Source organism: Ostrea edulis, chromosome 1 (genome assembly GCF_947568905.1).
Source record: "Ostrea edulis chromosome 1, xbOstEdul1.1, whole genome shotgun sequence".
Classification (NCBI taxonomy): Eukaryota; Metazoa; Mollusca; class Bivalvia; order Ostreida; family Ostreidae; genus Ostrea; species Ostrea edulis.
The window spans coordinates 6,863,191-7,007,369 of NC_079164.1; the positions used below are offsets into that span (position 1 = coordinate 6,863,191).

The following is a 144,179-nucleotide window of genomic DNA, read 5'->3' on the forward strand; positions in this document are numbered from 1 at the left end:
TCACGACTAAACACGTGACAATGGTCAGTCGTAGTGTAGACGTGACAATGGTCAGTCGTAGTGTAGACGTGACAATGGTCAGCGGTAGTGTTAACTTGATGTACACTTTATGATAATACAGTGTTAGTATATTGCTTTATTCTCTCTCTCTCTCTCTCTCTCTCTCTCTCTCTCTCTCTCTCTCTCTCTCTCTCTCAAATGTTCTTTGTTTAAGGTATTTCAACCCTCTTGTGATGTCATAAGATTTCGCAAAATCCAAGATTTGATAGATTTACAGTATGCATGACAGGAATATAAATTTTGTTGGAGTTTTTTTTTTTTCAATAGTCATTCTGAAAAATGTTGTTTACTATAAAGTATTTGAAAAGTCAAAGTTATATATGAATGATCAATTACATATTTCAAAATATAGAATCCAAAGGCTCTGTTTTCGTTTAATTATTCATCGAGTCCATAATGCGGTATATTTCCTTCATCTTTCACAAACATTTCGTATATTTTTTCAAGAAACAGTTTCATGAAATTGTTATGAATACTATTATAATCGTTACAACCAGTTTTTGTGAAATTTTGAAAAAAAATGCTGTTTAAGGAAAATTGCTATTTTCTGACGTTGATAACGGGTATATTGTGCTAATTGATAAAAATTTAATTATTACCGCAACATACTTATCTTATTACTAAGTTATATTATTTGAAGAATCAACAATCAAACATAGGATTGAACCTATAATTCTAAAGAAATTCACCTTAATTCATGAAATTTAAAAGCTTTGACAGCGACTTATAAATAAAGGGTTTTTATTCCTCCCATACATCAAAAGATTGCAATGCCTCTGTAATCCAGAGCGAATTATTATCAGATCCCTTGTTTATACTCAAGATTTAAAATATCCAGCATTGATCCCTATGTATACATATATCTCGACGTCTGACCTTGATGACAGCAATAGTTTGGGGGTATCGGTATTTTTGCCTATTTTATGAGGAATAGGTCAAGTGCCCATTCTATTATATCAAGTCGTACTGTTAAGGTCCAATACTGTTACAATATTTCACTTCTCAAACACTTTATGGCTCGCAATTTTGTTAATTTCAGGATTGTGATTTTCACGTTTGCATTAACATGACTTAGCGACACCAGTTACTGCTACAAATCTCTTACTTTTGCGATGAAGATGGCAACTTGTGGGGGGTGGGGGGGTGTCAAGATTTCATAGATGAAAAGTGGCCATTCTCACCAATAAGAGTATACAATTACATGCAATAAGATTCGCGGGTATCTCCATACCAAGTAAACAACAAAAATCAGAACCCCACAAAAGTTACGATATCAATACATTTTCATCGTTATCTCAGGCTTGACATTTGATTAATAGATCGTTTTGTCGCGTTACCCGCAAGTAGGAACAGTAACAAGCCCCCGCTGTTACAGCCCGTAACCCCATGCATACATCACAATATAAGGTTTTTGTTTGACGTTCCTTTGAGAATTTTTTTACTGATACAGGTGCCGTGGGGGTGCGGTTTGAATAGGTCCTCAGTACTCCTTGCTTGTCGTAAAAGGCGACTAAATGGGACGGTTCTTCGGATGAGACCGCAAAAACCGTGGTCCCGTGTCACAGCAGGTGTGGCACGACAAGACCCCCATCTCCTCAATGGCCGTAAGCGCCGAGCATAGGCCTAAATTTTGCAGCCCTTCACCGGCAATGGTGATGTCTCAATATGAGTGAAACAATCTCGAGAGGGACGTTAAACAATATACAATCAATCAATCAGAGACCTCGCCAGCTGTAGTTAAAGTACCACGAAGGAGATGGATGAACAAAACGAGAAAAGTGCCTAAGAGTGGTGGGTATCGAGACGAAAATAAAATTACTCTAAAAGGGTTAGGATTGGTCAATTAGTTTGTAAGTATGTATATTTGCCATAAGTTGTCAGTGAAACACCCGATCAATTACGATATTTTAAATATCGAAATGTGACTATGAGAACACAGTGAAAGTAATATTTGACCATCTTATAATCGAGTTTGGTTAAATTTCTACGTGTGTGGGTCTATGTTTTAGCAATCCGATACATATAGAAAAAGTAAATGGTACCTTTTCCAATCTGATTAAAATAAGATCTTTGATCCGATCCGTTATAAAATAAGATCTTTGATCCGCTCCGTTATTGTTACATATATGTCGCTACACAAAGTGTAGAGACATAACAATAACGGAGCGGATCAAAGATCTTATTTTCACCATGCGAATTGCACCTTTTCTGTCTTCAATACGATGAAGAAATGACCCACTATCGCTGAATAATGTAAGAATCTTATACAAAATGATAGCGTTTTGTGAAATTATTCCAAGTCCCTTATATTGTTCAAGATGTTATATTCTGCATGATTTAATTCTCATAAACATTGTAAACAAGTTGGTCGAATGTCCTAAATTGCTAGTCATAAAGGGGATACGTAGATCATTTTGGGGTTATGAGTTCGATACCTCTAACTTCCCTTATATTTATTGATAGTTTGGTGGTTTATCACCGATTTGTTTTATGTATATAATACATAATATATCTTAGAAATGAAGGGATTAATCTCTGATGATTGTTCTCTTATAGAGAAATCATTAAAAAATATTTTATCTGAGTGTAACGTATGTTACTAGAAATTCCGTTACGTAATATTATTCTACTTGTTTTTAATTTTTAGAGATATCATTAAAAATTATTTTATCTGAGTGTAACGTATGTTACCAGAAATTCCGTTACGTAATATTATTCTACTTGTTTTTAATTTTTTATTTATTTTTTCAGAAATGGTGCTTGTGAGAGCAGAAGTACAGAATAACTATCATGAAAAAAAAAATGTATTAAAACATAAGAACAACCATGAAAAAATGTTTTAGAAATAATATTACATCCTCCCCTTGTGGCAATACTGAAAATGTAGAATGTCTGTAGAGACAGTGAAAATAAAGGTTTAACTACCGGTCAAAGGCTACCATAATGATACATGTAAGTTTTGTCTCTCAAAATACTTATAAGCAACTGGTCATTTGAGTAATTTTGTATGACCTTTGACCTTGTGACTTGAAATCCAATGGGGGTCATCTATTCATAAGGGGGCACTAGTGTTTCAAGTTTGATGTCTATCAAGGAAAGACTTCTCAACGGACAATAGCGTATGTCCAGAGTAGTTTAACCGTTGTCCATTTGACCTCAAAATCAATAGGAGACATCTATGTCTTAAGGTTCACTTTAAATATTCATTCATAACACCGCGTGGTGGATTATACTGACATTTTCTATGGAAAGGTATTCCAAAATAAGCAACAAAAACATAAGATTCGGTATACATTTAATCAAAATGTTGGGAAATTAAACATTTTCTTTATATTATTATTGTAAACAGATTGTTAGAAACGGGTAAATATGTTTCTTTCCATTTTTTTAATAGAAATGATGTGTTTATAGTAATGAAAGGAAAAATAAGAAACATACGTTACTTTCATTGTTTATTATAACAAAGAGCAATCCAGGTTTCAAAATATGTGTCTGTTATTTCTATAAGAATCATGAGCATTCATATAGTGAAACATCAATCTTTTACTTTTGTTTTAATCGCATATTTATTGCAAATTAACAAATTCAGAAGAAAAGACACATTTGGTTATTTTTTTTTTGTTTTTTTTTTTTTTGCTTGTCTACGTTATATTTCTATTAAAATTGGTATTTCCATTGAATTAAGTGATGTCGTTATGATTTTGCAACATCAATCGTAAAGAATAACTGATGATGACATCGTTTTGGCATAATATTTTCATGGATGTACTGTTGTGTAAGTGTTGAAACATACGTTACATAATTACAGCGCTACTTGATTTACATACAAAAAAGCTATCGTTCTATATCTATTGCTAGTCTTTTGCTTTCATGTTTCATACATATTGAACTGTTCGAAAATATTTGTTAATCAATTTTATTTTCTGCCATTTCAAAGATATTGAAAGTGATATCTGGTCGTTTATTTTGCGCTCTTAAAATCTTATTGCTGACTTTTACAGCAGATAATTTCTTGTTGTGTTGATTAAATATTTTCTTTGAAAACCTGTATTTATTGTCTTTCGCAAATTACAAAAATATATGCTCAGTCAATTCCAATACAAGTTATGGAATAATGCATGGAAAATTAATGTTTATCTTACATATTATCATGTCAAGGACTCAGTAACGAAGGTTACATGTGAGAAAAATCTCGAAAAATATACCATACTTTGACCTACTGTAAAAAAAAAAAAAAAAATCTGTCATACTTAACTTGAAACAATTTGAGGTGAGTGTTCAACAGATATTTACCTTTAATAAACGCATGTTACCATATATATTTTGAATGGTCGATAAACCATGATTTTGAAACCCTCAATTGCACGCTTTTATTGACTTTGGGTGTTCAACATTGTGTCAAAGGTGACAGGGTCGCATGGCCTTGTATAGCCCCATAATCATGTACATGTCAAAAGCGATTAGTCTAAACAAAAGGATTCCGAAAGTGAATGAATAATAACACCCTTTATTGGGCATCGTAGAGGTTGTCCTAGTACACTATATCATTATTAACTTTCAGATGAATACACCAAGAACGTTATCAAAGTTTAGGGAGATATATCTGATCCCCTACGGACAAATCAATCTTCGATCAATTTATAATGAAGAAATCCGAGACCATCTTTCTGGGGATTTTTTCTCGTAAAATAGCTTATTTACTGTCATTTGTATGGATATTTATTTGTTTGCGCTCAGTGTTTCATGGATAAGTGCATAAATGATTTGCGTAAATCTTTTTTTTATGAAAGTGACCCTTCATTTTAGATCATCCGAGTACAGCCCCTGAAGCGTTCTACTTCCCAACTTGAACATTGTGTGAACGGTGAGCAAACGGTGAACGCACGCAGAGCTCTAGAACGGCGAGTGAACGCTGAACGTAGTACAGTGAGCAAACGTATTGTGCAAACGGAGCGCAAGCGCAAAGTAAACGGTGAACTCACATTGAACGCAAAATGAAGGATTTATTTGGGGGGGGGGGGTTAAAATAAATATAAAGACACTTCAGAAATATAATGCACATATACTGGTACATACACAATGCATATTTTTATATACAGTGTATTTTAACACGCTGTACCATAGCTTGGCGTGCTTTCCTTTGTTAAAAGTGTGGGTTATCTGTACATAACCCACACTTTTCTTCAAACCCCTCCCACATTCTCGAAAGAAAAAAAACAACACCATCACTGTCCATTGTATGACGTTCCTCCAGATCAAAATTGCACATATCAAACACGGATAACTGTGTCGGACTAAGTTCTCCAAATACATTATAGATATTCTCACTGAATCTCACTTAAACCTTGATACAAGATAATATCGTCAATGGTCTCGTCCCAAAGACTTTCTATTTCCACATTCTCCTTAAGTCGAGAAACACGTGTACATATAAATACGGGTAGCATTTATAAAGAGTTTTATAAAAGACCCAGTCACGTGATAAGAATGCGTTTGAGAGATAAACTTGTTTAGCGGACAGAGTGAATCAGACTTGTGTTTCTTTTATGGTTTCGCATCTTACAATTTTTAATTTTTTCTCTCTTATGTTTCACCATTTATTTTTGTTTTTAATATATTGTATAGACATGTACATGTTTTTTCAGCCAATTTAGTCAAAATATGTATTAGAATGAAGGATATCAAATAGGATTTTCAAAAGAGTAACCACCATCATCAGTTGAATATATTGCTAAATTTTTAAACAGAAAAATTCATGAATATGGGTTCTAAGAATTTTATTCGAATTTTTAAATTTCAATATCATATGGGGTAACTACTACATAGTGACTTTCAGAATTTACGAGCGCGGGCGTTTGGGAATTAACAGCACATTTGCTTGGGTCATAATATATGAATACACATCTAACCTTATACATATCAAATAATCAACATGGTCGGAAGCTTAAAAATGGCGGCGATTCAACTCGCTTAATTATTTACAGGCCGAAGTTCTGCAAGAAATAAAACTTACTGTATCTGTTCTTGTGATGTGCACATCCCAATATAGCTAAATCACAGTCTTATATCCTTACATGTTGCAAATATAATCTTTAAATTTAATTTTGGCAGGTTTTTTTTCTGTCAACCATCTCAACCTGCCCGGAACTCTTCTTTTAAAATGCATCGAATTTTCCAGAAACGTCATTTTTGGTTCGCGTGATACGTTCTCGCTCGAGGTATCATATGACGTCATACATAATGGCGCGTAAAATCTAAGAGTGAATATGCATATTGCTAGATTTGAAACCCGAAAACTACGCAATATATTTCATTTAAAACACATCTACAATCGCCTGCTGTCCAATCCTGTTATGTATTATACATACAAAGATATATTGTTTAGATTAAATATATAAAATCATTTTTGCATAAAAGAATAGGTTTGCTTGAAACATAAAAGCATTAGGCAAATTATGATTTGCTTTAAACATTAAAATGTTTAGTAACTTGCAATATGTCCTTTAATTCAATTCGCAAATAAAATAATTTCTTGCGGTACATATTCTGTTAATCCTGATAGCGGGCAAACCAACAACACTAAACATCATGAAACATCCATCCGACTGATAACCAACGTTAGCGTATTCTGGTAGTTTTTGGAATTCTTGAACAGGACGGGAACCCAGTGAAGTGATGATTTTCCCAGTAGTCTTGTTAAAAGTCCCGTCTATCCAGACAAATAGATTACTAGATCGGTAAAGACCAGCTGAAATAAAAAAAAAAAAAAAACATTAAATGATTATCTACCTTAAGATATAATCTTAATGAAATATGCAAACATTCGTCGAGTAATATTCTATTCAATTATGTACATGGAAGGTGAAGATAACGAACAGTGATCACTCTCATAACTCCTATAAGCAACACAAAGTAGATAGCTAGACTAACACGGACCCCTGGACACACCAGAGGTGAGATCAGGTGCCTAGAAGGAGTAAGCATCCCCTGTCGCCAAGTCACACCCGCCGTGAGCCTTATATCTTTATAAGATAAACGGAGTTAGCCAAAGTCAGTGCAATACACCGGGTCGATTTGACCAAGAGTAAAATTTTGAGATTGGAATATATATTATATACCTATTTTATCATTCTAAAATTCTCATATGACAAAACTAAGATAATATTCTCACCGAATATCGCGCCAATTCGTGGAATTTTTTCACCTAAATCGTTATGTTTAGTACCTTGCGGCCGTTTCACTAACCGATCGTAGATCGTAAATGTACGATTGCGTTTGCAACCACTTTGACGCGCATGTACATGTATACGAGCGTTTTATGAAACCTATCGTAGTCGTAACATGCACTTACGATTGCGATTTACCTCTGACTTTTTAGAACTCTTTTCTCTGTGGAGGTAGATTTAAGATTATTCCTACCATGGATAAAAATATCCATTCATTATTTCCTCATGCTTTTAAACATATCCTTATCGTCTGCAGTAACCCATGCATGTTGTCAACAAAAACAACGGAAATTTTGAGCCCGATCTCCAGTGTAACGTAAAGAAAGTTCCTAGAATGTTAAAAGAGGATAATTTTTATTGACTTTCATGTAACTTAAAATTGGGGAAAAAACGATATAGGAAATAATATAAAAAGATCTACATTTTATAGAATTTTAAATGCCATGTATCGATCTGCTCAAGTGAGTCAAGTTTCCATCAATAAGTAAATTATATTCAAAGAATTTAAAAAAAAAATAATAAGGAAATGAAATGATATTGATAAAAAAAAAATATGATAATAAAATGAAAATGAAATTGCACACAAGTATAGGAAATTTTATCCTGCATCGAACACATTTCAAACAATGGATATATACACGCATTCATTTAATCATTATTGTAAAATAAGCCGTGTCACTAATGACCTATCTATTCGCGTATTTGTATAAATTTCAAATCATGGACTCAATTTATTTTCCCCATGCATTTGTTTTGGGGGGTTTTTTTGGGGGGGGGTGTATATTTTTTCGTTTACGCATGTAAGCATATACTTCCAGCTTTACGTGATGGTGTATAATCCAGATCATTTATTAAAAATCATTATTGATAAATGCACTTTATAAAAAGGAGTCGGAACCCCAAGGGTCCGATAATGACCTATTCCTTTTCTGTGTATACATGTAGGCCTAGTTTGTATTTTTGATTTCTAACGACCTTCATAAAACTACAGAAACGTGCCACCTGCAAAATTAGGATTTTAACCCCTCTCTCATTACCAAATCATGTTATCATATTTCCCTTAAAATTTGTAATGTTTATCATTCGAATGTGCATGTATCATGCAGTTAGTCAGTTGCATCAAAGCTATTGATCCGACGGAAAAAAATAGCCGAGTACGTCGAATCGCAACGTCTCGTGTTTAAATCAACTGTTACTAAAGAAACTTAATTTCCGAACATGTCTATGAGAATTACTGTCTTGAATTCTGCCTAATGTTAAATATACATATAAACTAACGATGAGGCAGGCACGTGTAGCACGTGTTACTTCTCTAACAACAGTGTTCGTTATCATCACGTGTTCGATATATTGATTACCTAACCCCTCCTCAATTTTAAAAAAAATGGAAATATGGGAGTACAGCGATGAATTTATTGCCTTTACATTTATTTCGGCAGACTGGTCACAAGGGCTAAGCCCGTTTTGGGTCCGAACTCTGTGATACAATAAATCTATATTTACTCTATTCATGGTATCACAGAGTTCGGGCCCAAAATGGGCTTAGCCCCTGTGAAACTGACATTTCTGTAGTTGTGCGTAACAAAGAAGGACACTATTCTTGTGCAAAAGCAAACTGCAAGTCATTGTGATTGTTTTCTTCCTACAAAGTATTAAAAAAAACTCAGTCGAATAAATACTATTACAAAATGATCTCAGGCAGGGACAGCATGGCGGCCAAATTGCCTATTTACGTGCATGTAGCAGCACTTACGATATCCCTAGACCACTCGTAAGGTTACGATCAATATTGATCGTAAATCGCAAGTCTTAACTTTTAGTGGAACGGTCGTACGTGCTACGTTCACATTTAAGTATACGTTATGATCTATGATCGGTTAGTGAAACGGCCGCCTGGTTTTGATTTCAAACATGATGGGCGACTTTGTGGTTAAGAAGGCATTGATCTTTGAAAGATTACATTCATATACAGAAAGAATCTGGGGCGCGTTTTACAAAGACCTTACGACTTAAGGCCAACTTTACATACTGGAATTTTCCAGTTTATTGTAAGATCATTCACTCCAAATGCAAAATATCTTTTTTAAAATGTTGAAAATTAAGCCTGAGAAAAGTTTTACTTCACTCACTCAAAGTAATAACTGTGTAATACAATTTAAGACTTGCGACTTTGTCATAAGTTGTTTTGTAAAACGCGCCCCTGATTCGCTCTATGTTTCTGAAAAGAGAATGGTATATTTTTGGCACTTCGTAAGAATTCAAAAAGCTTCGATGCTATATAATGCTGATCACCAGCATCTTACACCAATGAGTAGTGTATAAAATCTTCATGAAAATAAACCAATTGTCATTTTTAACAGAAGGCCAAGTTAAGATAACGAACAGTGATCAATCTCATAAATTCTATATTGTACAAGATATGCAAAATTAAGACACGGGAAAACAGGGACCCCAGGACACACCAGCGGTGGGATCAGATGCTATGTTACAGGGACTTAGTGGATGTAATGCCATTGTTATGCTTTCAATTCGTAAAATCAAATAAATTATGTACACACACAGAGTGTTAACCACGGCATTGATTTTCCTGGACGAATCAGCAAGAAACAAATGGCTGTGTTTAAATGTAGACATGCAATATCTTCTGGCTCCATCATGGGATTTGTTTTTGTACACCAACATGTAGCACCCATTTGACAGTTCGCTGTAAGTGAAACCTCTGGCTTGACATTCTGAAATTTAGCGATACGAAGATTATTTCTACTTTTTATTTGTTTCAACAGACATAATAGTATTCCCAGTTAAGGATAATACAGCATTTAAGTATCCGATTTAAAAAAAAAAGTCTCCAAGAATACTTATCATTTCCATTAGTGGAACTCTTCAAATTAAAGGCGCGTAAAGTCGTGCTACCGGGACAACATACGTAAACATTACTTAGGCATACGTAATATAAATTATAGTATCGAATACATATTATAACCGACTGCAAACAACGACACTGATTAAAATTCTAAAGGCAAATTTAGGAATTTGGTTATTCTTACAAGAAAACGGACGAACTTATTAAACTATGTGAATCATTAGATTTAATGATACTAAATCTGCCCCCTGGACCCTGGACCCACTGCCTCATAAAGTGCTGCCCCTGGATATAAAACATCAATCGCAAGAAGAACTGTGAAGGGAAAAACCAATATGCACATCCGACACAATGACTTTTCTTGTAATTGATGGGATTCATATGTTATTAAAATTATTCTGTCAGATTATGAAGACATTTTATTTTATCATACCATTTGGACAGGTTCATATGGCATGGACTTTGTAATGGTTAATGTAACCCCCCCCCCCCCTCTCTCTCTCTCTCATTTTCAAATATTTTAGAATAAGTTATATATTTGCCAAACTGCATTTTTTTTAGACGTTTATAACACTCATTCACACAACAAATGCGTTTCTAAACTGCATCTAAGCTATTTTGAAAATTACAAAATATTGATTGAATTAGGACAGAGAACATCGTTGTTTGGAATTTTTATAATAGGTGTAGTAGAGTTTAAAAAAACATGTAACATCCTTGATAAATTAGTTTTAGAATATTTTTAAAATGCAGTTTGACCAATGGCTATTTTATTTAAAAGTACACCATGTACATTAACTTAAAAAGGGGGGGGGGGGGTGCTATGAACGTTTCGTATAGGAATGAGAGTACCAAACCCCCGTATGCGTAACCCGGACGGAGTTTACCCAAGATTGAGCGGAGATATAAATGTCTAGGTGTTGCGTGATTGGCTAATATCAAGAGTGAAATTATTTGGAATTGAAAGAAATATTATAGAGGTTCAAATTAATTGTCAGGATGAAAAATTATCGTACAAAATCGAGAAATGACTGAGGAAATTACCATGGTAGGGGTGTGCTTAAAATGAAGTGTGTAATTTACTGCAGATTGCTATGTGTTTTAAAAAAGTACAAATATGGCCTATAAAGGCACGGGAGCCTATATATTTTTTGTCATTTTTTATCAACACTTGGAATGAACATTGAAATGTTTGCGGTCATTTATTTAAAATCGATATAGTTAATTAGTGAGAGGGCCAAAGGTTAACATTGAGGTCTATGGGAAATGAATTGGTACTCTTTTCCCTTTATGTCCCAGTAATCTTGCACTTGCTCGCGAGACTTGTGCATTTTCTTACCAATGACGCACAAGAGTCATCAAAGCGAGATAACTCTAATGTGCTGGTAATGAGAAGTATTGTAATAGAAAACTTGGTATCAAATGAAAGATAATTAACATACACAGTGATTCACCAAAATATTTTTAAAATTGACAAGACATAGAAGAAATATCTGTTGTTAATCCCTATGAGAAAAACATATTTCTGACATATGCAAGGTGAAGATAACGAACAGTGATCAATCTCATAACTCCTATAAGCAATACAAAATAGATAGTTGGGATATAAAGTAAATCAGAATATAATTTCCAAAGAGATCTCTTGGTGAAAAAATTCCTATAACCATAGTCTTTCAAAATATGCAAAGAAAGGTAAAGGTCACCATACAAATTCTAAAATTGTTTAATTTGTTCTACAAGGGGAGATAATTCTGACAAAAAATTCAATTCACCTAAATAGTTTTGGGCATCATCAAATCTCTCTGCCATCTTTATTTTGCTAAAAACTGAGCATTTTGTTTTCACAATAAATTTAGTGCCACAGATATTAACATTTTGTGAAAATAAATGCTTTTGTGGACCGGATATCTCAAAGTTCGGATTTTCAACAACAAACGCAAATGGTAAGACATTTTAATGTTTTCGAAATTACAAACGAAATGTTTAGTAGAATAACGAAATAACAACATTATCATTATTTTACATATTTTTACCATCTCAAGTTTAAAAGGATACTAGAATTAATCGATTTAAATCTGATATAACTTGCAAGAATGAATATATGAATAATGATTTCTTATAATTACGTACTAATAGTATATATATTTTTGCACTGACCTGTCTGTATTTTTATCAATTACGTACTACATTTTTGCGTTTCTCTGGATTACGTAATACATTTTTTTCTGCTTACATACTTCATCTTTGTGGGTTTTTTTTAAATTAGGTACTACATTTTTTTCTGAATTACGTAGTACACTTTTCTGTTTTCTGCTTACATACTACATTTTTGTGTTTCTCTGCTTACGTACCACATTTTTTATCGGAGTCGTCTGTAATTTTCCAGGTTCCATCCTGTTGACATCGATATGTGACCTGCAGGTTGGACATCACATCACAGTAATAATGGACATGTTCACCGACTGCCAGAGTAGTGTTGGAAAATATATTCACACTTTGAATGTTCTTCTGGTTTACATGTGATTTGCATTCTGTGGATATAGTTGAAATAGATTTGTAGGTAAAGAGAATGTGATTAATCTTCAATTTTCCCCACATATTCTGATGACAAATTTCTTAATTTTGGCACCTGTACTTTCAAAGAGAGATCTAGTACACTATTATTTACGGCCATCCGGCATATTTTCAAACTTGACATTGGAACTCCTCGCATTTTTCAAAATGTTGCATACTATTCTTTAGTTTATGATTGGATGGAATGAAAAGTGATCCATCTCATATAAGCAATACAATATAAAGCGTTGGGCAAACACGAACCCCTAGATATACCAGAGGTGGGGCCAGGCGCCTAGGAGAAGTAAGCATCCCCTGTCGACCGGTTACACCCGCCGTGAGCCCTATTTCTTGATCAGGTAGACGGAGTTATCCGTAGTCAAAATCAGTGAGTCAAGAACGGCCAAACACTCGGTATGAAACACTTCAGACAACATTTGACCCAATGATAGGTTATATATTAACAAACTACATCGTTATAACGACCTTAGAATTTGCGAAATGATGACTTTGAATGAGACTGTTGAAACCCCTGCACCATCAACTTGTTTGTCAGTAGCCTGCCTCGATTTCAAAACTGACAATACGCAGAACAAGCTCTTGCGTATCGAATCAGTTGAGATATATAAACACTATATGCAGGTGATAATGGAATATTGCTACACAAATATGGGAAGTTGACGATGGAGAAGCTGAAATCATCCCGTTTGTCATACAGTTGAGTTGTCAGTTTGCCGTTATTGTCTACATTCAATAATTATCTAAGTATAAAACAGACGTGAATGATTCTGTAGTGTCTTTTATTTTAAGTTCACAGTGATATATTGAATCGACCTACATGTATGAATAAAAGCTATTATTGTTAATAAATAAAACGTCGTCGATATCTCTAAATGTCGAATTGAAGACCACAGCAATAGATTTTTTTCTTCTCACGTAGAAGTTTTTGAATAAATTCTGCTTCACAGGAATATAAAAACAGGTCACCTAACAATGGAGCACATTCTAACAGACTGTTGGTAGACCTTATCACTGAAGACCACAAAGATATTGCCAATGAGGAATTATATCTTCTTCTTTTTTATTTCAACGTCAGAGTACTTGTGCGTGGAACCAGAGTGGTGTTTAGCAAAGGAGATTTTGGATGACTGATCTTTAAAAATCAATATTTCCGTTTTCCATTGTTGTTGAAGAAGCAAATGTCTATGATGTCAAAAAGTCTAGTTTTTAGTTTACCTGGTTTGCTGCAGATCACTTTTTTGTTAGCAAGGATTTCACAGCGCTCATATTCCCCACATGTTGTTTCAGTGCAGGGAGCTGTGTCTATCTGTTAAGAGGCACATACGTTCCATCACAGACATGTTATATGAAAGGTGGACATAACGAACAGTGATGAAATATGTTTATAAACCTGTCTCAGGTTTACTCCTTCGTCTTAACATATTGCATTGTAATGTATCAATATACAATGAAATCGTAAGCTATTAAGGTGTAACTGCTTCTAATTTCTGGTACTTTTAATTTAAGATCACACACATATCATTCTACTTATCTGTTCAATAACAACATGTATTAAGTGTTTTGCAGTACATGACTACAGGGTGTATTCAATAATGGCTTATTGACCTATGTGACCTAGTTTCCGAATTTGGAAAAGTCGACGTTCTAGTTTCAAAATCTTGTTTAGGAGAGGCAATACACAGGTTGTTTGAGAAGTTAATATAATTATACGTTTGGGATACGAAATTATAATTCAATAAAAACAAGACTGTAACTTTTGTAGAAAGAGTAATATGTAGAATTTCATTAGATGTCACATTGCTGGGGTCTGGACCTAACAGCTGATTTCAACAGTGTTCTAAAGAGGCTTATTACCATGCGTGAATTCAGCTCAGTGAACTTACAACGAGCACTTCATAACAGCGTTAAGGTGTCCCGAGTAAAATTAAAACAAACCTCATAAAATGTTCCACAGTGTACTTCACAGTATATGACGTCACAATATAAAAGTACGTCACGACGTACATGTCTATAGTTGTATCACGGGGAAAATGTCATCATAATATGAGACTTTGGGTCCAAATGAGGTAATTGTGTAACAGAGAAATAATTATAGGTTATAGACTTTGTATGGGAAAATATGACGACCGAGTTTTTTGGCGCGTAGACGAACCGAGCTTGCGAGGTCCGTCCGCGACAAAAAACGAGGTCGTCATGTTTTCCCATACAAAGTCTATAACCTTCTTATTATATACTTTCAATTGCATTTAGAAACTATCAATAATTTATTTTAACAATTTCTTTATCGGTTTAACTGAGTAAAAGATAAAAAAAAAATTGAAAATTAACGACGTAGTAATTTGCTTGTGTATTGATTATGACGTAATGTTTGGGGGCCGGAATGTTTCCGGGATATATCGTGTGATAACAGTTGTGCTAAATAGGAATGTGACAGATCAAATGTAAAACTTCAGTGTGAGTCAATCGAGCTGTACGTCGAGTGTCTGTACTCTGCACTTTTCTATCATCGATTGTATACGACAACGAAGAAACGACCCGGGTTTTCTTTCCTGCACGATATTCGAAGTATATCTGAGAGCAATGGTAGTTATGGGGGTGATTAAATAATTATAACGGTGAAAACAGAAATAAACAATTATAACGTTTGTGAGCTTGATTAAACGGGCATTATAGGAGAAACAATAAATATGCAAGTACTTTTTTTTTTAATTCGCGTGGTTGCGTGTATAGACTATGGATAAGTGTAGATTCAGATGTATCATTAATAAGAATTATACTGAAAACGTTTCATTTGTTAAACAATGCTAAAATGCAGAGAGATCACCACCGAGAACAATGTGATGACAGGAACATAGACCAAAGTTGAAAGGGGTGTGGCAGCCAGAGGAAATATTGGAAGGGGGGGGGGGGGGGCAAGGGTTAAATTCATAGCGTGCTATAAACAAAAAGTGAGAGGCGGCAACCAACCAATGCATGGAACTTTGCCAGCAATAAAGACTTTCCAATTGGATGTAACAAAAAAGGATACATGACGATGTATACGATGTCTCTAGCTGTTTCTATCTAATATACATAAAAACGAAAATGATATATTCATTAATCTATATTTTAGTTTCCATAATTTGTATGTAATGAATCCAATTGTGCATCAGCAACATCAATGTTGATAGGCCCATGATTAATTATCAAAATAGATATAATAGTTAGTGCATAGATTATGAAAATTCAAGAAATTTGCCATTGTCGGATGCACACGGCTGATCTCGTCTTCTATTTATCACTTGATGAGTACAAGACGAGATCAGCCGTGGGTCTCCGGCGATGGAATTTTGGATTACCTGTAGAAATGATAGCTCACGAATATAATTTCAATATCAATTCCTGTACTAATATCGAATTTATACCAACTGCTTTGTGTGTTAATGGGGGGGGGGGGGGGGGGGGGAATATACGAACAAGTAATTTAGTTGATACTTGTAAATAATACGCATGTCAAGTACATAATTCATTGCACCATGATTTGATTTTGTGGGTTATCCAAGTTGTATATAAGTATACAAGAAACATTCCATTACAGTTTTAACTATATATAAATACACACCAAGTTCACTAGTCATGTTATGCTCTGGACCAGTCGCGGCAGCTCAATGCTATTGTAGCCGGGAGGTCGTGAGTTCGAGCTCCGCTCGTGCCAAGGCCGCGTCAAACCTAAGTCTCTAATAATAATCATAATGCTCCTTCGCCAAACGCTCGATATTTAGAAGTGAGAATCACGGGTCTTTTAGATATGACCTTAAAACTGTCGCGGCACGTTAAAAACATTCACTGCTACGGTCCTGAGCGTAGGTACTTCACCTACAGCTGATGACGTCTCAATATGAGTGAACACATCTCGACGGGACGTTAACAAACAGCTAACATTATGATCAGAAAGTTGGGTCACTCGTTTCTTTAAAACATCAAAGAAGTGCCGGAGCTTTGTCATTTGTGCATAGGAATTTGGCATTTTACATTCTTTAATATCATTTATTGTCTCATGATAGAAAGATTATCTATAATAAGATTTAATTCGATAGATAAATCAACGCGAATTCCAATCAGGTCTATGGAAATAATTTTGCCTGAAAACAGAAAATTAAACTAGATTCTTATAAATTTGATTTGTTCAGTGCTAAATATAATTTAATATACGACAGTAATTTATTACGACCTATCATTTCAGGAGAGAAAAAATATTATAGCACTTTATTTTACTTATGAAAATTGCTTTGAATGTTTACTTCAATATCATACAATATCATAAGTCCCAGTGCATACTATATACTTTGAAAAAAGTACATGTATCAGTTTTATTCAGGAAAGACATTTGACTAAGTTGTATGATATAGACCCCCGCATATACAGTTAGAGGTCTTCGACGTGATAAATTCGTTACACAGTTACTTAGTGACCTGATACGGAAAAATACATGGTGTGAAAAGAAAACCCGTATCGGGCTCGGCTTCGTCTCGCCCGATACGGGTTTTCTTTTCACACCATGTATTTTTCCGTATCAGGTCACTAACTAACTGTGTAACAAATAATATGTTTGTCAGGTGATTTTTTTCAGTTTTCTTTTATAATAGCCTACATAAGTCTCATGTGTTTATATATAGTGTGTACTAAAGTAATCTTTATATGACATTGTGACATTGAAATCCCCCCCCCCCCCCCCCATAGATAGTTGTATCGTCATTTAGAATAAAGAAAACCAAGGTGTATACATATTGACTTGACACATGTGAAAGATGACAATATTTAACTTCGATCAAGGCATATTTCTAAAGTTACATTGTAACTAGTTGCAGATTTAGGATATTGATACGGAAAGTAGGGTATTTGCCTCTTTTAGATAAGATTTGGCGTTGAATGTGGGAAATGCCCAAAATCTGAGTCCAGATAATTGGTACCGTATAAGTTTTACATTATGACCCCTGGGTCGAGGCCTCTGCTGGTGGACTGTTAGTCCCCGAGGGTCTCTACAGCCCAGTAGCTAAGTACTTCGTTACTAGCTTGAAAATATGGATGTATATTTAATTGCTGTTATAAAATTTAGAAATTCATTTCAAAATTAAGGATTATCTCCCTCATGCATAGCTCTTATCCTTGGACGAATTTGGCTCCACTTTTTTTGGCACGCTGTTTTTGGCTATATTTAGATCTAAAACTTCATAGTTATTTCGGATTTCAAACATTTCGGTTGAGCATCACTGAAGAGCCATTATTTGTCGAAATGCGCATCTGGTGCATCAACATTGGTACCGTATAAGTTTTACATTATGGAAATTGCTATATATGGGTGGATATTGTATCGATCCGGGTCACTTTTTAAATTCATCATATCAATGTCGACATATCCAGCCCAAACTGCAATTGGTTGAGTGTACCGAGGTGATAAACAACTGAAAGTCTAGCGGATAAAAATAGCTCTACGTCACTCGTATGATGACGTAATAGTTAAAGAGGGATTTCCCTACAGCATACATCATACGGTGTTTGTTTATGTGTTGGCAAACGATTTTTACTATCAAAAAATATGCGACGCTTGGAAGACTGACTTTTATTTAGATATTTACTTTTGATTTTGCTCGGGACACCCCGCTGTGTGACTTCTGAACTTTGGCTATTATATGTTAGTATTTTTCATTGATGTAATAGACAGTAAATACCTGTGAATAAATCTTAATCGTTGAATTGTGTTATTAATTGAATTCTAATCCACTACACAAGGTACGCTGTGTATTTCAACAGGTATGACCAAAGTGAGTTCTTTATTTCAACAGGTACACTGTATGGCTATGGTTATAAGCTGCAAACAGACGGACAAGAAACAGTATGTCCTTACATTCCATCTGATGGAATATCACTATATAAGTACCTTACTCATCTGAAGGGTTGTATGTTACTGTGACTAAGTAGCTGTAGGTTAATAAGTATTTCTAAATATTAGTATCCCCCCTCAACATAAAGTCCTTTACAAATCGTGTTCAATAGAGAATTTCAATTCAACAATGGCAACTCTTATGAACAAGACACTATGCACTCTAATTATAAATAGTGATTTTTAGCATGTTTACTGTATACATATGTGTAAATGAAAGACACCACGGTCTTCTACATCTGCTTCGTACTTAGATAATTCATGAACGGGATAAGTTTAGCTTCTCCATCGTCATCTTTTCATCTTTATGTAGCATTATTCCATTATCACTTGTGTATAGTGTTTATGTCTCCCAACTGATTCGAAATGCAAGATGATCAATTTTCAGATTGATGCAGGCTACTGTCTAACAAGTTGATGTTACAGGGTCTTCAACAGTCACGTTTAAAGTCGGTATTTTACAAATTATATTATCGTTATAATGATCTAGTTTGCCAATATAACCTATTATTGGGTCAAATACTGTCTGGTGTGTTTTATAACAATTGATAGGCAATTCATGGCACACTGATGTTGACTTCGGATTACTCCGTTTACCTTATCAAGACAGAGGGCTCGTGTTAGATGCGACCGGTTGACAGGGGATGCTTACTACTCCGAGGTACCTGATCCCACCTCTAGTACATGTATATCCAGGGGTCTGTGTTTGCGAAACTCTTTATTTTGTATTCCTTATACGAGTTATGAGATAGATCACTGATCGTTATCTTCACCTTTCATTTGCAAGACTCACAATTTGTGTTGAATATTATGTCACTATTATTTCATGCTAGATAAACGCAATTGTCAAGACCATTTTAGGGTACGCATGTATGTTTTACTTACAGATAAATGATTTGCATATTCATTTCACAACGCCGTTCTATGCGGCCCACATTGATTGAGACTTTCAACTTTTTATAACAATATTTTTTTAAATATTATCACTATGGTTATAACATTCGTAGAACACTAATTTCTGTGAGCAAGACCACGAAATCAAGTGATTTTCGAAACAGTACAGTGAATCTGGGACAAGAAATCGATGAAGATAACGAGCAGTGATGAATCTCAAAACTCCTATAAGGAATACAAAATCAATAGTTGTATTGACGAATTAGAAAATTCTGACCAACATATTGAATTTGCGAAATGTTGACTTTAAACTAGTCTGCTGAAACCCCTCTAACATTAGCTTGTCTTAATTTTAAAACTAAACATATGCTTAACAAGTTCTTGCGTATCGAATCAGTTGAGAGACATAAACACTATATTCAGGTGACAATGGACTATACCTACATAAAGATGGGAAAATGACGATGGAGAAGCTAACGTTATCATAAAGTTGAGTTGACATCGACGTTCATGAATTATGTAAGTACGAAGCAGATGTGGAAGACTTTGTGATGTCTTTTATCTAGAATTATGAGTTCAGAGACAAACATCAATACAAACACTGTTCACTTCTCACCAGTACATGCATTCCTGTTCTATCCAGGTACTGGAAATCTCCATCGGTCGTCAGATTGTGACCATTTCGATATGCCTTGGCGTAGTTCAGATCACAGGTAAGGTTCTGGAAGTTGTAGTTAATTGACAGACAGCTACTTCTTAACAGACACTCCCTAACACAAGTGAAAGGGCCAACACTTTCAAGCCTACGAAGTACATTTCCGGAAAGTCGTCCAAATCGAAAGTAATTTTTCGGATAGCACATGTCCGTGGAGGGATAAACTCGTCCATATGTAAGAGAGAGTATTACTACTGAAAATAACAAATCGTCATCATTTTCTTTTGAATCCTCATGGGTTAAAATACATATATGCAAGGTGAAGATAACGAACAGTGATCAATCTCATAACTCCTATAAGCAATACAAAATAAAGAGTTGGGCAAACACGGACCTCTGGACACACCAGAGGTGGGATCAAACAAACACAGACCCCTGGACACACCAGAGGTGGGATCTATCTAATAAATGCATGTACGCAGAATATTACTTTATATAGTTGAAGTTCTTCAACGTTACACAAGACAAACGTTACATTAATTCTTTATTGTAGCAGAATCTACCATGACATGGGTTTCATCTGAAAGAAACATTGACTACCCAATTTATATACACGAGGCTATTCCTTTTGATCAAGATAACATGGGTTTCAAATCTATAAATAAGAAATTTTGAATTAACTTACGGACTGCAGTAGGACAATTCATAGACACCTTCATGTCTGCAACAGCAGTGGTTTAAATTCTCTGAAACTGTTCATTTATGAAAACAACTTTGATCAATTTTAAAATTGTGCAACATATGCGAATATTTAAAAAAAGAAGCTTAATTTAGGTTTAATGTAGAAAATTGCACCGTAAAATAATGTTTCACAATCATGAAAATGTTCAATAATATAGAAGTTTGTTTGCGGTAGTATGCCTGTTAAATCATTTGTTTACATGCATTCATACATCAGGAAATTAACCATCAAAATTGTGTTGTTTTCATGAATTGAGAAGGAAATTGCATGTTCAGTAAATGGTGCTTTTTAAATTAAGTTATCAATTCAAGCCTCGTACTTTTCATACATTAATCAGGCAAATGAAAAAGTGAAGACAAGAAAAGTGATCAATCTTGTTTTATTCAGAATATGTGTCAACGGCACACTATTAACTAATTTTTTTGACAAATGAAATGACTCCGGCCTCTCTATCGCCAATTTCTTTGTTTTTCACATTTACTGGTGTGTGGTATATAGTAGAACAAGTAAAGAAATGACCTGCATATTATTGACGAGCTAAGACGTGGATATAACCATGAAAACCGACCCTTATGACATTTGTAATTTGTTTCGTCTATATGCAAATAAACCGTACCTGATAAAAAGCAAACATTCGTGAAAAAAAAATTATATCTAAAAAAAAGTATTTGTTACTTCACCTCTATTAAGCATAGTTCACTCACATCGGCTGTCATTAGCATTAGCTCTAGAAAACGTTCCACAAATCTTGGTTCTCAGTTCTACATATTGTATATATTGTAATGATTCAAGTGAAACATCCACCCTAAAACATTTATCATAAATCGTATCATAATTACTATAGGAAAGCTGTCACTACATATGTATTTTAACTTTGCAAGAGTAGTTAAAATGAAAGGCGAAGATAACAAACAGTGATCAATCTCATAACTCCCATAAGCAATACAAAATACATGTAGATGGTTGGGCAAACACGGACACCTGGACAGAACAGGGGTTGGATCAGGTGTCTAGGAGGAGTGAACATCCAGTGTCACAATACTGTGAAAACCCCTATCAACTTATAAATAACGGCAATAAAATTTGCAAATTGCTGACATTAAACGAGGCTATTGAACCCCTTGTAACATCAGCTTATTTGTCAGTACCCTGCCTCCATTTAAATATTGATCATATCCAGAACAGGCTCTTGCTTAGAGAATAAGTTTGGAGACATTAAATGTCATATGCAAGTGATAATGGAACATTGCTAATAAATATGGGAAGTTGACGATGGGGAAACTGAAGTCAACCCGTTTGTTTTAAAGATGAGTTGTTAGTTTGTCGTTAACAACTATGTTGACAAGAATAGCTAGGTATCGAGCAGTGTCATTTAATTCACGTTCACTGAATATCGAATCGAAATATGAATTAAAATGAGTATTATTCAATAAAACGTCGTTGTTATATCTAAATGTCGAATTGAAAACCATTGAATTGAATGCATAACAACATTTACACATTCGTTGTATTCACTTGATTGGCATTGTGCTTTCTAAAATTTCCTGCAATGTTAAGGTAGGGAAACGCCCAAATCATCGAATATTTCATCCTCTGAACGCTTTTCTCAATGACTCGATCGATTGAACTTTAGCATGTGTACATCTCTCTAAATTTGTTTATTTACTAAGAAATACAAATATTTACCTATAAATCAAGCTGGACAAAAACACGTTAGTGACACAATTATTACAGTTTTGTCTTTCTTTTACGTTCCGTCGAGGACTTTTCACTCACATTGAGACGTCACCAGCTGTAGGTGAAGTACCACAGATTTTGACCTATACTCAGCGATCAGGGGCGTTGCAATTAAGGTTCTGTGATTCTCACTTTTATGGGTAAATCCGAAGCGTTTGGCGAAAGAGCAATCACTACTTATATTTATGTGGAAAAGTGAAGATAACGAAATGTGATAAAGTTCATAACTCCTTTAAGGAATACAAAATAGAGAGTTTGCCAAGCACTGACCCCTGGATATATTAACGCATATACGAGTCTGGTCTCGTATATGCGGATTTATCGCAGTGACGCTATCTTTTATCCATTCCGGATAAATTAGGTCTATTCGGAAACGGACCAATTCAGCCTTGCCGGATCATGTAAGTCCATGTGGATTTAATTAAGATTATGTAATTTTAACTTCCTTTCTAGAATAATCGAGAAATAAGTTAAGTGGGTAAATTTGCGGAGAGCAGAATATTGCTCAATTTGTTTTTTAGGAAACCATAGGATTTTTATTTGTGACTCAAAACATTATTTACTTGTGTTTAAAAGCTGATACGCTTATCGATGGCAATTTCCAGCATTGATTTGTTCTGGATTTAACAGTGTTTGATATTAACACGTGTATTTAGGGTATTTTTGTTAGGAAAGTCTTTTGTATATTATATTATTATTATTGTTTTTTCCTGAGCAAAGTGCCCAAAGCTAAATCAAGGAGATCCATTATTACCACTCGAAACAGTGCAAAAAAAGCAAGAAGTGAGCCCCCGGTCCAACCCGAGCTCGAACTTCCGCGCATGACAGCGGCTTCAAAAGGACCAACTTCGTCTGTACCGGTACCATCATCTGAACTCCACCCGCCTTTAGTATTAACCTCGGCCCCTGAAATAGTCACACATTCCAATGTATCGCCAGCAGTACAGACAGCTCCGACCTCGGGCTTGGCGGCTAGCAGCACTACAGGTACGGGCTTTAGTGAGAATGGTGCATGTACTGGTATGCAGCCAGTTAGGTTTGTGTCTAATCTTAGTATACCTTGTATGGCTAACTCTACCCAGTTATCGCTAGGGTATCATGTTGATAATTCATTTAACTAAAACTTGCTAACGGGGAATATATCAATTTGGCTAATCTCCTGGTGCGTGACCCCAGTAAATTACAACTCTCAACTTTGTCAATGGACGCGCAAGGTCAATTTATTGCCCAACCAAGGCAGAGTAACTAAATAACATCAATTGACAAATGGACTGATGCTTTTTTAATTTTTGCTAGCATCAATCTAGCAGCACACCCTGACAAAACACAGCAACTGCTCAAGTACTTGCACGACGTTAGACTAGAGGCAGAAAAATCGCAGGGTTGGGTCACGGAAGATGAACAGTTCAGGTTACGTATGGCACTAAACCCATCAAGTAATTGGAGGGGGGGGGGGGGGGGGGTAATTGACAATGAGCTGTGGCTTATATACATGTTACCATCTGCAACATACCCCAGTTAAAAGCCATCACCATACTACAAATGCTTTGATTACAATTACAAAGCAAAATGCAACAGGGTACAGTGCACATACGCATATCGCTGTATTAAGTGCAACGATATGCACCCAGCATTGCTTTGTTTAAATACCCAAGCAGCACAAGCTCAGACATCCCCCAATGTTAATCGGGCCTTTCCTGCAAGTGGAACAACAGGGCAGCAAACCCCGTACCATTTCTATGCCAAAAAACAACCTGGGCAACAGTCAAGACATTTGGGCACTTACACTGCTGTCAAATACACATCCTTCGACACAGTTATACAAACCATAAGCACAATGGGAAAGGGGGCGGTCATAACAAAATGTGATATTAAAAATGCATTTCAGTTACTTCGAGTCTCTCCAGGTGATTCCAAGTTACTGGGATTGTGCGTTAAGGGAAATTACTACTATGACAAATGTTTGCCTATTGAATGTGCTATTTCTTGTAAAATATTTGAAACATTCTCAACGTTCTTAGAATGGGTGGTTAGGGATAAAACGGGTGTGCAAACTATTCATTATTATTTGGATGATTTCATTTTCATTGGTAGTGCAAACACAGATTAATGTAACATACTTATGCAAACCTTCCAGGAAGTATGTGTTGGTATTGGGGTTTCTCTTAACCAGGACAAAACAGTAGCACCTACTACTTGCCTAGTATTCCTTGGGCTACTAATTGACAAAATTCAGATGCAAATTAGAATCCCCCATGATAAAGTTACTGAACTTGCCCAACTTCTACAATTCTGGGTGGGCAAAGAAAAAATAAAGTTATCGGAACTCCAAGCTTTAATGGGCAAGATAATTTTTTTCAGCAAAGCAATACCAGGCAGCAGAGCCTTTAACAGGCGTTTTTACAATGCCATGATAGGGTTAGATAACCCATTTTTACACATAAGAATAACTAGGCCTATGAGGGAAGACTTGAGAACTTGGCTTGTATTTATAAAACAATTTAATGGGTTGGTGTATTTCCCAGACAGTCAGTGGAATTCTTCTGATACACTTCAACTTTTCACAGACAGCGCTGGATCAGCAGAGTTAGGCTGGGGGTGCTATTTTAAGGGTGAATGGATCTTTTTACAATGACCAACGGAATGGGCTAATACAGCAATTTTGAGGGAGATTACTGTTTTAGAATTGATACCTATTGTGTTATCTGTGGTGGTGTGGGGGATTAAATTACAAAATTATTTTTTTTATTTTTTTCATAGACAATGTAGCTTTAGTTCATATATTGAATAAACAATCATCTAGGTCAGAGAGAGTAATGTCATTAATAAGGCAACTCATGTTAGCATTATTACGATACAATATTCAGTTTAAAGCCAATCATATACCAGGCAAAGGTAATAGTATTGCTGATGCAATATCCCGCAAAAAGTGAGAGGTTTTCAGGCGCCTTGCACCAGCAGCGGACACGGAGCCGCAGGCTATTCCAGAGCCATTCCTGATCTTACTCTCTCGGATGAGGTAGAGCGATTATTCAACGCATCTATGTCAATTAATACCGCACACGCATACAGAATGGGGATCCAAGCCTTCGACCAATTTCGGAAGACAAAAGGATAGTTGATTATCTGGCCTCCACCAGAGACACACATAAATATGTTCATTGCCCAACTATCAATAAGAGATTATAAACACTCAACAGCAAAGTCATATATTTCAGTAATTAGCTTTTATTACAAACTTAAGGGCTTATATGACCCAACTAAAACCCTTGTGGTGCAAAAGCTCTTGCAAGGCATGAAAAGATCAGATCCGGGGGTTGATAGTCGATTACCAATTACATTGGATATCTTGTTTATCATAATTCCAAAACTTCAAATAGTTTGTAGCAGTGCTTATGAAGCAGCCCTGTATAAGGCAGCGTTCTTGCTCGCATTTCATGTCTTGCTACGAATTGGTGAAATTGCCTTGTCAAAAGGCAATACAGTCAAAACTATACTACAACTACAGGATGTTTCATTAAGTCCAAGTAAATTGACAATTAACATAAAACATTCAAAAACAGATCAAATGGGCAAAGGGGTGGCATTATGTGTGCAGGCATCACATGGGGCTATGTGTCCTATTGGGGCTATGCAAGAGTACTTACAAGTGTGTCCACATATGTCGGGGCCTCTATTTTGTCATTTCTCAGGAAAACCTCTGACGCGTTATTAGTTTAGTTCAGCGTTAGATAAATCATTAAATATATCTGACATAGATAGTAGAAATTTTAACTCTCACCCATTTCGGATTGGGACAGCAACTACTCTCGCTCATAAGGGGGCAACAAAGGAAGTTATTCAAAATGCAGGTCGTTGGCTTTCTAATGCATATTGTTCATACATCCGATAAGCATTCAGTTGTCTAACATGCATTTGGTTTTTGCTTCTATTTAGGCTATTATAAAGTTTGGATCGTTGGATCATCCACTATCAAGAGAGCCTTTTTAGCATCAAGATCAAGAACAGGGGGTCATAACCTTAATATTCCGAATACACATATATGGTGACAGGGCTATGGGGGATGGTATTGAGTCAGCTGGTGCCTAAACTCCAACTGCTGCAACAATTAGAAGAGGATCCCAATCTTATTATCATTCACTGTGGGGCAAACAATTTGGGTCTTGTCCAATTGAAAGCCCTGCCACAGCAACTGCAAGTAGCACTTTCAAAGGTATCGAAACTTTTCTGCAATTCTAAATTAGTTTGGTCATGTCTCCTTCCCAGGTGCGTATGGCGTTATTCTAGTAATATAAAAGCCATGGAAAATACCCGAACTAGAGTGAACAGGGAGGCTATTCGATTTATTACATCACAGGGTGGGACATACATTAAACATGCACAATTCGAGGGCAAGCACAATACATGTAACTTGTTTCATGAGGATGGGGTTAATTTATCTCAGTGTGGAAATGACTTGTTTTTGAATAACCTACAAGGAGCAATTGAGTATTTTACGAAGGATCAGAGTAATGCATACCCAGCTCAATAATGAGCAGGCCCTGGCCGCGGTGACCATTTGCGTTGTGGTACTGCCGCCGTCACCATTGGTTCTTGGCACCCCATTAGTGGCGGTTGCAGTTCCATAACTGCTGGTGGTATTGCATATGCTGGTACACAAGCAGTTATGGACCTTGCAAATGGCGTATTTCGTCGCACCTCAACGCAATTGGATGAGTGCGACACATTCTTAAGCTCATTACATTGTTTTGATATTGAACTGTTGATTTGGAATTTGTACTTTGAACTTTGAACTTTGACTATTCAGCATTGAATGATACTTGACTATTGGGCATTGAACTGTATTTACTATTGATTGTTTATTGTTTTAGTGACGATCATGCACTTGTGACATACCCAGTGCATGATCCGCCCAATTTGGGCCGTCACATATTTTGTATTGATTGATTGATTGTTATTGAGGGGCAGCCCTGTGGTAACCCCTGCAAGTATTCACCGTGGCCAGAAGGGCTATAATAAACTAGTATAAACACATAAATTGTGTATATATTTAGAGAATCTGACATAATAGAGGTGGGATCAGGTGTTTAGGAGGAATAAACATACCCTGTCGACCAATCACACCCGTCATGAGCCCTATATCTTAATAAAGTAAACGGAGTAATTCGTAGTCATAATCAGTGTGCCAAAACGCTTGATAATTGGTATGAAACACGTCAGACAGCATTTGACTCAATAACAGGTTGTATTGGCACAATTGATCGTTATAGCGACCATATAACGTCTTACGTTTGACGCGACCATGACACGAGCGGGGCTCGAACTCACAACCTTCCAGTTCTACCACTGAACTTCCGCAAACGCTAAATCACTGCAGAAACTTTCAGATTTGCGAGAGTGAAAACAATGAAAGCCAAGTATTGATTTGAAATAACTTTATTTGTCTAACAGAAACTCTCAGATTTGAGTGAAAAGTTAAAGACATATGTTGGTTTGTACAAACTATGTAATTGGTGTCAACGTTTGATGAAAATATTCATAATATTGTGAGAAATCGTTGTCAAAATATTAGAGTTGGTGACTAGAGTCCTGCATTCAAATGGGGGCACTTTTCCACCCTTAATGTGTTAATTCTCTTTTCTTCAAACAGTAATTACGAATGACTCTATTTCACACAGAAATCCAAGTTTCTGTGAGCAGTCAGGGAGAATGTTAACTTCAGGCCTCAACTGAAGCAATGCCAAACACCCATTGTTTGGTTTCCAGGTGACACTAGCATATTCTTTTAAATCCTTAAGCTTCTGAACACAGAAAGGACCCCGTGACGTGACTAATGTTTCTGTAGAAGTCGTGGACACCCCGTCAATCCATACAAAGAGAGGAAATCCAACAGCGGCTGGCACTGGAAACAAAATTGAAATAGATATGCCAAATGATTAAGGAAGTTAGCTCCTGGGCCTTTGAGAACAACTGTGCAGGATGCTACAACTAAGTATTTACTGGTTCAATACTGATCCCATTGGTGTAAATATAATACACATCAATTACTAAACCCTATTCAGTTGGGGGAAAAAATCTGTCAATTCAAATTTTGAAAGGGTTTTGTCGGGACTATTTTTTGAGACGGAAGGACTAATTAATCAAACAGTTCTATTTCATGCAACATTTCTTCCAGTTTTATATTCATATACGCGTTTTTCAGTTTCATAATTTATGATACAAGTACTTGAGACTTGGAACTAGTTCAAATGTTGTAATTTATTAACTTGGTTAATATATTTTTCCAACCAAAACATCGATTCTTAAAAAAGGATTTAAATCACTAAATCGAAATTTTGTGTAAAAGTTCAGTATTTTCATCGATAATTTAACAATTTGGTATCCAACCCCCACCTTTGTTAGTTACATTTTAAATTTTAAGACAATACCTTGAAAATAATGTGAAATTTTAGGAACTGACATTTATCCTAATGTGTCATTTTAAACTCTCAAATTTTATATCATGAATTTTTTCGTATATCAAAGATCATTATTCATTTCTATTACTGGTATTAAAATTTTAATCTGTAGTGTTAGAAGACATTATTATGTATCTTTGTTATGTAATGATTGTTTTGTTTTGCTTCTGTTTTGTGGACACCAAGAAACAAATCAAGTTTATTTGAATAAATTTTAAGCGTAAAACGGTCATGTTTAGAACACTGTTCAATGTAACACGATAACAAACATTGCTACCCCAGTTTTTCTTTTTAATTTCCTAATTCTCCTTTAATGCATATATCAAAAATACACTTCCCAAAAAATGACATTATTCCAAATCTAAGGTGTGAACCTCTTTAAAAAGATTCGTCGCGGTGTAAACCATGTTGCATTCAAGAACAAAATTTACATTATGAAAGAAGATACAACTCATTCTGATGCAACTAGCATGTCAACCAGAGTTGTCTCAAAATTCCGAGGACAAATGGCGTTTCTCAGTTATCTAACGTCAAAATCTTACATTATGAAGAACAAAAGAATTTATAATTAAAAGATGTAAACCGTTTAAATACATTAAATAGGAAAAACATGAAGCCGGGCAATGTAAAAATAAGGGAATAAAGATTATTCAAAAACATTGTTCATTTATTACTACAGGAATTCAGTTAATTTTGAGACCTCTTATGCGCTATAACCTGGTTTGGGTCAATTCACGGTTTATAATCCGCGAAATAACAAACTACATACGGAGTATGTCCGCCATCACAGCTTGAATTTTCTCAGAAGAATCTGCCAGAAACAATTTGCCATGTGTGAATGTCGAGCTGCAGTGTCTACTTGCTTCAGCGTGGCTTTTACTTTCATTGAGAAATCTGTAACAACCGTTTATTTTTTCCAGGAAGGTAAAACCGCTATTTTTCTCACATTCTAGAAACAAAGAAAAGCAGTTAATTAGTTCATATTTCTGAAAAATGATTCATACGACAGATTCAGTTGGGTACTTGTAAACCGCGAAACGAAATCCAAAGCGAAACGAAACGATACCAAAAACCAAAAGAGACAAAGCCAGCTTTACGTTTTACTGGTAGGTATTTCATCGTTTTGAAAAATGGGTGCTCGGAGTAATGAAGGTGAATGAAATTCTGTCATTGTATTTTGAGTTGATCGCAAAGGGTAGTGTGTTCTCTCTCTCTCTCTCTCTCTCTCTCTCTCTCTCTCTCTCTCTCTCTCTCTCTCTCTCTTTTAGGTTTCGCAGTTTACAGGTGCCCCTTTGAGTTAAATATACAGTGAAAGTTTCTGTAGGAAGTAACTCTCTTTCATCCCCACCTCGGGGTATTTAATGTAAATTTTGATATAACAAAACCGGAAATTTCATCATTTTTTCTTAAAATGAAAGTAATCAATAGTCTGTGAATAAAAACAATTTTGTTGTTTCTATCGTAGGAGTTTTCTTTTTCATCTAGAAAATTATACTAAAATCAAAATCTATTGCTCTATCCAGTTTATACCGGCACGATTGCATTCCTGTATGTTTTGGGTGGAGTAGTTTGCAATCCTCCATGAGCCATCTTGCTGACATTTGTACGTGGCTACCATAAGCTGTATATTATAGACACAGACGTAATGAATGTGGTCACCCACCGCTCGTGTGCCGTGCGAAAACTTCCAGGACCGAGAAACATTTATTTCCACTTTACATTCTGTAAAAACGATTTTCAATATGGTCCACAAATATAGCATGGTTGCGATGAAATCCGTAGTACATCATTGTGTTGTCTTGTGACGTTATACGACAGTATGACTTACCTGTTGTGCTGCATACAACAGAATTGTCAAACAAAATTTCACATCTCTCAGTCTCTCCACATATCGTATCATTACAGGGATGAACATTTACCTGTGAAAGAGAAAAAACGCTTCTGTTGAGACATGCCATGCCATCCAATAAGTTTACAAAGACTTCAACAGTTTAAAGTCAGCATTTCACTACTTCTACGGTCGTTATAACGATCTAGTTTGCCAACACAACCTGTCATTGGGTCAAATGCTGTCTGAAGTATTACATACCAATTCATAACACGATGAATTTAAATACGTATTACTCCATTTACTCGATCAAGATATGGGGCCCAGGGCGTGTGTGACCGGTCGACAGGGGATGCTTACTCTTCTTTGGCACCTGTTAGCCCTACTCTTAATTTTGTATTCTTTATAGAATATATATTTGAGATTAATCACTTTTCGTTATATTCACTTCTTCGCATAGTATTCACTAGTTCATATAATCATTGTATTTGTTTATTGTTTTGGAGTTTATATTTTCATTATATTAACTCAATATTTTTAAAGTTGTTCTGATATATAGGATTTTATAACTGTTCATCATTCGGTGTACAGAAAGCAGATTTGGGGAGGTAGTTTTCAGTCTTGCTTTAGTTGTTGAATTTTAAATATGTTAAACAAGAATAAATTAATTATGCAACCTGACATTTACAAAGTTCAGTGCCGTTAAGTTCGCTCAAATGTCTTTTCCAACTACTGCTATGGACAAATGTCAAAAATACAAATTTCATTAGCAATACTTGCAGAGTTATTTATATTTGATAAACTATAAGCATTTATTTCAAATGTTTATCTTTAATACCCATGTATCTTTAACATATACATGAGTAATGTACATATTATTGAATATCACAACAATTAAATATTTAGATTTTCTGTTAAGTTCGATAAATTTCTAAAATTCTTCAAATTAACAAGCTCAGCTGTAATGATTCCATATTGATTTATAGCTTGATGACATGGTACTGTTTACATCAGGTGCTGGCAAGGGGATCTACTGGCCAACAGATCGAGCACACACTGCAATTTTTCAGAGTATATATTCTTCAATTACTAATAAAAGCTGTATATAAATACTGCTGTTACATTATGAATACATGGTGTGCAGTTTCAAAATGCCTTATCCTATACTTTTTCGAAAGGCGAAGATAACGAACAGAAATCAATCTCATAACTCCAATAAGCAATACAAAATAGAGGGTTGGGCAAACATGGACCCCTGGATATACCAGACATGGGATCAGGTGTCTAGGAGGAGTAAGCATTTCCTGTCTTTTGTAATCAATTGTATTTTGATGCGGAACCAAGATCGGTTGTGAAAGCAATCAAAACAGGTGTGGGTTACCTGTGCGATATTACGTCGTTTCTTCATTTTATCATTATGCATTTTTAATGAAAACGAAACACGTTTAGTATCAAAAAGGAACATAACTTGTGAATTCTAACCCCCTAAAGAGAATATCTTTCCATTTAATCCCCCTTAAGAAAATAACTTGCCATTTTGTACATGTCAGTCTTCTCGAGGTAATGAAACTTGCTTCCTGGTGTTAGGGGGTAATCGGCATAAGCTTTTCTGTAATGAAGCACACAGTAGCCTGCGTCTGGTAGGTAGTTTATTGATAGACATGCGCGCCTCACCAGGCATTCTCTCACACATGAAATGGACCGCTCTTCTTAAGCTTGCGCAACTCATTACCGTGGAAATACCCCTGGTTGAAAATGTCTCGTGAAACACAGTTCTTTTGTACATGCTGTTGTGGACAGCCAAGACGTGTCATAAACACCAGGAACGTAACTGTAGAAAGTAAACAAGCAGTGAATCAGCATCATTTAACATCTATATTCAAATGGCACAATTCTGTACTGTCTGAAAACAAATATAGACACGGAAGTGCAATATATTCTAACAATATTCTGACATGAGCAGAACTATTACAATTTGCTATGAAAATATTACGTAACTTGCATTATTTCAGACAAAATATGAAGAAAAAAATATGGGGTACAACTTAATGCATATTGATAAATGACATTCATACCGATTGTTAAGCCGTTCTTGGCACACTGATTTTGACTGCGGATAACTCCGTTTACCTGATCAGGATATAGGGCTGACGGCGGTTGTGACCGGTCAACAGGGGATGCTTACTCCTCCTAGGCACCTGATCCCACCTCTGGTGTGTCCAGGGGTACGTGTTCGCCCAACTATCTATTTTGTATTGTTTATAGGAGTTATGAGATTGATCACTGTTCGTTATCTTCACCTTGCATTCAAAGGATATAGTGACGTTATGTTTAATATTGAACTTATAATTTTTATTTTAGTAAAGGAGGACAAAGTCTAAACAGTTTCCGTACATATATGAATGCTAAGCACGTGCATTTACCGTTACTAATGTGCAATTGATATAATTTAATACTTTTTCAATGCAGTTGTTGAATGTCGTAGTCCGCCCTACCCCGAACAACAAACAGTAATTTGAATTATTGGTGCTATATTTATTTCTATAGATGAACATTTTGACACTTTTTAATTGTCCAGTGCGCACTTATTGCTCTATACACGACAGTGTATAACATGTAACCACTCGTGATTCTCACTACATTTTCACTTATTACTCTATACACGACAGTGTATAACATGTAACCACTCGTGATTCTCACTACATTTTCACTTATTACTCTATACACGACAGTGTATAACATGTAACCACTCGTGATTCTCACTACATTTTCACTTTTCAAGTATTATATTGTATCTAAAACTGATCAATGTCGGCTTATTCGCAATTCCTGCAAAACTGATACTTGTGATTTCGTGAGATAATTTCATATGTCACAAAATATTAACGTTACCATTTAACAAACACATGCTCAAATTTCTGAGAATGAGCACAGTTGATATGAAATTCAAATGTCGCAAAATATTAACCTACCATTTAACAAAAACATGCTCAAATTTCTGAGAATGAGCACAGTTATATAGTGTTAAAAGAAAACAAATGAGAATAAATTGAAAATATACTCACCAAAAACAAACTTGAGTTTTACTGATTTTAGTTTAAACTTCCACATGATGACGAAGCTACCCAGACTATTCCCTCGTTTGGGTATAACCCTTACAAGTGTATTCCAAAACTACGAGACAGCTGTCATTATTCCTTATCGTTTACATTAGGTCGTTTACATTAGATTGTTTAAAGCCTCTACAAAGTAATAAATATCAAGAGAATGCTATCTTCTCGGAAATGCCGATCCTTTCATTTGAAATCACATTTGTATATGGTTTTTACACCGAGAAAATATTATTAATTAACACATTTTCTTCAAAATATTTATATCCATATGGTAATGAAAGGGGCTTACGCATGGTTTTGTTTTTCTAATATTTTTCGTGTTAACGAGGTTAGCATTTTTTTGTTGGGAAGTGTATTTTTGCTCTCTAAATTAGAGGTGAATTGGGAAATTAAAAAGAAACTGGAGTCATATTGCTTGTTATTGAGCTGCAGTGTTTTAAACATGACCTTTAGCACTTAAAATTTACTCAATATTTATTCGTTTGTATGTGATTTGTCTGTTGGTGTCAACAAAACATAAGCAACACAAATCAATCGTTACATAGAATAGATACATAATCAGGTTTTCTAACAATTCAGATGCATAAAGAAAGTTTGATACTGGTCATGGAAATAGATGATGACCTTTTTGCACTTGACATACGGAAAAATTCGTGATATCGAATTTGAGGTTTAAAGGACATATTACGAGTAATGTCAATTTCTAAAAATTTTCATAATTTTTCTGGTCTTATAATTTAAAAATGGAACTTTGAAAAGTGGGTGTTGAAGATCAAAATCCTAAATCATTGGTCAGAATATAGAGTTTTATACAAAATTTCGAATAAATTTGAAAATTTTTAAGAACCAGTGTTCTTTTTGGATTTTTGAATTCGAAGGACCGCCCCATTTAGTCGCCTCTTACAACAAGCAAGGGTGCACTGAGGACCTATTTTAACCCGGATCCCCAAGGGACCGTTGTTCTTTTTGGAAAAATATATCAACCAACCTAATGCATTATAACATTTGAACTAGTTCCAAGTTTTAACTACTCGTATCATGAATTATATAAATGAAAAACACGTATAGGGATATAAAAATAGAAGATATATTGGATGAAACAAAAATTACAAAATCATGCAGATTGAGAACTTTTTTAATAATCAATCTTTCCGCACAAAATATATGCCCTTCCAAATCTTTTCAAAATTTGAATTCACACAAAATTGTTCAACTGGATAGGGTTCAGTAACAGATGTGTAATGTGATTGCATTAATGGGATCAGTATTGAACCAGTAAATACTTACTTTTATAGAATCCTGTACAGCTGTGTTCAAAAGCCTAGGAGCTAACTTAACTTATACATTATTATAGACCAGCCTTGCAAAACGTTAAAACAATGGCATTGTACCTGTAAGCTGACCTTGTTCTGGGGTGGAAATAAAGACATAACCATATGTCAATCGGATCACGCGCTCATTCTTTTCCATAACCGATAGGAAGACGCGGACGTGGATTGGCGCAATAATTGCATCAAATTGATGCGTTTCTTCGCCGGAAGCGCTCCTGTGGATGACGTTAAATGTCTAGAACCGAATCCTTGTATGATGAGTTATCTATATTTTCAGCACAGATTCAGTTTTGGTATCACTAACGTTTTAAATTCACTCTAATACATAAACATAAAAGCGGAAATTGATAGTGACAGAATACCTTAAATATGTATGATATCTTAGATGTATCTGAAAAATCGGGTTTCATATTGTAATGTACGCCTGTGACGTCATAATTACCTGTACACATGACAACAGACTCTGATGGCGTCGATCCACATACGAGGTTCATTTGCGGTTACGGAAATAGCCGAGTACTTACGATTGAACAATATGTTTACCTACATTATACCAAATGCAGATAATTTGTGGAATATTGTTTTATGGTTAATAAGGCAGCTTTTATTTGAAAACTCATAAAAAACTGTGTACATGTCTTCGATAATTTTACTTACAACCCGTAGTACGATTCAGGAAGATGAATCGTAAGAGAAAATTCCCCCCGGATTTAAATTACTTGACTTTATTCTATGGATCTCCTGGGGAACAGAGGGCCGCAACCACATTCTTACAACGTACACGGTTTTGTGCGATCCTCTTCAGTTCAGCCCATGTCATTCCAAAATCCTTCACTTCTTCGTTTAAGTTTCTGCGCAAGGTCCGTCTGGGTCTTCATTTTTTTTCCTTTTACTCTGCGGATTCCATTCAAGGGCTTGTCTGGTGACGTTTGACGAGCACTTTCGAAGAGTGTGGTCAATCCAGCTCTACTTCCGTTTTCCAATTTCCAGGCCTATCGTAACTTTCTTGGTCTTACTCCAAAGTTAAACGGAATTGTAACTCTTGCTTCTTTCCAATTGGGTATAAAAACTGCTGCTCTAATTGAACAATTTATGATATAAGTGCAAACATCTGCAATGACATTTATTCTTGCACAAATCGGTACTTCTGCAGCTGGCGACGTCTCTTGGTCAGTGAAAAATTCTCGAATGAGACGTGCACTCGCATACAACGTCGGAATATTTTACAATCTTGAGTGTAAAGTCTAATAAATTACAACTTTAAGTATGCTTTCAGTAGCAGCAGTATATAAATACTACAATAGTTCCTGTATACTTACATGTGTTTTATGAGTTTAATAGATAATAGATAATACATTCCTGTATACTTACAGTTAATTCATGAGTGTAATACATACAACATTTATAGTTGTGATCTGGACCTTAACTCCAAGGTTTGTATGGCTGTTGATCCTGTGATTCAGTGATCCATGACCCCCAATGTTTACTGATGGGTGATGATCACCTTATAGCTTCCATGTATATAATCATAAGTTAAGAATAACCGATCAGAGCTACATGTAGGTTAAGTATATATAGGATCCTTACTCCTCCTAGGCACCCGATCCCACATCTGATGTGCCCAGGGGTCCATGTTTACCCAGCTCTCTACTTTATATTCCTTGTGGGAGTTATGAGATTGATCGCTGTTCCTTATTTTCACCTTTCATGTAAGGCTTATTGATATTATCATTTTTATTGATGATTCCTTTCATGACAACAGAGTGGCGTTTACCATTTCCTGTCAATAAGAATGCTGTGTTATTTCAGTGTATATTATTTCTTTAATTCAACATGAAAGGGACATTTTACATAAAACATATCGAATCAAATTGGCACGAGAAGACGTTAATGAAAAGGTGAAGATAACGAACAGTGATAATTCTCTTAACTCCTATAAGGAATTAATATAAAATAGAGAGTTAGACAAACACGGACCCTGGACACACCAGAAATGGAATCAGGCGCGAGGAGGAGTAAGCATCCCCTGTCGACTTGTCACACCCTCCGTGAGCCCTATATAATAATAATACCATATTTATATAGCACCCTTTTCATACACTATCTACGCTCAAAGGTGCTTTGCTTTGCTTTGCGTTCATGCAGAGGCCCTGAATAGGTTATTTAACACAAATGTTAATAACAAAAGTATATAAACCTTATTTGTCATTGAAATTGTAAATCACTATTTTACAAAAAGAATTCCGACAACAAAATGACAGCAAACATTGCTTTAACAAAAGAAATTATAGAGGAAAACTCAAGTGAGACCAGAGGTATTTTGAGAACAAAAAATGCCGCATGTTTCCTTGTCTCCCATTTATCTTTTTACGAAGACGGTCACCAGTGATGGTATCCTTGTGAATACGAAGACGGAGGGAAGTCCGGGTTCGATTATTTACCCCATCGCCACATCAATATTGAATCCTTAACATAGGTAGTGACTGTTCTCCGCCAAGTGCCAGACATCTAGAATACGAAAGTTACGCAGGAAGTGTTATGTCTGGTGACGTAAGACCATATGTGTGTGTAGATCGAGCCCGACCTACATTACAGTAGGTAATGAGTGCTCTTCGCCAAGTGCCGGGCATACAAGATACGTGTCTTTCAGAACATAAAAAACGTCGGTCCTGTGTAGCGGAAGGCGTTAGAACCCTCACTGCTACAGTCATGAACGTCATACATAGGTAAAATGACCTCAGCTAAATCTGGAACATTTTTCGGGTGGAACAAAAAACAACATATAAACAAAATACAAAACAAATGCATATAGCTGCACATTGCTTATCATACTGGTTTTGTGGTCGTCACTTTAAAGTAGTGATACCTAGCTATAAGTAAAGGCGATAGTCCTATTTCCTGGATGTCGAGACAGAAAAGAATATGAAAAATCAGATTCGCCATATTGATCAACAACTTATAATTCCAATGTCATCTATTACAATTGTTTTGATTGGACGAAAATAAAGCTGAACAAAAGTTTACACATCAATAAATCGCGATGTATTCATACACACCTGAAAACAAATAACATAGTGCGGGGAAACTATTCAAATTTTTGGAATTGTTAGTAAAGTGAATGAATTGGAATTATAAGAATCAAACGTTCTTTTTGAAGAATTTATCGATGTGTAAACTCCGGACATTTTACTCACAAACTTAACATAAAAGTGCTTTGCACTTTTATTCAGTTTGTGAGCAAAATGTCCGGAGTTTACAGATCGATAAATTCTTCAAAAAGAACGTTTAATCTTATAATATAATTGTCAGTAATATTTCTATAAAAAAAAGATTTTATTCTTTTTGTTAACATGTAAAACTTATACGGTACCAATTTTGATGCACCAAATGCGCATTTCGACAAATAATGTCTCTTCAGTGATGCTCAACCGAAATGTTTGAAATCCGAAATAACTATGAAGTTTTAGATCTAAATATAGCCAAAAACAGCGTGCCAATATAAGACATGCATTTCTTGTTTAGAGTTGATCGTGATGCAGAAGAACTTATCAATTTTACATATCTACATTCACAATTTACAATGTACACGAGTCTAGAAGAAAGCGACTAGAAATATCCATATTTGAATGCTATTTATACATTTTAGAAACACCTCACGATAATTACAATATGACTATAATATCACTAAACATATATTGCTAACTGGAATACATTAATATCATTGTTCTTCATGTTTCGTTCTATAGTTCTATAGATCACCTGAGCTATTGAAATTGGTCTTCGTACATCGTTGTGTGTGAACAATTTCTTCTTAAAAACTATTTGATTAATTCTTTTCAAATTTAGCTCAAAACCTCTTTGGTGTAAGAAGAACCTAAATCGCATTTCAGTGACCATAGGGGCACAGCAATATTAGACTGATTTTCAATAATCTTCAGTTTTGCAAAGGGAAAACTGAAAGCATAATTATGCAGAGCCGGAAGTGTTCTATTGAAATTGTAAATTGCATGACTCTCGGGGTTCAGTCTTTATGGCAACACCAAAATAGACATATAGTAGTTTTGTTTGTTATCTTAAAAACCCTTCTTTTTTCTGTTGACACTAATGAAAAAACTGACAACATATTCGGGAAGATAAGGGAGACTACTGCCAAAATGGTAAATATCTTGGCTCTCAGGACGGGAATTCAGACTGCAGTGGGGCCAAATTTGTCATAGAATATCAATTACTTAATATTTAAAAAAAAAACTTCTTTACTGTTGCTGAATTTGAATGTAAACTGAATGCATATTTAGAAAGACTATAAAAGTTGTCCTGCCAACATTTGAGATTTAATGATTCCCAGAGCAGAAATCTGGGTCTCTTTGAGGGGCCAAAATGCTAATATTGCTAATATCTATGATTCATGTTTTAAAAAATTAAATTTCTTCGTTAACGAAAAAGTTAACTTATTTGTCAATAGCCCGCCTCTATTCAAAAACTGATCATACGCAGAACATGCTCTTGCGTATCGAATTTCATACGGAGCAATCAGTAGTCAAAAGAAATACAGTCTAGTGGTAGCATCTATTTGTAAACGAGATCATTATAACGACCATAAAATTTCCGAAACTTCATTCTAACCTACTCAGCTAAGCAATTGAATTTAAATGAGACAAATATCGCTGATATTTATATTTTTATTCATGTTTTAAAAGGAAGTCAGTCATTGTGAAGATGTATTATTCCTCCTTAAACCCAACTTGTCCAGTATCTCTCTATAGTCATGCGTCATGTAACCTTTTGAGAAACTTATCATTATCTAAGAGTTTGATCCCCTACTAAAGTCCCACCCCCTCCCCCTCCTGAATTTGAATAAACTTAAATGTGAACTACATGATGATGCTTGCATTGTAAATAATATCACTATTTATGACCCGGCTACTCCCGAGAAGATTTTTAAAGGGTTTTCCCCCTAGATATTCCAATGTATTGAATACGTTCAATGTAACCCTTTTGTGACTCCACCCTTCCCTTGGATGCGTTAATTTAACAAGTTTGAATCTGCACTACGTGAGGATGCCTGCCTATTAACATAACTAATTATAGCTAAGCTGTTCACACGAAGAGTTTTAAAGACTTAATTCTATGTAAAACTTTGATCCTTACTGTGGATTCATAAAACCTCAGGAACCACAAATTTAACTTGCACTATCTGAAAAATATTAACATGATTAATCATAGCTTAGTTGTTCATAAGGATGATTTTACAGATTTTTAGAATTATATCCCCATGACCACACACACTTCCATCCCCAATTGTGGACTCATCTAACCTCCACGACCCACAAATGAACAAACTTAACTTTATCTGGGGGTGCTTGTTAATTAATGTGACTAATTATGGTCCTGTTGCTCATACAAAATAATTTTCAAAGTTTCTCTCTAATATTAAACTTTGAACCATATTGCAGTCTTAACCTGCCCACCGCGGTCATAATTAAAGAAACCTCAAGTTAACTAAAATCTACACTACCCGCGAATGCTTGCGTATGAATATAATTCATTTAAAATCAAAATATTTTTCCTGTGTATCACCAAGTAGAACAGATCAACTATTGTGCCCGGGCCCCGGGTTAACTCAGCTATTGTGCCCGGGCCCCGGGTTAACTCAGCTATTGTGCCCGGGCCCCGGGGGTAACTCAGCTATTGTGTCCGGGCCCCGGGGGTAACTCAGCTATTGTGCCCGGGCCCTGGGGTAACTCAGCAATTGTGCCCTGGCCCTGGGTTAACTCAGCTATTGTGCTCGGGCCTCGGGGGTAACTCAGCTATTGTGCCCGGGCCCCGTGGGTACCTCAGTTATTTTCTGACCAGTTGTTCAATGGTACTCACAAGGTTCAGGGATCTCTTAATTTTTGTTACAACGATGTCATGAACATTTAATCAATCCAAAATGTTAAAACGCATATCAGATTGAAATCTTATGAATGAGTGATTCTTTCATTAGTCCTCGGTAAAAAAAAAATCCCTCAATTCAACTCGCAAATAAAATGATGTTCCCCGGTACATGTGTTGTTAATATGTATACTTAAAACACTAAAAACACTAAACATCAAACATCCATCCGACTGATAATCAACGTTAACATATTCCGCAAGTTTTTGGAATTCTTCAACTGGACGGGGACCTTGTGAGGTGACCATTTCTCCAGTAGATTTGTTAAACGTCCCGTCTATCCAGACAAGGATGTTGCTTAATTGGTAAAGCTTAGCTGGAATAAAAATTGCGGAAAACATTAAAAGATCATCTACGAAAGGTTAAGATAACGAACAGTGATCAATATCATAACTCCTACAAGCAATACAAATAGATTTGGGCAAACACGGACCTCTGAACACACCAGAGGTGGGATGAGGTGCCTAGGAGGAGTAAGCATTCCAAGTCGACCGGTCACACGAGCCGTGAGTCCAATATCTTGATCAGGTAAACGGAGTTATCCGTAGTGAAAATCGGTGTTAAGATATCAGTTTATAATGAAAGAGATGCAAATTGTTGTCGAGTAACATTCACTTCCATTATATACAGATAATACATGGAGCGGATTTGACCAAGAGTTAATTTTCGAGATTCGAATATATACAACCTATTTTATCATTCTAAAATTTCCATATGACAAAATAATATGATATTCTTATGTAAGATAATATTCTCAACGAATGTCGCGCCAATTCATGTAATTTGACACTTTTTTCACCTAAATCGTTATATTCAGTATTTGTTTTGGGTTTTTTTTCTTTCAAACATGATGAGCGACTTTGTGGTAAAGAGGACATTGATTTTCGTCAACTTCCCATATTAATGTAGCAATATTCCATTATCACATGCATATAGTGTTCATATCTCTCAACTAATTCGATACGCAAGAGCTTGTTCTGCGTATGGTCAGTTTCTAAATCGAAGCAGGCTACTGACAAACAAGTTGATGGTACAGAGGTTCCAACAATCTCGTTTAAAGTCAGCATTTTGCAAATTCTATGGTCGTTATAACGATCTAGTTTGCCAATACAACCTATCATTGGATGAAATGCTATTTGACGTGTTTCATACCGATTGTTAGGCCGTTCTTGGCACACTGATTTTGACTACGGATGACTCCGTTTACGAGATCAAGATAGGGTGTTGCTAAAATGCGGAACAGAAAACAAAACGGAAGACAGGACAGAACGGAAAGCATTGTATGCAATAATGTAATGAGGAGGTCAGCAGTTTGCAAAATAAAAGGTTTATCATGAAGAAGGGAAGCAGAAATTACAGAGAGAGCGGGAAATCAGCCACAGAATTCACCGTTTTATATACTTCATACTAATGCATATGTATCTTAAAGTTATTAACTTACCATGAAAAATATCAATAAAGAAAGAAAATAATCATACTGAAAAAGACTTCAAATTTCAAATTTTCCATCCAATGAATACCCCCCCCCCCCAAAAACCACATTGTAAAAGATTAGAATAATAATTCAACAATTTCCCCCAAACATAGCCTTCTTAAATCGCACTTGCTTTAATTCGTAATTCACTTCTACACCTGATATAATACATTTATGTATCACATCAATTTTTTTAAAGCAAACGAGCCCGGTGTGTAGAAAAGGTTTTTCTCATTTGGGATGAATTACAAAAGAAATACAGGGGAAAAAAGATTGAAACAGAACCAATGAAAACTAAGGTGAAGTTTACGATCCATAGTATGAGGAATTAACAAAAATGAAATAGCTAAAAAGGCTAACAGACAATTTATGCTTGAATAGAATAAAAAGGTCACCTCATTATTAATCTAGCTATCTAGACACAATTATTTAGTTTAGAAATAAACTGTTATAAGTCTTCCTTATTTAGGATTGGAGTGCTGCGGTCACAAAGTCTCAGTAGGTAAAAAATAATATATCAAACACAAGGTGTTGACTTAATAAGATCATGAATTGTCGTTGTTATATACATATCACACTCCCTGTTGTAAGTATACACATACACGGTATTATATATACATACCATACTCCCTGTTGTAAGTATACACATACACGGTATTATGTGTAAATTTACATGTAAATGTGTGTTAATGACGTTTTGCCACCGGGGAATGTCATATAAAGTAGTGTGTTCTTTGCATTCTTTACCCATAGGAGTCGCTGCTCGATTACACATCTGTCAATACCAGCACTTCATAATTCTTGTAAAACGTTTTGTAAATTCTTATACAAACGTTTAACTTGACTTAATCAATTCATGGTGCAGACTTTTAAGATAAAACTGTTTTACCACCAGTGAACAAATTCCCACAATTTTGATTTTAATGAAGTACTTTCGTCCGATATGTTGGTGTTATCTTAGCTACACTAATAATTCTAATTCTTAAATTATGTTCCGTTTTCCGTTCCGCGTTTTAGCAACACCCATCAAGATATAGGGCTCACGGCGGGTGTGACCGGTCGACAGGGGATGCTTACTCCTCCTAGGCACCTGATCCCACCTCTAGTATATCCAGGGGTCCGTGTTTGCCCAACTCTCTATCTTGTATTGCTTATAGGAGTTATGATATTAATCACTGTTCGTTATCTTCACCTGTCATTACTGATCACCAGGATATTACGCCAAAGAGTAGTGCATAAAATCTTCATGAAAATAAAGCATTCTTTTAAAGTGAAGATAAGGAACGATAATCAATCTCACAAATTGTATAGAATATACAAAATTAAAACACAGGAAAACACATACCCCTGGAGACACCAGAGGTGGGGTCAGATAATGTTTTACACGGGTATGATTAGCGGATGCAATGCGATTTTCATGCTTTCAATTCGTAAAATGGATTTAAAATCAGCAAGTACACACGTAGATTGCTTTTGACGGCGTCGATTTTCCTGTTAGAATCAGCAAGAAACAAATGGCTGCCTTCAAATGTAGACATGCAATATATTCTGGCTCCATCGTGGGATTTGTTTTTGTACACCAACATGTAGCACCCATTTGACAGTTCGCTGTAGGTGAAACCTCTGACTTGACATTCTAAAATTTAGCGATGCGAAGATTATTTCTACTCTTTATTTGTTTCAACAGACATAATAGTATTCCCAGTTAAAGATGATACAGCATTCAAGTATCCGATAAAAAAAAGTTTCCAAGAAGTAATTGGTATCAAATGAAAGATGATTAACATATACAGTCACTGTGATTCACCAAAAGATCTTTTTTTAAATTGACAAGACAAAACGTCCCATATTTATGTAAAACTTATACGGTACCAATTTTGATGCACCAGATACGCATTTCGACAAATAATGTCTCTTCAATGATGCTCAACGGAAATGTTTGAAATCCGAAATAACTATGAAGTTTTAGAGCTAAATATTGCCAAAAAACAGCGTGCCAAAAAAGTGGAGCCAAATTTGTCCAAGAATAAGAGCTATGCATGAGGGAGATAATCCTTAGCAATATTCCATTATCACCTGCATATGGTTTTTATATCTCTCAACTGATTCGATACGCAAGAGCTTGTTCTGCGTATGGTCAGTTTTTAAATCGAGGCAGGCTAGTGACAAGAAATTGATAGTACAGAGCTTTAAACTGTCTAGATTGGAGTCAGTATTTCGCAAATTCTACGGTCATTATAACGATCTAGTTTGCCAATACAACCTATCATGGGGTCAAATGCTGTCTGACTTTTTTGATACCGATTGTTAGGCTGTTCTTGACACACTGATTTTGACTAAGGATAATTCCGTTTGTCTGATCAAGATATAGAGCTCGCGGCGGGTGTGACCGGTCGATGGGGGATGCTTAATTTTCCTAGGCACCTGATCCCATCTCTGGTGTGTCCAGTGGTCCGTGTTTGTCTAACTCTCTATTTTGTATTGCTTATAGGAGTTATGAGATTGATCACTGTTAGTCACCTACATCTTTCATCAGAAATATCTGATATACATATAGATTAACATCAATCCCTATGAGAAAAAAATATTCCTGACATATAAAGAAAATTAAAAAAAATAATTTCCAAAAAAGGTTCATGGTGAAACGATTCCCATTACCGTGGTCATCCAAAATATGCAAAGAAAAGTACCTGGTAAATGTTTCCATACTAATTTTGAAATTACTTAATTTGCCCCACGTTTCTACAAAGAGCGCTAACTCTGGCAAAAAATCTAATTCAATGTGATTGATTGATTGATTAAATATTGTTTAACGTCCCTTTCGAGAATATTTCACTCATATATAGACGTCACCACTGTCGATGAAGAGCTGCAAAATTTAGGCCTATGCTCGGCGCTTATGGCCTTTGAGCAGGGAGGGATCTTTATCGTGCAACACCTGCTGTGACATGAGACCTCGGTTTTGCGGTCTCATCCGAAGGATCGCCCCATTTAGTCGCCTTCTACGACAAGCAAGGGGTACTGAGGACCTATTCTAACCCGGATCCCCACGGGATAATTCACTATGAATAGTTCACTATGAATAGTTCTGCGCATAATCAAGTCTCTCTCTTTGCCATTTAGTGCTAAAAATATTGACTTTTGGGGGAAATGAATGCTTTTGTGGATCGGATACCTCAGAGTTAAGATTTTCAACAACAAATATAAATGGTAAGACATACTCATGTTTTCGAAATTACGAACGAAATGTTTAGTAGAATAACGATCTAACAACATTGATATTATTTCACACATTTTCACTACCTCAAGTTTAAAAGGTTTCTGTAAATTCCTAATTATACGCGAGGAATTTATAATCGCGTAATTTTGCGAGAAGCATCACACGCGAAATGAAATTATTCGCTTTCATTTTTTGTTGCTAAAATAAATGTAAAAACTCTTGATCAACAGGGAACTTGTGAATTTTTCGTCTCGTGATTTGATGTTTACGTGTCATTTCGCGATATGAGGCATCTCCATTATTAATAGAGTTAAATCTGGTGTAACTTGCAAGAATGAATACATGAATTATGGTTTTCTTAATTACGAACTATATTCTTGTCAGTATTTTTCTTAATTACGTAATTCATCTTTGTGGGTTTTTTTCTGAATTACGTACATGTGTACTATTTTTTTATTATTATTATTATTATTGTATTTTATTTATCTATTTTTTTTTTTTTAACTTTTTTTTTTTATTTTATTTTTTGCAGCTGAAATAATTCATTTTAATGTAGTTCTGCTTACGTACTATATTTTTGTGTTTTTCTGATTACGTACCACATTTTTTATCGGAGTCGTCTGTAATTTTCCAGGTTCCATCCTGTTGACATCGATATGTAACCTGCAGGTTGGACATCACATCACAGTAATAATGGACATGTTCCCCGACTGCCAGAGTAGTGTTGGAAAATATATTCACACTTTGAATGTTCTTCTGGTTTACATGTGGTTTGCATTCTGTGGACACAGTTGAAATAGATTTGTAGTTAAAAAGAATGTGATTAATCTTCAATTTTCCCCACACATTCTGATGACAACTTTCTTGATTTTGGTACCTGTACTTTCTAAGAGAGTTCTAGTATACAGTTATTTCCGACCATCTGTCAGATTCTCCAACTTGACATTGGAACTCCTCGTATATTTCAAGTGGTTGCTTACGACTATTTTAGTTTATGATTGGATCTATCGTGTAGACGTGTAATAATGCATTGATATTACATTTATACATACGTTTTCCTATAGATTCTATAGCTATAAATTTTCTTAGAGTCATAAGGGGTTGCATTGAAAATACTGGGGGATAACTGATTTTGTTCGGTCTATGGATGAAAGGTGAAGATAACGAACAGTGATCAATCTCATAACTCCTATAAGCAATACAAAATGTGTAGAGTTGGGTAAACACGGACCTCCTGATATACCAGAGTTGCTTTCAGGTGCCTAGGACGAGTAAGCATCCCCTGTCGACCGGTCACACCTGTCGTCAGAGTTGTATCTTGATCAGGTAAGCGGAGATATCCGTAGTTAAAATCAGCGTGCCAAGAACGGCCTAACAATCGGTATGGAACACGTCAGACAGCATTTGACCCTATGATAGGCTGTATTGGCAAACACATTTTATGGTCGTTATAACGATCTAGTTTGCCAATACTTCTACAAAACAGTCTGGCAGTGTAGGCAATTATAGTACAGTTATATTCTTACTTTCCAGACTAAAATTTTCATTTCATCCTTCTATAATTTTCCAAAGGAATTGTGTAAACTATACGAGAATGCGAATCATAATAGTGTATTATTGTGAAACGAGCGTGAGTAATTGGTGTACCACGTGGTTGTTTTATATGGGAATTCTTACGGTGTTTTATCCATGCTGATGATGTTACCACATTCAAGGTGTGCTCGAACGAACTTCTTGTTAAAGCTCTTTAATTTACATAAATGCGACATTCACTACAGATATGATAATGCATAATAATATCAAACCATTACAATATCACGAAAGAAAATTTGTCAATATTTGATATATATACGTTGCGAATGAAAGCATTTACCTGGTTTGCTGCAGATCACTTTTTTGTTAGCAAGGATTTCACAGCGCTCATATTCTCCACATGTTGTGTCAGTGCAGGGAGCTGTGTATATCTGTTAAAAGGCAGAAATGTTCCATCACAGACATGTTATATGAAAGGTGAACATAACGAACAGTGATAAAATATGTTTATAAACCTGTCTCAGGTTTACTCCTGTGTCTTAACATCTTCCGTTGTTTATAAACCTGTCTCAGGTTTACTCCTGTGTCTTAACATCTTCCGTTGTTTATAAACCTGTCTCAGGTTTACTCCTGTGTCTTAACATCTTCCGTTGTTTATAAACCTGTCTCAGGTTTACTCCTGTGTCTTAACATCTTCCGTTGTTTATAAACCTGTCTCAGGTTTACTCCTGTGTCTTAACATCTTCCGTTGTAATATATAACTCCGTTCACCTGATCAAGATATTTCAACTTAAACCTTTTGATAACAATTAAATTATTTTATTTCTATGGTTATATTATTGTTATGACGAACATTAAATTTAAGACATTATATCTTTGAATGAAACTGTTGAAATCCCTCAAACATTAATTTGTTTGTCAGTTGCCTGTCTTAATTTTTAAACTAAACATACGCATCACAAACTCTTGCGTATCGAATCAGTTGAGACATAAACACTATATTCAGGTGATGTGCTGGAATATTGCTATATAAAGACGAATAGATGACAATGGAGTAGGTGAAATTAAAACGTGTGTCATAAAGTTGAGTTCTTAGTTTGCCGTTAACATCGGCGTTCATAGATTATATAAGTACGAAGTAGATGTTAAAGACTTTGTATTGTCTTTTATCTAGAATCATGAGTTCAGAGACAAACATCAATAAAAACACTGTTCACTTCTCACCAGTCCATGCATTCTTCTTCTATCCAGGTACTGGAAATCTCCATCGGTCGTCAGATTGTGACCATTTTGATATGCCTTGGCGTAGTTCAGATCACAGGTAAGGTTCTGGAAGTTGTAGTTAATTGACAGACAGCTACTTCTTAACAGACACTCCCTAACACAAGTGAAAGGGCCAACACTTTCAAGCCTACGAAGTACATTTCCGAAAAGTCGTCCAAATCGAAAGTTATTTTTCGGATAGCACATATCCGTGGAGGGATAAACTCGTCCATATGTAAGAGAGAGTATTACTACTGAAAATAACAAATCGTCATCATTTTCTTTTGAATCCTCATCGGTCAAAGTACATATTGATAATGAATGCATGTACGCAGGATTTTACTTAATAGTTGACGTTCTTAAGCGTTACACAAGGTAAACGTTATATCAATTCTATATCGCAACAGAATATACCATGACTAAGGTCTCTCATCCACCGTTCTCTCATCTGAAAGACCCTTGACTTTCACTTCTAGAAGCAAGAGTTTGGCAAAGAAACATTCACTACCCACTTTACAGATGTAAGGTTAACCAAAGAAACATTCACTACCCACTTTACAGAAGTAAGAAGATAACAAGGCTTTGAAATCTAAAAATAAGAAAATTCGGATTAACTTACGGACAGCAGTAGACACCTTCATGATGGTATACACGTCTGCAGCAGTTCTCTGAAGCTGTCCATTTATATAAACAACTTTATTCAATTTTAAAATTGTGCGACATATGCGAATATTAAAAAGAAGATTAATGTAGGGTTAATGTACAATATTACACCGTAAAATAATGTTTAACATTCATGGAAAGTTCAAGGATTTTGGAGTTTGTTTGTGGTATATCATCTGTTAAATCATTTGTTTACATACATTCATATATCAGGAAATTAACCATGAAAGAGTGTTGCATTAATACATTGATAAGAAGGGCATTATGTATGTGTCCAATAGATGGTGCTTTTTCATTAAGTTATTATTAATTCAAGCTTCGTATTTTGATGAGATAGAGAAAAGTTATCAATCTTATTTTATTGAGAATAGATGTCAACGGCAAACTAACAACTCAACTTTATGACGAATAGACTGGCATCAGCATCTCTATCGTCAACTTCCCATATTTATATAGCAATATCCCATTATTACCTACATATGGTGTTTATGTGTGTTTATTTCTCTCAAATTATTCATTACGAAAGAGTTTGCTCGGGGCATACTATAAAACCTGGCCCCAATATTGACCTGTAATTATGCTCCATCCCAAATTTTGGCCTGGCCTCAAAAGTTGGCCTGGCTTCAAATTTGGTCTCTTAAAAAATGTTGGCGTCAACCAAAAAAAATTTTTAATTCAAAATGTTGATTGATTTATTATTGGTTTTAATTTTTCAAAATCATAGCACATAAATGATATGTTTCTGTTGTTTTGTAAATGTACACTTTGAAATAATCATGAACTACCACCAATCTGATTGATTTTATTGATTATCTATTGATCAATGCATTGTATAAATCATTTTCCTTTCCCTTCATATCTGTATGTACTAGTACACACCAAAACAGATTGCACAACTAATGAAGCAATTGGCATATTGATTTTGTTTCAGAATTATGATTAATTTTATTGATTTATTATTGGTGTTAGTTTTTCAAAATTGTAGAAATAAAATGATATATGTACATTAGAATAAACATGAAATACTACCAATCTGATTGATTTTATTGATTATCTATTGATTAGTTTATAGACAAAATCATTTGCTTTTCCCTTCCTAACTTATGTACTAGTACATCAAAAAGTATACTGATGAAATGATTGATTTATTGATATATTTTGTATTCAATTATGAATAGAATTCAATTTGATATCAATTTACATATTATGAAAATGTTACAATTGTACATGTGTTGTTATTATAATGAATTCGATTTTAAGAGCAGCGCACATTCAGAACAGAGCATGTGGTCTTAGTTTTCAATGTGCAGATAGCACGCATTTAGTGTTACTTGTTTAATTTCCAATGCATGATAAATGACATTTTTTAAAAATCAAAATAAACACAGTGAAGTGTTTGCTAGCATAATGATAATAGCCAATGATCTAAGAATTTTAGATTTGTATGTTAATGTTCATTTATCTATACTTTACGAAGAATGAACAATGTAGATTAAAACAGATATGATGTATTATAAATATTTCTTTCTTGATTTCATAATTAAGTTTCAATATTGATTGCAAAAGTGACAAGTTCCCATGCTCTGAAGGCTTGCTCTGTCAGGATAAAGGGAATATTTATCACCATATTAAAGGATGGTGATGACATCACTGAAGAGACATTATTTGTCGAAATGCGCATCTGGTGCATCAAAATTTGTACCGTATAAGTTTTACATTATGACCCCTGGGTCGAGGCCTCTGCTGGTGGACTGTTAGTCTCCGAGGGTCTCTACAGCCCAGTAGCTAAGTACTTCGTTACTAGCTTGAAAATACGGATGCATATTTAATTGATGTTATAAAATTTAGAAATTCATTTCAAAATTAAGGATTATCTCCCTCATGCATAGCTCTTATCCTTGGACGAATTTGGCTCCACTTTTTTGGCACGCTGTTTTGGCTATATCTACCTCTAAAACTTCATAGTTATTTCGGATTTCAAACATTTCGGTTAAGCATCACTGAAGAGACATTATTTGTCGAAAAGGGCATCTGGTGCATCAAAATTGGTACCGTATAAGTTTTACATTGTGCCTAAACTAAATAAGGTATACAAAATTGTCTGTCTGAATTTTCAAAATTGTGATTTTTTTCTGGTTTTGTGATAAAGCAACAGTAAAACAGAACTAATTACAATCATTACATTAAATCTGTCCACCGGCCCTTTTCTTATTTTATATCAAAGTTTTACATCTGCAGTTAACAAAAAAAATCGTTTGCACCTCTATCTAACCACTGCAGCAGCTATATCTAAGCAAATATCAGATACTGTACATGTAATGCTCATAATGGAGAAAAAAAGTTTATGCATCTACAAATTCACAAAGTGCAGCTTTAATTTTGTTCTTAATGTTTTTAGACTGTCGTCAAAATCATCTTTTCATTCTGATAATTATTGAAAATAAACATTCTGTGCAGAGTGGTGTGAGATTTCAAACCGTATATCATAGATTAACCTCAACCTTGACTTCTTGTCAAGACCGGTGCTGTAGAACTCTGTGTTAAATTAATGTTGTAAATAATCTGATATCCCATTACAGTACCAGTGTTACGTGTTTATTTCAAATAGTTTATACAGATATGAACATCCTTAATTCATCAAAAGTTGTAGTTTCAATCTGTATGATTTATGGTAGTATTTTTATTCCTAGATATCAAACTCATTGTTCTTATCAATGAGAGTGACTAAGGCGGTGCACTACATTGCAGTGTGTGAAGTGTGATGATTCATCATTAAACTAGTGTGAATTTGTTTTTTAAATTCATTATCAATAAGTGAAGTGGATCATTAGTAAAATGAGAGTTTTCAATGTGCATATTTACATAACAACATAAACATATCATTTATTTTCAACAATTTTGAAAAATCAAAACCAATAATAAAACAATGAAATCAATCATAATTCTAAAAAAAAAAATCAATAAGCCAATCATTTCATTAGTTCCGTATACTTTTTTGGTGTGTACTAGTACATATGTTAGGAAGGGGAAAATTATTTAATCAATAAACTGATAAATAGATATTCAATAAAATCAATCAGATTGGTGGTAGCTCATGATTGTTTTAATGTGCACATTCACAAAATAACACAAATATATCATCCATGTTCAACAATTTTGATAAAACAAAACCAATAAGAAATCAATTAAATTAATAATAATTCTGAAAAAAATCACTATGCCAATATTTCATTAGTTGTGTATACGTTTTTTGGTGTATACTAGTATATACAGATATGAAGGGAAAAGATTTGATCAATACACTGATCAATAGATATTCGATAAAATCAATCAGATTGGTGTTAGTTCATGATTATTTTAAAGTGCACATTTACAAAACAACAGAAACATATCATTTATGTGCTATGACTTTGTAAAACTAAAACCAACAATAAATCAATGAATTCAATCGAAATTTTTTTTGGTTGAGGCCAAAATTTTTTTAGAGGCCAAATTTGAAGCCAGGCCAACTTTTGAGGCCAGGTCAAAATTTGGGATGGAGCATAATTAGAGGCTAAATTGGGGCCAGGCCAATTTTGAGGCCAGGCCAGGTTTTATAGTATGCCTTTGCTCGGTGCATGATCAGGGTTTTTTAATCGAGACAGGCTACTGACAAACAAGTGGATGTTACTGGAGTTTCAATAGTCGCTATTTAAAGTCAGCGTTTCGCAAATTCTATGTTCGCTATAACAATTTAGTTTGCCGAAACAACCTGTCATTGGGTAATAAGCTGTTTGCCGTGTTCCAGACAAATTGTTAGGCTGTTCTTTACACACAATTTAGAAAATCATTTCAAAATTAAGGATCTCCTTCATGAATAGTTCTTATCCTTAAACAAATTCGACTCCACCTTTTTGGCACTCTGTTTTCCCCTAAAATAGCTCTATCAAGTTTATCGTTATTTCGGATTTCAAACAGTTCGATTGAGCTTCATTTAAGAGACATTAAATTGTCGAAATTTGCATCTGGTGTATCGAAATTGGTACCGTATCAGTTTTAGTTATGGTCACTGGGTCGAGGCCTCTACTGGTGGACTGTTAGTCCCCGAAGGTCTCTAAAGCCCAGTAGTTAAGTACTTCGTTACTAGCTTGAAAATACGGATGTATATTTAAATGCTGTGATAAGATTTAGAAAATCATTTCAAAATGTAAGGATTATCTCCCATATTCATAGCTTTTATCCTTAGACGAATTTGACTCCACTTTTTTTGACACTCTGTTTCTCCCTAGAATAGCTCTATCAAGTTTATCGTTATTTCGAAATGCGCATCTGGTGCATCGAAATTGGTACCGTATATTGATTGATTGATGTTTTCCGCCACACTCAACAATTTTTCAGTTATCTGGTGGCGCCCAGTTTTTATTGGTGGAAGAGAGAACCCAGATACAATGTACCTGGGATGAGACCACCGACCTTCCGAAAGTAAACTGGGAAACTTTCTCACTTACCTGCACTTACCTGCAAGAGCGGGATTCGAACCCGCACCAACAGAGGTGAGAGGTTTGTGATTTTGAGCACAATGCTCTAACCACTCGGCCACGGGGGCCCCTGGTACCGAATAAGTTTTACACTTAGTATGACTAAGGTTTACTCAGCTTGCCTGATTAAGATATGGGGCTCGCGGCGGGTGTGACCGGTCGACAAGGAACGATTACTAATTCTAGGCACCTGATCCCACCTCTGGTGTGTCCTGGGGTCCATGTTTGTCCAACTCTTAATTTTGTATTCCTTATAGGAGTTATGATATTGAGAGTTCGTTATCTTCACATTTCCTATAAAGAATGCGAAATTAAGAGTAGGAAAAACATGGACCCCTGGACACACCAGAAGTGGAATCATGAGCCTCGTAGGAATAAGAATTTCCTGTTAACTGGTCACACCCACCGGAAGTCATATATCTTGATCCGGTAAACCGAGCAATACGTAGTCAATATTACTATGCAAAGAACGACCTAGCAATAGTATGAATCAAGTCAAGCAGCATTCAACTCAAGGGCAGGTTGCATTTGCAAATGAGATCATTTTACCTACCATAAAATGTTCGAAATGCTGACTTTGAATAGAACTATTGAAATATAATTTCTCAGTAGCCTGTCTGGAATGAAAAATTTATCATACACAGAACGTACTATCGCGAATCGAATCTGTTGATATACATACATAGCATATGCAGGAAATGATGGAATATTGCTAAATGAATATGGGAATTTGACGATGGGGAAACTGAAACCATTCCGTTGTCATAAAGTTGAATTGTCAGTTTGTCGTTAATATCTCTTTTCAATAAAATATAAGAGTACGAAGCAGATGAAGACTCTGTGTCTTTTATTTCGATCTCAACAATCACATATAAAAGTAATATTTAGGTTTCGTTTATCTCAACAATCAAATATACATTGTATATGTAATATAAATCATTAGTATTCGATCATCAACATTTCGAAAACCATTGTATCGATTGATTGTATATTGTTTAACGTCCCTCTCGAGAATTTTTCACTCATATCAAAACGTCACCATTGCCTGTGAAGGGTTGTAGTCTTATACTCGGCGCTTACGGTCTTTGATCAGGGAGGGAGTTTTATCGAGCCACACTTGCTGTGACATGGGACTTCGGTTTTTGTGGTCTCATCCGAAGGACCGTCCCATCTAATCGTCTTTTATGACAAGAAAGGGGTACTGAGGACCTATTTAAATTCGGATCCTCAAGGAAGAAAGGAACGCCAACATCCAAAGTGAAGGCGGTTAAGTTGACTAGTTTCAAATAATAGATCTAGCAGAGGCAAAGAAATTCTGAAAGTACCGAAAGTAAAGATGTGTCTGAATATCCCGGAAAAGGCTGAAAGATAATGTCTGATTTTAAAAGAAAGCAAATGTTTCTGCAACTTTGAGTATTATTATTGTTTTCTGAAAAATCAATTCAAATATGTCTTTCTGATGTTAAATCAGAACAACTCCTGTTTACAGATTTGAATGGGGTTAAATCCATGCAATATCGGCCTTTCCCAGAATATTAGGTTCCACTCGATGAAACAGTAATCAGGAGTTAAGTACCAATAACAGACATTCAGTTGGACATAGCTCGTTGTAAAATGATGTTCGGATACAAAAGTCTGAGGACGATAATCGGAGCTTTTACTTGTGGGGTATTCTATCCAAAGAATTGTAAAATACTTCAGCAAAATGCACAATTCTTGGTATGTTTCAATGAAAAAGATCATATCATTGAAGTCAAATTTTAACGAGCCCTTCAAATCTTGGCAGGTTACAAAAATTGATCACCATAAATTTAATATTATGGTTTCGGTAGTATTTAGTGCACGAGATATTGATCGCATCGGGAGGTCCGGCAACGCTTGAGTTTAGTTTGTTTATTAAATTCTCTATCGCCAGTCAGTATTGTTTGCTGTGTGAAGGACTCATTCAAGAATTACTTTCTGATATATGTAATTAGCCTGCCCTGCTTAGTAGCTTGATGAAAACTATTAACACATTCAAAATTGGGTATAACTTTGTTGACATGACAATCTAATTATAATGAACAGGAATCCTTGCGACATCTGCAACATATTTTATGTTCATTTGTTTACTAATAAAAGATTTATAATTAGATGTATAAACACGAGATTAGCAAAGATACTTACGCAATGTTCATGATGAGGTTATTGTTAAAGGATTAGATGGATGTTTTGAAGTTTGATAAATTTCCCTGCCCCAATATTGCTTTAATATTAGGAACTCTGTACAATAAATCAATGATCAATCTTCTTTAAAACGTTTCCTTAAATAATATAAATATTATGATAAACCGATATTAAAATAATAAAATGTTATTATCAAAGTTTGATAAGCCTCTTTTGTTTATATTGTCGAAAAACATTAATCCGACATGCGTAATTCGTGAACCCATGATTAGTATAAATATAGTGATCAATGGTGCTTTCCTCCGATAGAACATTTCAGATTCTAGTTATAAATGCTCGAAATATAGCGGTTGTAGGAATTAAATAGAAGGTTCTGCTTCAAACCAAGATGTCTAATGCATCCAACAACACTGTCCTTCAGAATTCTACATCAGAGCCCCGGATGTGGGAGTCTGCCATCCCCCCTGCATTACAGTTCGCGTTCGGAGTAATTGGAAACATCATCGCTCTCGTGGTGTTAGTGATGGCTTCCAAAAAACACAAATGGCGACCATTCTACCGACTTGTCGGGGGTCTCGCTATAACGGACGGTGGCGGAATACTGCTGGTATATCCTACAGTTATGGTGCGTTATGCCACGGACTTTGATTACGTATTTCCTAAGGCGCTATGTAACTACAGTTCTTTTGTTTATACGTTCACCCTTATCTCCTCAGCAATGATCATCTGTGCCATGTCTTTGGACAGATTTGTTGCCATATTGTATCCGTTTATCTACAACTCCGGTAGAAATGGTCGGCGGGCCAGTATAATCCTGGGTCTAATATGGATTACAGGAGGGCTTGTTTCGAGTCTTCAATTGATGGGGCTGGGATCAAGTTTTAACTATTACCCCAAATCGTGGTGTTTTATCAACTTCGTAGAGATGGATACGTTGGATCGAATTAACTCTTACATTTACTCTATCTTTGGTCTGTTAATTCTGCTGGTCACTTTCGGCGTCAACGCCACGGTAATCATCACTGTGATCAGAAACATGAAGTCAGACATCAGGAGCTCTAAACGGCGACAGAAAAATGACATCTTCATCATTTCCTTTCTGCTTGTCATTGTCATCGTATTCAGTAGCTGCTGGGCTCCATTGATGGTAAGATTATCCATTTCATACTGATGCATTCATTTCAAAACTGACCACTATATATTATTCGCTGATTTCATTTCCTTATGTCGTCCTTTCGGATATGGTTTTGCTATTTTCCCTATCTGTTGACAGTGATGCATGCTTTTGAGTTTTACGTCCTTTGAGAAAACCCAATTCAATTCAAAAGATCACCAACTTTACGTTCTGCAAATTCAAACTTTTTCTGAGCGGTTAAAGCCCTTTAGCAATAGTGGTTCTTGATTATTGCAATTGACCGGTTGAGGCAGTGGAAACGTGTTTGTTTCGTTACCAGGACGTCCTGAGTTCAAGCCTTGTTCGTGATATGGCTGTGTCAAACCTAAAACGTTACCATAGGTAGGGAATGCTCCTTCGCCAAACGTTTGGCATTTAGAAGTGAAAATCACTGGTCTTTCGGATATGACCTTACAAACGGAGGTCCCGTGTCGCGGCAGGCGTTGGCACGTCAAGATAGACAAATCCGCGTGTGATTTCATAGGTTTTTGCAAAATTCTTCTATTAAAACAAACTTTACGCATGATAGAAATGTATCTTTGAGAGGAATTTTTTTCACTGGATAAAAAAGATATAAGCTATTTAAAGTAAAAGAAAAGGTCCATAATTTCCATAGATAATCAATATCTACAATTGATTTATAGATATTTATATATAAGCAGTTTTTCTAAACTGTTGACATTAAACAGTTGTCATTTTTACACGTTTTTATCTATTTTTATTACTTTCTTTTCTTATGGTGATCAGTACATTGAGCTTTTGTATGTCTTTCATCTTAAAAAATATGGCAATATATATGTATTCTTTGGTTATCAATTAAATCGAACTATACTGAGTGAAGATTAATACAGGTTTCAACTTTCAACCATTGATATTGATAAGTCATATTAGGGTGGAGCTACCATAAAGAACCCTTATTGCTACGGTCCTAAGTGCTAAGAAAATGTCTCAATATGAGTTTGAAAAAATCAACGTAAAACGGATATACTGGCTGATATGTACAAAATGTCGTGACGTAAATTCGAGAACAAACTTTCATTTTATTTCGTTGCTGTTGGAAAAATTTTCATTCGTACAGAATAAACTATTCTTATCTAAATTATACATATTCTATTGTTATAGGTCACAATAAACCCAAATCCAGCAAAAACCAAAGACCGCTTTACAATTATTTACAGAAAAATATATCAGTGAAAAATACTACCTTACAGTAATCATAATTCACAAAGCATTGATCTTGCTTGCTTACCGCTAAACGCACAAATGAGGATAAGCCTGGTTATATCGCTGTCATAATCAATTAATAATTCCAGTCCCCAGTAGTGCAATATCCAATGTAATTCTCAAAAATGTTTATTACCACAAATTTTACAGTCTTTTTATACTAGCACAAAAGTCTACAGAATTCTATTTCTATAAGATATACAATACGAGAAAACCGTCATTACGTCACATTTCTATTGACCTCTCCTGAACTTTGAAAAACTAGAATCTGCTCTAGGTCACATGTGTCAATATCGAGTACACATACTACACAACAATATGAAAAAAGTTTCGATTTCTCTTTTGATCCAGTTGTCTTCATATTCTTTGTTGAATGTATTCGAAGGTAGTGGTATTTTCATTAACGCGTTTGATTCCATACGAATTCTGCATATACAGTGGCCGCATCAAACATGTATGTAAAATAAGTAATAATTCTGCCTTCGAAATATACTCGGCATTTAGAAGTGAGAATCACCTTGTCTTTGGTATAAAACTTTGAAAACATGAGGTCATGTGCCGCGACTGGCATCGGAACAATACGATTTCGAATGTCATGTCTTGGTCTAAATTTGTGGCACTTCATCAAGAAGTGATTATGTCTTGAATTCCATTTACAAATATGATTTGAAGAGACGTCAGAAAGTAATATTGAATACATAACATTTCAAAAGTGACATAATTCTGAATCCAAGTTTTAGCACTTTCAGCGCCATAAGGTGAATACTTCATGAAAAAATGAAGATAATGAACAGTGATTAATCTCATAAATCCTTTAAAGGATACATTATTGAGAGTATGACAAACACGGAGCTCTGGAAACACCAGACGTGTGGTTGTGTAATATCAAAGGTAACACTGGAAATTGCCATCCCTCGAGAACCAGTCAATATACATGTAAGACTGACTGACGACGATTTTTGAGGAAAGGCAGTCTTCGGTGTCCCTATAATGCATGCAATATTAGATTTTTGATTATTTTACTAGGGTACGATTTTTGTTCACGCATGTCGCATCATGAACACAAACGGCTCCCTCGAACTCCTTGTTCTCAGACTGGCGGTGACAAACTCTATAGTGGATCCTTGGATCTATATTCTACTGCGGAAGGAAACACTTCTAGGTCTCCTCAAGATCAAAATGGCGATTAGCAGTGGATGTGTAGAAAAGGGGGATTCCACACGGAACAACAGAAATACTGGAGAACATAATCAATCTAAATATGTGAAGAAGCCCTCCTTGTCTCCCTACACGGTGGCAGAACCCTCTCACTTTAATTGCCAAGGTTTGTTCATATTAAGAAGTTCAAACCATTTCATAATGATATTTATAGTTTTTTGTATATCATTCCTATGGTGTCAAACTAATATAATGTTTTATACCTGTCAGTGTATGACGGAGAAGACGCGCCTGAGCCCGAAATGGTTTGTTGTGAGGCCGGGACCGACAATCCTGTTTACAATGGGGATGAAAATTAAAAGGCAGATCTATGAAATTGGGAACTTCTAGGCAATTAGAATTGGTACGTTACTACCAATTACTGAATAAAATCGACCTTCTCTCAACAGCTTTAGTGATGAAATATCCGTCATTGGTAACATTTTATGATAAGGTCTGTGTGTGCATTTGATTCACAATATTTAGTTGTATAAAGAAATATTTTTTAATACTTTACATGTAAATATTCGCTGAGGTGTAAAGAGATGAAGATCCCCGGTGTTAAACAAAGAACAGGATTTATGCTGAACGCTCCATGCGAATAATTTATGTGATTAGTTAAATCTTGTTTACAACAAACTAGAAAGACCTCGCATTTATCCCCATATGATTGTGGTCAGCACTCAAAATGCAATCATTATATTAATAGTAGAATGCTGCATTATTTAAAGATATTGATTATACTTTGTAATCCCGTTTTCCAACACGAATATGAGATGTGAAATGTGAAAGTGAAATGAAAACCAGCGCATCAAAACATATAGCAATCCCTCTAATTATACCCCCATCAGATGGGGTATGTGAAAAGTTTTGGTGCACCACGCCAAAGTAGTGGCAGATCTACGACTTTTCAGACGTTGAACGAACGCTGACTCAACTTCTCTACAAGGCTTTGTGTGATCTAGAAAACGTATGGAGACTGTTGTTGGGTTATAGTATTGTTTGTCCCCAAATAGAATAAGGCTTTTTATGTCCTAATCATAGAAGCAATAGTCGAGGTAAAAGGTCCACTAGGAATACCCCTAGATTCATATCTAGGATTGTAGAAATTTATAGATAGAAATGAAGATAATGAACGGTGATCAATCTAAAATCACCATAAAGATAACAAATTAAGAGTATGGCAAACATGAACCCCTGGACACACCTGAAGTTGGATCAGGTTTCAACTTATTTGTAATATATGCTTTAGATTATTATCGTGCAATATGCACATCAAGGTCACCTATTCAGTACTTTATGTTTAACCTCTCTCTCTCTCTCTCTCTCTCTCTCTCTCTCTCTGTGAACCTAACCCCACCTCTAGTTCATGTATCTGAAGGGATCGGTGTTTGTCCCACTCTTAGTTTTGTTTTACCTATATGGTTTAGGAGATTGGACACTGTTCATTAGCTTCACCTTTACTTTTCATGATGTTATTATTCAATAAATGATGTGATATAATTCGTTTAGTGCGTGTTTGTTTTTCATCAGAAATATCAATGTCATTTGTCAGGTAATTTCCTTCTAAGCTGGTTTTTGTTGTGTAATTTGTAGTTGGTTTTAAAATACATTAAAGGGTGGAATCTTTTACCAACATCCGGTTTCTTACTGGTTTTGATTTAAAAGATCAAGGTCATCAAAATCAAAAATCCAAATGTTTCTGATATACGTTACTGTGACAAATGTAAGTCTGGCCATACATGTTGTGAGGGGTTGTCCCGCTTTGCGAAGTCGCTTGCACTTTATGTACCATTTCCTGAAGAAAGTAAAACTTAAGTACCACAGTATGGACTATATGTCTGTTACTTTCACCAAAACCTGCTGCATATCAAACAAGAAACAAACCATATATCTCTATAAAGCAAAATACGTAGTTTGCGGAATATTGAATGTAAGTCTAGGAACTAATTGCTTATTTTTGGTAATCTTTTGATGTAATCTTAGAGCATATGAATGCAGGGCGTCACATACCACTTCATTGTAAAGTGAAATCATTACGGAATCCATTCGTAGGTAAATCGATGTCATGAAAAAACAAATCGCATATCAAGTGCAAAAAGGTCGTTATTTATTTCCATTACTTGTATTAATTTTTTTTACCTGTATTGTTAGAAGACATGGTTGTGCATCTATTTTATGCAATGATTGGTTTGCGTTGCTTATGTTGTGTTAACAGACAAATAAAGTTTAATTGAATAAATCTAGAATCAATTTTTAGTGCAAAAAGGTCATGTCTAGAACATTGTAACTCAATAACAAGCATTTTGACCCCATTCTTTCTTTTTAATTTCCTAATTCTCCTTCAATGTAGAAATCAGAAATCCCCCAAAAAATAACATTACTTCAAATCTCAGGTGCGAACCTCTTTAAATGTAAAGTTCGTCATTTCTAGTGTTGATGAAATACTTTTTTCCTTTTAAAAGTCCACTAGTTCAATTGATTTATCACCATGAACACTCAAATAATAGATATCCGTTACCAATATTCTCAGAACTCTCCTAAATATCTGTTACCAATATTCTTATGATCAGAACTCTCCAATGATGAATATTCGTTACCAATATTCTCAGAACACTTTAATCATATATATTCGTTACCAATATTCTCAGAACAGTTTAGGTACTAAAATGTTGTGTAAATTAAAGTATATTGATTAAAGACACAAAACAATTTCCAATTTGTAAATCCGCCATAAATAAAATTTATAATGAATTTTTAGTTTGTACTCACAACTCTCTGTGTATACATTATCTAAAAAGTTTTCCAGCGGGGGAAACCATTTTTGCAATATCCCTGGCTATTTATCATTTAGATACCACTAACTTTAGATCAAAGAGCGGGGGGGGGGGGTCGTGTCACCTTTGGCATTTAAGCGCTGTACAAAATCCCGAGAGACAAGGAGTGGTTCTAACGAGAGAATATTTGAATATTTCCTTCTAAATAAACCACATCAATTCTTATCTAAAATTTCTTTTTTTTCCAGGGTATATTGTCTAATTAAGAGTTTCGCTTTAAAAAACATTTGGTTCTACCTAAAATTGATAGAATCCCATCATATATTCAAATACAGCGTTCTGCTGCTTCAAGTGGTAAGTTCTAGTCAAACTAAATGCATATCTTTTTTTAATTTATACATCTATCTCTTATTTTGAATTTGAAGAAGAAACCAATCAATCTTTAGGAATATGATAGGTGCTGTCCTGTAGATGTGCAGAAATGTTGCAGAATTTTCATTTCATCCTAGGACCCAAATGGGGGTCGCAAAATCACATTTTGTTTGGAAGAAATACTCAGGTACCCAGAAATTCTTTTACAATTTTACGCAGTAGCCAAATCATCTTTTGGAACATAGTTTGTGGTGTTCTTTGAATGTAAATTAAGTTTTTGGAATTTTCTTCTTTTTTTGTAGAGGTAAAAATACGACGTTTTTTCAACAACAAAAACCGTTGTTTCCTGAACTCCTCTTACATTTTGCACAGTGGCCAAATCATCTTTTGGAAGGTAATTGGTGGTGCCCTAAAGATGTGCAATGAGATTGAATATTTTTCATCCTAGGGACCATTTGATTGAAAAGCTATGTTTTCCTACAAAAACCAGGTTCACAGAAGTCCTCTTACATGTAAAGTAGTAGCCTAATCATCTTTTGGGAGAAGATTTGTGTTGTCCTGTAGATGTGCAATAAATTTTCGGATAAATGTAACTTCGCGGATTATAAAGCGGAAACTGCACCAAGTTATATCATATCGTATAACATAAGTCAAAATTACCTTCATTCCTTAAGTCTCTGGTGTGATCAATCTCATAACTCCTATAAGCAATACAAAGTAGATAGTTGGGCATACGCAGACCCCTGGACACACCAGAGGTGGGATCAGGTGCCTAGGAGGAGTAAGCATCCCCTGGATTGCTTATGGGATTGTGAGATTGGTCATTGTTCGTTATTTTCATCTTTCATACAGCTCTCGCAATTATTTGTTACGTAAACAAGGTCCGTGCCATCTTTTTGTTTACATAAAGATGGATTAATAGCAAATAGCATGTTTAAAACAAAATGAGATGTATCAAACACTAGAAACTATTTAATTGTCTTCAGTATTAACTTGCGAATTAAAACAAATCTGCTTTAAATGAAACTTTTACTAGTATATTTAACCTATCTAAACAAAGAATTGTGAGCGTTGTATCTCTCATGTACCTTGACAACTGATATTCAAAGTTTTGCTAACCATTAGAAATACCTTAGTTAAGCATTCTAAACATTAGAAATGGAAAAAATAAAATTTGAAAATTTTCGACTGAAATGGTGTCTATGACATATCTGACAGAATGATCTTTGAAGAACACAACTGAAAGATTTCAAAAGCACTGGTGACGAGGGGTAATCCATTTTATTTATTTTATTGAATGTATTTAGAGTTTTGACAACGTGTCATTTTAGATTAGCTGAATGATTACAGATACATTGAAGTGTAAATTCCCGCGTTGTTTTAATATCTGCACATGTTCTTGGTCTCATTTAGCGGCCCCGCAGCCTTGGAGCCCCGGACGTACCGTTCGCAGATCACTTCCTTGATGTCTAGTCTGCTGGTTGTTTGACAGAAGTTTCTATACTCTCCGTGGGGAGATTCAACCAGATGTATTAAAGATTAATTCAATATTTGAATATTTGATTGTAAGATATTGTTTAGTTCTTTTCTGATTACCACCAAAATCGGAAAGGTCAACAACACGCATACGAAGGAAATTACTATGACAACGGCAATAGAAATCCCACAATTGTATTATTGATAGCTAAGCGCAATAGAGATCTCCTGGTAAATCAATTATTTGTGCCTATCTCAAACGGATCACTATCCAGGACGTGCATGTGGTGTTCATTTGTTTTTGTGTTAACCACTGCAGTGTAGTATCGGGGGCGGATCCAGGAATTGACGTTCGGGGGCAACTTCATGAGACAGGGGGTCTGGAGGACGCCAGGGCGACATCATAGTGGGGTTCAATGGGTGAAGCCCCCGGAAGCTTAAGGACTTTATAAGGCATATAATATGTCTCCTATGAAGTCCTTTTTACTATTTTCTATCATTCTCATTAAATGAGGTGATGCTAATAAAATGACACAAATTTAATGGGTTTCTTTTTAATAAAATATAAGTTTGCCCAACAAAAGTAACAATCAATCAAAAGTTCTTGTCATTTACTTCTTTAAGAGTGAAAAAAAAAATTTAAACAAAAGATCATGATTACCTTAAATTTAAAACTTTTAGGGAGATAAGGGGCCGCGTTCGCCCCACTCCTACTCCCCATAAATCCGCCACTGAGCATGGTTGGTTGGTTGTATATTGTTTAACGTCTTGTTCGAGAATTGTTCACTCATACAGAGACATAGGGCAAAGTGTGGGCCTATGCTCGGCGCTTACAGTCTTTGAACAGGGAGGAATCTTTATCGTACCACACCTGCTGTGACACGGAGCCTCTGTTTCTGCGGTCTAATTCGAAGAACCGCCTCCATTTAGTCACCTCTTACGACAAGCAAGGGGTACTGAGGACTTATTTTAACCCGGATCCTCACCGGACGCCATTGAATATAACATATTGAATAGCAGTAAGAATGAGTATAGCATATTGAATAGCAGTAGGAATGAGTATAACATATTGAATAGCAGTAAGAATGCTAGTAGGTTCACGGTTCGTTACATCCCATCAAGGATTGTTCACTCATAGTGAGACGTCTGTGTATGTGATGTGTGTGTTGTGGTGTGGTAGTCGTGGTGTGTGTGTGTGTGATGTGTGTGTTGTGGTGTGGTAGTCGTGATGTGTATATGTGTGATGTGTGTGTTGTAGTGTGATGTGTGTGTTGTAGTGTGGTAGTCGTGGTGTGTATGTGATGTGTGTGTTGTGGTGTGGTAGTCGTGATGTGTGTGTGTTGTGGTGTGATAGTCGTGGTGTGTGTGTATGTGGTGTGGTAGTCGTGGTGTGTGTATGTGATGTGTTTTGTGGTGTGGTAGTCGTGGTGGTGGTGGTGGTGTCGGTGTGTGTTTGTAAGCCCTGTCAATTGAACCAGTGAATAAGAAGGCACACGTGCAAATTAACACGTGGTAGGCCAAAGAAACAGAAAATGGTGGTGTTCATTTGAATTTGTATAAAAATCAGCATAAAATCATTAAATAATTCATCTTCCATCAAAATCCTGAAGTGTTTACTTAAAAGGATTAATGAGATGTGTGTAACAGGTGTGTAAAGATTTAGCACACGTCCATCGTCCTTGTACGCATGGCTTACACACATTCGAAGTGCGCATGCTCTGTTTTAAATGACGTAATTTGTGATATCATCATAATGGATTTTTCGAGGAAAGAAGTTGGGCCAATCTGAGGTAAGTAAACACGGTTGAAAGAAGATGTGTGCATACATTAACAATGGGTTTCTATTAGATATACGGCATGTCAAACGTTGCAATATTTGATCTTTTCCATTTGCATTGTATAATTTTCCATTTGCATTGTAATCTATTTTTTGTATTTTATATTTTCTTTTCATATCGTATAATTTTCCATTTCTATTCTATATTTTCCATTTGTATTATTCTTTTTTCTCGTTTGCATATATATATAATTTACATGATATTTAATGAAAAAGGTCTTTATCAGACATGCCCGAGCACAAAGTTGGTACTCCTTTTGGTGTAAACAACATTTGGGACTAATACACGGAGTTTATTATCGGTTATTCATAAAATTATTTTGCACCATTACGGAGATCCTATGGAATTGTAGCCCTATCCCGAAAACGTCAGAATAAAAAAAAATCGGATAGAGCTACATTATTGCAGCTAATCCTGACGTAGAAGGGTTTTGAGAATGGATATTTAATTTGGTATCTAAAATAATTTAGAAATTGAGAAACTTGAATTTTCAGAGTTAGAAATCCACGAATAAATATCGGATTTACCTATTGTAACAACACTTTACCTTTTACCTCCATCTTAATTTTAATGTTGGGTATATTTTCGCTATCAGCTTGTAAATCAAGACATTATGAAAGGGGATAATGTGAGATTTCAGATAACAAAGAACTTAAGACAACTGATAAGAAATCAAGAAATGCAAAAAAAAAAAAAAGAGCTCGGTTTTCCTGGACTCATCCAAAGGACCGCGTCCCATTTTGTCACCTCTTACGACAAACTGAGGGTGCTGAGGGCTTATTCTAACCTGAATCCCCACGGGGAAAAAATGCAAACTGTGTTACGAACGGTGAATATAGACCCCTCTGACATCGTTGTTTTATTTTGACAAGAACCTATTGTTTCATCTAATCCTGATTTTTAGAGTGGTTTTGATGTTCGTCCTGAATTATATTATACCTAAGGTGTTCGACATCATCTGAAATAGGGGCAAGTTCAAATAAATCCTTATATACTTTCTATATTTTCAGAAATTTATTTCAAATTTTCAAGATATTATCTATGTTTTACCCTTTATTAAGTGACTGAGGTGACCTAAAAATCTTTGCCCCCTCCCCTACGATGTACGACTTTGAGGTGTGTTGGCAGAACTATTCCCTTTATTTTCTTTACGTTATTCATCTAGTTTACTGTTGGGGGAGGGGGGGGGGGGGGGGGGGCTTGTCAAAAATTAGAGAGTCACATCGAACTGCAGAAGTAACGAAATCTCTACTATCCGAAGTTCTTCGCAAATGGTCTAAAACTCTGTGGACCCAAACTTCTGGTAACCGATCACCAAGCACAGGTATTTTGCAAGATTTACAGCATTGATCTACACGGTTTCATAAAATATTATGTTAGAATTAAAAGTATTTCAAGCTTTGAACGCATAGTATATAAAAAAGCAAGGTCCTCTCATATGTTATAAATACACAGCTCAATTCAGTCTATTGGTTTTGCCTCTTTGATATTTGTTTGCAATATATATTACATGTAATAATAAAATACACATAAACTGCTTCAAGTACAGTCCCTGAAACGTTCTACTTTACCATTTTTCCGTTCGCCGTGCGTTCACCGTGCGTTCATCGTGTGCTCTCCGTGCTCTCATCGTGCGCTCTCCATTTACAGTTTTGGGTTCACAAATTTACCGTTCATAAAGCGTACACCAGGCGTTCACCGATCATTGTCATTCGGAACCCCAAAGTGAAAGGATGGATCTTGATAGCAAGGCAAAAATTAATCAAAGCACTGATAGTACTGAGAATTGCTAAGCTTGGCTTGTAATGATGGTGTATGGATATACAAGTTATGATAGTACTATTTACATATCAAAATAAAATGTTCAATAATTTGCTGAATTGCTAATTAAAGGAAATGATAAATATTGGAAGTTTGGAACACTTTTCTAAACAATTATAAATGCATGTTTTACTAGTATTCAAGATGGGAATCTCCTTATGAAATATTTTTCATTAAGTCGAAAAATGAAAATGTTTTATAGTAATTCATATTGTTGTTCGACTTAGTTCGATCCTTCTTGTAAAAATGATTTATAATGTAATGGGGCTGTAAAATTAATGAAATGACCGCATTTTGCAGTGATATACATAAATTATGCATAAAACGTTTGCTGGAATAAATAACAAACTCGTTTTGATATGTGAAAAGTGTCCCTTTTTATTAAATGACATCTAAGAAGACAAATATTTGCTTTTTCTTAACATGTTATGACACAATATCACTCAGAGAAACATTAAAAACCATTAACCCAACAGAATTTTCATTCCTCTGATAAAATGTTAGAAAAGTGTCTCATCATTTCATCTCGATCAAATGTAATTATATTTCTCGACAATCTCAAGAACGTTCTCAAATAATTCGAAAACAATTCTAAATCATTTGATAAATTCTCACATATAAAACTCAGTATATATCTTCGCTAGCAACCCAATCAATAGTAGAAAAAACGAAGTGACACGGTTAGATTTAATTTAACACACGTGAAAAATATGCGAGTTGATGAATCACCTACTTACTTGAAAACAAAGGGATAAGACTATATCAAACAAGCGTGTCACATGGAAAACCAAGTATTATACATTTCCTAAGGTCTGTCTCTGGCAATTAATGACATAAAATCGAAAGTGACACAGCTAATTAAGCCATGATACGCTCATTTACGTACATTCCCATTACTTACCATGGAGTCCGCCATATTGGATTTTGATAAGTGGAAGAATCCATTCGACAGCAGATGCCTGGCCTTCGTTTTTTGAACATCAGAAGGCCTAGGGTACCAGGCTAAAATTACAGGATACTCGGTCCGATGAAAAAAATAAAAACAAAACGCGGAACGGAAAACGGAACAGAACAAAACAAGATCGGAAAATTCAAAATATATAAATCATATCGTTTTCTTAACGAAATATTACATAGTAGGTATAATTTATCTTTATATATACATTAATGAATATCAATATACATTAATATATATCAATGAAAATATGATATGTTATTCAATTATTTTACACAATGTATTAAAATTTCTTGTGCCACAACACTAATGATATATAGTGCATACATTCAGCAATTAGAAAACATTGTGAGCACCAAATACCACTGTATTAAAAAATATATTAGAATTAAACACATACGGTGAAAAAATGCACTAACCTGTAAGTCTACATTTTAGTGAGTAATATCTAGCACATACATGTGTACAAGATACATTTTTGTAATACTTAATCACAGTCATTCTCCACATGCATGATGCTTCAATCTGTCTTCAGTAAAGAATGGAGGTCTGGGTAGTTAGACCTTGAACTGTCCTCGTTCCAAAGGACAGCCGACACGTTTCAAAAGGACACCGTCGTCAAGGGGCAAAAGGATGCTTATCTTTTCTTCCTTCATAAAATTTCACGATCAGACAAAGCTGATATTAATCTAGTCAATGGATGAATAGAAATGACAAATGCAGCGAAGTCATATGATTTCTTAAAAGACAAACCACAGGCACCTGAAGTATGGATATTACTAACCCCCCCCCCTTTTTTCATATTTTTTGGTGGCAATAATTTCTCCGACATGTATGAATTCCCAGTCTATCTCATCCCTCTTTCGATTCATGTAATCGTTTCACGCTTTTTTTAAGCTTTAGAGATTGACCTTCTACCGGTATAATAAAATATACCGGTAGAAGGCCAATCTCTAAAGCTTACAAAAAGCGTGAAACGATTACATGAATCGAAAGAGGGATGAGATAGACTGGGAATTCATACATTTCAAAGAAATTATTGCCACAAAAAAAATATATGAAAAGGGGGGGGGGTAGTAATATCCATACTTCAGGTGCCTGTGGACAAACTTGAAACATTGTGTTGCGTTCTACATGATTATATTTTTGAAACATTCTAATTGTTGAAAGAAATATAACGATATATGACGCAGTGACTAGTCGGTATTCAATTGAACAAACTTTCCAAATGATTTACACTACTCAGTTACTAGTATCAAATGTCACCAGTCCGTTAATGGATAGGATCATTATTTTTTTCTTTCCGTTTCTAACTTTTGTTCTTGTCTTTTTGATGGAGGGTGGATGGGGTGAGAAACTCGATATGTACATGTATATAGCTCCTCGCTAATGCCTCTGTCAACGCTGGGTTCCAAGACTATTGTAAACCTTTAATTAAATCCTTCAAAAGGCAACCAATGATTTTTTTTTATATATACACTAGATTAACGGGGATTTAAAATATATAATATAAGCAGTTAAGATTTTTTTTTAATCGGGCAAATGCATTAATTTCATCAACAACAAAAAATCAGGAATTTCTTTACAAGCGGTAAAAACATTTCTTCTTAAAATATTATGCACCATAAATTGATCACGTTTGTGCCTTGTTCACACGAATGCGTATCAAAATTTCCGTGTGAACGTGGTTCAGATTTAATTCGCATTAACTTACGTTACGTTTCATACAAATTAAATTCTTCGTGTTAACAAGGCATGAGGTAAATGTTTGGATATAAGTTAGAAAGTGTTTTACAAGAATCCAACCCTCGTATGATGTACTTATCCCAAAATGGCGTTTTAAATATCTGATCCGGTTCTAAGTATCCTAATATCTGGCGTGATCTAGACAAGTCAAAACCCGTGCTTTCTATGACGACTGAATTCTCGCCACGTTGTCACTTGCTACATGGTCATTGAGAATTACGTGGTCAATGGCGGATTTAAAGGAGGCGCAGCCGGCGCCCCCCCCCCCCCCCCTTAAAATTTTCAAACTTAAGGTAAATCGTGGTATCTTGTTTGGAAAAATGTACTAAACGATAAAAGAAGCAATAATTTCTTCCACTTCTAGAGAAATGAATGACAAAATATTTTGATTTCTTGAATTACTTTATTAGGAGAACTTAATTTTTCTTCCAAAAACCCTTACAATTTGCGTTATTTTACTAATTTCACCTTATCAAAAATAATAGAAAATAGTAAAAATGACTTAAATAGGAGACATATTTCAAGCCCTATAAAATCTGTAAAATCCAGGAGCTTCCGGGGGGCTTCATCACTGGGGGTCTCAAGGCTGTCCCAGACCCCCTGCCTCATAAAGTGCATGGCGCCCCCCGTAACCGCAATTCCTGGATTCGCCCCTGGCGGTCATTGGGAAACAGTTATATACATTATATACGCATAGTAATTGCGGTTAGGGTGGGGGCGCAACTTTATGATTGATTGATTGTATCTTGTTTAACGTCCCTCTTGATGATTTTTTACTCATATGGAGACATCACCAAGACCGGAGAAGGGCTTCAAATTTAGGCCTTTGCTCGGCGCTTACCGCCAAAGAGCAGTGAGGGTTATTTAGCGTGCCACACCTACTGTGACACGGGACATCCGTTTTTTAGGTCATATCCGAGAACTCGTGACATTCACACCTGATGTCGAGCGTTTGGCGATGGAACTGTCACTACCTGTTTTGACGACTTAGTTCTGTCGCGGCCGGGATTCGAACAAAGTCCCTGGAACCTCCTGGATTTTAAAAATGTTACAGGGCTTGGAATAGATGTAGTAGTCATCTTTACTATTGTGTGTCAATTTAGCAAGGTGAATATCAAAAGATTTTGTCGTTTACTTTTTCGAGAGTGTAGGAAATCATTACTACTATAATCTACCTCAAATTAAAAATGTTTAGGAGGGGTTGGCTACGCCACTCCGTAAATCCGTCATCGTATTTAAAGTACATAGACCACGTAAATATCAGCCTCCTCCTGTGGTTTATTTCGTATCTGAATACATGTAATTGCGAGGAAAGTTTGTTCAAGTCAACCTTACAGTCAAAGCGTAAAAAATATGGCAGAATCACAGGTACTCGACGTTTTTTTAAAAATATCTATAATAATAATAATAATAATAAATGTCTGTCTTCAGGATATTTTTAACGTCGAGTACCTGTGGGCGGGATCTACAATATTCTGACAATTCAATGTGAAGTGGGAAGAGTATGTGCTGCGGTTATTTTGGAATGATAATTTTAGCTGAGCACTACATAATTTACAGTAGCGGGCTAGTGGGTGGGTTTTATTTGAACGTTATCAACCCAGAACTATCAGCATCAAAAATTAGCTTTTTTGCGGTCTTCGATTCACCTCCCTTTTTGAAAGAATTTTCTAGATCCGCCACTGATTTGTTATCTCAAGAAATACAACTCATTCCATGTTCATTTATTCCACTAAAAATCTACAAGAGTTATCTTTCTTTAAGAAGCAGAAGACAGTTGCTGTGAAAACGGAAAGGAGTGCTGAATTCTGAAGAAAAGTTTATTTTAGTGATCTTTGCAGGTACCTAGCAAAAATGACAGTCAGGAACAGAGCTATTAGGTAGTACACTGAATATATCGTCTGGTTAATTATCTATATAGATGTATGTGAGTTGCATAAACGAAATATCTATAGGATCGTCAACTTGGGCCACAGGAGTCGGCAATTTTATGAATAAAGTAGAAATATATGAGAAAAAGGCATAACACTTCCACTGAGCTTCGCGAGCGTCGCTACGCTCGCGAAGCTCAGTGGAAGTGTTATGTCTTTTTCTCATATATTTCTACTTTATTGATAAAATTGCCGACCCGTGCCTAGGCCTAACGTAATTTGTCAGTTTGTGTTTGTTTACACCAGTGGCGGATCTAGGCAATTTTGAAAGGGGTGCGACCTAAATGTGTGCTTTTTGTACCCAAGACCATAAAATGACAAAAAAATCTTTCTTTTTAAAATATTCAACCAAATGTAAGGGGGTGGTGTTAACTCCTGTAGATCCGCCACTGGTTTAGGTCACAGCTGCCAATGCAATGAGGTATGTTAAATATTAAAAGAGGTTCAAAGAACCACAGGGTACAATATGACATTTGATATAAAGGTTCAAGTTGTTTAATATTGTGGCCTCTGTGTTAGGAGTAAGGACTTTAGAAAAATTTAATTTATGCACACCAATGTGACTACCACCCACCCATTAGTATGGGACAACATAAGAGTCTAAAGTTTTATATAGAAGTGTATTTGAAAAGAATTCTTTCAAAATGCATTTAAAATCCACAATGATATATATTATTCTTTATAATGTAATGCCTGCACCATTATATGTAGTGGATTGATTGAGAATATTTCACTCGATCGTGCGATATGGAGACGTCACCACTGCCGGTGAAGGGCTGCAAAATTTAGGCCTGTGCTCGGCGCTTATGGCCAATGAGCAGGGAGGGATCTTTATGGGACCTCGGTTTTTGCGGTGTCATCCGAAGGACCGCCCCATTTAGTCGCCTCTTGCGAAAAGCAAGGGGTACTGAGGACCTATTTTAACCCAGATCCCCACGGGATTCATGTAGTGTATATGCCAGTTTGTAGACACAATGATCTCGGACAGCGGCTACAGAAATACAGACATACAAAAACTCGTGTGAGCAGTAAGGCCCGTCAAGTCTCTGTCGTATATCCTAAGAACCATAAGGGTTATTGGAATATAAGTTAAATTAATATGCATGCATCCTCATGAAGTGTTCATTCAAGTTTGTTCACACAATGACTACTGAGGTCAGGGTGAAGTCACAAGAGGAAAAAGTTTTCTTCCAAAATAAATTTTCTTTTTAGGAACCACAAATTTAAATTCATTTTACAAATAAATATCTATGCAAGCATCATCATGTACTTTAATTTGTACACAACACGACTTGTGTTGAAGATGAGGTCACTAAAGAGGAATACACAGAACTGAGATTTTTGTTTTAAAAGAGATAATGCTGCAACCTCATTCACTGTAGATTACAGTTATTTCATGTTAAGATGACCCCTGGGATTAGGATGAAGTCACAAAAGAGTTGTAATGATTACGTATGAATAAAGTAGACATTTTTAATGAAAATTTTTAAAAGGACCAAATCATGATGAATTCTATTTTTTTTAATTATGTGTATAAGCATCTCCATGTCTTGTAGATTCATAGTCAACATCACAACTCCTGAGTCCAGGTAAGGGGAAGATGCACTATATCCACCTGTGAGGTTTTGTTGGTGACACTTTTAAGGAAGGAGTACACAGTTTGTGTTGCTGGCTGCAAGAACAACTCACCCACCCCCGAGTACATAATGTGTACAGGGGGTTATAGCAGGTACCACTCACTCTAAACAGGGATTTCATGTAGGGACTCATTTCACCCGAGTGTCTTGACATTCACCAGCTGGCAACATATGTGTCTCAATCAGCTCACCCTCATTTTCATTCTCAATTTTTGCAATAAATTATCATTAAAATTATAGGGACTTCTATGAATGGGCAGAAGAAATTTTCTTAACTGACTATCCCATCTTTGTCAGCTGTTGGAGACTGAACACTTTATTGAAAATTGCTGGGGTGTAGCAATCAATGGGTGTCCTCATTTGCCCTGAGAAGAGTCAGAGAAGTATTCATTTTTATTGTAAAAAGATTAGTTCATGTAAAAGAGCATGAAGGCAGATTTTACAGTTATCTCCCTTAGACTATGTAAATTATAATACAGCACTTGCTAATGATGTTATTTTACATATTAAATGTTGTCAATTTGGTTCGTAGTCAAAGACATGAGTTATAGCTGCCTGTATTGTACCAGTTTACATACAGAATTAACAGTAGATTACATGTACCTGACTCTCCAGGAATGCATTTTTACCTGAGTGATTATCGCTGTTGGTCTGCATCCATCATTTTGTTATGTCTGTCGTGCATTACCAATTGAACATGTTATATACCTGTCCACTCTTTGGATGGGACGTATTATGATATATCAATGTCTGTAGATGGGACGTATTATGGTACAGCAGTGTCTGTGTGTCTGTCTGTAGATGGGACGTATTATGGTACAGCAATGTCTGTATGTCTGTCTGTAGATGGGATGTATTATGGCACAAAAATGTCTGTATGTCTGTCTGTAGATGGGCAGTGTTATGGTACAGCAATGTCTGTATGTCTGTCTGTAGATGAGACTTGTCATAGTACAGCAATGTCTATATGTCTGTCTGTAGATGAGACTTATCATAGTACAGCAATGTCTGTATGTCTGTCTGTAGACGGGGCATACCATGGTACATCAATGTCTCTAAGTCCGTTTGTAGGTGGGATGTATTGTTGTACAGCAATGTATGTCTGTCTTAAGATGGGATGCATTGTCCACCATCGGTGGCCTAGGGGTTAGCCTGTCAGACTCCTGACCGAAAGGTCGTGGGTTCGAGTCCTGGCCGCAGCAGAGCTGAAGTTGTGTCCTTGGGAAAAGTACTTCACATGAATTTCCTCACTCCACCCAAGTGTTAAAGGGTACCTGGCTATAGATAGTGTAAGATATTGTTAGAATGTTAGTGCTCTAGCGCCTGTAACGGCAGCTTGCACTGTATGCTTCCCAGGAAGCCGAGAAAGTTCTAGATTGATATAAGGTCTGCCGGGGTAATAATGTATTGTAAAGCACTTTGGGCAGCTGGAAAATGCTATATAAAACCAATCATTATTATAATCGGGCCAATTCAACTTAATTGATAGATTATCATCCCCGCCCGCCCCTCAAAAATTGGCCCGCCCCAAATTTTTTAATTTTGTGAAATTTGCGATTTCCGAAATATTTTCATGTCCGAATCCGGTATTTACACTTCTTGTTTACATTTCCGGTATAGTAACGTGAAAAGCCACGTGAAGAAAATAGATCTATATGGTTTTCTTAATTTCTCGCGTTCTTACAGGCGTAAATCTTGAAGAAGTTAGTATATTTCTGTTTGAAGTTAAAGCTTAACCTAGAATTCGTCTGTGAAAATAGCATACTATTAGATTGATTTTCACCTGGCATTAAATGATGCACATCTGTTGAAAAAAAATCGTTTGTCTTTAATATTTTTCTCAGAAAATATAGATTAAAAAATAAAATCCTCCCACCCGCCCCATACTTTTTGCTGACCCTGGATGATAATCTATTAATTAAGTTGAATTGGCTGTATTTGAATGCTTTATTATGATGTATGAAATGGCCTCAAATTTCAGGAATTTTAGGGTCTTTAGGGGACTGAAATATTATAAGGTTCCATTCCCATGCTAAAAAATATAGGAAAATTATTATTGCCTTTGTATCCTTAATGTTACATATAACCAATGCTCAGGTGACCGATAAGGCCAGTGAGTCTCTTGTTTAGATTGATTGATTGTATCATGCTTAACGTCTCACTCGACCCAAATGGAGACATCACCAAGACCGGTGAAGGGCTTCAAATTTAGGCCTATGCTCAAGGCTTAAAACCATTGAGCAGTGAGGGTTCTTTAGCGTGCCACACCTACTGTGACATGGAACATCCAATTTTAAGGTCATCTCCGAGGACAGGTGACATTCACACCTGATGCCGAGCGTTTGGCGATGGAACTTTAACTACCTATTTTAACGACTTAGGTCTGTTTTGGACGGGATTCGAACTTCTGCATACTGGACGAACACTCTAACCTCTCGGCCACCGCGAGGATAACAAACTGGCTTCTTTTGACAAAATTCATGAGGATTTTAATTTGCTCAAACTTTCATATACTAGTACCTGTCTGATTTCTGGTCATTCTAGCACTCATTGTCACTTTGGTTTTTTAGCTCCCTGGGCCTCATGAGATGGTGACACCCTGCAGTAGGAGCAGTTCCTACCGGTATCTCTTAAAAGCAGACAGAGGTTTTCATAGCATCTGATCCATTTCGGAAAACAAACTTTTGTATGGAGCTGGTAAAATTTCTATCTTTTTAGCTCACCTGAGCTAAAAGCTCAAGTGAGCTTTTCTGATCACCCGTATTCCGGCGTCCGTCCGTCTGTAAACTTTTAACATTTTTGACTTCTTCTCAAAAACCACTGGGCCAATTTCAACCAAAGTTGGCTCAAAGCATCCTTAGGTAAAGGGAATTCTAAATTGTTAAAATAAGGGCCAGGCCACCTTCCAAGGGGAGAGAATCAAGAAAAGGTAAAAATAGAGTAGGGTCATTAAAAAATCTTCTTCTCAAGAACCACTAGGCCAGAAAAGATGAAATTTATAGATAAGCTTTATTAGGTAGTGCAGATTCTAAATTGTTAAAATCCTGGCCCCCAGGGGTCGGATGGGGCCACAATAGGGGATCAAAGTTTTACATACAAATATATAAGGAAAATCTTTCAAAATCTTCTCCTCAAGAACCATTGAGCCAGAAAAGCTGATATTTACATGAAAGCTTTCTGACATTAGTGCAGATTCAAGTTTGTTCAAATCATGGCCCCTGGGGGTAGAATGGGGCCACAAGGGGGGGATCAAAGTTTTACATACAAATATATAGGAAAAATCTTTAAAAATCTTCTTCTCAAGAACCACTGGGCCAAAGAAGTTCACATTTACATGAAAGCTTTCTGACATAGTGTAGATTCAAGTTTGCAAAAACCATGGCCTCCAGGGGTAGGTTGGGGCCATAATAGGGACTACGGTTTTACATGCAAATATATATGGAAAGTCTTCTGATATGGACCAAGGTGACTCAGGTGAGCGATGTGGCCCATGGGCCTCTTGTTTTTGCTTGTTTGAGCTGTAAGCTCAAGTGGGCTTTTCTGATCACCCATTGTCTGTTGTACATCTATCTGGCCATCTGTCTGTAAACTTATTTTCAACTTCTCTACAGCAACATAGCCCAATTTCAACCAAACTTATTATCGTTAAAGAATTAGAAACTGTTTAAATGAAGGACCTTCAAAGGTTAGATAACCAACAAATGAAAAAAGATAGCATTGGGTCATTTAAGAATCATCTCCATAACTACTGAGCTAGAAATGTCAAAACATCTATAAGTCATGTGAAACCTTCCTGACATATTGTAAATTGTTTGAAGTCTGGCTCCAGGGGATAGGATGAGGGTCATCGGTGCCTGGGAAGGACAAACACAACAGGCCAATGACCCCATTTATGGTAAAACGGGGACATTCTGAAATTTATTGGGCTGAATTAATGAACATTGGGGCCATTTTTTTCCATACCGAAATTTGTCCATTGTCTGTCATCTTTGTCGTAGGGGTCATCATAAACTTTTCACATGTTCATCTTCTTCTCCAGAACCAGTGGGCCAAGTTCAACCAAGCTTGGCACAAAGCATCCTTGGTTAAAGGGAATTCAAGTTTGTTCAAATGAAGGGTCACACCCTTCTCCAAGGGGAGATAATAACAAAATAGTGAAACTACTTTACCATCTTTAAAAAATCTTCTGCAGAACCACTGGGCCAATTTCAACCAGACCTGACACAAAGGGATTCAAGTTTATTCAAATGAAGGGTCGTGTCTCTTTCCAAGGGCGGTTAATAGCAAAATAGTGAAAATACATTAAAACTCGTCTTCTGAAAAATCACTGAGCCAAAAAAGTTTGCATTTACCAGAAAGCTTCCTGACATAGTGCAAATTCAAGTTTTTTAAATTATGCCCCCAGGAGAATGGTGGATTGATTGATTGATTGTATATTGTTTAACGTCCCTCTCGAGAAAATTTCACTCATATGGAGATGTCTGGAGAAGGGTGGAGTCACAATAAGGGATCAAAGCATTATATACAAATATGAAGGGAAATTCTTTAAAAATCTTCTCAATAACCATTGGGCCAAAGAAGTTTACATTTACACAAATCTTCCTGACATACTGCAGATTCAAATTTATAAAGTTCATGGACCCTGGAGGTAGGATGGGGCCACAATAGGAATCAAAGTTTTACATGTGAACATATGGGGAAAATCTTTATATCCTTAGGATAGGAGAAAGCTGAAGATAATGAACAGTGATCAATGGAGAACTATTTTCTGAACTTTATGTTGGGTGGTGAGGGGGTGAGAATTAATTTCTGAAATTTACGTTGGGAGGTGATGGGGTAGAGAACTATTTTCTGAACTTTATGTTGGGAGTTTAGGGATGGAGAACTATTTTCTGAACTTGACGTTGAGACGGAATGGGTTGGAGAACTATTTTCAGAACTTTGTGTGGTGAAGTGACAGGAATGAGAATTATTTTCTGAACTTTACATTGAGACAAGAGGGATGGAGAACTATTTTCTCAACTTTACGCTGGGAGGTGAGGGGGTGAGAAACTTTTCATTGATGACGTATAGGACTTAATGTACTTTTTTTGTATACAGAGATTAGATATTGTGTTATGAGTGTTTTTAAATTGATGTTTGTTCTCAATTTGGTACATTCAGAATGATTACATGGATGTTTTGTAGACATTCGTGTTCTAATAGCATGATATAATGGTGGGAAGAAATCATTTTGGTTACCTAGTACTTAATGTTGAAATCAATTTTACAGGGTAGCAGTTACTTGAGATGTCCGGCTGATTGATGAGGATAATTTCCCTGAGACTCTGACATTCTGCAGGACTTGGATAGCTCTATTGCTTTAGAAAATGTCAGGTTTGTTAATGAAATTATGTAAAATGTTTATGCCTCATTCAGACAATGGCTGGGACATATAGTTTAACCCTTTTTAGCTCACATGAGCTGAAAGCTAAAGTGAGCTATTCTGATCACATTTTGTCCAGCATCAGTCTTTTCGTCTCTTCATATACTTTTAACATTTTCGGCATCTTCTCAAGCACCACAGGGCTAATATCACTCAGCCAAACTTGCCTCAAAGCATGCTTGGGTAAAGAGGATTCAAGTTTGTGCAAATTGGAGGACCATGCTCCATCCAAAGGGGAGGTAATAAAAAAAATTAGGGAGGAGTCATTTAAAAATCTTCTCAAGAACCACTAAGCCAGAAAAGTTGAAATTTATATAAATGCTTCCTGACATAGTGTAGATTCAAGTTTGTTCAAATTATGGCACCATGGAGTAAGATGGGACCACAATAAGGGATCAAAAATGGTGGAATCATATTAGAGAATCAGAAGAATTACATAGTAATATATAGGGAAAATCTTAGGGGGGGGGGGGGGGGGGGGCATATACATGCCAAATAGTTGAATTTATCGATTTATTTTTAAATTTTCATGACATATTGAAATGCGTTTTGTGTTCAAAGACAGTGCTGTTTAAACATAGTTTTACAAACTTGAAAGGTTTAGGCATTTTTATCATACAATAAGTAACTTTGAAAAGATTGAGAGTAGAAAAAAGGAAGTAGAGGCTGAGAACATACAGTTCAGAACAGGTCGTGCATCAAAGTTTAAGTAAGTCACAGTGAAGGCAGCAGAAATAAAATGTATATATACTATATAGCTTAAACATATTTAAATCACATTCATGTATACATGTTTTAATGATTTTTAATATAAAACCCTGGGAGAAAATTCATGTAATGAGTATTTTGCAAATAGATATTGTTTAAATTGAACCTGATCAAAGCAAGAACATTACAAAATATGTACATATATGAAGCTGCCCTTGCTCAAACGGTAGCACAGTCAACATATTAGTCAATGACCCGGTAATGCCTGTGCGACATTGTATCACAGTAGTTCCGAAGAAATTATGTCACATCAACAATCAAAGGCATCTATGATGGGAATGTTGGAAAGACTGGGAGTCCAAGCGATGCTATTATCATGAAATGGGTATGGATATGTTTTTCCACGAATCGTTCGTCTTCTAATGGAGCCCGCGCCCGGAGGCCTCTATATCACCATCACAGACTGATAAATATAACGCATCACTACCCTCGCATAAATCAACCAAGGTTTGCCTACTTTTATTAGAAAACGGAATACCTATTGGTTTCAAAATATTCCCAAAATCGATGCACTGTAAACTGTAATAATCTACAGAACAGAGTTCGCCGCCATCACGTCCCAACGGACCCTACTAAATGCACCTCTAATTTGAAGAGTGCCGTAATGGAAAGTTGTGCGCTGCAAAGAGCGACAACTCGAATAGTTCTATGTTACTTCCGATTTCGGATTTCGAAAGCAGCATTACAAAAGCACGTTTTCAATTTTCCCTCCGACGTTTTGTAACCAACACGACAAGAGCGACAATAAAAATATTCTGAAAACTCAACATCTACGTGGCACAAAATTAAAAAACAATAGCAACTACCCACTACCCATAATAAATATTTTATTAACAGTCCAACCACGGACCAAATAAAATATGAAAAAATACGACCACCCACACAAAAAATATCGTTTGCCGCCCGACCCCCCCCCCCCCCCCCATTTTTGATCATTTCTGGAACAGACCTAATGCAATTGGTTGTCGTCCGTCGTGTGTTAACAATTGAACATTTTTAACTTCTTGATAACTGCCTGTCCAATTCTTTTCAAATTTAGTATGAAGCATATTTAGAACAAAGGGGACATAAATTGTAAATTTCAGGACTCCAGTACCCCTGGGGCTTTAGGGGCAGGCCAAAGACTGCACAGAATTGACCAATTTTCGAAAATCTTCTCAAGAACCGCACATGTGTAAGAAAAACTAAATGTGTAAAACACTTAAATAACATCTTCTTTAGTGCTATTGATACTAAATTGAAAGTATAAATAGAAATTTAGAAAGAACAGGCAGTCCTTTACCCAAATTGTAAATTCGATGATCCCAGGGGTAGGGGTTTTTGGTATGAGGGTGGGGCCAAAATGGTCAGGTATTAAATGGTGAACAATAGACATTATTAACTTCTTCTTGATAACTATCATTCCAATTCTTTTCAAATTTGGTATCAAACATACTTGGAACAAGGGGACCATAAATTATAAATTTCAGAATTCCTGCACCCCTGGGGCCTTAGGGGCGGGACATAAACTGCTCAAAATTGACCAATTTTAAAAAATCTTCTTTTCAAGAACTGCACACATGTAAGAAAAACTAAATGCATAGTGATGTAGAGCAGGAAAGTTTCTACCAAAATTGTACATTTCATGATCCATGGGGTAGGGGTTCTGACCCCAGAGCTGGGCTGAACTTGGTATATAGTGTTTATGTGTAAAACACTTAAATAACATCTTCTTTAATGCTATTGATACTAAATTGAAATTAAATGGATAGAGCAGGCAGTCCTTTACCAAAATTGTAAATTTGATGATCCCCAGAGTAGGGGTTCTGATCCCAAGGTGGGCCAAACTTAGTATATACTATTTATGTGTAAGTTGGCTGTTACTGTATAAAATCTAAATGCCTACTTAGGAATAGCAGAAAAGGATGTACAAAAAATTGTGAATTTTACAAACCAGGGTTATGACTGTAGGATGGGTCCAAATTAGTCATATCTTTTGATGTTTTGATGTTAATACACCTATTATTTAAAGCCTTACATCAGTGTATGCACCTTTGAGGGCAGTGAAGTTTTAAGAAATTATCTTTTTTATACTGTTGCTAAGCATTAGAATTTAGCTTAGATGTTCAGAACAGGAATTTTTTTCTAGATTTCATAGCCTGTGGGAGAAGTGTCAATACTTTTTCACTAGTATTCAGGTGACCAAAAAGACCTGTGGGCCTTTTGTTTTCAAACGCAGTATATTTGGGCCTCTTGTTTTCAAAAGCAGTATATTATCAGAGATAAAAGTCAAAAGGGTCCACACTACAGCTCATTTTCATATTCTAATCGAGTATTTTTTAAATCGTGTCTCAATAAAATGATAAAATCATATTGATACTGTCAATTTATAGCATTGAATGCATCAGAGTGCTCTCAGCTATGCTTTGAAGATCATCCGGAATTCAAAGGTTTCTTCATGCTTATTTGGACATTTTATCTCGTGTGATTTAGAATGACAGCTAATTTGTCATGTAGAAACTTATTTGAATACCCCTTAAGGGATCCACACTTACTTTTCATATAATTAAGAAATTATAAATCATCCCCCTAACGGAAACCATTCCATATCCCTATTGACCAAACGATGTTTGTTAAACAAATGCGTGACGTGTTCAGATAAAAATAGCACTTACTTTTAAAGACCTGCATGTGCTTCTCATAGCTCTTGGTTACGGTCATACTGATCCACACGTAAATTTTAGATCGCGTGTGAGTGGTATCTCATTATTCTCGCATGGTATGTCAAAATACTGGATCTACCTATTTTCGCTTTCTCTCACTGGAGGGCAGCACTATTCCTGGTCAGTGGTCATGCATCTGAACATTATTGTTGGAGGATCAATATTTTTGCAAGAGCCGTCAGAAAGTATTAATTTTAACGTTTAAACGAGAATTTTGAAGTTTAGAAATGTATCAAAATTGCAAAGTTCATACCTTCAATAATGCAACAAAATTTCAGAAAGCTCTAGAAAAGTTGTCATTTTTGTGATTTTTGAGCAAAATGAGCTGTATTATCTCAGAAGAACTGTGAGCAGTAAAATCTCAAGAAGTTAAAAAAATCTTGAATAACAAAGAAAAGAGTGTATTCAACAACCATGTGTAATTAACTCTCTGCATTAAGTGTGGACATTTTATTAACACTGGGTACTCTTCTACTAATCAACTAAATTTGATTTTAACACATTATTTTCCAAAGGTTTTAACAAAAGAATTTGGCACAAGTTCCTAAATCTTAGAATATCCTCTCCGACTCAAGAATTCAACATGAAGTGATTGGTCATATAGAACTGTTCAAGGTCTCTAGGATTTATTAAAATGAAAGATCTCTTATTCACCATTCAAAGGTTATCAGCAAGTTGAAGTTCCAATAAAGGTTTTGCAGCTGGAGTGAATCTTCAAGGTCAAGGTCATAGTATCAAATATCATTTTATCAAAGGGTCTTGTGATAAAGAATCTGATAAACAAAATATGAAAGCCCCAGCTTAAATAGTTCCGGAGATATGACCTTGATGAGGTTTTCTTAAAAGTTGGTCAAACTCCAAAGCCAATGTCACAAGTAAAAACTTTGATAGCTAAAAAGATTTTGTCACAAGAAATGCACACATGAAAAATGAATGACCCATCACTTACAATTCAAAAGTGATGAGTAGCAAGGTTTAAGTTTCACCTGAGGTTTTGAAATATAATATAAGTCAAACTTCAAGGTCAAGATTGCAAAGACAATGGTGTAAAATGAAAGGTTCTGTCAGAATGAATCTACATGCAAAATCTAAAGGCCGTACTTTAAATAGTTTAGGAGATACTGTCTAAATTCGGGTTTCTTTTAAAAAAATCAAACGCTAAAATTTAGGTCAAAAGGTTGAAATCTCTGGTAATGTCAGGAATAAATAGTTTAGGAGATACTGTCTAAGTTTAGGTTTCTTTTAAAAAAAATCAAACGCTAAAATTTAGGTCAAAAGGTTGAAATCTCTGGTAATGTCAGGAAGGTCTTTTTACATAGAATGCCAATTTATGAAATATGAGAGCCATATGACTCACAAATCAAAAGTTAGTAGCAATGTTAAAGTAGGGGGCAGATATACAGGACAGGACAATATGCCTCCCCCTCCCCAGCTATAGCCGCAGGGGTATAAAACACTTGAATCCGCACACCTGCTACACTTCAAAATGAATTGTTTAAGTGAATTGCCTGCACTATCTGAACATGTTTGCATATTAACATGACTAATCATGACCCTGCTGTTTTTAAGATGAAGAATTTCTAAAACATTTCCCTATACATCCCCGTAAAAATTGTGTCCATTATTGTGGTTCACCCCCCATCCTTCCCCAAGGACCACATTGTGAACAAACTTGAATCTTCACTACTTGGGGATGCTTGCATATTGATATGATTAATTATGACCTTCTCATTCTAGTGAAGAAGATTTTTTTCTTTTATATCTCCATGTAAAACTTTGACCCCCTGATGAGGTCCTACCCAAACCCAGGGAGGCCATGGTTTTAACAAACTTATCTATACTATATCAGGAAACTTTTACATCAATCTCATTTTTTCTGGCCCAGTGGTTCTTCAGAAGATTTTTTAATCGACCACCCTATTTTTGCCTTTTCTTGATTATTTTCCCTTTGACCCTTCATTTGAACAAACAGTACCGCTATGGTGGTCTAGAGTTTAGTAGGTGTGACACGCTAAAGATCCCTCACTGCTCAATGGCCGTAAGTGCCGAGTATAGGTCTAAATTTAAATGTTAAACAAGATACAATCAATCATGTGAATTAACAAACATGAATTCCTTTTACCTAAGGATGAATGGTACCAGTTTTGATTGGATTTGGCCAAGTGGTTGTGGAGAAAATTAATGTAAAAAGTCAATAACAACAGATAAATTTCAATTGGAAAAGCTCACTTTGTATTGTGGATATTGGCCTGGATAGTTTTGTGTGTTTAGAGCACCTGACTATTACATATGTAATACAGGGGTGTCGGGTTTGATTCCCGGTCCAGTTAAACCATGGATATTGGTTTGGATAGCTCAGTGGTTAGATCACCTGACTAGTAATACAGGGGTCTCGGGTCCAATTCCTGGTCCAGTCATATCATGGGAACGAAGGGCCTTGGATTCGATTCCCGGTTCAGTCAAATCTTCTTTTCCTTCCCATTACATTGACATATCACAGACTATCCTTGACAATTCAGTTTGATATGATTACACTTTGTTTATTTTGTAGGAGGGTGGAGATTTAGATAAGTGGTGTGATGTTATTGATGGTCAACAGAAGACTGTGACCTTGAATCTGAAGATCTGTGATGAAGACTGGACGTTTGGGGTCACTCTCTGTTACAGTACTACAAATCTAAGTAAGTACTCAGTAATAATATAAGACTGAACTCTGTATCATGTTTATCTAATATATACATTGTAAAATCAAACACATATTGAATGAATTCACAAACAAAATAATGTTCTGTTAAACTCACAAACACAAGTACATGTTACACATCACAAACAGAGGACTGTAATGTACACAGGACTGTAATGTACATTGGGCTGTAATTAACACAGAACTGTAATTAACACAGGGCTGTAATTAACACGGGGATGTAATTAACAACACTGTAGAGCTGTGTAATTAACACTGTGTTGGTAGGTGTAATTAACACTGTATTGGTAGATGTAATTAACACTGTGTTGGTAGATGTAATTAACACTGTATTGGTAGATGTAATTAACACTGTGTTGGTAGATGTAATTAACACTGTGTTGGTAGATGTAATTAACACTGTGTTGGTAGATGTAATTAACACTGTGTTGGTAGATGTAATTAACACTGTGTTGGTAGGTGTAATTAACACTGTGTTGGTAGATGTAATTAACACTGTGTTGGTAGGTGTAATTAACACTGTGTTGGTAGATGTAATTAACACTGTAGAGATGTGTAATTAACACTGTGTTTATAGATATTGGATTTTCTTCACTTTAGCAGTGAAACACTCAGCCACAAAGAGGTTGTCTCTGATGTCCACACATAAACCGTATGGAGACTTTAAATGACAGTGAATGTAACGGAGGAACTGTCCGTCCTGATCTAGGATGTGGATACGGTGATTGCCACAGTCTGCTGTCAGGATGTGACTCTGGCTGTCTGTAGTGATGCCGAGTGGCATAAATGATTGCTTGGTATTAGAGGGATGACCAGTGTATCTAAATCGGAGTTTTCCTGACTGATTGACCACCACTACTGCATTAACTTTCCAGTCAGCCACACAGATATCCAGGTTCTTGTTCTCACTGAGGTATTTATTATAACCACCAGATGAGTAGAGAGGACGACCCTGATCATCAAACTGAATGCTTTGTTTCTCTGTGGAGCCGGAGTAACGCACGACTTTGGATTGTTTTCTATCATCACTGTTCATGGTAACCAGGAGATCGTTAGCCGCGGTACAGCAGACATTGTGAGGTACCCACCCCTGTAGTGTGATCACGGTCTGTATCTTTTTATTCTTAATTAGGTTTATATTGTTACTATCAGTATAAACAAGATCTCCGTCCCGTGTCACTGCTATGTCGTGTGGTTCGTTCCTTGACTTGGTTTGTATTGATGTCAGTAGTTTACTCTGGAGGTTGAGCAGCTTCATGGTTTCGTTCTGCCCGCCTGTCCAGACTTGATCTTCACTCAGACAGCTAACACTGTATAGTCCTCTATACTCAGTGTTATACCCAGTGTCTATGGTGGCGGTGACGCGCGGCTCATCAAGCAGTGGTTTGACTGGAGGAGACGATACAGCTTCTGCTGACTTCATTGTGTAGCCTTGTTCTATGTTAATGGATAATGGCGACAGAGAACCAACCATTTTATTGAGCTGATCTTTGTGTATTTTCTGAGCAGAAAAACTGGGTACTGTAACTCGGACTTTAGGAGGTAATGTTTTAAATTCGGAATTCCTAGATTTGTAAGTAGAGGTTAAGGAGACGTCATTTGATTTTAGGATTGATTTCAAGTCGGACATGATCTGTTTGAGTTCAGTCATTTTCTGTGTGATTTCTTCTGTATTTTTATTTAGCGCGTCCAGATGTTTAGTTTTCATCTCCGAAATAGCGGATTTCCGCTGGTTGACAATGGCGGTGACCTCCCGGTGTAAGGCTTCTCCTTGTTCATCGGCATCTGTCGTGAGTTTCCCGTATTTGGATTCTAATACCGCTTTTTCAGTTTGGACATCGGAGGCCATTTCTTCATATCGAGGATAAATTCTGCTCTCTAGTTCCTCTAAATCTTTTTGTAAACTTTCTGTTTTAGATCCGAGTTTTTCCAGAATATTTGATATATCGTGACCTTTGTGTTTACCTGAAGTGACGCAGGTAATACAGACAGGAATGTCGCATTTTTCACAGTACATTTCACAGTGTTTGTCGGCGTGTTTTGGACATTTTGGGTAGTTAGGAGTAGACTTTCTGTGTAAAAAGGGCACGACATTGTGTCTTTTAGACGAATCTGAGACATGCTTTCCTGCACAGTTAACACATAGATTTATATTACAAAGTTCACAGTGACTCTGTAGGGGGACAGTTTCACAGAGGTCACACAGTAGGACTTCCTGAGCACTGCGCCGGGGATGCATTTCTGACGCCAGGATCACACGAGAAGTTTACTGTTAAATAAATAAAAATGGAATTTCATTTTTAAAAAGATTTTGACAGATTACAACAATTAACGAAATAGAATTATAGTATATGATATAAAACACAGCGGTATTACTATGATGATAATTTAGTCTCACCTTAAAATCCAACAAGGCCTCCCTGTTCTTTCGACCTTCCCTCTAGTCCTGAGCATTAAATACCTGTGCGGCGTATTTCAGCCTGTATACACTATCTAGGTGTTATCACCTGAGTAAATATATGGTTTTAAAGTTTGGTTTGACCTACTTTATGTTGGGTAGGTTTACTAACATTTACGTCAGACGTAAAGATTTCCTTTCATTAAAAAATTGGAATCTGCAAACAATGTATAGATATAACTTATTTGATTATATCCCTTTTTATATTGAATTCGGCCTTTTGTACAAATATAATCATATCATTAGCATTATTCATTGGAGGGAGGGGGGGGTCATGCAGCGGACCTGTTTTGTACCAAATACATATTTGAGTTTTTATATAGTTTTTTCTGTTGTAGAATGAGTTGAGTGGAATAATGAACCTCCAGATGTCTATGTACACGTGTATGAATAAACTCTGTTGTACTTGCGCATGCGAGCTTATCCAATATTATGTGTTCTAGTTTTATTTCCTTAATATTTTAGGATATGTTGAATTAGTGCAGGGGCGGATCCAGGAAGTTTTAAAAGAGGGGAGGGGGAGGGGTCTAGCTACCATTAATTTTGGTTTTCAAAGGAAGGAGGGGTCCACCCGCAAATACGTTATTTAATAAAGTCTTTTGACGAAGGGGGGGGGTCCAACTCTCAGACCTCCCTCTGGATCCGGCACTGTAGTGAATTACAACAGAGATTATAAAAAAGGACTTCCTTCCTGTGATTTATACCATAATTATGTGTTTGATGTTATATGGCGGATCCAGAGGGGGGTCCGGAACCCCTCCCCCTTCTTTTTTTGCGGATCAAAAAATTTAAGTTATTCAATTTTAATGCAACTTTAAGTCTAAGTGATATGAAAGGTGGATACTTGCATGTAATTGCATCGTTCAAATTTATCAACACCAGTATTAAATGTAAGACGAAACACTGATGTATATAAATTACGATATTTTCGTCAGATACAAGTATCAATTAAGGTAGCTCGCTACATAGAAAATTTATTTAATGGCTCGTTAATACACTTCTTGTAAAGTATGGTTTCACCATCGAAAGAGTGATGGAGGCTTTCAGTTATTTTATATGAATTTCTTTGTGATTTTCCCCGGAATGATAAAAAAAAAGGTGTTTTCTTTGCAAATAAGAGATTCTTTAGTCCAAATTTCGCTGTGATTTCGTGCATGATACATTTGTATGAATATCTGATCAAACATGCCTAGAAGATTCAGATATAAATATTTTAATTTTTTAGAAAATTATTTATGAAAATTGAAAACGCTGTTTACTAATATTTTTTAAATCTACGAATAAAATCTTCAAAAAACATGTCATAGAAGATATATATCCAAGAAATATAAAAAAAAAATAATAATAATTGAAACGAAATGACAAAGGTTCAGATATAATCACTATATTCAAACTGGAGAAAAAAAGTGCCGATCCGATCAAAATGGGTAGAAATCGCTAAAATAATTATATTGTTGCTGATTGTATGCACTGTTCATCAAGAAATTAGTTTCCTTATAAAGTGGTTTAATTTCTAAACCATTTTACATCAAGGGAATGTAGTTTTCTGATTACAAAGTTCTCATGACTACTTTTTTTTAAATTCCTTTTTAAATTTGAAATCAGATCTGAGTATAGCGGTAACCATGACTAGAACTGGGTAGACAAGCAAATTAATGACATTTTTATGTATAAAACCGTCTCAAGATCCTCCTAAGATATTATGTACACAAGCAGATGTAAATGGGGGGGGGGGGTGAAGAGTAGCTAAAAGATCATGAACCTCCCTTTCACAATTTCCTGGATCCGTCTATGTGTTTACACAATCCTCTGAAACCAAGCCGCACAAAGATTCTGTTTGATCAAAATATGTACATCATACGAAAGTGTAAAAAAAAAAAAAAAACGCATTCCATTATCTAGTAATTACGAGAAAAGATCTCGTAATTACGAGATAAATCCGAGTTGCACAACTCGTGGATAATTCTGGGAACGCGTTTGATACTATTCCCCTCTTTGTTGATTGGTCAGCAAATCGAAGTGATCTTATTCAAAGTGTGTGTGACGGTACATATTGTCGTCCGGTGTCGCATGATTTAGTTACGGGTAGAGTTTCCACAGAAACGCTGAATACCTGTAATTTTCGTACCGGGTTACAATTTACGTTCCGGTCCGCCAAGGTTTAGTTCCGGTCATAATAACACTTTCAGAAATATAAAATGCAAATGTTTACGCACATTTCTTGTGGGTTTTATTTCTTTCATCGGGTTATACAATAATCAAAGACGAATATCATTAGAGCCGGATCATTTATACGTCTAACTTTGCGTTTTCAAAATTTGTAAGATCATCAGGACCCATTTGCTCGAAGGTTAGTTAACTTGAACTGACTGTTAACTTGTCATTAACTTAAACAATCATATAGTGTTAACTTGAAGTTAACTGTCAGTTAAAGTTAAGTAACCTTCATGCAACAGGTGTTTATTCTTGTTTTATTACGGAGGTTTGATCTCCAATTCAAAGGATCGTGAACTGGAGGTGTGAAACCTGTATATATGTAGAGAGAGTTGTTACATGACTCCTTCCACAACATGTACGGACACAAACCCTCATTATACCCCCCGCAACAAGTTGTGGGGGGGGGTATACTGGAATCGGGTTGTCCGTCTGTCCGTCCGTCCGTCTGTAGACGCAATGGTTTCCGGGCTCTAAAGCATTATCCTTTCCACCTACCGTCACCACATCATATATATGGACCACCCATGGGATGAAGATGTTCCCTATCGATTTTGGGGTCAAAAGGGCAAAGGTCAAGCGCATTGGACATCGAAGTAGCAATATGGTTTCCGGGCTCTAAAGTGTTATCCTTTCCACCTACAGTCACCATATCATACATATGGACTACCCATGGGATGAAGATGTTCCCTATCGATTTTGGGGTCAAAGGTCAAGCGCACTGGACATCGAAGTAGCAATATGGTTTCCGGGCTCTAAAGCATTATCCTTTCCACCTACCGTCACCATATCATACATATGGACTACCCATGGGATGAAGATGTTCCCTATCGATTTTGGGGTCAAAAGGTCAAGCGCACTGGACATCGAAGTAGTAATATGGTTTCCGGGCTCTAAAGCGTTATCCTTTCCACCTACAGTCACCATATCATACATATGGACTACCTATGGGATGAAGATGTTCCCTATCGATTTTGGGGTCAAAAGGTCAAAGGTCAAGCACACTGGACATCGAAGTAGCAATATGGTTTCCGGGCTCTAAAGCGTTATCCTTTCCACCGACAGTCACCATATCATACATATGGACTACCCATGGGATGAAGATGTTCCCTATCGATTTTGGGGTCAAAAGGTCAAAGGTTATGCACACTGGACATCGAAGTAGCAATATGTTTCGGTTTGTCATGCCATTTGTTTTTTACACTCAGAAAAGAGGTAGTTTATACCTATTACCAACACCCTTTGGGAGATTGGGGTAAGCGGGGGGTAATCTTAGTGAGCATTGCTCACAGTACCTTTTGTTATTAGTAGACTTGCTCAAATCTCTATCTTTAATAATCAGTGCTCTCTTTAATACGTTTTGATAATGCCAACTATTTTTCGTCGATTTTTAAAGAAAAAATCATGTTTTAGCCCAAAACCTCGTAAATGCCCTCACATATTTATGTCAAACAACTTTATATATAAACAAAGGGTTACATTTGTTCACAAAATACTTGTTTGCAAATGTCAATGACATCTATTTCGGATTTGAAGAGGGTTTTTTTTTTCCAGTTTTTGGCTATCATTTTTACAAATTTCATGTTTTTTGCCCCAAAACTCGTAAACGCCCCCACGTAGAAATGTCAGACAACCTAATTTATAATCTAGGGACTATGTACTTTTAAAAAATACTTGTTTGCAAAAATCCCTAGGGGTCCCCCCCCATTACCTTTACTAGCCCATGGTCTAATTGTCTCTAACGATAGTATGTTCCGTGATGCTACAAATATGCCTTGTCTCGGCGCATGTTATCGTCGTCGACAATATGTAGTACATGTACCAACGGACTATATATACCGCGAGGGTACGTGCATATCGTCGCCGAGGTAGGTATGTGCCAAACGATAATGTACCATCATAGTGTGCACTTAAGGTGGAATTACAAGAATCTTGAACTTTCATATACAGTTACACTAAGCATTATGATAGTTTAACTTTATCATTAGCTTATGTTATCGTAAAACTTCTAAAAATTTAATTAATTGATAGTGCAGAAACCTACAATAATAAATCGTCGTTTTCTTTCCTTTGTACTTTAATTAAATGCATTATTAAACTTTCGCTCGGTGAGTTAACTTTCTAAAACTTCTAATGGTCTACTTGACATGCTTTAAATGGAAAGTGATTTCTTATATTTAAAACAGCATCGAAAACACACTGACAAAATGAGGAGAGGAGAGATCATATATAAAGAAAGATATGTGACCAATATTTACGTATTTTTCTCGTAATTTCAAGATAATTATCTCGTAATAACGAGATCTTTTCTCGTAATTTCGAGATAATTATCTCGTAATTACGAAATCTTTTCTCGTAATAACAAGATATTTTTTTTCGTAATTTCGAGATAATTATCTCATAATTACGAGAGAGTGAAAGGTGAATTTATATTTTATATGATACTAATAGGCTTTCGTAACATCACGCCATTCCCCCAGAAAGCATGAAACCGGGCAGTGTTTCGTAATTATAAATAACATTTTACAAGCCTGATCCGGATATATTTTATATATCCATTTAATTAAATTAATGCCTGCTGTAAGTAAAAGTATTTTATTACAATTGTCCTGGTTATGGAAAACGAGTGAAACAGGTATACAAACTTTACACGTTGTTTAGTTCTCCGGGACTACAGGGCCACTTTCTACCAAACGTCCTGTAAAGCAGAATGCTATTCAAAATTGTTCAAATGAAGGGTCACACCATTTTCACAGAGGAAATAATTAAAATATAGTGAAAGTATTTTTTAAAATCTTTTGTCACTGGATTTAGAGAGACAAAATTGATACAAAGGCGTCCTTGATGAGTGGGGATTTAAAACTGTTCAAATCAATATGCAAGGATCCCCACGTAGTGTACAGGGGCTTGTGTGGAAACATCAGGACCCCCAAGGAAAATAACTTGGGTTTTCTACACTAGTCCTGTGCGTATTGTAGGTTAAAGTTTCTTCCATCCATGTCTCCAAGGGGTAGCTTAAATCCACAAGAGGACAGCAAAGTATAGGGACATACATTGTAACTCTAAGATAATATCAAAATTGTCATCATTAGTCGTATATTCATATTGCAATCGTCAACATAGGGTGCAGATTCAAGTTTATTCAAATGATGACCCCTAGGGGTAGAGTTCGACCATAATAGTTGATCGAAGTTTTACGTGATGGTATACATTAAAAGGACACCAGGACAGTGGTAAATTATTATTGATGTACAAACATCCTCAGGTAGTATTCAATTCAGTATTAGTTCAAACAATGGTCCGGGGGGGGGGGGGTCTCAACAGAATGCGCTCGTGAAGTATGCTAGCATAAATCGTGGCAGTTCCTGACTTCGTGTACTTTTCGAAATGAAATTTAGATAAAGTGACATCTGCAACAACATCCCAAGAACGTCAATTCAAAGTGAACGTGTCAATTTCAATCATGTCGCGGTTCTACAGGAGACGAAAAACCGGATTGAACGGTTTGTTTATAGAAATGTAACACAGACCGACAGTAATTCACAAACTCGACTCCTGTACAGGTGCAACTGGTGTCGAAGTTGATCGATATCTTAGTAATTGTAATAATATTACCTTAAACAAAATAATAAAATTGATTAAACTTCAGTTTCTAAGACACCTCCGGAGGCTGAAAACTACCACATCGACTAAAATTTGAATATTACCAACAACATTTTTTTTTTCAAATGTAAATTTTGCTATCATCCTTGCCTGTTTATATTATACTGAAGCCTATAGGTACTGGGGCATACGATAGATTAATGCCTCGTTCACACGAATGCGCATTAAATTTTATTTCGCATAAAATTTGATGCGAAGTAAAATAATGCGTATTAGATTGATTCGAATTAAATAACGTTCACACGGCAGTAAAATTTAATACGAAGTAAACTAATGCGTATTTTAAAAATTCTTAATCCCTCACGTAACACGTTTAGTGGATATTTAGTTGACGGCATGTGGCGGAGTGAAACCAGAATTTATCCAAGGGAAGGGCGTAATGAGTGCCTAGGGCACGAAATCTCTAAACAAAAATATCCAAGATGAAGCAAAATCGTGATTTTTGGGGATTCTCTATTTCAATTTTGTCCTCATATTTCAAAGTGAGATGACAGTCAAAATTGACATAATGTGCATGTACATATCATAAACATGTAGATATCTTTGTAACAGCATGTGAAGGAATCGAGAGCAAATCCTGATTCTGAAGTTATATAAACTGGTGTTATAAACCGGATTTTCAAAGAATTTATGGTTTTTGCAACGTTTGATTAAAGTTTTCTGTAAGGCCACATCTATGTAGTTACATATACACAGAATGTTCATGAAAATGTTACCTTTTAGAGTGAAATTAAAATATCGCGTAGGCTAACTTTTCTTGACAAAGATATCTAATTTTTATTTATGTCAAAAGTCAACTAAAAAATCAAAGTAATACAAAAAATGTATATACTTATGAATACATGCATTAGATCTTTTAGGCACTGTATTACAGAATTTTGATTTTATTCATTATACTTTTTGGTCGAATTAACAGTCTGGCCAGTACAGCATGCAATGCATTGGCAAACGAGGGAGTCTATAATCATAAAAGTGTGTGTGTGTGTGTGTGTGTATAATGATAATTATTATAAGTTATTATTACATTTAAAGTTATGATTATGGACACTACTACCCCTAGGCCTCCCCCGACCGGTCTCGGTAGCTCAGTGGTAGAGCGTTCGCTTCGTAACCGGGAGGTCGTGAGTTCAAGCACCGTTCATGCGTCAAACCTAAGACGTTCAAATTGGTAGTGATTGCTCCTTCGCCAAACACTCGACATTTAGTAGTGAGAATCACGGATCTGTTGGATGTGAGATCCCTTGTCGTACATGTAGTAGGTGTTGACACAATAAAGAACCCTCACTGTTACGACCCTGGACCCTAAGGATAGGTCTAAATTCGTGGTGCATCACATAAAGCTGGTTACGTCTCAGTATGAATAAAATATTCTCGACGAGACGTAAAATATATCATCAATCAATCATCCAATCAATACTAACCCCCACCCCCCACCCCTGATTTTCTTGCGGCGATAATTTCCATGAAATGTGTGGATTCCCTGTCTATCCCATCCCAATTTCGATTGATATAATCGTTTCACGCTTTTTTGTAAGCTTTAGAGATTGGCCTTATTATACCGAAAGAAAGCCAACCTATTTAGGGTGGTGAGAATGATTGTTTGGATGCTTGGGAGTGTTTAATGGATTGTGCATGTCAGAGTATTTAACTGGCCGTGTGTGTCAGAGTGTTCAATTGCCTGTGTGTGTCAGAGTGTTCAATTGCCTGTGTGTGTCAGAGTATTCAATCACCCGTGAGTGTCAGAGTGTTCAATTACACGTGTGTGTCAGAGTGTTCAATTACCTGTGTGTGTCAGAGTGTTCAATTGCCTGTGTGTAAAGGAAAGTGTTCAATTGCCTGTATCTAAAGGAAAATGTTCAATTGACCGTGTGTAAAGGAAAGTGTTCACTTGATAAGCAAAAATCCAAGGAGTGAATAAAATTATATTTCGCAAATTTCAACCGCAGCAATGTCTTCTATGTTGTTTTTAGTACCAAATAGTAAATTTTCGTACTAAAATACCAATAACTGTAGAAGTGTGCAGTTGCAGGTGGGAAGTTAACGCGTTCATTTGACACGCGTTACACGTATGTGCGTGCGTGCGTGCGTGTGTTACATGCACATTCAATCTTCTCGAAGTGTTCTTGTAATTTCAGCTCTTATAAAATGTTCCGTGTTTGTCAGTCGAGGAGGTTTGACAGCCATGAAATACCCACAGTTGCTTTCAGTGATTGGCAAATGACGTCAGTGGTGTTATCTTTTGTGTTGTTATTGAGCCGGTGTAATTGTGAAAGTGATTGTCATCTCTGTGCTCTAATGTCAAATTATCAACCGAGAAATAACTCAGGCAAAACATCAGTGGAATCTAAAGTATTGACACTAGTCATGTGAAAAAATGTATTCAAAAACTTATATAGCATGTAGTATATTTATAAACGAAAATCCTGAGCGGAGGTGAAGAATAAGAGACCCAAAAACAAATGCTACAGAATTTTTAAAAAGTATTTGTATGTTTTAATATTACTAAAACCTAATATTTACTACAGAATTTCCCCATGAAACCACCTTTATTTGTGCATATTTACAAATCTTTACTTGAAAATGCAATGGATAAACATGATCAAGAAATAGGAAATCTTCAAAAATATCACGTTACTGGTGCATTGCATGTATTTTAGAAACCCCCATGTAACACAGCAAAATTTTGAGTATCTTATGACCTTTAATTACGATCTCGCATCATCTCGCGTCCTTAACAGGTGATTCCTCAGATACCGGTGGTGACAAGGTCACGACAATGTCACGTGTGTAGCAGACACACTGCCAGTTTTCATTAACCTTCAGCGGGACGCTACCAAATGACTCCGCCATCATGCAAATGAGATAAATCTCTGAAATAGCGTGTCATACTCAGCAGCCAGAAGACAATGATCCTAAAGTCCGAATTTCCTCGTGATTTCCGGGGATTTCACGAGTCATTAACAGCGGGCCTTTTAATGATATGTTTGCGTGAAATGTAAGATATTTGTTGATTACTTCTCATTCTTTATCAACGCATGAAATCTCAAAAAGGAAAACAAATAACAATGGAAGCAACTACGTATTTCTGATTGAAGAGGAGACAGTTTATAGCAGATCAATGGATTCTTATTGAATACATGATAAATATCACGACTCGAGCGGGGATTCTTCTGAAGCTGTATCAGTAAGATTAGTAAGATAAAAAGCTGTATCAGTAAGATTAGTAAGATAAAAAGCTGTATCAGTAAGATTAGTAAGATAAAAAGCTGTATCAGTAAGATTAGTAAGATAAAAAGCTGTATCAGTAAGATTAGTAAGATAAAAAGCTGTATCAGTAAGATAAAAAGCTGTATCAGTAAGATTAAAAGAATCATTTCAATTGGTGACTTTATACGTCTCCAGGAATCCGGTTTTTATTTTTACAAAAACAAAACAAACAACCAACAAACACAAAAACCCATTAAATCGTGGAAGACTTAAATCTAGCAGAATTCTAGCGATATAGTCAATTCTAATTCCTATTGACCAGCTCGTCTTTGTTCAAAAGTGTCGATTATAAGTTTTGTTTGCTTGATTGTTTTATTTTGTTTGTTGGGTTTTTTTTTAATGGGGATGCGAATATAATAGTATGATAATCTAAAATATCAGCATAATCGACATCATTGAACATTGAGGGATCACAAATCCACATGCAAACTTACAAACAGCCACACGATAAAATCTCCCTCGGGTAATAATCGCTGGAATATCAAATCGGCATAAAACAAAAATCATATTGACCTAAGCCATCTGTTTATTGACTAGCTCTCTCCTACAAAGTATTGACAACATACGCGCTTTGACACTGGGTAAATATTTTTCAATTCGAAAATTATTTCACAAATCCTTATTTAAATCTCGGCTTAGTCGAGGCAAACTGATTAGCTTCCGGGTTTTTGACAACATGAATAAAATCGACAGTAGCCAGACACAGTACGGAATATCTGCTCGTTATCTTCACGTTTTCATTGTCTGATAACATTCCGCTCTTGTAAAAGAGAAAAAGTGGAATTCAGGATGAACTGTGTAATTTGATTGAATCTAATATATGAGGACTAAATGTTTGGTTTATATTAAGGGATCAATCCCGCTATAAAAACGCTCATTCCATGCACTGTCTACTCCGGATATGCAGAAATTCTGGGACCGACCTGAATTGTTCATTATATCCAAATTTCAATATAACGAGTGTTAAACTTATAAATAACGTTACTGAGGATTTATTTTTTACTTCAATATAAGCGACTTCAATATAACAGATAGTTCAATATAAGCGACTTCAATATAACAGATAGTTCAATATAAGCGACTTCAATATAACAGATAGTTCAATATAAGCGACTTCAATATAACAGATAATTCAATATAAGTGACTTCAATATAACAGATAGTTCAATATAAGCGACTTCAATATAACAGATAATTCAATATAAGTGACTTCAATATAACAGACAGTATAATATAAGTGACTTCAACATAACATATACTTTTAATATAATCTACTTCAATATAACAGATAGTTTAATATTAGTGACTTCAATATAACAGATAGTTCAATATAAGCGACTTCAATATAACAGATAGTTCATGATAAGTGATTTCAACATAACAGATAGTTTAATATAAGTGATTTCAATATAACAGATAGTTTAATATAAGTGACTTCAATATCAGATAGTTCAATATAAGTGACTTCAATATAACAGATAGTTCAATGTAAGTGACTTCAGTATTACAATTAGTTCAATATAAGCGACTTCAATATAACAGATAGTTCATGATAAATGATTTCAATATAACAGATAGTTCAATATAAGTGACTTCAGTATTACAATTAGTTCAATATAAGCGACTTCAATATAACAGATAGTTCATGATAAATGATTTCAATATAACAGATAGTTTAATATAAGTGACTTCAATATAACAGATAGTTCAATATAAGTGACTTCAATAACAGATAGTTCAATATAAGTGACTTCAATATAACAGATAGTTCAATATAAGCGACTTCAATATAACAGATAGTTCATGATAAGTGATTTCAACATAACAGATAGTTTAATATAAGTGATTTCATTATAACAGATAGTTCAATATAAGCCACTTCAGTATAAATGGAGTAGACTGTATTTGATTTCGTAACTTATTTCTTTAATACGTGTAAGTTAGTTGAAAGGTTAGCGTAGAGTTAAAAGTTAAATACAAGGGTTGTTGTTTTGTTGTTTTTTTTAATTTGTTTTTTATTTTCCCTGGGTTTTTTTTTTTTTTTTTTTTTTTTTTGGTTTGCTTTTTTGCTTGTTTGTTTTTGTTTTTATTTTTGTTTTTTTTTTGTTTTTTTTTGTTTTTTTTTTTGGTTGTTTTTTTTTTTTGGTTTGCTTTTTTTTTTTTTTTTTTTTTTTGTTTGTTTTGGGGGGGGTGCTTTATAACATGAACATAAATTACAATGAAATGCAAATATTTATTTCTATCAATAAATCCAACGGTAAGCGTAGACTGATGGGGGAAAAGAACCTGGAATTGAATAATGCATATTGCATGGAACTACTGTACGTAGAATCCCTCCATAAGAATGAGTAGCTTTCAATAGGTATTTTATACACAGGTGTGTCAATCCTTTTGGGAACTGTAGAATGTTCCCTTCGCGGTGCAGTGTACCCTACGTTAAATTCAATTTAGCTGTCAATGGTGTTTTGTCTTTCGTTCCATTCAATATACGTGCATCTAGGAATGTTTTCCATTCTTTTTAACTTTAATGGGAGTTCATGTTTGTAATTGTAATTTTGCGATCAATAGAGAGGATATTTCCGTAGACATTATGTCCAAGTTCTACCAGAGACAAAACGGGAAAAATCTTCCAATTTACGAAACAATTTATTACTTATTCTTATGAGAAAAGATCTCGAAACTGCGAAAAAAAAAGATCTCATAATGTTGGGATACATGTAATCACCTTCAAAATTACGAGAGAAGACCTAGAAAAAAAGTTTTCTTGCTATCATTTTAAAAGACTTTGTTCAGATATCAAATTATCACCTAAGTATGTAGCTATATCAGGCGCGTAAAATCTCAAGAATACATATTTGAATTTCGTCGCTTTCAAACTTGAAAATTCCACAAAACATTTCCATTAAAACACTTTAAATTTCTACTGAAATGAAAAGAATTAAATTGGAATATTCAGTGACGTGTAATGACAAACTGATGTGTATTCTTATCAGCTCATAATTATGTCACCGTTTCAATTTATCGACGGATAAGCCACAGTGTCAGTTCTTATTCAAACGTTATCAAATCTAAAATCATCGATGATGACGTCTTGGTCAGCTAAGCACTCGATTACAAGCCATTTTGGTTTTACCCTTTCAACAACGCCCTTCTCTACTACGGATTTCACTTCGTTAGCATAGAAACATTGAAGTTGTTAGCTTAGTAGAGATTTGAACTTCTAGAGACTGACATATGAATTTACTGTCGAAAGAGTGATACCAAACTGAATCATATGATTTTTTTCTTCTGAATAATAAACAGGTATATATTTTGCTGCAAACAAGAGACTTTAGAATCCAATTTTCGCCTTGATTGCCAATAAGACTAATTTTTATTCCCCCCTTTGAAAAAGAGGGGGCATATTGTTTTGCACCTATCGGTCGGTCAACCAAGTCTTGTCCGTTCAATATCTATAGAATCCTTTGCTTAACAGTTACACGTACCAAACTTTTTACAGTGGTTGCCCTTGGAAGTAGATTACCACTGTGATTGATTTTCCAACCAGAAGGTCAAGGGTCAACCTGGACATAGTAAGATATTGCCCGGTATAATATCTTGAGAACCATTTGCTCGACAGACATAAAACATGGTACATTGACTTCTCCTAAGTAGTAGATGGTCCCTATTGATTTGAGTCACAAAGTCAAGCGTCAAACTGAATACAGCAAGATACTGTCTGCTCAATATCGTGAGAAATCTTTGTTTAACAAACATCAAACATCACGGGCTCTGCATAAGGAGTGGATTACTCCTACTGATTTGGGGGTCACAAGGTCAATGGTCCAATTTCTCTGGACATACATGTAAGATACTGTCCGCTCAAAATCTTAAGAACCCTTAGCTTTGCTTGACACTTCCCAACCTTGGCACAGTGGTTGCCCCTTGATAGTAGATTAGCCTTTTTGTTTTTAGGTCACAAACAGTAAAATCTGTTCTGCTCAATATTTTGCGAACGCTTTGCTTGACAGATATCAAATTTAGTACTCTGGTTCTACCTTAGGAGCAGGTGACCTGTGTCGATTTTGAGATCACAAGGTCAGACTGGATCACAAGGTCAAACTGGAACCTTATAATGGTTGCTCCTGACCAGTATATAACTCATACTCTTCACTATCACTACAGACATTCTAAAGGAAAAGTTGACCCTTTTCAATATTGTCACACGGGAGGCATATATGTTTCTAAATCATTTCTAATGAAAATTACAATCATTATTTTTTAATATATTATCCCGTGGGGATCCGGGTTAGAATAGGCCCTTAGTACCCTTGCTTGTCGTAGAAGGCGACTATATGGGGCGGTCCTTCGGATAAGACCGCAAAAACCGAGGCCCCGTGTCACAGCAGGTGTGGCACGATAAAGATTCCTGCCTGCTCAAAGGCCATAAGCGCCGATCATTGGCCTAAATTTTGTAGCCCTTCACTGACAGTGGTGACGTCTCCATATGAGTGCAATATTCTCGAGAGGGAAGTTAAACAACAATCAATCAATCAATAAGCAAGAAACATGTAATTTTGAAGAAAAAAATACATTGAATATTTATTTATTTTAAAATGAAATGACCGAATTTGCTAAATATTGCTATCTTTTTTAGATTTGAGACAAAGCACACAAAAGAGTACTTTGTCCGATCAAAATTAATAGAGATTACTGACTTCATCAAATTGCTGCTAATTCTATACACTGTTCATCAAGAAATTATCTTGCTTTATCAATTCTTTTAATTTGAAAACAATTTTACAACAAAAGAATTAGCTTTTTGATTAACATGTTCTCAGTGACCACTTTTTTCATAATTCTGATCGGGCTTGGATCAAACTTGAAAATTGCAATATTTCTTACTTTTGACCATTTTATTTCAATATCTTTTTAAGATATATCTGTCTGGTATATATTATATTTTTTAATTGACGTGTATTTTTAACCGTAGGTTTTAAAAAATATATTAAATCATTTATATTATTTTTTATTTCCATCAGTATTTTTGCTTAAAAGATTGGAATGTCTATCTGAGTCTAGATGCGTGTTATGTTAAATATTCAGGGAATTTAGACTCTAAAATCTGTTCTTTGCAAACAAAAAATCTTTTTCATCATTACGGAAAAGAACACAAATACATCATTTAAGATAATTGAGAGCTTGTACCGATGGTGAAATCATACTTCGAGCTAATAGATACAAGTTTGGTGTGATGAGTTGCCTTAAGCTCAAAACACGAATCATTTGATTTGAATTTGCTCGAGTAGCGACGGGCTATCCTTTATCAGTTGTTGATATTTTCCAGTAACATACAATCGATTTTTATCAATACCACAAAAAATCCAGGACAACGTAATTATGCATTAGGATAATTAACACGGAATAATGAAACGTCATTTGCAAACCATTATATGATTTACTATATAGAACTGTCCTGTTTTTTTACGTGATACAATCCATAAAAAGGTGACGATGTACTTTATAGTAATTGAGGACCTAAAAACGTTTTTGTTTAATCAAGCGCTAGTTGTACTAGTATTGCTTTCACGATCGCGGTCGATGTTTCTAAGAATGATGTCGCTTTATAACGAGATCCTCACGTCATCAAAATTCCTGCGTATAACAGAATTCAACAGTTCTTACGCTTGAGAGACCGTGTACATGGAAGACATTGCTATGAACGGGAGTAATTTCTCTAATTCCGTTTGGGAATCGGCGGTTCCACCATCTCTGCAATTTGCTTTTGGAGTAATTGGAAACACAATCGCTTTAATTGTTTTAGTATGCACTTCAACTTCTCATAAATGGCAGACATTTTACAAACTGGTTGGAGGGTTAGCAATAACAGACGGTGGCGGTATTCTGCTCATGTATCCGCCTATCTTAGCCAGATACGCCACGGACTTCACTTTTGACTTTCCAAACACGCTTTGTGCGTACAATTCCTTTCTGTCCTCATTCACAATTCTGTCGTCTGCGATGATCGTCTGCGCCATGTCCATAGATCGCTGTATGGCCGTGTACTTTCCTTTTCATTACAATTCAGAGAGAGGAGATAGGAAGCGGGCCGTCGTGATGCTGATAGCCATTTGGACCGTGGGAGGTTTGATTTCAAGTTTACATTTGATGGGTTTAGGATCCGTATACTACTTTTACCCAGGTTCTTGGTGTTTTCTGAATTTCATCAGTGACAATACTCTGGAATTAGTAGATTCCTTTATATACTCAGGAGTAGGCTTTACCGTCCTCCTTGTTACTGTGTTTCTTAACGTGTCAGTGATAGCGGCGTTTGTCAGGGATATTAACCACACTGACGGTCACCTCCAACGTGTCAAAAAAGATGTGTACAACGTCATATTCCTGTCTGTCATTGTTGTCGTCTCCAGCCTGTGCTGGACGCCATTAATGGTAAGTGCGATGTCAAGTTTGATGGCGTCATTGATGCGAGGGGTAAAATCAGATCAGGTTTTAATGACGCCATAAATATTGTCGTCTTTACTAAGAAGATGTGAACAATCACTAATAGAACTAAATAAGCAGTCACGGTGGCTCACGGTGGCTCGTGGTGGCTCTGTGGTTAAGATATCTTCGTGATCCGGAGGTTATGGGTCCAAGTCCCGTTCGTGCCTTAAAAGGACTGGTTCACCTTTCCTTTTTTTCTGAGAAAACTATTTTTGTTTCTGATGTAAAAGAATAAAAATACAACTCATTTAAAGTTGACAACCAAATTTTGTACTTTTTTAACGCAAGGATAAGAACAATATTATAGTCTAATAGTGTAAACAAAACTCGAGTCTTGTTAATGTTTACAAACACAATATTGAGCATTCTAATTTTGCACGCATAAATTCAACATCTAAACGGCATATTTCACCCCAAAAATACTTGAATTGAGATATATATCATAAACTTAGATCGATAACCATGCATTTCAAAACTTTGTGAACAATACCATACCTCAGCATTTGTTTACACAAAGAATAATAAACTCTCTATAATGAGCTTCTGTCATGATGTATAGCCTTATTTTTGTGCACGATTGTAACCTTTTAAACACATTAGATGGTAGATTTTGATCATTAAATGTGAAAAACAAACTTCGGGGGAAATCGTGAATCAGTCCCTTTATTAAGACATAAATATAGGTGGTGACTGCTCCTTCGCCAAACGCTAGCTATAGGTATTTAAGGGTGTAGAGTTTCGTGTTTTTCAGTCAAGGAAAACAACTCTATTTCTTGTATCACGTTTCACAATTTCACAATTATAGACATGAGGTAAAGTTTTATTCTATGCATAGCGCTTCAGGCTGTAGAATAGATGTTTCTCTATCGTGCTAACCTCTGCTATGACAAGTGATCCCTTTTTTTTAAGGTATCCGAAACACCGTAATTTTCCATCCTAATATCGGACGCTTGACAGTTTCTACTTAAAAGTTAAAGGTTTCCGGTTTGACGCAAAACCGGGATCAGGTATCAAATCCGAAATCACACCGCCACTGGTCTGCAAAAATGTAGTTCCATCAAACCCGAGATCACACCGCCATTGGTCTGCAAAAACGTAGTTCCCTCATTAAAAAGATATTGAAAATGTTCCTTTGCTGGAATAGTTAAGGTAGGGGGTTTCACTGCTGAAATTGCCATAATGGTACATTAATTAGATACATAATGGTATATTAATCAGATACATAATGGTACATTAATTAGAGGCCCATCCCTCACCAGAGTCACCTTGGCCATGTTGTGATTTTTAAAAGATTTATTTTTTCAATCTTCATTCTCATGGAAAAAACATTAACACCATATTGTGTCCCCAACCTAGTTTCTTAGTGTAACGAGGTAATTGTTCTTGAATTCACGAACATGGGAATACTTCAATACCGATATGACCAATATGTCTTTATTGTTCTGAAGAAGTTCAAGGTCATGCTATAAGAAACCTATATACAAAATATGAAAGTTATACTTTGTATAGTATAGGAGATAATGAATAGGGTAGATTTCCTTAAAAGTCAAGGTCACAAGATTAAAAACTGCGGTGCCGTAAAAAATGTCTTGCACAATGAATGCACATATGGAATACAAGATCAATATCACTCAGCATTCAAAAGTTATGAACAAAGTTCCGAACATAGAGACAGGACAAAAAACAGGATCCCCCCCCCCCTTGACTATATCATAGTCGCGGAGGCATAAAAACAAACCTTGAATCCGCACAATTTGGGAAGTGTAATGGTTCTATCGTGTCAACGCCTTTCGTAAAACTATACGAAAAACCGGATCAAATAATTCACGTAATACCAATTAGGTACCATATATCTAATGTGTAAGTCTCCACTTGTAATGCAATAGTCTATTTATTGTCGCATGCATGAATATTAAAGCACTAACGTTCTAAAGATAATGCGGTGGGTTTTTTTTTTCTATTTCAGTGGAGAATATTTTCAATAGCCTGTAAACTAAGTCATGAAAATCAGGACCTGGAACTTCTAGTTCTGAGATTAGCTGTGACGAACTCTATAATAGACCCCTGGATCTATATACTCCTGCGGAAGGAGACAGTGCAGTATCTTCATAGAAAAGTAGTGCGGTGTAAAGGTGCTGGTGATCACAATCAACAACGTAATAAGTGCACACCACCGAACTCCGAATTGTCAAAAACCAGCTCTCACCCTGTGAGATACAGTACATCGCATAATAGATAGATGTCATACCGAGTGTTTATAAATAAACTTAGCTCTCACCCTGTGAGATACAGTACATCGCCTAATAGATAGATGTCATACCGAGTGTTTATAAATAAACTTAGCTCTCACCCTGTGAGATACAGTACATCGCCTAATAGATAGATGTCATACCGAGTGTTTATAAATAAACTTAGCTCTCACCCTGTGAGATACAGTACATCGCCTAATAGATAGATGTCATACCGAGTGTTTATAAATAAACTTAGCTCTCACCCTGTGAGATACAGTACATCGCCTAATAGATAGATGTCATACCGAGTGTTTATAAATAAACTTAGCTCTCACCCTGTGAGATACAGTACATCGCATAATAGATAGATGTCATACCGAGTGTTTATAAATAAACTTTGATGTATTAGAATGCTTCACTTCCACAATGCCCTCATGGGTATTATTTTTATGTTGGGTTTCACATCTATACCATGTTGTTCATACGCATGTTCTGCATACATACTAATGTTGAAATTTAGTGTTCTTCATTTATGCCATATTGCTATTTCACTGTGAATTTGGAATTACGGTATTCAAAAGCGACGGCTTAAAATAACATATTTTAGCACTTGAAACATTACTGTTAGTCGGAATAGACCTCTGAGACGTTTGTACAAAGTACTCTACAAAATTAAACAGAAACCACATAGAAACTGCAGATGTAGCATTTTGAAAGAGAAGATCAATAACAACCCCTGCCACATAGACACAGGAAAGGGATTGTGTATTGTTTATCATCCCTCCCGAGAATTTTTCACTCATATGGAGACATCACCATTGCCGGTGAAGGATTGCAAAATTTAGGCCTATGCTCGGCGCTTACGGCCTTAGATCAGGGAGGGATCTTTATCGTGCCACACCTGCTGTGACACGGGGTCACAGTTTTTGCGGTCTCATCCGAAGGACCGCCCTATTTAGTCCCTCTTATGATAAGTAACGGCTACTGAGGACCTATTCTGATCCCCACGGGGCCAGAGACAACGAATATGAGCGACAGCGGATAACTTACAATTTCACTCAACAGCGTACAAGTAAACAAACTCAGCCAAATTCATGTCTGTTTTTTACACTTAGTGGGCTTTGCCTGTTCTCTTACAAATTTCAACGATTGACATTGCAATATTGTTTCTTCTAATTCCAATATAAGTGTATTCCGTTGAGAAATATCTGTCTGTCAACAAGAATCCTTGCATTATATCAGACTCGACAGAATGAGTCGATAGAAAACTGGCTGACATGACCTTTGTAGTGTTCCTGTTATCACGTTGAGATTTTTGTAATTTACTTGGTGGGTGTAAATACGATGTAATGTTTTTGCACATCCACCCACACAGTAAATCCAAACATTACAAAAACGACATTGTCTTGTTCTGTACGTTTATCATTGTCGTGGTAGTGCGGGGTGAGTACTCATTATAGAATACGTCTCTGAGGAGATCAATCCTATTCCTATTTTTTAAAGCCATTGTAGTTTGTTGCTGCTATAATGCTTTCCAATATGTTTTAAAGTTTTAAAATAATCGGTAGTGTCCAAAGACAGCAAGTCAATTGAGCATCGGTAAATCCAGAGAGCTTTCTCTGTGTCAAAAACTTCAACGTGTTGAACGTCACGCATAGTTTTATTTAGAATACTTTAATCAAAGGCAAAAATAACGAACAGTGATTAATCGTATAACTCATATAAGGAATACAAAATAAAGAGTTGGGCAAACACGGACCCGTGGACATATCAGAGGTGGGATCAGGGTCTAGGAGGTGCCGTGAGCCCCATGTCTTGATAAGGTAAACGGAGTAATCCGTAGTCAAAATCAGTTGCCAAGAACAGTCTAATAATCGGTATGAAGCATGTCAGACAGCATTTGTCCCAATGATAGGTTGTATCACCGTCGGAAACCCACGGTCGGCCGCTCTCCGTTTACCTTCCGTGGAACACAATACCGATATTTTCACATAACTCATTAAAATGCATTACCTTACGTGACCTATCTAGGACCAATGGAAATCGACGTAAGTATTCCGGGAACTCAAAGTGTCAGCTGTAATGGCGGCGCCCATGAAAGTGTGTGTGTTTTGTTGTGCCACTATCAAAGATATGTAGATGAAAACTCCAGATTTGGGTCATTATTTTGGCTAATACTTCACTTTCACATGTGCCCCACCCCCTTTGGAAATCCTGGATCCGCCTCAGTAATTATCCTCACTGCTACATGGCACGTGAATAAAATCATTCATGCATGATACAATTTAAAATTAGATGCAAATTTGAATTAAGATATGGTCTTTCAATCCCGCTCACCTGCCATTTTGTAATTAACGTAGGTGAGATATCAATTGTGTTTACACAATGTAAAGAAGGTCATAATTACTGGTTCAAATTGTGCCGACAACACAACTGGAACAAATTACGGCAGTATTTTTAATACTTAAAAGTACTGCCGTAATTTGTTCCAGTTTAGATATTCGAAGCGAAAATTGTGACTACGTTCAAGTTGGACAATTTACAAACTGTCAGCGAGATGTTTTATCTGCATTATTGAAGCGGAGGGTGTATTTGTGTCTATAAAGATGAGGAGGAAAAACCCTGTGTTACCAAGCGTTTACTACTGCGTACGAGTCTATGTACAGGTCTACATGTTCAGCATTCGTAGTCTCTCCACTTTTATCCATCATACGGGAGCAATATGTTTTTTTTAATGGACTTGGTATTTCATTGGTTTATATTGGTACAAAATGTATGTTAAACTTACTTGCGTAAAATACTATTAACGAAAGATGGATTTATATAGACAGGTCATACGGTGAACTATTAACGAGAGATAGATTTATATAGACAGGTTTTAACGAGAGATAGATTTATATAGACAGGTCTTAACGAGAGATAGATTTATATAGACAGGTCTTAACGAGAGATAGATTTATATAGACAGGTCATACGGTGAACTATTAACGAGAGATAGATTTATATAGACAGGTCATACGGTGAACTATTAACGAGAGATAGATTTATATAGACAGGTCTTAACGAGAGATAGATTTATATAGACACGTCATACGGTGAACTATTAACGAGAGATAGATTTATATAGACAGGTCTTACGGTGAACTATTAACGAGAGATAGATTTATATAGACAGGTCATACGGTGAACTATTAACGAGAGATATATTTATATAGACAGGTCACACGGTGAACTATTAACGAGAGATAGATTTATATAGACAGGTCTTAACGAGAGATAGATTTATATAGACAGGTCATACGGTGAACTATTAACGAGAGATAGATTTATATAGACAGGTCATACGGTGAACTATTAACGAGAGATAGATTTATATAGACAGGTCTTAACGAGAGATAGATTTATATAGACAGGTCATACAATGAACTATTAACGAGAGATAGATTTATATAGACAGGTCTTACGGTGAACTATTAACGAGAGATAGATTTATATAGACAGGTCATACGGTGAACTATTAACGAGAGATATATTTATATAGACAGGTCACACGATGAACTATTAACGAGAGATAGATTTATATAGACAGGTCTTAACGAGAGATAGATTTATATAGACAGGTCTTAACGAGAGATAGATTTATATAGACACGTCATACGGTGAACTATTAACGAGAGATAGATTTATATAGACAGGTCACATGGTGAACTATTAACGAGAGATAGATTTATATAGACAGGTCTTAACGAGAGATAGATTTATATAGACAGGTCACACGATGAACTATTAACGAGAGATAGATTTATATAGACAGGTCATACGGTGAACTATTAACGAGAGATATATTTATATACACAGGTCACATGGTGAACTATTAACGAGAGATAGATTTATATAGACAGGTCTTAACGAGAGATAGATTTATATAGACAGGTCACACGGTGAACTATTAACGAGAGATAGATTTATATAGACAGGTCTTAACGAGAGATAGATTTATATAGACAGGTCATACGATGAACTATTAACGAGAGATAGATTTATATAGACAGGTCTTAACGAGAGATAGATTTATATAGACAGGTCACATGATGAACTATTAACGAGAGATAGATTTATATAGACAGGTCATACAATGAACTATTAACGAGAGATAGATTTATATAGACAGGTCTTAACGAGAGATAGATTTATATAGACAGGTCACACGGTGAACTATTAACGAGAGATAGATTTGTATAGACAGGTCATACGGTGAACTATTAACGAGAGGATCCAAAAGACTGATCCCTATATAATTTGGTGAAATATAAATCGGTACATAACTCATCGTTAGAACAGGATACGACTGTCATTAAAATATTACAAACTGATATTCAAAACTGTGACTATTAAATGCAAATTTCTCTCAGTTTTCCCCAATGTGTGCTACACGGTCATTGAAAATGGAAATGGGAGACAGTCATTTAACGTACATTTAAGAGGATCATACAACATACTGGATTTAGATTAGTTTATGTATCACCTAGATTGCGATGAAAATATTTGCCCTAAGTGAAGACATATCTAATATAAAGCACCAAAAAAAGTCACTATAATATGGATACCCACTTCCGCCTCTATCAAATTCCTAACCTGAGGAACCAAAAAGTATATATTACAATAAGTTCGTGTAATTTTCTCTCTTCAACATCTAGTCATTAACTATCAATTTTATTTACTTTCAATGACCTATTTATAACAAATTATTTACTGATGCATATATCTGTAGTTACATTACGAAAACAGATTACAAATAATGATAAAAAGATAAAACGTTTAAACATAAATAAGTGTACACATTTAATGATACGAGTAATTAAAAAGGTCCGCACTTAGTAATTGCAAAAATGTCAATTTTTTGGGAAGTAAATTTTTTGATTTCTACATTGAAGAAGAATTGGGAAATTAAAAGGAACAAGAGACTCATTGGCTACATCGCTCACCTGAGTCACATTAGCCCTACCATATTTTCTCTTCCTCCATTACAGGCCCGCAAGGCCTTCGTGAACCTACGAGAGAGTCAAATCAGGACACACCCCCCTTCACCACGAGGTCTGCCCCTTTATTGAAACAGTTTAAAACTTGTGGGGAACTAGGGGTGTTTATTTAACCTTTTTTGAAGCCGTAGGACGAAACAATAAATGACCGGAAGTTGCGGGTGACCTATATAGGCCCATGGAGCATTAAATTAATTAATCTGAGATGATTAGACTTTATATGATCAAAATCGGTCAAGAAATGGCTGAGATATTTTAAGTATTTCATATAATTCATTAGAATGACCTCCCTTGAATGCCCGGTTTTTCGGGTGCCTGATTTCTTATCTAGCTTTGTTTGGTGCGTGGCGCAAAGTTTTGGGTTTGGTGCCCTGTGGTACCTCAACACGTACATCCGGGAATTTCTATGCCTGGCAACACAGTAGATTACGATTTTAACGTGTTTCTACTGAAAAAATTAACTGCCATTGTTCAGCTGTTGTGATTCTTTAAAAGAATTTTTATCAATCTTTATTCCCATAAAAAATTTGACCCCATATTGCGGCCCCAACCGATCTTAGTGTTTTGGATAAGACCAATGTCACAAGGTCATTGAATATGATATGATATGAAGACCTTGCCATCAAACCTATATACAAAATATGAAAGCTCTATCCTAAATAGTTTAAGAAATATTAAATATATTTTATTAAATATATTTTTATTGAAGGTAGGTCAAACATCCAGGGCAAGGTCACAAAGTCAAGCTTCAAAAAACAATAAGGTCTTACCATAAAGAACCTATATACAAAACATAAAAGCCCTACCTTAAATAGTTCAGGAGATATTGAATAGGTCAGGAATTATTTTTAAAAGTAGGTCAAACTTCAATGTCAAAAGACCAAACACTATTGTGTACAAGGTCTTGGCATAAAGAACATTATCTTTTCGCGCCTAAAATCTACTCAATAAGATTTATTCGTTTAAAACTTGCTTTGTATGTTGGTAACCACACTACATACACACCACAAATCAACCATTACATAAAATAGATACCTAATTAAGCCTTTCTAACAATACAGATATAAAACTAAGCTTACTATTAGTCATGGAAATAAATAATGGCCTTTCGGCACTTGATATACGGAATAATTAATGATATCGAATTTGATAGTTTAAAACAAAATATTAGCAGCAATATCAATTTCTAAAATTTCACAATTTTTTAAAAATATTGTAAGATTTAAAATGGAACTAAATAAAGGGGAGTAATTGATTTAAAAAATGGCCAAAATAGATTTTTTATACAAAATTTCGAGCAAATTAATTTAGACTTTTTTTCAAGAATCGATGTTCTGTTTGGAAAAATATAGCAACCAAATTAATAAATTGCAGCATTTGAACTAGTTCCAAGTATCAACTACTTGTATGTTGTTGTTGTCGGTTCCTTTTTATTTCCGTGCAGAATTACGGGTAGTGTCCACACTAGTGGGCCCCCTTTCAGGTATCTGGCTAGTTGCATGCATGGCAGATCTCACCTCAGATATCCATTCTTTCCTGTCTTGAGGGTCGGCAGTAGAGAGCTTCCATTCTCTACGATCTTTCTCCGTCAGCTCTCTCCAAGATTACATTGGCCGACCAACTCTACGTCTCCCAGGAACTTGTATATTTAGAGCGCACTTGACTGTATTGCTGGATCTGACAATGTAGCCATACCAGCGGAGTCTCCTTTCCCTTAAGATGAGGTCAAGGTCATCGATGCCAAGTCGCCCGAACAATTCAGTTGAACCTACAGTGGCCATATCTTCAGACTTGATGCTACAGATCTGTCTTATCATGGTCCTGTCATTGCGTAGTAGGCGATGAAGATTTGGCTTGGTCAGTGCCCAGGTCTCACTGGCATGGAGCATAGCGCTCCGTACGCAGGTGTTATACACACGACCACGGGTCTTATACGACAGGTGGCGTGATGCCAAGACTGGTAGCAGCTTCCTGACCTTTTTCCAAGCGGTCTTCACACGTGTAGTGGTTGCAAGGTCACAGCCACCAACTGCGGAAAGCATGTTCCCGAGGTAGCAGAAGGCGCCTACAACCTCCAACTTGTCCAGACCAACTTGAATATCACTCTGCTGCCTCCCGTCAAGAGAGCGAACCGTTCCTCTGCATCTTGAAGTCAGGGTCCACAGACAGGTGCATGAGCCCACTGCATTTCTTGTGCACCCAGTGCTTGCAGCCATTGCAGAAAATACTATTGCTGCCTACACCTGTATGACAGACAGTACATGGGAAGCTGTCCGAGTCCTGAAGTAGGTCAAGACCCGTACCTCAGATCATGATCTTGGTTTTGCCCGCATTCACTCTCAATCCTTTCCTTTCCATAGCTTCTTTCCAAGTCAGGAGCCTCTTGACACATTCATCCAGTGAGTCAGTAATGATAACCAGATCATCTGCAAACAGATCCTCCCAGGGAACACCTGTGCGAAATTCGCGTGAAAGAGCCTCGAGTACGATGATGAAAAGCAGAGGGCTGAGTACTGACCCCTGATGGACTCCGACCTTCACAGCAAACTCCTCACTGTAGCCATCACCAACGCGAACACAGCTACGGGCATTGGCATATATCCCCTGTACCAGACGCACAATCCACTCTTCCACACCAAGTTTTCGCAGTGCCCACCAGATCACCTTCCGAGGGACACGGTCAAATGCCTTTTCATGAATTATCATGAATTATAACCTGAAATACACGTATAGGCGTATGAAAATAGGAGATATATTTGATGAAACAGAAACTAATATGCAAATCTAGAACTTTTTGATTAATCAATACTTCCGACACAAAATATAGTCCCTGTCAAACTCTTTCAAAATTTGAATTGACATAATTTTTTCAACTTGATAGGGTTCAGTAATAGATGTGTAATATGTTTGCACCAAAGGGATCAGCATTAAACCAGTATATATTTTCGTTATAGCATTATTCACGCACAGTTGTGCTCAAAAGTTCAGGACCTAACTTCCCTAAAGAAATGTTGATTAATTTCTCAGGCCTCGCCATTTGTGAATGTAATTTTTTATAGGATATGATTCTTATCGTCAATATTTACAGTTTGGCCTAAATTCTCTTTTTGACTCCACTACCTGGGTATTCACTCGACCTGTGATGTATGGCGGCTGTTCCCGCGTGACCTTCAGTGTAATTTATGGCTGTAATCTCCGTCAGCAAGTGTCGGTAAACATAATCCGGATGTGTCCCCTGTGATTACCGGAGTGCAAAAAGGCATCGTTTATTCTTTTCCCTGATAGATTCAGCACGACTTCAATCTTACTAAGCCTGAGCAGCTAGCGACACAATGATATCAACTAGAAGGAATTCAGTGATGTGTTAATACCAAATCCTCTTAGTCTCAGACTGGAACATTTCCCATCACGGACAGATCCAGATGTAGAGTTAATGATGGGAATATTACAATAAAACAGTCATACATTGTACTATCTAATATCGGTATTGTGTTATTACTTACATTGTACTATTTAATGCATGTATTGTTTTATTACTTACATTGTACTATTTAATATATGTATTATTTCATTACTTACATTGTACTATTTAATCTGTGTATTGTTTTTATTACTTATATTGTACTATTTAATATATGTATTATTTCATTACTTACATTGTACTATTTAATCTTTGTATTGTTTTATTACTTATATTGTATTATTTGATCTCTGTATTATTTTATTACTTATATTGTACTATTTAATATATGTATTGTTTTTATTACTTATATTGTACTATTTAATATATGTATTATTTTATTACTTATATTGTACTATTTAATATATGTATTGTTTTATTACTTATATTGTACTATTTAATCTCTGTATTGTTGTTATTACTTATATTGTACTATTTAATATATGTATTATTTTATTACTTATATTGTACTATTTAATCTGTGTATTGTTTCAGTATTTATAGTACTTATATTTTTTTTTTATTTATTATTCATTTGTGTGTATTCCGTGCATCATTCATCATAAGAAGCCAAAGTTATTTAATAGATATAAACGTATTTATGATTTTAGATTTTATTCAAATATTCACAATATACTAGTTAATCTGTTGCCAGTTATTGACGGTCTCGGCCCCGTTAAAGAGATCCTTGATTTTGTCATACAATGTAGTGCTCAGACATTCCCTCATTTCATTGTATCAAGTATGGCCAAGCAAATGACTAGTCCTTACCGAGTTCAAGACATCAAGTAAGACCAGGCAATATTGGAATCTAGCTGCTCTTGCTTTACTTACCTCCCTTCTCTTGCTCTACTTACCTCCCTTCTCTTGCTCTACTTACCTCCCTTCTCTTGCTTTACTTACCTCCCTTCTCTTGCTCTACTTACCTCCCTTCTCTTGCTTTACTTACCTCCCTTCTCTTGCTCTACTTACCTCCCTTCTCTTGCTCTACTTACCTCCCTTCTCTTGCTCTACTTACCTCCCTTCTCTTGCTCTACTTACCTCCCTTCTCTTACTTTACTTACCTCCCTTCTCTTGCTTTACTTACCTCCCTTCTCTTGCTCTACTTACCTCCCTTCTCTTGCTCTACTTACCTCCCTTCTCTTGCTCTACTTACCTCCCTTCTCTTGCTTTACTTACCTCCCTTCTCTTGCTCTACTTACCTCCCTTCTCTTGCTCTACTTACCTCCCTTCTCTTACTCTACTTACCTCCCTTCTCTTGCTCTACTTACCTCCCTTCTCTTGCTCTACTTACCTCCCTTCTCTTGCTCTACTTACCTCCCTTCTCTTGCTCTACTTACCTCCCTTCTCTTGCTGTCCCTGAGCCGCCCTTTCTGGTGGCCCTTTATCCTAAAACAATGTCAATTTACCCATGGTATCTTTGACCGTGTTACATCGTAATGCAAAACTTATCTTTGCACCCGGATGCGACCCCAAATTCCACCAAAACGTTCTGAATGAATAGGATTGTTTACCCAAAAAAAGCAGGACTTCATTTTTGTGATGATACGATTTGTTCTAGATTTGCATACATTACACATAAATGCATGTACTATTCCTTAAGGCTTTGGTCTGGACTTTTTTTTCAGATGTTAACTATGGAGAGGAACTATAGTAATTTTACCAAGGAGACTTCGATTCATGAATCTGCGGTACCACCGGTAACAGAGTTTGTCTTGGGAGTACTTGGTGTTGTCGTGGCTGTGATCGTTCTGTCCAGAGATAAACACAAATAGCGACCGTTTTACCGTCTGGTAGCGGCTCTAGCACTTACAGACGGCGGAGGAATACTTTTAGTATACCCTACAGTCATGCTTCGGTACGTCTCTAATTTCACCTACGTGTTTTCGGATTCCCTGTGTGGATATAGTTCCTTTATTTTTACTTATACCATTCTGTGTTCCGCCATGATCATTTGTGTTATGTCGTTGGACAGATTCATGGCAATTGTATACCCTTTCAAGTATAAATCTGGTAACAGGTATTGGTGTGTGAATTTTACGCTACTCGCCATCTTTACATTAAACTTTTTTGTTTGTTTGTTACATCTAGTCGGCGTAGGCTCTGCGTTTAATTATTATCCGGGTTCCTGGTGTTTCATTGATTTTGCCGGAAGTTCTACTAGCGACATTTTCAATTCCTGCATTTATTCCTTACTTCTCTTGGTCGTACTCCTTACAACGTTTGTCTTCAATATAACTGTAATTATAAACCTTTGCCGCATTAATCATAACCGGAACCGGAAGAAGAACATTGTGTTTCTGATGGTGTTACTGACCATGATAAGCTCGCTGTGGACTCCACTTATTGTGAGTCTAAAAACCTAAACTACTTGCTAATCGTTCTCAAGCGTACATAAAATCAATTACGTTATTTATTGGGAATTATATACTGCTTATATTACATTAACTATTGTCAGCTTTCCAACATATCCTATTTTCAATGGATTAAACATTACAATTTAGCACTGAGTCATACAAGTTATGGAATTCCAAGAAATCGATTAGTTGCATGCATACAATCACGAGATGATTGATGCAATACCGTGGGGATCCGGGTTAGAATAGGTCCTTGGTGCCCCTTGCTTGTCGCAAGAGGAGACTAAATGGGGTGGTCCTTCGGAGGTCCCGTGTCACAGCAGCTGTGGAACGATAAAGATCCCTCCCTGCTCAATTGCCATATGCGCCGAGCATAGGACTAAATTTTGCATTCCTTCACCAGCAATGGTGACGTCTCCATATGAGTGAAATAGTCTCAAGAGTGACGTTAAACAATATAAATCAATCAATCGAGGCAAAGTAGGATCTGCACAACCATAAAACTGTAAGCAGGGAAATGTTCGCTTATTTCGCCTCTATCTTAACAACAGCTGAATGCAGAGAAATGTTCGCCTATTTCGCCTCTAACTTAATAACAGCTGTAAACAGGGGAAAAGTTGTCTATTTCTTAACAACAGCTGTAAACAGGGAAATGTTCTTCTATTCTGCCTCTATCCTACTGTAACAACAGCTGTAAACGGAGAAATGGTAGTCTATTTCGCCTCTACCCTAACAGCAGCTGTAAACAGCAAGGGCCTAGATCCCGACGCTGCATCAAACCTAAGACGTTTAACAGTTATATAGTTACTGTTCCCTAAAATGTACAAGTCATATCTTTAAAACAAAGTTGCATGTCATATTTTGCACTTTCTTCCTCACTAAGCATTAAGTAGGATCAGACCCACTCAAGTGTTCAAAGAATCATTGAATCTTATTCAGAACAGACGGGTTGAAATCCCGAAACGTGCTCCTAAACAAACAACTGAACGATAAACTCGAACCTTCGTAGCTCGTGAGAATTTTTCTTTGTATTCCTTTGTAAAAGTGTTAAACACCACTTGTGACCCTTCCCATGTTCCAAATCGTGATGTGGACTTGAATATACACTACATGAGGATGAGTGCATTTGACAAACTGTACCCGGGTGTGTTTGAGAAGATGTTTGAAGAATGTCCATATACATCCCCATGAATAACCTAAAACTCCTACTGTTCTCCTGCCCACCCTGGTCCTGGCTCACCGGTTACAAGCTGAAGATACTTGCATTGTCATTTACTGTAATATCAATAAGGCTTCATGCAAGTTTTCTTTGCTTGTTCGTTTATTTTACGTTCCTTCGAGAGTATTTTATTTATATCGAAATATTGCCAGCTGTAGATGAAGTACCACAAACCAATGCATGACGCTCAGGCCCGTGCCAGTGGGAGCTTTTTAGCTTGCGGCCATTTCTCGGATTTCGGTGGGAGTTCTTTAGCTTGCGGCGATTTCTCGGATTTCAGTGTGAGTTCTTTAGCTTGCGGCGATTTCTCGGATTTCAGTGGGAGTTCTTTAGCTTGCGGCGATTTCTCGGATTTCAGTGGGGGTTCTTTAGCTTGCGGCGATTTCTCGGATTTCAGTGTGAGTTCTTTAGCTTGCGGCGATTTCTCGGATTTCAGTGGGAGTTCTTTAGCTTGCGGCGATTTCTCGGATTTCAGTGGGGGTTCTTTAGCTTGCGGCGATTTCTCGGATTTCAGTGGGGGTTCTTTAGCTTGCGGCGATTTCTCGGATTTCAGTGGGGGTTCTTTAGCTTGCGGCGATTTCTCGGATTTCAGTGGGGGTTCTTTAGCTTGCGGCGATTTCTCGGATTTCAGGCTCTCATCCGGAAGACCTGTGACTCTCACGTTTAGATGCCGAGCATGTGATGACGCTACCTATTTTACGTCTTATATCTGAGGTGACCAAGATACAAGCGGGGTTAAAAATCACCTACCTCCTAAAATTTCACCTACCTCCTAAAATTCACCTACCTCTCGGTCAAGAAGCAAACACTTGCGTTTATTAAAACGGCAGCTCTTGTCAACAGTTTATGCGGCTGTGGAAAATGAGTCGTGTAACGTCTACACGAAGAACATTATTAAAATATGAGGAAGTAAGTAGCGTATAATTGATGTGAAATTTTAATTGACAGGTCGGAAATCTTTCATACTAGTCTGAATTTCGCTGCTGTCATAGGCGAGAAACGACTCCGTGACCTGGACCGGTAAATGTCCTAGTAAAAATAAATAAATGAAATTGAGAGAACGATGACGTACATCTTTGTTATTTTAAGAACCAGTGACTTGAGATTTGGCATTCAAGTAGTTAAAACATTAATCTATGCAAGGAAAACGACAAATTACGTATACCTAGTTTAAGATTTTTTAGGCATTTGAAGCGAGTGGTTAGTTTTTTATCTGTGTCAGAGTTAGACCCCTTTCTATATTTATGGTATCACAGAGTTCGGGCCCAAAACGGGCTTAGCCCCTGTGCTTGTAACAAAAGATCATGTATCTTTCCGAAAACAAAAATTGAAAACTTCACAAGTAAAGCGATCAGGCTCAGACCTTTATAAAAACAAAATTACATCTTTTTAAAATTTTGTATACATATATCAGGTATACATTAATATCACAGCAAAACAAAAAACTTAAGCTGACGATATGCATGTGGAATTTTCAAAAGAGAGAGGGAAAGAGAGAGAGAGAGAGAGAGAGAGAGAGAGAGAGAGAGAGAGAGAGAGAGAGAGAGATTTTACCATTTTTATCGTTTTGCATATGTTTTAAGAAGTTAAATCTTCAGAAGCATTTAGTGAACTTCCCAGACTTTCTGATTCTCATTTAGTAAGCTTTTCATACAAAAGTTTTGTTTCATTTCATGTACCGATTGGTTTAAAATAATCTTTCCGGCCTCCCCTTCAATTCTTGGAATTTCCTCATTCATATAATTTCTTCCTCCCAAACTACGGAAGCATTCAGAAGATTTTTTTCCATACTCTATCCACGTGACTTGATTTCAGATTCTAATATCCTTATTTTCTTTCTTTCCTATAGGTTAAAAAGGAAATAGTTTACGCATATTTTTCAACAGTCAATATTTTTGAATTTGTACATTAGACAAATTTCAATTATCTTTTTCTTAATTGTTTTAATATAATCCAGTGAGATGTAAGTTATTGAATTTCTTCTAAGGAACCTTACAGTAGATAAAGGAGAATAGTCAAAACGATAGCGGCTCCAGTATTTGCTTTCCTTAGTCAACCTCTTATGTGCAGTGAGTCGCACAAGATATGTGTACAGCGCAGGGAGTAACAATGCAAAAAGATGTCTGCACTGAAGACCGTGGACCCAAAGTGGACAGAAGATATGGATATCTAGAGGTGTTGTGTTGGCCGGATTCGAGAATTTAAAAAATTCTTCTAAAAGAAAAATACAAGTGTTTGAATCAATCTTCGAAATGAGTACTATCACCGGAAGTCATTACTTTATTTTTATACTATAAATTTTTTTTTTATTTACTGTATTCTTTATTTTCGATATTAACTCTGTCATTAATGATTTATGTAAACTGATGAGCGGTATAGCTTAAAGTTAATAAAGAATTGAAAACTGCATTTAATCGAGAATTGACAGAGAAAATTGCTGTAGAATTGTTGTGTAACTTAGAACGAAGGGCATTATTCCCTGCAGATCGTTGTGTGCCGTTAGAAGGTTCTCATTATTCCCTGCGGATCGTTGTGTGCCGTTAGCAGGTTCTCATTATTCCCTGAGGATCGTTGTGTGCCGTTAGAAGGTTCTCATATGACCTATAAAAGCAACAGGGCTGTATATATTTCTTCATGAGAGCTCGGACTGCACTTTTAAATATTGATAAGTATTTGTCTCCATCTAGCAGTGAAATAGTGAGAGGGTCACAAGCTTGTACCGAGTTTTCTCCAATGTTTAAAATAAAGTTTTGTATCGAGTTTACTCCAATGTTTAACATGGAATTCCTATATTGCCTAAATGAGGATCAAAAGCTGTTACACAACCACCTGAACTACAAGGGGACACAGAATTTGATAAATTTCAGATCAACACCTACCGCGATGCAGGACCTTAGCGTCTCTTCTTTTCTCCTAAGGACCCATTTTCTCTATCAAAAGCATTGATTGACTATCATGGTGCGATTTTAACAATTTCCTGTAATTGGAAGTTTAAGAACGAATAAGGCATCGTCAAAATAATTTAATTTTCTAAAATTAAAATACGCCATATATTTCATTTCATTTTATTCAGGTACACAAAATCACAGAATGTCATCATTCACTGTATAACGGAATACAATAATGTATAATTTTGAAGGATTGAAATCAACATAAATGTTTATTGTTAAATATTGATGGAAGTGAAGTGGATGAAATTCGATTAGAAGCCGACCTTTATGCACTTGAGACTTTTTGAAGAGTTATCTGCCCTTTGTAAAAGTACGAAAAATCTAATTTTCTTAAAATATGCAAGGTAACTGATTAATTTTTATTTCATATTTTCATAGAGAGAAAGTGTATGTAACTTTCTACGAAGAGATTTGTATGAAAATATAATTTCTATGAAAAAATATTTTTGAATTTAATAAAACATGCTCTTTCCATAGACTTCAGTGTTAAATTCTAGGTGAAATAAATCAAGCAGTTAACAAAATTTTGGAAATTCTTATGGTGGATTATTTTTATTTGATGAACCCTTCAACATGAAGTACCATGGCTACAAAAATACCAACCGATCCAATGTAACGCTATTGACTTCACAAACCGTTTAAAAATTAAACCATCAAAAGCTGAGGAAATACTCATCAACTGACACTTAATCCCATTATAAATGCTACATTACACTAAACGTGTGGGAGTTTGTCAAAATACAAGCTTATTTAAGTACAATTATAAACGATCACGTTAACACCAAAAATATTGTGGAATCTGTTTATGATTCAAACTTTATTCATCAATTAATTTTGAACTGATTATAAAATCAATGAAGTCCATCTATGGTGATTTCATTTCTTCACTTTGAAGAAATCTACTAGTCTAATCAGGTTGAAGCATTAAAACTAACTCTGTGACTAATACTAGAATACTAGGTAGTCCATTCAAAATTTCTATCAGATCTTTCCTCATTAATTATTACCGTTCCAAATTCGTGCCTCCACTACAGCAACAAAATAGTCCAGCTTTTCTTGCTCTTGGCGTTTCCTCGCCTTCATTCCCTAGCAAGAGTATACAGGTAGCCTTGGAGCCTGGCTAGCGAAACATCAGAAAATGGTGTCCGTTTGCATCGCTTTACATACATATATGTATGCAATGAGCCGTAATAAAAACCTGCACTGTGAAATCCAGGGATTGTTTTCACTTACATTGCTTAATTGTAATATCACATCTGTTTACAAGTAATGGCAAATCTAAATACTTTCGTCTGCAACCGAAACTTCATATATAAACCTGCACTATTAAAATTGTTATAGAATTAGAAAAATATACAGTGAATATGTTATCTATTGAATAACGAACAGTGATCAATCTCATAAATCCCAAAAAGAATACAAAATTTAGAGTAGGGAAAACAGGGACCCCTGAACATACCAGAGGTGAGACCAGGTGTCTGGGAGGAGTAAACATCCCCTGTTGACTTGTCACACCCGCCGTAAACCCTGTATGTCGATAAAGTAAATACATGTAGTGTAATCCGTATGTAAGGAACGGCCTAACAATTTGTATGAAACACGTACAACGACATGTTGTATAAAGTGTGTTCGCACTCCGTCGTTCCGCTGATACAGACCTCGCATCTGCATTGCAGTTCAAAGACCGTGATTGGGCGTAATTAATAATCTTTTTACAAATCCTTTTGAGCTTTGGATCGGGATTCCAAAGGTAAATGATGATAACCCTTTCATACATCCGCCTCCATACATAAAACTATAATACATCCGCCTCCATACATAAAACTATAATAGATCCGCCTACATACATAAAACTATAGATCCACCTACATACATAAAACTATAATAGATCCGCCTCCATACATAAAACTATAGATCCGCCTACATACATAAAACTATAATAGATCCGCCTGCATACATAAAACTATAATAGATCCACCTGCATAAATAAAACTATAATAGATCCGCCTACATACATAAAACTATAATAGATCCGCCTACATACATAAAACTATAATAGATCCGCCTCCATACATAACACTATAATAGATCCGCCTACATACATAAAACTGTAATAGATCCACCTGCATACATAAAACTATAATAGATCCGCCTACATACATAAAACTATATAGATCAGCCTACATATATAAAACTATAATAGATCCACCTGTATACATAAAACTATAATAGATCCACCTGCATACATAAAACTATAATAGATCCGCCTGCATACATAAAACTATAATAGATCCACCTACATACATAAAACTATATAGATCCGCCTACATACATAAAACTCTAATAGATCCGCCTACATACATAAAACTATATAGATCCGCCTACATACATAAAACTATAATAGATCCGCCTGCATACATAAAACTATAGATCCGCCTCCATACATAAAACTATATAGATCCGCCTACATATATAAAACTATAATAGATCCACCTGCATACATAAAACTATAATAGATCCGCCTACATACATAAAACTATAATAGATCCGCCTACATACATAAAACTCTAATAGATCCGCCTACATACATAAAACTATAATAGATCCGCCTACATACATAAAACTCTAATAGATCTGCCTACATACATAAAACTATATAGATCCGCCTACATATATAAAACTATAATAGATCCACCTACATACATAAAACTATAATAGATCCGCCTACATACATAAAACTATATAGATCCACCTACATACATAAAACTATAATAGATCCGCCTACATACATAACACTATAGATCCGCCTGCATACATAAAACTATAGATCCACTTACATACATAAAACTATAATAGATCCGCCTCCATACATAAAACTCTAATAGATCCGCCTACATACATAAAACTATAATAGATCCGCCTACATACATAAAACTATAATAGATCCACCTGCATAAATAAAACTATAATAGATCCACCTGCATACATAAAACTATAATAGATCCGCCTACATACGTAAAACTATAATAGATCCGCCTACATACATAAAACTATAATAGATCTGCCTACATACATAAAACTATAGATCCGCCTGCATAATTAAAACTATAGATCCGCCTACATACATAAAACTATAATAGATCCGCCTGCATACATAAAACTATAATAGATCCACCTGCATAAATAAAACTATAATAGATTCGCCTACATACATAAAACTATAATAGATCCGCCTACATACATAAAACTATAATAGATCCGCCTCCATACATAACACTATAATAGATCCGCCTACATACATAAAACTCTAATAGATCCGCTTCCATACATAACACTATAATAGATCCGCCTACATACATAAAACTCTAATAGATCCGCCTACATACATAAAACTATAATACATCCGCCTACATACATAAAACTATATAGATCCGCCTACATATATAAAACTATAATAGATCCACCTGCATACAAAAAACTATAATAGATCCGCCTGCATACATAACACTATAATAGATCCGCCTACATACATAAAACTCTAATAGATCCGCCTACATACATAAAACTATAATAGATCCGCCTGCATACGTAAAACTATAATAGATCCGCCTGCATACATAAAACTATAATAGATCCGCCTACATACATAAAACTATAGATCCACCTACATACATAAAACTATAGATCCGCCTACATACATAAAACTATAATAGATCTGCCTACATACATAAAACTATAGATCCGCCTCCATACATAAAACTATAATAGATCTGCCTACATACATAAAACTATAGATCCGCCTACATACATAAAACTATAATAGATCCACCTACATACATAAAACTATAGATCCACCTACATACATAAAACTATAATAGATCCACCTGCATACATAAAACTATAATAGATCCGCCTGCATACATAACACTATAATAGATCCGCCTGCATACATAAAACTATAATAGATCCACCTGCATAAATAAAACTATAATAGATCCGCCTACATACATAAAACTATAATACATCCGCCTGCATATAAAACTATAGATCCGCCTGCATACATAAAACTATATAGATCCGCCTACATACATAAAACTATAGATCCGCCTCCATACATAACACTATAATAGATCCGCCTACATACATAAAACTATAATAGATCCGGCTACATACATAAAACTATAGATCCGCCTCCATACATAAAACTATAATAGATCCACCTGCATACATAAAACTATAATAGATCCGCCTACATATAAAACTATAATAGATCCGCCTACATACATAAAACTATAATAGATCCACCTACATAAATAAAACTATAATAGATCCGCCTGCATACATAAAACTATAATAGATCCACCTGCATACATAAAACTATAATAGATCCGCCTGCATACATAAAACTATAATAGATCCGCCTACATACATAAAACTATAATAGATCCGCCTACATACATAAAACTATAGATCCGCCTCCATGTATAAAACTATAGATCCGCCTATATACATAAAACTATAGATCCGCCTCCATAATTAAAACTCTAATAGATCCGCCTACATACATAAAACTAAAATAGATCCGCCTACATACATAAAACTATAGATCCGCCTCCATACATAAAACTATAGATCCGCCTCCATACATAAAACTATAATAGATCCGCCTGCATACATAAAACTATAGATGCACGATTTAAGATTCTTGCCCCCTGTGGTGCAGTTCAAGGTCCATAGCCACGATTTTTAAAACTCATGTCACGTGATTAGAAATAAAGTTATAAAGAATAAACACTTATCTATTAGAAATAAAGTTATAAAGAGTAAACACTTAGCAAAATGGAAATCTCAGATGCCTTGAAAATGTATTTCCATATTCTGCTGAACTGTTTTACTCTATATGAACTACAAAATGTTTTGCAGACGTACACCTTAGGAATTTGGGGCAATGTGATTGCACATTGATAAGATTTCACGAAAACAAGGGTGCATTATGCAAACATGATGACCTTTTAAAAACAAATCTAGAGATAAAATTCTTTCGTCAACACAGCAGTAAATTTGTCCATTGCCTCATTGAGGTAAAACCGATTCTCGTTGACACAAATGGAATACTCTTCTAGATGAGACAATCGTAATGTTAAATTATGGTCATTCTGAATGTAGATCCTCATTTATCATGAACTTTTCAAATCTAAAAGCTGATTTATAGATATTTCAACACAACGAAAGTGACTTTCTCATCAAAAGGCAAGTATTTGAACAAAGATAAAAATTTAAGTAAAACACGTTTTCAAAATTTTTAATGATGATAAGCACTCTCGCGGAAGACTTCACCGTGTTCAATCTCCTCTATCAGGAAAACATGCCATCGAGATTATCTGTGTAAACTTCTATCTGTAAAATTTTGTTTAAGGACCAAGAATAAATAGATGTGTTTACCAGGAGACGGTCCTGTCAGGTAGGGAGTTCACTCGACTGGTCGCTGTCTTTGATTGGTATCCTCCTACGGTACCTTTTATGAAACAGATTGTAAATGGAAAAGTTTCTTACTTTGCAACTTCGAAAATGAATACAACAAATTCGAGCAACTCCACTGAGGATCACATGTGGGAGTCCTCTGTGCCCCCTGCCCTTCAATTTGCGTTTGGGGTGATAGGAAACGCGATAGCCCTTGTAGTGTTGATTTTGTCTTCCAAAGACCATCAATGGAGACCATTCTATCGCCTAGTATTTGGCCTGGCCCTGACGGACGGAGGAGGAATTCTTTGTGTTTATCCAACTGTTATGATACGATATGCTTCAAACTTTACTTTCGAATTTCCGAAAAGTTTGTGTGATTACAGTTCATTTATTTACACATTCACACTAATGTCATCTGCCATGATTATATGTGCGATGTCATTTGATCGCTTTTTTGCTATTCTCTTTCCAATCCTCTATAATAACTCAACGAATAAAGGACGCAGAACGAACTGCGTCCTTGCTGTGATTTGGTCAATAGGACTTCTCCTCTCCACGTTGCATTTAATGGGACTAGGTTCTAGCCACAACTACTATCCCAAGTCGTGGTGTTTTCTGAACTTCGTTGGAAGATCTCCCCGGGATCGCATCAATTCCTACATCTATTCAGTGTTTGGATTGCTCGTTCTGATCTGTACAATCGCTGTGAACATCTCCGTGATTCTGACCGTGTGTAGAAACCGGAGAAGTAATAACAAGTGGTCTAAACGACGGCTGCATAGTGATGTGTACATCATCATCTTCTTATTGGTCATCGTCATCGTGTTCACCACGTGCTGGGCCCCTCTCATGGTCAGTATTCTCGTCATTCATTAAATCTAATTTCATTAAACTGTACTAGCTTGTATTTGTTGCATGTGTTTTAAGAGAAAAATCCCTACTTCAGACTATGTTAGTTTCCATGGCATAGGTTCATTTTACCCATTGACATAGAAATGACCGACAAGTTCTCATTCTACCTTAAGGTAGGCTTACTAGACATTGGAACAAATAAACTTATTGTAAAAGAGACAAGCAAGTTATCACTGTACCACAGCGTCGAAACTGTTCATTTAAATCAACTTTTGAAGTTGGAAGACATAATAATATAGTCAGAGAACGACGGTTATGTACTGTTTGTGAGCTAAATGATATAGAGGATGAGTTCCAGTTTTATTTAAAATGGCCTCTGTATGATGACTTGAGAGAGAGAAAAAAAATATGTTAAGAAATTCTATTTTACAAAACCTAGTGTGTTCAAACGGATTAAACTACTTAGTGTTAAAAATACTATAATTTTGAATTTTTTTACGGTACACAACTAAGCTACGAAACTCTCAGGTGGTGTGATATCATTTGTTTAATTTAAATTGTACATCGTTGTAACATTGTTGTCTACTCACTCTCCACAATGCGTTTTTGTTTGTTTGTTTGTGTAATTGCATTCTAATGAGCCTGTGGCTCATGGAAATAAAGAATCAGAAAACACTCAGCCCACGAATCATACTATTTTTTTTTTATTAATCCATCATATATTGATCACTTTACACAAATTAATTGTTACGGTAGAATTAAGTCTAAATTAGCCAGAATGAAATTTTACGGACAAGTTAACAGATTCTATATTCCCGTGTATCACAACCAGCGTAGACATTATTATGTATCCGGGATGTTGATATTTAGCACGTAACACGTAACTTCACCATTCGATAAAATAGCCATGACTGACAAAGTGGCCCTTATCATGGAATTTCAAATGGTGACAGCTTTTTGTATCTATAACATGGAAGTCGTGGAAAGTTATTTTCATTTTTTGTTGACAAAAATGGGTCCCTTTCGAGTCCCCATTTTTAAATTGTGCAGGTTATTTGGGTAGCTAAGACGTCTTTCTTTTTATGACATGATCAACCTTCTTGACCCTTTAGATAGAGGTGACTTTATCAGATGTTCCCCAGAGTTTGTGATTGGGCCACTTGTTTATTGTATTGCGTTTTACCTCACTCATGTAGAGACCTCACAATGTGTGTAAGTGAAGTGCCACATGTTTTTCACTTACTGACGGTCACACCAGTGTAGGCTGTTTATCATGCAAACACCTGCAGTGATCCGGGGTTTACGTTTCCAAGGTAATATCCGGTAGACCAGTGAGTTTCTCTTCTATTACCGGACGAAGGATTAGTCACAACATGTAGAAACAGGATGTGTGATTGATTGAAAAAATATAAAAGTAGAAATTAGTTATTAGGCTTGTTGCTGTTTCTGTGGAGATTTACATCCCCGTTCAATATTTTAATCCCGTACTTAGATAGTCACCAGCTTTAGGTCACGTGCAATTTGTTTATACAATCAAGACCGTAAATGTAACAGTGAGAGTTCTTTATAGTGCCAGCCTCATATAGATACGTCACCAGATTTATAAGCCATACATTTTGACCTATGCATGGCGTTCAAGTCCGTAATGTGAGGGTCCATTATCGTGCTAACACCTATTGGCGCCTGTTTCAATGTCATATCCGGGATATCCCTTGCGAAAATTTAAATAATATTACATGCCGCATTGCGTTGGTCATATAACTGTTGAAACCTCTGTAACATCAAGCTATTTGCCAGTAGCCTGCCTTGATGTGAAAATTGATCATACGCAGATCATCTCGTATATGGAATCAGTTGTGAAAAATAAACATCACATGCAGGTGATAATGGCATATTGCTATGTAAATGTGGGAAGTTGAAGATAAAGAAACTCTAGCCATCCCTATCGTTGAGTTTTTAATTTACGGTTAACGTCTATGTTCAATAATTGTCCCGTGGGGATCCGGATTAGAATAGGTCCTCAGTACCCCTTGCTTGCCATAAGAGGCGACTAAATGGGGCGGTCCTTCGGATGAGGCCGCAAAAATCGAGGTCCCGAGTCACAGCAGGTGTGGCACGATAAAGATTTCTCCCTGCTCAAAAGCCGTAAACGCCGAGCTTAGGCCTAAATTTTGCAGCCCTTCACTGACAATGGTAAGGTCTCCGTGTAAGTGAAAATTCTCGAGAGGGACGTTAAACAATATAAATGACCAACATTGATCAATCTCATACATGGAACTCCTATAAGGAGTACAAAATTAAGAGTTGGGCAAACATGGACCCCCGGATATACCAAAGGTGAGAGCATGTGCCTAGGATGAGTAAGCATCCCCGTCCACCGGTCACACTCGCCGCAGTGGCGTAGCTTCCATTGAGGCAACCGAGGCAGCTGCCTCGGTAAAAAAAAAAAAAAACACCTTTTACGTTGTTAAAATGTCGATAGCTTCTGACCCCCTGCCTCGGTAATATTCGAACCCAAGCTACGCCTATGGCCGTGGGTCCTATATCCTGATCCGGTAAACGGAACAATTCGTAGTCAAAATCAGCGTGCCAAGAACGGCCTAACAATTGGTATGAAAAATAGCAGACAGCATTTGACACAATAACAGGTTGTATTGGCAAACTCGATCATTATAACTACCATATAATTTGCGAAATGCTTACTTTAAACGAGGCTGTTGAAATCCACGTAACATCAACTTGCTGGTCACACAGTATTTGGTCCAATAAATAAAATGTGCTATGTTTTATATTTAGGTTGTGATTTTTTCCCACGCTACGTCACTAATGGGGTCATCAGACGGTGACGGACCGTTAGAACTCCTCGTCCTGAGGTTTGCAGTCAATAATTCAATTGTCGACCCCTGGATCTACATTCTGCTGAGGAAGGAAACTCTTAACGGACTGAAATCGCTGAAAAGAGGAGTGGGGATTAGGCTTGGGATCATCAACGAATCATTTCATAACAACAATACCGGCAGGAGTTCTGAAAAGGCGCGCCGAAAGTGTCAAACAAAGGTCACAGACACGGGGTCAACAGTCACCGTGGAGAAGAGCGGTGGATCTGTTTCTCGTCTCAGTGCTTTGGTGTAAAACGTTTAACGATTGGTCGTCATTTACTGGAGAGTTGGTATCTCTAAGAAGTACAACCAATGAACGATCACTTTTCATCTCTCACATGAACACTCTATCGAAATTATGTGGCGAATGTCTTCCTTATTCATCTTTCCTTCTCGCTTTATTTCATTGTAAATTTTTAACCTTTGCAAAACTATTCATACAAGAATTTCTAGATTGGGTAAATTCTGGTATTCTTCACATATGGCATTCTAGATATACACGTAAGTGGTAGTCAGGGGGAGGTGGACTTGTAATCCTGTACTAGAACTACACGTAAGTGGTGGTAAGGGGTGGACTTGTAATCCTGTACTAGAACTACACGTAAGTGGTGGTAAGGGGTGGACTTGTACTCCTGTACTAGAACTACACGTAAGTGGTGGTAAGGGGGTGGACTTGTAATCCTGTACTAGAACTACACGTAAGTGGTGGTAAGGGGGTAGACTTGTATCATGTACTAGAACTACACGTAAGTGGTGGTAAGAGGGTGGACTTGTAATCCTGTACTAGAACTATATGTAAGTGGTGGTAAGGAGTGGACTTGTAATCCTGTACTAGAACTACACGTAAGTGGTGGTAAGGGGGTGGAACTTTACTTCTGTACTAGAACTACACGTAAGTGGTGGTAAGAGGGTGGACTTGTACTCCTGTACTAGAACTACACGTAAGTGGTGGTAAGGGGTGGACTTGTAATCCTGTACTAGAACTACACGTAAGTGGTGGTAAGGGGGTGGACTTGTACTCCTGTACTAGAACTACACGTAAGTGGTGGTAAGAGGGTGGACTTGTACTCCTGTACTAGAACTACACGTAAGTGGTGGTAAGAGGGTGGACTTGTAATCCTGTACTAGAACTACACGTAAGTGGTGGTAAGGGGTGGACTTGTAATCCTGTACTAGAACTACACGTAAGTGGTGGTAAGGGGTGGACTTGTACTCCTGTACTAGAACTACACGTAAGTGGTGGTAAGGGGTGGACTTGTAATCCTGTACTAGAACTACACGTAAGTGGTGGTAAGGGGGTGGACTTGTACTCCTGTACTAGAACTACACGTAAGTGGTGGTAAGGGGGTGGACTTGTACTCCTGTACTAGAACTACACGTAAGTGGTGGTAAGGGGGTGGACTTGTACTCCTGTACTAGAACTACACGTAAGTGGTGGTAAGGGGTGGACTTGTAATCCTGTACTAGAACTACACGTAAGTGGTGGTAAGGGGTGGACTTGTAATCCTGTACTAGAACTACACGTAAGTGGTGGTAAGAGGGTGGACCTTTACCTCTGTACTAAGCCGTTCATGCTAGCAGTATTACGTCCTTCAATGTATCCTCATTCATTTGGTAAAAGTACACGGTCATTTTTCATGTTTTTATTCGTTATGCGGAGGGGCCTTCGTAGCCGTGTGTTTAGAGCATCGCGCTCAAAATCACACGGCCTCTCACCTCTGTCGGCGCGGGTTAGAATCCCGCTCGCGCTGGTAAGTGAGAAAGTTTCCCAGTTTACTTTCGGAAGGTCGATGGTCTCTTCCCAGGTACACTGTACAAATCTGGGTTCTCTCTTCCACCAATAAAGACTGGGCGCCACCAGATAACTGAAAAATTGTTGAGTGTGGCGGAAAACATCAATCAATCGTTATGCGGAAAACGATTTACCTCCCCATAATCTACAGAAATGAGGGTAAACACTCATACGAGTGACGTCAATCATATTTGACTGTATCACGATGTGTGTAAGAGGCGATACACTACATGTACATTGGTATGTATGTAAATGTTTGAATATGATGTTAGAATTAAAAACATTGCCAAAAATTAAGAAATGTTTGTCAAAAATGATTGAAGTTTTGATGTTCAGTGAAGACTGTTATTTTTGTGTCTTTGTTTTACATATCTCCGAATCTCACTCGTATTGAAACGTCGTCAGTTGTAAGAAAAGTACCACACGTTTTGACCAGGCGAAATGAATGAATTTTTGTTGTGAGGGTTCTTGTCACTCCAACGCCCTAGACATCAGATTTTAAGGTATTACCTGAAAGCCGCGCTTCTAATGCCGAGTGTTTGACGAATACGGTAGATTCCTATATACAGGTATTCGCCAGGAAATTATTTTCACGAAATGTCGCAAGAAGTATGACTCGCGATAAAAACTTAATTGCTTTTATTTTCATATTGTTAAAATACAAGTAAAAACTCTTGATCAACACAACACTCGCGAATTCATGTTCTCGCGATTTTATGTCCACGAGTCATTTCGCGATACTAAGTACTCGAGTAAAATACGGAACACACAACCAGCAGTGAAGACTCAGGTTTACCGAGGCCGGGGTTGAACATACATGTACGGACCTACTGAATGCAAAGCCAGTTCTCTACCGGTCATTGTGTTTTATCTATCATCAGTATTTATGTTGTTGTAAGCAACAGTGAAATAAACAGTTAACTGGATTTTCCTTTCATCTTCAATCTACTTTATGAAAAAGAAAAGTTTTATCGTTTTTCGAAAAGACACTAAACTGTTTTATCCCCCCGTATCCAAGATCGGGGAGAAATTGTTTTTGTGCAGTCTGTCTGAACCTTTAATCGTGCTTGTTATGTTTTCTTCGATGTGATGAAGAACAAACAGAAAAGACAAGAAGCACGTTGAAATTTTCACATCTGTATTTCAGAACGGAAATCACAAAACTGGCGCCTTGCACATATTGCACATACTCAATAACCAATAACTAAGGGCGATAACTCAAAAATCGAAATTGACAGATAATGTTACAGTGCTGATTCCTGTAACTTTTGAATAGTGAATAATAGAGATTTCATACTTTTTTCTTGTGATAAGACCTTTCTTTTGGTGCCAACGTTTGTGATGTTGACCTTGGGATTTGACTTACTTTTAAAAATAACGTAGGCAACATCTCCTGCAATAACTAAGGTACAGCTTTCATATGTGTGTATAGAGAAGATTCATTTGATATCTTACCTTGGAGTTTGACCCAAAATTCAAAACTCTACCCTTTAAATAACTTCTGAAAGACGAGTGATAGGGCTCTCTTATTTCATATCTGCATTCATTGTGTCAAGACTTTCCTTTTGGTATACCAAGGTTTTTTAACTGACCTTTGAGCTTTTCTCTGTTGCCTTGGGGGCATCGCATGTGTATATATGCTCTGTAACTTGTTATCAGTTTGTGTCTGGTTGACTACAAACGCAGAGTAGTGAATCTTAGTCTCTTCCGTTATGATAGCACTGTACAAAAATTGGTGTCCGAAAGTTCCAAAGGGTGGAGGGGGTATGAATTTTATATAAAGTTAAACTTTATATATGATATTTTTTGTATCATCCATAACTTTAATTGACGGTGAAAATGCATGTTTTATAATTTACTGGATTCGATAGACATCGATCTGAATTTTTCTTTACTCTGATCTTAGATTTGTGGAAGTGAGATCTTCACATTTTCAAAGAAGTACTAAATAATTTAGCGAGTTTAAATTTTCGTGCTTAATTTCGTTAATACCTTTCCACTATTTCGTTATATAGCAGAAGAAAATTCCGTTTGTGTAACTACCATACTTATTCTTAGGGCACCCACAACATGACTCTTGACAAAAATATGATTGATAAGGAAGGCTCCTTTTTCCACGTCAAAATTTTGACGGAGGTAAATATCAAAGAGAAATAATGAACCGAAATTATCGTGCAAAACCAACTGATTTACGGTAATTTCTGTACAGTTATGAGTTTGGTTATTTATATCTCCCTTTGACGAAAATGCATAAAAATGTGTTTGAATGTATAGACCCTGAAGCGTACTACTACACCAATGAAACGCTCAACAGTTTCGGAACGAACTTTTTTTCGGGGGTGGGGAGGGGGCGAACGCTGAACAGTTTGGACGGATGAGAACAGAGCGGTTCTTATCGAGAACGGAACGCTTTAAGTGAAGATGATCGTGTAATATGAACTATAGCTGTCTTTTACGCTTATTTACATATATTTTCTGTGTATTATTCACAAAGTACACATTTCCTTATTTCCAAAGATTCTTAGCTTGATACACTACGTACAAGAATAATCGATTTATTTTTTACGTGATTCAGTATCCGCTATATATACAGATAAGTCACGGGTCTTTCCTACAAAGGAGGAAGTAGCCCGATATGTTTCTCCCATTACACATTTTAAATATGATAGATAAACTAGTTAGAAAAATGTTTTATTTCTGACTAAGGCAAAAACAAGTGGATTAAGTTCGGTTTTCTCCATATCTATTTTCCTTTTCTTTCTATTCTGTACTTGAATTTTCCTTCCCCCTTGGTGGCCTGTTTCTTGGTTTTGTTCTTTCTATTCTGTACTTGAATTTTTCTTCCCCCTTGGTGGCCTGTTTCTTAGTTTTGTGATGATTTTGCGGAATGTTTTCCTTCAAATAATTTTAATTCCCTCGCAACAAATGGGGATATATTAGCATGTCCGTCATACCGGTATCATGTTCGCTTTTGTGTTTATATGTATTTATAAGTATTAGTGTGTAGGTAGGTAGGTAGGTATACATGTGTGTTTATATGTATTTATAAGTATTAGTGTGTAGGTAGGTAGGTAGGTAGGTATACATGTGTGTTTATATGTATTTATAAGTATTAGTGTGTAGGTAGGTAGGTAGGTAGGTATACATGTGTGTTTATATGTATTTATAAGTATTAGTGTGTAGGTAGGTAGGTAGGTAGGTAGGTATACATGTGTGTTTATATGTATTTATAAGTATTAGTGTGTAGGTAGGTAGGTAGGTAGGTATACATGTGTGTTCATATGTATTAGTGAGTGTGTCCGGACAAATGTTAGCTTACAATGTAAAGTGCTGACCAGGGATTTTAAAACCTGCAGTATTAGATAAGAAAGACTGATGGTCAACACTACTTGGTCAACAAAGTTATCCGAGGGCTTTTGTTTGTATCACATTCAATATATAGCCCGGTGCTTTCCTGCACTACTGCATGGTCATGGGATTAGGGGGGGGGGGGGTATACAATATTATAAATGAGTCAATGAGCAGCGTTTTTCAAGACAATGTTCTTCGACACAATCTATTAAATTTTGTAAATAATGACAGTCGAATTGATGAAATTGACAAATGACCCTGGAAAAAGTGTGGCTTCAGAAAATACAAAACATGCAGTATAAGTATAGTAATGATATAAAATTAGGCATTTTGTTTATATATATATATAATATTTCGAATGCAATGTGTATATACAATACAACATACATGTAACATAATCTCACAACTTCTGCATAGATTAGAACAACAGAAGAGTTGTAATCCACATTGACATCTCAATGGGAAATCCCAAACATTTTATGAATGTACAAATGTTGTCAACATCTTATAAAGTAAAAAGATTACAGGAGAGAGATAAAAGGCTACAAATTAATTTTTGGGTCATAGGTCACAGGTCAATATTATACCTTGACCGTATCATGTACATGTTGTAGACACTGTATGTGTGAATATAGCTATCGAGGATTTATTGAATCGGTGTATGTGAATTTTCATGTAAAAATGAGTCCCATGGGGATCCGTATTAGAATAGGTCCTCAGTCCCCCTTTGCTTGTCATAAGAGGCGACTAAATGGGGCGGTCCTTCGGATGAGACTGCAAAAACCGAGGTCCCATGTCACAGCAGGTGTGGCATGATAAAGATCCCTCCCTGCTTAAAGGTCATAAGTGCCGAGCATAGGCCGAAATTTTGAAGCCCTTCACCGGTAATGGTGACGTCTCCATATGAGTGAAATATTCTCGAGAGGGATGTTAAACAATATTCAATCAATCAATGGATGTTTGAAGGTATGTCTTTAGAGAGGTGTGGTGGGAAGATGTGCTCAGAGATTTGGGAAACTACTTTTAGGCAGCTGTTCAAAATACCTGAATCGTGCGTAGAAAACGCTGTGTTGTAAATAGAAGGTTTGTAACGCCCTGTATTTTTCCAATAAATTTCCTGAAATCGGTTCCGTCAAATAATTTTACTTTTTAAGAGATACGTCTTGTGTCCATAAAATATGTTGTTTGAAGACAAGCGGATCTGATGTCAGACGCATCTTCTGGGTCAGTTATACAACAGTCTGCGCTGTGTCTGCAGTGTTCTGAGATTCGCCACCGGAAGTGGAACCGGAAGACTCCTGCAGTTCCAGTTTGTTCTGGTGACAAAATGGTAACCACGAACATAATTTGATGGCTTTGTTACGTACTCGTACAAGCACTTCCTTCCGCAATAGAATGTAGATCCATGGGTCAAATATAGCGTTGATTACGGACAAGGCCATGGTCGTGTTGTCCTTAGGGTCTTTATTAGTGGTCCACTGTGCCGCAAATGAAAGCACTGTTATCTAGAAAGAGAAGTGAAATGTGAAAAAAAAAAGATAACGAACAGTGATCTATCTCGTAATTCCTATAAAGAATACACGATTAAGAGTACGGCAAACACGGACCCCTGGACACACCAGAGGTGGGATCAGGTGCCTAGGAGGAGTAAGCAACCCTGTCGACCGGTCATACCCGCCGCGACCCCTTTATCTCGATTAGGTAAATGGAGTAACCCGTAGTCAACATTAGTATGTAAAGAACAGTCTTACACTATTGGTGTTGAACACGTTAGAGATGATGCCAGGTGGTATTTGTAAATGAGAGTGTTGAAACTCCTGCAACATTATCTTGTTTGTCAGTAGCTTCTCTAGCACTTCCACGCTGTTTAATACTGAAAATGGGTCTTTCATATTTCTTTTTAAATCAAGGTTTGACTATCGTACGTCCCAATTTTACAGAAATGTCTTGTTTATTCTGTTCATTGTTTACAAACCTTTCAGTCTGGAATTCAATAGTGACTTTGCGCATGAAACCATACTCTTTATGAAATGACATGGAATTTTGATGCAATTTTCTATTTCTCATAAAATGCACTGGCGATACAAATAGGAACGAAATGAGCGTCACATGATTTTGACATAATTAAATACTGTATGCACTTAAATCGACAATGAAATAATAAGGAGATCTATAACATTTTATGGATTAATGTAGTGTTGTTTAAAATATGAAGTGCGACTGCCGAAACGATGTTATAAGTACGTCGGGTTTACTTAAATTCAATTCATTTACCAGTCAAATTATCACAGATCAAAGAGAAAGGCACGAATAACAAAAATGAAAATATACATGCTGTAAGACATTATTTTAAAGAGAATTATAAAAACTACATACGTGCATATATCTATAATTTCTATGTTTGGGTTATGGCAAAACGTGAATTGAAGCAAAGGTATCAATAAGCAGATATTTGAATCACAAGGCTTTGAGAGTTTTAATTTCTAAAAATTGAAATTCGTGAACTTTTAATCAATAGGAATCACTAAGATGCGTATAACAAGTATAGCCTAATAAAGACATCATGCAGATGTACGTAAACTAAAGAGGAATCATTAAAAGGCGTAAAATATATAGCCTAATCCAAAAGAATCATTAAATATGTAAAATATTTATAGCCTAATCCAAAAGAATCATTAAATATGTAAAATATTTATAGCCTAATCCAAAAGAATCATTAAATATGTAAAATATATATAGCCTAATCCAAAAGAATCATTAAATATGTCAAATATTTATAGCCTAATCCATAAGAATCATTAAATATGTTAAATATTTATAGCCTAATCCATAATCTCATTAAATATGTTAAATATTTAAAGCCTAATCAGTAGGAATCATTAAAATACGTAAAATGATTGCCTAATTATCGTATTAAATTTCATTTGAAACGAATGGGTTAGTAATCATTTTTACGTTTGTGTGAAACTAAAAGATTTATATAGTATTACGTTGTTGCCTACTCCTGTTTGTCTTCAAACACAACACAATGATATCATGTAACAACAGAATGATATCATGTAACAACAGAATGATATCATGTAACATCACAATGATATCATGTAACAACAGAATGATATCATGTAACAACACAATGATATCATGTAACAACAGAATGATATCATGTAACAACAGAATGAGATCATGTAACATCACAATGAGATCATGGAACATGTAAATGATAACAAATAAACTTTGGTTGACCGTGTGATCTTTTCTCACCATGATCGGGGCGGTGCAGAGAAGAAACAGAAGAACAAGCACCATTAGGAACACAATCGTGAAGCTGTGGTTGCGTTTCTGCGGGGACGATTGACTTCGACATAACGACACAATGACTACACAATTTGTCACAACTGTCACCAGAACGACGATTATTCCAAACACAGCAAATACGAAGGAGCTCGCACGATCAAGGGCAGACTTTCCCATATAATTCAGGAAACACCACGTCCCGGGATAAAAGTTGAAGTTTGATCCGAATCCGAGAAGATGAGTACAACTAAACATAGCCGAAAATATCCAAACAGACAAAAGTGTGATGTTCGCTCGGCTCCTTTTATTTTGAACTTTGTACGTAAAGGGGAAAACGACAGCCACGAACCTGTCTAGTGACATCATACAGACAATGAGCGCTGATGACGTCATAGTAAACATCAAAGTAAAGGAACTAAAGTTACACAAGCTGGTTGGGAAAACATAGGTAAAATCTGAAACAAATCGAACCAGGATGACTGGGAACATCAGCAATAAAGCCCCGGTGTCTGTTGTAAGCAATCCAAGCACAAGTCTTTGAAATGGAACCCATTTGTGATTTTTTGAAGAAGAAATAAGCACATAAAAAGCCAATCCATTTCCAATAAATCCGAATGAAAATATCAGATAAACTGGCACCGTGGTCGCTACGATGGATTCCTGGAGAATTAACTGATCGCTCGTATTGTAACTCATTGTTTATTGTGATGTGTACATATAGGAAGTTATATTTGACAGCTAGTAGAGTCTATCAATTTCCTGTTTTCTCAATGTAAAACCGGGAAGGATGTTCGAATACATGGATTCAGATCATAGTACTACCTGCTCTTAACCCGAGTCTTATCAGAATCTTAACCCGGGTCATCAGACGACATGTCAGAATTCATTAACCCGGGTCATCAGACAACATGTCAGAATTCATTAACCCGAGTCATCAGACAACATGTCAGAATTCATTAACTCGAGTCATCAGACGACATGTCAGAATTCATTAACCCGAATCATCAAACGACATGTCAGAATTCATTAACCCGAGTCATCAGACGACACATGTCAGAATTCATTAACCCGAGTCATTGCAGACGACATGTCAGAATTCATTAACCCGAGTCATCAGACGACATGTCAGAATTCATTAACCCGAATCATCAGATGACATGTCAGAATTCATTAACCCGAGTCATTGCAGACGACATGTCAGAATTCATTAACCCGAGTCATCAGACAACATGTCAGAATTCATTAACCCGAATCATCAGACGACATGTCAGAATTCATTAACCCGAGTCATCAGACGACACATGTCAGAATTCATTAACCCGAGTCATTGCAGACGACATGTCAGAATTCATTAACCCGAGTCATCAGACGACATGTCAGAATTCATTAACCCGAGTCATCAGACGACATGTCAGAATTCATTAACCCGAGTCATCAGACGACACATGTCAAAATTCATTAACCCGAATCATCAGATGACATGTCAGAATTCATTAACCCGAGTCATCAGACGACATGTCAGAATTCATTAACCCGGGTCATTCTCCTCTGATATATCGATATCTATGAATATAAAGATATCTGTTAATATTATATTAAGCTGAAGTACAAGTAACTAAGAATAAACAAAACTATGTCAGGACAGTATTTTTTAAATTAAATAACTGTTTACATAAATACCGAATTACAAATTAAATGCAAGATTAAAGTAGACCTATACTCGGCCTACGTCACAATCAAATGTAAATGCGGAACCACGCTTCCGTATATTATAAAGATATCCATTTGATTTTTGCATGGCGATACGAGATGTGAATATCCGATATCAATTCCTTCCTGGGTGTTCTTATGTTCTTATCAGTCAAATCTTAAGTTGAGATTTTGTGGTGTGTTTTTTTTAAAAGGAGGGAGATAAAGATGATTATAGTCAATGTTGTTTAGAAAAAAATCGGTTGGAGAACAAACAACATTTTGGTGGATGAGGGCGTGTCAATTACATCGTACATGTCCGTGAAGCATTCAGTGTACATTGACTATTTATGTATGTAAAAGTTTTACTATGATCCAAATGTTCAACATATGGAATTGTGGGGCATGAGAAAGTGGGCGAGACAATTGCGAAAAGGGGGAGGTCAAACCAATTCAGATTTCCACCAGCATCATGATAATATTTCTTTTGTGAGGATCCCGGTTAGAATAGGTTCCAAATTATCATCAACAAATACATGGTACGCTCGTGTAAAAATGAAAAGTTCACATTTTACTGCTTCAGTGACCACAGATATCTTTGTTGTGTTCGCTGCTACAATGTTGCACAGATATTGACGCAAGCTTCAAAGATCAGCTGCAAATAATTTGTTTTATTTCACCGACCGTCATGAATTTGTCATTTTTTCCTCATCCTCTCTCCTTTTTCAAAATTATTGGGGCGGCATCTATTAGTTCCTTATTAATATTGCATCTACTTAGACCGTCGTAAGTGGTGTACGTGTACATATATCCAATTTATGTACATGTAAATGATTTCATGACCTGTAGAGATTCATATAAAACTTTGTCTCAGGATATAAGATATATCACACATTAAACGTATGCATTAATCATATAGCAAAATCATCAAAATTCAGTTTGTTACTTTCGTTTTACATTTACATTGTGTAAAGCCTCTCTGGAATATTTTTTTTTTTCAGATAAAATGTAAAATTTAATTGTAAACCACATGTATCTTATAATAGTTATAGTTTAGCATAGTTCAAATTATAATTCAAGGTTGTAAATATGCTCAAACTTCACATGTCTTACGAAAATATGATAATGTATAATTTTTCAAGATTTTAAGGGGGAGGGGGTGTACTTGTTGTAGAACTGATAGCTTCTAAAAGAATACGTCAACATATGATTTTCCTACTCAAATCCTTATTCTAAGATAATAATATGTAAATCAAAAACAATTAATTCAAGGTTTAGTTCATAAAAATTAGGGAAAAGACCAATATTGACGTCAAATGGAATTTCCTACAGTATTTCTCTTAACATGTTTGGGCTCACAAATTATACATTGTGAAAATATTTATTCCAATTTATTAGAATAAATGATTACATACCATTAAATAAAGGGTATATAGTCTATGTTGCTTATCACTGCCCATTTGTTTGGGGAAATAATAATTAATAAGAAAAATAAGGAAGGAGGAGTGCATTTTCCTTAATGTTGATGGGGTGCTTACTTTTGAGAAGCAATAACAATGAAAATAGCATGTCAACATATATATTTTTCAATGTCTATCTATTACTGGAATGTATATTTATCTTGTAAAGGCAATTTTTTCATGATTGAGTCCATTTAAGGCTGAGTATAGATCTACCTTAAACAGATGATTCACTATTATAAAATATAGCTGATAATAATCAGACGAGATTTCACAAAACAACAATAACCGGAGTCATTAGACATTTCTCCAAAACAATGACCGCATTCTTTTTTAAATTATCATACTGTGTACTTGCAATTATATAGCAAGTGTGCCGCAACTATATAAACCAAAACTGCGAAGTGTCATGCGTATCAGAAGATTTTAGGGTGGGTGGCTTATTTTTCTATCTATCTGTAAACACGAAGACAGAAAAGGCTATGGAGTAGACCGGGGTTTGAACCGGAACTTACTGATTGAATCTCTTCAGTTCCTTTCACTCCGTTATCTGGTACTGGCGATCTAATCCGTCAGTACCTCTCACTCCGTTATCTGGTACTGGCGATCTGATCCGTCAGTTCCTCTCACTCCGTTATCTGGTACTGGTGATCTAATCCGCCAGTTCCTCTCACTCCGTTGTCTGGTACTGGCGATCTAATCCGTCAGTACCTCTCACTCCGTTATCTGGTACTGGCGATCTGATCCGTCAGTTCCTCTCACTCCGTTGTCTGGTACTGGCGATCTGATCCGTCAGTTCCTCTCACTCCGTTGTCTGGTACTGGCGATCTAATCCGTCAGTACCTCTCACTCCGTTGTCTGGTACTGGCGATCTAATCCGCCAGTTCCTCTCACTCCGTTGTCTGGTACTGGCGATCTAATCCGTCAGTTCCTCTCACTCCGTTATGTGATACTGACGATTTAATCCATCAGTTCCTCTCACTCCGTTATCTAGTACTGGCGATCTAATACGTTAGTTCCTCTCACTCCGTTATCTGGTACAGACGATCTAATCTGTCTGTTCGTTGCATATCATTAAATCTTCATTACACGCGTATACATATAATGCCAATGTTGTTTATCCATTGTTTTGATTGGACAAAAATAAAGCTAAATGAAAATTTACACATCAATAACTCAACAACAACAAAAACCCGCTATGTATACATACCCGTCTGAAAGCAAATAACATTCTTGTAGTGCGGGGAAACTATTCAAATTTTTAAAAATGATAATGCAGGGACCGAATTGGAATTATAAGAATCAAACATTCTTTTTGAAGTATTAATTGATGTGTAAACTCCGGACATTTTACTCACAAACTAAACATAAAAGTGTTTCGCACTTTTATTCAGTTTGTGAGTAAAATGGCGAGAGTTTACACATCGATAAATTATTCAAGAAGAATGTTTAATCCTATAATAAATATATTGACATTTCACTCTAATTTCCCACTAAACTCAGTCGCAAGTGTTATGTTTTGTTTCACAGTAAAGCTGTGAGAATTCTTGTTCCCGTCCTCCGCCTGAAAAAATAGTAACTGCGCAGAGTTCTTAGTGTTATAGAACCAGTTATAACCAGCAGACTGAGTGGTAACTGCGCAGAGTTCTTCGTGTTAAATCTCTCCTTTGGAGGGAGCATGGTACTTTATTTGAACAAACTTGAATCCCCGTCACCCAAGATTGATTTGTGCTAAGTTTGATTGAAATCATGATATGAAGACCTTGCCATAAGAAACCTATATACAAAATATGAAAGCTCTATCTTGAATAGAACAGGAGATATTGAATAGGTCAGATTTTTATTAAAAGTAGGCCAAACACCATTGTGTACAAGATATTGCCATAAAGAATCCCTATACACAAAATATGAAGGCCACACCAAAATAGTTCCAAATATATTTAATGGGTTGTTTTTTAAAAGTAGGTCTGATTCCGAGTTCAAGGTCACAGGGTTAAAGATTATGATATCAAATGAAAAGTCTTGTCATAAGAAATATACATTTGTGCAAGATATGATTGATTGAAAATTGTTCAACGTCCCTCTCGAGAATATTTCACTCATATGGAGACGTGAAAAATCTACCTTAATAGTTCAGGA

General features: G+C 36.1%; 8 protein-coding genes and 3 long non-coding RNA genes across 12 annotated transcripts; 5 read left to right on the forward strand and 6 right to left on the reverse strand.

Moving 5' to 3' along the window:
• Positions 1–3,662: 3,662 nt before the first annotated feature.
• LOC130046437 (uncharacterized) lies at positions 3,663–16,446 on the reverse strand. The gene is made up of 4 exons (XR_007365822.2): positions 16,325–16,446; positions 13,939–14,029; positions 12,501–12,680; positions 3,663–6,808 (listed from the first exon to the last, which is right to left on the reverse strand). It is a non-coding gene; the product is annotated as an uncharacterized LOC130046437 (long non-coding RNA).
• Positions 16,447–28,119: 11,673 nt separating this feature from the next.
• LOC130051158 (uncharacterized) lies at positions 28,120–30,842 on the reverse strand. The gene is made up of 3 exons (XM_056152524.1): positions 30,660–30,842; positions 29,899–30,078; positions 28,120–28,573 (listed from the first exon to the last, which is right to left on the reverse strand). Exons 1-3 carry the CDS (start codon positions 30,745–30,747, stop codon positions 28,314–28,316), a joined length of 528 nt encoding a protein of 175 aa, XP_056008499.1. The 5' UTR covers positions 30,748–30,842; the 3' UTR covers positions 28,120–28,313.
• Positions 30,843–38,393: 7,551 nt separating this feature from the next.
• On the reverse strand, positions 38,394–49,241 carry LOC125664291 (uncharacterized). The gene is made up of 4 exons (XM_048896979.2): positions 48,787–49,241; positions 47,903–47,993; positions 46,629–46,808; positions 38,394–41,651 (listed from the first exon to the last, which is right to left on the reverse strand). The coding sequence occupies exons 1-4, from the start codon at positions 49,150–49,152 to the stop codon at positions 41,410–41,412; spliced, it is 879 nt and encodes a 292-aa protein (XP_048752936.2). The 5' UTR covers positions 49,153–49,241; the 3' UTR covers positions 38,394–41,409.
• Positions 49,242–56,559: 7,318 nt separating this feature from the next.
• On the forward strand, positions 56,560–60,086 carry LOC125664603 (prostaglandin E2 receptor EP4 subtype-like). Its single transcript, XM_048897426.2, has 3 exons — positions 56,560–57,318; positions 59,596–59,893; positions 59,998–60,086. Exons 1-3 carry the CDS (start codon positions 56,560–56,562, stop codon positions 60,084–60,086), a joined length of 1,146 nt encoding a protein of 381 aa, XP_048753383.2.
• Positions 60,087–85,925: 25,839 nt separating this feature from the next.
• Positions 85,926–88,424, reverse strand: LOC125664292 (E3 ubiquitin-protein ligase TRIM71-like). Its single transcript, XM_048896980.2, has 2 exons — positions 88,317–88,424; positions 85,926–88,187 (listed from the first exon to the last, which is right to left on the reverse strand). The coding sequence occupies exon 2, from the start codon at positions 88,155–88,157 to the stop codon at positions 86,490–86,492; it is 1,668 nt and encodes a 555-aa protein (XP_048752937.2). The 5' UTR covers positions 88,158–88,187; positions 88,317–88,424; the 3' UTR covers positions 85,926–86,489.
• Positions 88,386–88,806, forward strand: LOC130051175 (uncharacterized). The gene is made up of 2 exons (XR_008799542.1): positions 88,386–88,474; positions 88,715–88,806. It is a non-coding gene; the product is annotated as an uncharacterized LOC130051175 (long non-coding RNA).
• Positions 88,807–103,112: 14,306 nt separating this feature from the next.
• Positions 103,113–106,749, forward strand: LOC125664290 (prostaglandin E2 receptor EP4 subtype-like). Its single transcript, XM_048896977.2, has 2 exons — positions 103,113–103,949; positions 105,970–106,749. The coding sequence occupies exons 1-2, from the start codon at positions 103,203–103,205 to the stop codon at positions 106,240–106,242; spliced, it is 1,020 nt and encodes a 339-aa protein (XP_048752934.1). The 5' UTR covers positions 103,113–103,202; the 3' UTR covers positions 106,243–106,749.
• Positions 106,750–112,877: 6,128 nt separating this feature from the next.
• On the reverse strand, positions 112,878–113,489 carry LOC130047360 (uncharacterized). Its single transcript, XM_056142091.1, has one exon. The coding sequence runs from the start codon at positions 113,487–113,489 to the stop codon at positions 112,878–112,880; it is 612 nt and encodes a 203-aa protein (XP_055998066.1).
• A 1,782-nt stretch (positions 113,490–115,271) lies between these two features.
• On the forward strand, positions 115,272–120,719 carry LOC130051177 (uncharacterized). Of its 2 annotated transcripts, none has more exons than XR_008799544.1 (2): positions 115,272–116,591; positions 120,159–120,719. It is a non-coding gene; the product is annotated as an uncharacterized LOC130051177 (long non-coding RNA). The 2 variants fall into 2 exon arrangements; XR_008799545.1 differs by having other exon boundaries at positions 120,297–120,719.
• A 5,617-nt stretch (positions 120,720–126,336) lies between these two features.
• On the forward strand, positions 126,337–132,547 carry LOC125664289 (prostaglandin E2 receptor EP4 subtype-like). Its single transcript, XM_048896976.2, has 3 exons — positions 126,337–126,510; positions 126,677–127,575; positions 130,372–132,547. Exons 2-3 carry the CDS (start codon positions 126,781–126,783, stop codon positions 130,705–130,707), a joined length of 1,131 nt encoding a protein of 376 aa, XP_048752933.1. The 5' UTR covers positions 126,337–126,510; positions 126,677–126,780; the 3' UTR covers positions 130,708–132,547.
• Positions 132,548–135,788: 3,241 nt separating this feature from the next.
• Positions 135,789–140,578, reverse strand: LOC125664288 (prostaglandin E2 receptor EP4 subtype-like). Its single transcript, XM_048896975.2, has 2 exons — positions 138,859–140,578; positions 135,789–137,102 (listed from the first exon to the last, which is right to left on the reverse strand). Exons 1-2 carry the CDS (start codon positions 139,585–139,587, stop codon positions 136,827–136,829), a joined length of 1,005 nt encoding a protein of 334 aa, XP_048752932.1. The 5' UTR covers positions 139,588–140,578; the 3' UTR covers positions 135,789–136,826.
• Positions 140,579–144,179: the final 3,601 nt, after the last annotated feature.

What these genes read in the sequence shown, in the direction of transcription:
- LOC130051158 (XM_056152524.1), bottom strand. Translation starts at nt 30,747, where the DNA reads ATGGTAGCCACGTACAAATGTCAGCAAGATGGCTCATGGAGGATTGCA. An exon ending in ACAGGAATGCAATCGTGCCG is followed by an intron (nt 30,079 to 30,659) that starts GTATAAACTGGA and finishes CTTTGTTTCTAG; the next exon opens with AATGTGAGAAAAATAGCGGT. An exon ending in TGTGATGGCGGACATACTCC is followed by an intron (nt 28,574 to 29,898) that starts GTATGTAGTTTG and finishes TTTTGTTTCCAG; the next exon opens with TGCCAGCCGCTGTTGGATTT.
- LOC125664291 (XM_048896979.2), bottom strand. Translation starts at nt 49,152, where the DNA reads ATGCATTCATTATCAATATGTACTTTGACCGATGAGGATTCAAAAGAA. An exon ending in AGTGATCTGCAGCAAACCAG is followed by an intron (nt 46,809 to 47,902) that starts GTAAATGCTTTC and finishes CTGTGTCCACAG; the next exon opens with AATGCAAACCACATGTAAAC. An exon ending in CGACTCCGATAAAAAATGTG is followed by an intron (nt 41,652 to 46,628) that starts GTACGTAATCAG and finishes TTTTTATTCCAG; the next exon opens with CTAAGCTTTACCAATTAAGC.
- LOC125664603 (XM_048897426.2), top strand. Translation starts at nt 56,560, where the DNA reads ATGTCTAATGCATCCAACAACACTGTCCTTCAGAATTCTACATCAGAG. An exon ending in GCTGCTGGGCTCCATTGATG is followed by an intron (nt 57,319 to 59,595) that starts GTAAGATTATCC and finishes TTATTTTACTAG; the next exon opens with GGTACGATTTTTGTTCACGC. An exon ending in CTCTCACTTTAATTGCCAAG is followed by an intron (nt 59,894 to 59,997) that starts GTTTGTTCATAT and finishes TATACCTGTCAG; the next exon opens with TGTATGACGGAGAAGACGCG.
- LOC125664292 (XM_048896980.2), bottom strand. Translation starts at nt 88,157, where the DNA reads ATGCATCCCCGGCGCAGTGCTCAGGAAGTCCTACTGTGTGACCTCTGT.
- LOC125664290 (XM_048896977.2), top strand. Translation starts at nt 103,203, where the DNA reads ATGGAAGACATTGCTATGAACGGGAGTAATTTCTCTAATTCCGTTTGG. An exon ending in TGTGCTGGACGCCATTAATG is followed by an intron (nt 103,950 to 105,969) that starts GTAAGTGCGATG and finishes TTTCTATTTCAG; the next exon opens with TGGAGAATATTTTCAATAGC.
- LOC130047360 (XM_056142091.1), bottom strand. Translation starts at nt 113,489, where the DNA reads ATGGCTGCAAGCACTGGGTGCACAAGAAATGCAGTGGGCTCATGCACC.
- LOC125664289 (XM_048896976.2), top strand. Translation starts at nt 126,781, where the DNA reads ATGAAACAGATTGTAAATGGAAAAGTTTCTTACTTTGCAACTTCGAAA. An exon ending in CGTGCTGGGCCCCTCTCATG is followed by an intron (nt 127,576 to 130,371) that starts GTCAGTATTCTC and finishes TTTTATATTTAG; the next exon opens with GTTGTGATTTTTTCCCACGC.
- LOC125664288 (XM_048896975.2), bottom strand. Translation starts at nt 139,587, where the DNA reads ATGAGTTACAATACGAGCGATCAGTTAATTCTCCAGGAATCCATCGTA. An exon ending in TCTGCACCGCCCCGATCATG is followed by an intron (nt 137,103 to 138,858) that starts GTGAGAAAAGAT and finishes TTCTCTTTCTAG; the next exon opens with ATAACAGTGCTTTCATTTGC.